The sequence below is a fragment of the Eumetopias jubatus genome, unplaced genomic scaffold, assembly GCF_037043125.1.
Source record: "Eumetopias jubatus isolate StellerSeaLion01/CBP00866 unplaced genomic scaffold, mEumJub1_p1.0 scaffold_1, whole genome shotgun sequence".
Taxonomy (NCBI): domain Eukaryota; kingdom Metazoa; phylum Chordata; class Mammalia; order Carnivora; family Otariidae; genus Eumetopias; species Eumetopias jubatus.
In genome coordinates this window covers 148,355,362-148,497,507 of record NW_028274807.1, presented here as the reverse complement: position 1 = coordinate 148,497,507, position 142,146 = coordinate 148,355,362, and the positions used below count along the sequence as shown (strand labels likewise).

Below are 142,146 nucleotides of genomic sequence, written 5' to 3'. Positions count from 1 at the left end.
CCTGTTTCTCATGGGCAGCATGGAACAGGAGACTTGGGGATCAGCTCTGCCAGTAACTCCCCTGTGACTTGGGCAAACCACTTAAACTCTTTCTATCTGGTCAAGAACGAGCTGTCTCCTCAAGAATGAGCAACATCTGAGAGAAACATGCCAGTGTGGAAAGTGGACACCCAGAGCCTAGGAGGTGCAAAGGCTCTCAGACCCTGGCTATGGAGTGTCCCTGTCCTGAGTTCGGCACCAAAGTGGCCCTGAGCCCACCTGCTCCACCCCACCATCTGCCCCTTTGTGAGCCTGCTCCAAGCTACACTGGGCTGTGTTCAAAACTCCTTATGGAGCTTCTAGGAGTTCACTGGCTTTTAAAGAAAATGTGAAGCCAGTAGAAGAGCCCCCCTCTGGTTTTGGACAATGTGTATGTCTGTATTTCATTGCTCTCTTGCAGGACTTCCTGTTTCTGCAGAAATTCTTCCCCACCCCATTAGCTCTGGAAGTCACTGGGCACCCATGCAAATCTGCCAGTTACTGCATCACATCCTTGCTTTGTTCTCTTCTCTTTCTTCTCTAGAGACATCTCCACTAAGTTGCTGGTGTATCCTCCTGGCACAGTGGACAATTCTGATGGGCTGAGCTGCCACATCTGCTGGGCATGGTTATCTTCTTCAGGTGTCAAGTCGTGGAGATGGGGGGTCCCACTCTCACTTTATTGGACAAACCTTGGAACACTGCATCTCTACAACTGGAACGTCCCATTTCTACAAAGCATCACATTTTTTAAGGAGCAAAAATGTTCCTTAATATTATCTTATGAAGTCACAACATCCTCATGGAGGTTTTATTCCAATGTTGCAGACCAAGATCTTAACCCTGTCAAATGTGATCTTCAGACCAGCGGCATTGGCATTGCCTTGGAGCTGGGTAGACATGCAGCATCTCAGGCCTTGCTGTATCATGATATGCAGTTTAAGAGGATTGCCCAGGTGATGTGTGTGCACATCCAAGTGTAGAAGCACTGGATTAACATTCAGAAAGGTGCAGTGACTTTCCGAGAATTTCAAGGTAACATGCTGGCTCAGCTGGGACAGGAACGGAGGCTCTGAGACTCCCAGAGAAATGCTTTTCTTGCAAGAATGCTTCATTCTCTGCTCGGGGGCACACCTACCCTTTAGGATCAGCTCCTGGGTCACCTCTACATTCTTACCTGGAAGGCCCAGGAATTAAGCACCCCACTTTTGCTCCTGAAGCCCTTAATGTGCTCAGCTGTCACTGGGTGGAGAAAACTGAATCACCAAGCATCTTCTTGGGGTGTCACGGGATTTGTCTGAAAGAGCTGTATCCCTTGGAATAGGCATATCTGTGCATTGGGGAAACAAAGGGAGCAAACTGCTGTGCAAAAGGAGGAATTTACGTTGATCCTGAGAGTGAGGAAGACTAAGGTGAGTAGAGAAATTAGAAGGAGAAAAAAGGAGAATGTGTCAGAACCTCTTGTGAGGGGTTGTGCAGTAAGTTTCTAAATTCTTGGTGGAAGTGGATTGCTTTTTGTTTTGGTTCCGATTTTGGTGGATAGTGGTGAATGGGCTATGTTTTGCACAAAGTGGGTGCCTAGGGCAACACAATGAAGCCAGGAACTGACCTGTGCAGGAGGGGCGAGAGACTTCAGCAGGACCTGGACCACACAGTGACTGGGCCAGTTTCTCTCATTCTCAGAATCCCTGGGACCCAACCCAGTGCTCCGCAAATGCTTCTTGTATAAATGAATGAGAGCTGAAGAGATCCATCAGTATTATCTAATCCAATTCCCCCTTTTTTTGTTTTGGCTTATGCATTGTTGATTTTTAATTTTAATTAATTAATTTAATTTATTTATTAGTGAGTAAAGTGATAGAAGTTTATTAAGTGAAGATACAGAAAAAACTCTCAAGATTGAGAGGGGTCCCAAAAGGGTTGCCCTGAGTTTTAATTTTTAAAATTATCCAGTACATTAAATATCCCAACATGAAAACATAAATGTACAGTTTAAAAAATAATAACAAAGTGAACCCCAGTATATTCACCATCCAAGTGAAAAAAACAGAACATGAAAATACCTTTAAGTCTTTCTTGTGCCCCTCCCCAACCATATCCCTTTCCCATCCCCCACTCACCCTATTCACAGGTAGATAGCTGCGCCTATTTTGAGCTTGGTACAAATAGAGTGATACTGTACGTGTTATGTTGCTTCATTAGCTCAGCATTTTATTTATGAGATTCATCCATGCTAATGAGTGTAGTTGTAATGTCTTCATTCTCACTATGTTATACTCTATTGTATAATTATATCTTGATTCAGTTTAGTGGTTACACTGTCAATGGATATTTGGGTTGCTTTGAGAATTTAGCACTAATATGTACAGTGCTGCAATGACCAGTCCTGCCCATATCTCCTGATGCACTAGGCCACATTCCATCTGTGGAGTCGCTCAGCCACAGAGGATGCCCACACTCAAGTTTACTAGGTAAGTGGAACTCCTTTCCAGAGGGATTAAGTTACCTTAGACTTCCACCAGTCCTATAGAAGAGTTCCCAGAGCTACAAAATCTTTGCCAACACTTGATATTGTCAGACTTAAATTTCTGATCAGCTGGTGAGTATAAAAATAGCACCTCATTACGTTTTTAATTTTAATTTTCCTGACTACTAATGAGATCATGCACCTTTTTCTGTGTTTATTGGCCATTTAGATTTTCTCTTTTGTGAAGAGATTATTCAAGTCTTTTACTTGTTTTTAAATAATGTTGTGTCTATTTCTTATAGATTTCTTATAGATCTCAGAATGTCTCTCTATATAATTTTAGATAAAAGTCTAAAGCTATGTGTGTTGAAAACGTCTTCTCTCAATTTTCGAATGTTTTCTTTTTCTCTTTATGGGTCTTTCAGTGAGAAGTTCTTCATTTTAATGTATTTGGATTTGCCAATGTTTTTCTTAAAGATTAATGATCTTTGTGTCTTATTTAAGACATGAGCTATGCATTATCAACAATAGCCAAATCATGGAAAGAGCCCACATGTCCATCAACTGATGAATGGATAAACAAGAAATGGTATATATACAATGGAATATCACTCAGCCATCAAAAAGAATGAAATCTTGCCATTTGCAATGATGTGGACGGAGCTAGAGAGTATGTGAAGACATAGCAAGAAGGCAGAAAAAGACCTCTCACCAGCAAAGGAATCGCCTGGCACCTTGATCTTGGACTTCTAACCTCCAGAACTGTGGGAAATTAATTTCTGTTGTTTAAGCCACCCAGTCTGTGGTACTTTGTTCTGGTGGCCCCAGCAGAATAATACAATATGCTTCCCTACCAGGAGAAAATGTCCTCCTATATTAACTTTTTAAGGTTTTATAGTTTTTCCTTTCGTGTTTACATCTTTAATCCACCTGGAAATAATGTTTTTGTAAGGTGTGAAGTGCGTGGTTAAATATTTTTCATATAGCTAATCAGTAGATTCAGCAGTTGTTGAAAATTTTTTCCTTTTCTCACTGAGCTGCAATGCAACTGGGTCATAAAACAAATTCCAACCACAAGTGTGTTTGTTTACAGGCTCTATCTTTGATCCTTTGATCTATGATTCTCCATGTAAAATTACTTGGTCTTAACCTACCAAAGTTGTAAAATAATTACTGATACCCGGTATGGTGAGAACCCACATTCATATTTCTAAAAAAATATTAGAGCTAGTTTTTCAATCACAGAAAAATATTGTGAGGATTTTTTAATAATTATATTAAATCCTTAAATCAGTTTGGGGAGAACTGACATCTTTTGCTATTTACTTAGTCTTCTAAATCATTAACATGACATATTTCTATACCTACTTAGGAGTTCTTTAATATCTTTTAATAAAGTTTTGTAATTTTCTCCATAAAAGTTCCTGTCCTTTCTTATGAGATTTATACCTCAATACTTCATATTTATTGATGCCATAATAAAAGGAATCCTTTTTAAATTACATTTTATGTCTGTTGCTGAGATACAGCAATAGCAATGGAATTGTGTGTTATCAACTTTTCATTCAGCAAAGTTACTAAATCATCTTGCTAACTTTAATATTTCATGTATGGACTGTCTTCAGTTTCTGACGTTTGTACATCTACATTTGTAGATTCATTTGGGTTTTTTCCCCACATCCTCTGTAAGCAATGACGTCTTTGTTTCTTCTTTTCTAATCCTTATGCCATTTATTTCTTGTTCTTATTATGCAGATTAGCGTCTCTCATACCCAGTAGAAGTGGTGATAGAGTAGGCATATTTTTCTTATTTCCTAATTTCTAAGAGATTACTTTCAGCATTTCCTCATTGATAATGGTAGTTGGTATAGGTTTTTGTAACTATATTTTCAAGTTAAAGAAATTTTAATAACCTTTTTTAATGAAGTTTTTTCTCTCAGAAATTTTTAATGCAGTGCAATATACATGTGGAACAGGCCTATATCATAAATACAGGAATTTCTATACTTTGAACCTCTCTTTATGACCAGCAGCCAGATCAAGAGACAGAATATTACTAGTCCTTGAGAGGCTCCTTTCCATCTTACAAGTCACACCATAGAGGTAACCCTTATCTTCTGACCCCTGATGCCATAGACTGGTTTTACCTGTTTTTTGGTCCCTATTTAAGTGGAATCATATAGCATTCTGTCTTTGTTTCTGGCTTCTTTTGCACAACATTGTTTGTGGAATTTATCCACACTATTTTGTATAGTCAATAGATCATTCATTCTCATTGCTGCAGTGTATTCCATTGTGTGAATATACCAGAATCTATCTATTCTACTACTGATTGGCACTTGGGTGGTTTCTGGTAGTCTATTATGAACACTGCTATGAATATTCCAATACGTGTTTTTTATGAAATATACATTTGTGTTGGATACATATCTCAGAATAGAGTTGATAAACTATAGAATACGTGCATGTTCCTTCCCAGCAGAAGATGCCAAACCATTTTCCAAAGAGTTTGCAATGGTTTACACTCCCACCAGCAGAGTGGAGAGTCTCACCATAAAAATTGAATTTTATCAGTTTGCTTGTATCTATTGAGATGATCATATGACTGTCCGATTTTTTTCCCATTAATCTGTTCATGTGGTGAATTACACTTATATTTTTTCCAATGAAAAAGCAACCTGTTATTACTGGGATAAATCCAACTGCGTTGAGATGTACAAATTGCTTCGTACGGTGCTTGACCAAACATGCTGCTCTTTGTTTACAGTTTTTATCTCTGTCTTCACTGGTGGGGGTTGGGTCCTATTTTCCTTTGGGAATGATCCTAGCCTCCTGAAGGGTTACGAATGCTAAGATAAACCCTTGAAAACCTCCATCTCTAACAATCTTTGATTCCCAGATTCTTTCATATTGTTCAGAAAACTGCAGATTCTATTTTCCACTTGTTAACATGACAGGTGCTTAGGCCATACATTCCCCAGCCAGAAGAATGAAGTTCTGCTCTGCCACTAATTCTCCCAGGAATCCTTGGTGATGTATGCTTGTCTGCTAAAGCCCCTAAATTAGTTGAGATCTCACACAGTTGCAAGGAATGAATGGAAAGCAAGACTGTAGGGGCAGAGGAAGAAAGCCTCTGCACTTATAAACCTGAGACCCAACTGACTTTGCTGGCACCGGATGTCTCTAAAATGCTTCTAGCTTGCTGTGCAGAGCTTCTCTCCTGTTCTCCTGCCCCCGCCCTCTCTGGGGCTGATACACGACGGAGAGGTCCTGGACCACAAGGCCCAAACTCTGCTACCCCGCCCTTGTAACTAACCACAGTGCTCCCACACAGGAAATTAGTGAAAATAAGAATTTATGCCTTTTGAACCAAGGCAGTACAGACATTTATCAGTGTTTCATCTTTGAGAGAATTTCTTCCACAAAAGCTTCCAGAACAGCACCCCTGAGAGTTTGACAGGAAATAGGATATTTTCATGGTCTTGAAGAATCTCCCCACAAATGGCTACGAATAATGAAGAAAAAAAGAACAGCTTTACTACTAGCAGACATCTTAATCAAGTGAGCAAGGTTATACCACCGACATTGGGACTGGCTGACATCATTTCTTTGATGTTTTTGCCAAAAGTCTCCAACCTGGACCTAATCATAAGGAAACATCAGAACATCAGACAAACCCAAATTGAGGGACCTTCTGAAAAATAACTGGCCTGGGTTATTTTAAAAATGTTAGTGTCTTGGGACACCAGGGTGGCTCAGCCGGTTAAGCTTCTGCCTTCAGCCCAGGTCGTGATCTCAGGGTCCAGGGATCAAGTCCCAACATCCGGCTCTCTGCTCAGCGAGGAGTCTGCTTCTCCCTCTCCCTCTCCTTCTGTGCTCGCTCTCTCTTCCTCTCTCTCTCCCTCAAGCTCTCTGTCTCGCCCTCAAGCTCTCTCTGTCTCTCAAGTAAATAAATAAAATCTTTTTAAAAATGTCAGTGTCTTGAAAAACAATGAGAAGCAGAGGCACAGTTTCAGATCAAAGCCAAGTTAAAGTACTAGACAGTTAAATGCAAGGCATGGCCCTGGATTAGATCCTGAACTAGGAAAAAGGTACTATGAAGGAAACTACTGAGACAATTGGTGAGATTGTAAAATAGACTTCTTAGAGAGCATTAACCGTGAAATGCTAAATTTCTTGATCTTGATAATAGTACCATGGTGACATAAGAGAATGTCCCTCTTTTCAGGAAATTCACGCTGAAGGGTTTAGGGATGAAAGAATATGATACCTATAATTTTTCTCCAACGATTCAAAAAAATTATGTATATATCATATACAGAGAGAGAAAATGATAAAGTGGGTATGTCAAAATGTTAACGCTTGGTGAATCTGGGAGAAGAATATACCAGAGTTCTTTGTAGATTCTCACAATTTTTCTTTTCTGCATGTGATTTCAAAATAATAACTTTAAAAAAAAAAGACTTCCACGTCTAGCAAAGAGGAAACCACAACGGTAAAATGATAAGGGTTGTCTTGGTGGTTAGGAAAGAGCCTGTAGTTATTAACACATATTTGGTACTAGATCTCTGAAGAAGAAAGTGCTTCTTTTTTTAACAGCCCCCTTGAGACAGGGATCACCACCCATCTTGTACAGATGAGAATGATGAGGTGTGGGGGTGAAATAAAACACCAGTGTCACCCAACAAGTAAACAACAAGGGCTGGGATTTCACCCAGGTCTGGGTGACTCCAAAGCCCTCAGGTGCCATAAATTCTCTGGGTTTTGACCCCGATAAAGACTGACCAGAAGAGGTGTTTTCATTTCTGCCTGTTTCATTCTGGAATGTGATCACACACATCCAGGTCTTGGCACAATCATCGTTACACATGCCACTTTAATTTGCTTTTCTGATCATAAAGATTTTTCTGGGTTTCCACATAGTTTTCATAATGATTTTCCCCTTTCATTATTCATCATTCTTCAAAGAGTCATTGCCAAGCTCCTTAAATGGAAACTCCTATAGTTCACCTTTTTACTCATCGAATGACCAGAAGAACTATGCTGGGCATATGATACGTCCTCAGTTAAGTGTTTGTAGCTTTGAGAGAGAAAAAAAGGATGTTGGTAAAAGATCAATTCCGGGAATAAAGGACCATCAAAAGGCTGAGAGATTTAATCGGTTCTTCTTGCATACAATATAGCAACATTTCCCGAACATGCAATTAAAAATACAAATATTATACTATTAGCTTGTACTATTAACTGCACATTTCTCCATGTTCAACCCTTCAAAGCAATATTGTGGTTGTACCTTTGATTGCATGCAGGCAGTGTTCCTGACTACTCTTATACAGGAAATAAATATTTACTAGTAAGAAAAATCTGTTTATTGAAACTTTTTTTTGCAATCTATGTGAAGAACTAAATTATATGTATATATACACATATAATAAACATAATTACTATAATTGATATAATATATAATTATATATACACTACAAATACATATTAAATTATATATAAACCATAAATATATATTAAAATATGTGATTAAATTTTACATGAATTATATAGATGGGAAAATATTTTTCTGATAAATTGGCTTTATTATTAATAACATGTGCTTTTATTAAATTCATATTTCTGTCTACCACTTTTTGTTAAGCAAATGTTTTGTTTCCTGAAAATTATTGGTGGACTTACAGTTGGAAAATGTAGAAAACCCTAAAAAATTCCCCCTAGTTTTATCCACAACTCTTTGTAATGTGATCATATGAGAATTTTAAAAATACAGTGTGATGCAGAAAGAACCAAAGGCCATGCTTCAGAAGACCTGAGTATAGGCTCTGGCTCTTCTACTGACTCACTGTGTGTTTTGGGGTGAGTTACTTCACCTCTTTGGACTTAAGTATTCCCATTTATAAAGATAGCGTTCAGTTAGATGGCCTGAGGTCATTTTCTGCCTAATGCTCTATGACAAGTGTCTGTGATAGCAATAATTTACACATTTACACTTAGAGTTGTTTTAAATATAGTCTTTTTCTTTATTTTGGGAGAAAGGAGGTAGAATGTGCCATTTATTGCTTGCCAGATGGAGAATTGACCTCCTGTTGCAACACAGCTGCCTCAGAGGAGGTCTTTATCACAGCTTAAGCAAGAGAGGGCTATTCAGACAGGGGAGGTACAGCTGCTTCTGTCAGCGAAGGAGGCTCAAGGAGAACTAGCCATCCAAGTTTCTCAGAAGTTTGGGAAGATAACTCACACCGTGGTATTCTTGTAGGGTCTTGTATTCCATCTGTCCTATTTTTAAAGGAACTCTGACTCTGCACTGATGCACATCCAGGAACTGCATGATCACGTGAGCCTCTCTAGGACAGGGGCTCAAGTCAGGTCTCTTCACCAGATAGACTTGCCTGGGTGCACAAATCAAAGAAGAAATCCGTGGTGTGGCTGCCTATCAGTTCATTCCTGTGACTCCATGACAAAATCAATTGGCCGGAAATATTGGCCCAAGGTGTGATCTCCCCATCTGTGATTGACATGCCCACCCCACAGTCTGTCATAATGACTACAGTAATTAGCTGCCATGCACCCCAGCCTCTCTTCCTGTCCGCACGGAGCACAGTGCAGTGAGCCCATTTCAACTGCAGTCAATCCCTAGCACAGCACTTTTTAAAGAGTTTGGAGCTTCCTTCATCAATTTATTTTTCATTCAGAGGTGAAGGAAGACCTTCTGGACCCTTGGAGGGACATGGTGGAGTTGGATTTATATGGGATGTCCCTGATAGATCCAATCCACCATTTCTGTGCTCTGGTGAACTTAAATTCTTTCTTCTATCTCTGCCAAGAGATGTTTTTCCTTTTTTTGGCCATTCAGTGTCACTTAGGAGGCTCCAACAATGAGTCCAGGTTTGGATTAGCCAGTTCAGCAAAGTGTTAGCCATTGTTTGGCCACAAAGCTGATCTCTGATGAAAGTAGACATATCGATGAATCCATCAAAATCCCAAGTTTCATTCTCCCTCCTTGACTCAGCAGCCATTTCCACACATTCTCCAGACTTTTCATAATTAAAAAAAATTCCTGTATGTGCTTCAGAGTACCACACTATTTTCTATATTCTGAGTTCTCATTTCACCCCCATGGTTAGGATGAATTCAGACTCTGGAGAAGTGGAGCCCGAAGGAAGGTTTTCACTAAGATGCATGGGGTGTGGGGATTCATCCAGGTCCTTCAAGGTCCTCAGAATCTGCAGGTAACATCATTCCTGTTGTCAGGACCCTGCTTTCTAAAAAGCACAGTGCTACTAGGATACAAAATACTGATACCAAAGGATACAAAAATACTGATTCTAAGGGATACACGCACCCAGATGTTTATAGCAGCATTATCAACAATAGCCAAACTATGGAGAGAGCCCAAATGTCCATCGAGTGATGAATGGATAAAGAAGATGTATTACACACACACACACACACACACATATGTGGAGGAATAGTACTCAGCCATCAAAAAGAATGAAATCTTGCCATTTACAATGATGTGGTTGGAGCTATAGTGTATTATGCTAAGTGAAATAATCAGAGAAAGAGAAATACTGAATGATTTCACTCATATGTGGGATTTAGGAAACAAAACAGATGAACATATGGGAGGAGGGGGAAAAGAGAGGAGTGAAGGAGAGGCAAACCATAAGAGACTCTTAACAATAGAGAACAAACTGAGGGTTGATGGAGGGATGTGGGTGGGGGATGGGCTAAATGGGTGATGGGCATTAAGGAGGGCACTTGTGATGAGCACTGGGTGTTCTATGTAAGTGATGAATCACTAAATTCTACTCCTGAAACCAATATTATACTATATCTTAGCTAACTAGAATTTAAATAAAAATTTAGAAGAAAAGGATAAAAATTAAAAGCACAGTGCTTTGTATTTCACAAAGAGACCCAGAGAAATGATACATGCAATTGTTGTTATGATGAAGAAACCCACAGAATCTGTTTCTGAGTGAGGTCCTCTATACCTCTGCCAATGGTTTTCAACCAGATGGTGCTACTCCTTGAAGGGGCATTTAGAAATGTTGATGGTAGTCCTGTTGTCAGAATAGCTGAGGGTTGTGTGGTGTCTCCAGGGAGTCTCTTGACTAGATGGGGGGCCCCCCAAAAGTGGGGCATCCTGATTGGGTGGGGGCCAGTGGTAGGGGTGGTAAAAGAATTCACCTGAGGCAGAACAAAGGAGATAGAAGTTTATTGAATACACAGCAAGGGAGTGGAGAGCAGGACAGTAGAGGAGAGGCTGTCTGCAACAAGGTGGGGGGGGCTGTTTTTAAAGGGGGAAAGATGAGGAGCTGTGACAACGTATGGAATTCTCCCATTTTTGGTAACTGTGCCTAGTTGTAAGTAGCCCATTGGTCAGTTGGGGTTTATGGATATTTTGAGGTGGGTTGCTTGATGGGTCTTTTCTACATTCAGCCAGTTTGCCTGAAAGCAGGCTCCACAGGTTGTCATTGGTATTTTTCTGGCCCCAAGGCAAAAGATGTTACACATCCTGTGAAATCGGGACTCAGGGATGAATGAGGGCACTTGTGGGCATCTCTCAGGAACTGATGGACAATCTCTTCTTTGGACACCATCATGAAAATTGCAGAACCCCTTTCTAGCCATGGTCATTCTCCTCAAGATGCAAAATCTCAGGTGACCAAGTCTGATTGGTTTTCCTGGGCGCAGCCTTGGGCAAAGATTTAGAGCTGATGCACCACAATTAACAGTCTCTTTGTTCCCGCAAAGGAAAAAGAAGTTTTTCACATTAAGAGAAGAAAAATGGACACTGGGTGGGTGGGCACAGAAACAACAATGTCAGCAAACAAAACAGATGCCCACCATGGTACTGTCAGCTAGACAATCCTGATCAGATCACTTCTAGGTCAGGGTATTGATCAGAATTCTTTTAATTATAAGACACAGAAACTCAGCTGAAGCCAGTTAAATGTACTAGCCTGAAACTGTGAGATCCACCACCACCTTAGTCTATTTCCATTCATTGCACTGGGCACGTAATGGGCCCTTTCTATCTGGAAGCTGGTGACATTTACTTCTGGGAGATTTTCTTGAATTATGTCTTTGCTAATTCCTTCTCCTTTGTTTCCTCTGTGCTGTTTGTGGAACTTCTATAACTTGGACGCTGAGTGCTAGCAGTGGTTCTTGAGTTGTTTTCTCTCTGTTTTTCCATATGTTGTCTTTCTGCTGTCCTTCACAGGAGAATCCTTAACTTCGCTTTCTAAACCTTCTGTTGATCTTTAAAATCTGATAGCATGCTTCTAATGTCCAGAACCACTTCTGTACTAGAAATATTCCTTTTGGTAGCATTCAATTCTCATTTTATGGATGTCATGTCTTCTTATTTTCTCTGAGGCATTTATACTTTTGAAGTTCTCTTATCTCTGCATAGCCTCTGTTTCCTCAAAACCTGTTTCCTGTCAGTGTCTATGGTCTCTGTCTTTCATATTGGAGCCTTTCCACTCATGTGTAGTGGTTCTTAGTAGTCTATCTGTTGGCAGCTCTGAGTACTTGGGGACAGTTTGTCAGCTGTGAACTTCACCAAGTATTGCCTGTTTGGACTTTTGGGTGGGGGAACCACAAGGCCCGTGGCCTTGAGTGTTTCCTCATGGACCCATCAGAGCTTACTGAAGAAATTATTCCTGTCTCCACCCGGTGAGGGACACAGGCCAGAGGTCCTTAGCTGGGTGTGCATATGGTCACTTAATCCTCTCTCCGGAGAATGCCAGTCTACTGCAGGGGTGAAGGAAGGGCAGCCGCCTGCTGCATGGATAGAGAAGAGGACCTAGGGATGAGGCTGCTTATTAAATAGCCCTTTCTACCAATTTCCCTCATTTAAACTATCCTCTCATCCACTTGAAGACATCATTTTAGAGACACACAGACACAGCAGACGGGACCCACCTGTTCTAAACATCCTCGGTACAGGTACTGCCCATTCACACTATCACAGTTAACATCAAACATTTGTGTAATTAGCTTTTTGCCCATCACCCACCACATCTGACCTTACAGGACAGAAGCCCTGTCTATGTCATCCCCCACTGCATCCTCACCACCCAGCACAGAGATTCTCATGTGGTAAGCACTTGATATTTAGAGGATTAATGAAAAGAATGAATGCATGAATGGAGTCACTACTTCTAGAACTAAAACAGCCTGAAAATTTTAAATGCCAGTTCTTTAAAGTTTTCTCATCATTTCAAAAATCTAAGGATACAGTCTTAAGGCACCCCATTATGCCAGTATAATTTAAATATTTAAAATATTCATTCATTAATGGGAAATACTTGGGGATATCTACTGTGGGGGCCAAGGGCAGGCCACCCCAAAAGGCCTATTGTTTATTTTGATTTGAATGAATGTTACTTATGAAACAGCTAGTGCAAGAAGAAAAGTGTGACCTCCCTTTGTCTTCAGAAAGCAGAAATAAATTTTCCATGTGAAAGGTACTCTCCTTCTGAGGAGGTCAGTTTTTTTCTATTAAAACCTTCAACTGATTGGATGAAGTCCACCCACATTATGGACAGTGATCTACTCAAAGCCCACAGATTTAAATGTTAATGTCATCTAAAAAATACCTTCACAGAAGCATCTAAAAGCATCTAAAATGTTTGACCAAGTATCTGGATACTGGCACCTAGCCAAACTGACACATAAAATTAACTATTGCATATGGTTATTATTAAACTCTTGACGGGATTTTTCTAAGTTTTGGAGACTAGATGAAGAAGAAGGCAATCGATTTCAATTAAGATCCTCCCCAAAGCTTTGGGAAGTGTGTCAATGACAGAAGTAGCAAATGCTATCAAAAATACATTTTGAAATATGTTTGCTCAGAGGGTCTTCCTTCCGGATTCACTGAATGTGTTTGTATAGCAGGAGGTAGACTCGAGAGGCTGTCGATTCTGGAGGCCGTATGTGACTTTGGCTGTGTAGATGGTTTCCACTGCTTTCCAGAATGCTGGGGCCTCCCTGGATGGCCAAAGGTGAGAAACCAAGGCTTCTCTTTAGCCAAATCACTGTCAGATTCTGTCTTTAGAACTAGGGTAGAGGAGCTTGAATGAAGGCCGCTCAAAGATATCAAGTCCTAATCCCTGGAATTTGCAAATGCAAACTTAACTTGGAAAAAGGAACTTTGCAGATGTGATTAAGTCAAGGACCTTGAGATAGGAAGATTATTGCAGATTACCCAGGTGACCCTCAATGCAATCACCAGAGTCCTTATAACGTAGAAGCAGAGAGAGAACTCAGGTAGCACACAGAGAAGATGGTGTGAAGGTAGAGGGAGAGGCTGGAGTGATGTAAACACAAATTTAGGATTGCTGGGTGGCTACCAGGAGCTGCACTGGGGCAAGCAAGGACTCTCCTTTAGAGCCCTAGAGAACTCAGTTCTGCTGGATTTCAGTTGTCTGGACTCCAACTGTAAGAGAATACATTTCCGCCAAGTTGATGGTTATTTGTTCTACAGCGGGCTCAGAAATCTGCTACAGGGGGTGAGGGCAGACAGGTGCCCAGTCCTACAGGGCCTGTGCCAGCCCCACGCAATGGCCTAGGAACCACGGCAAGGGGCTTGTCCTTCAGGTCTGGCTGTTCAAGGACCCTTCAACAATTTCTCCAATTCTTCAGCTCATCCCATGTCCTCATCTTACCTTGCACTCCATTCAATGATTTATGGGGAGGTTGCCGTGCACCGGCACTGTGCCAAGTACGAGGAGCAATGGATAAAAGGATCTCAAAGAACTCCCACTGAACACTCCGTGGGGTATGGATCGGCCCCAGAAGCAACTCGGCTGACTGCCCTAGTCAAATTGCTTGGTAAAACTAGGCCTCTACCAAGTGGCCCAGCTTTGTGGAGTTCAGGAAAGGTGGTGGACAGAAACCACAGACCATTCCCCCGACTCTCCTCGGCCTCCACACAGTGGCCATAATGGCACTCTTTCGGTGCCAGGTGCTGTGCTGTCTCATTCAAGCCCTGGAACCTGGGCTTGGGGAAAGTCCACCTTAGTCCCTCGGGACTGCTTGGCCTGGCTGGAAAAGGGTACATGACTCCTTCCCCTCCGCCGCGGGCGAAATGGGTCTCGTAGTTTTTGCCATTGTGATGTGAGTCAGCAGTACCTGTGAGCCTGAGTTTCACCATCTGTGAGCCATTGATCTTTGCTTATAGGTACAAAACTCGCCTAAGGTATCCGGGGTTTTCCCCAAACTGCGTCAGAGCATGAATGATGTTGGTGAGGGGAGTTACCCAGGTATGAAATCAGGCACCGGCAGATATTTCTAAGAGATGAAATTTGTGAGGCAAAAAGATTGAATTCATGGGTCATGAAGCAAAATTTAGAGGAATACGTAGCCATTTTAAATTGTATCCGAATTGAAATATAACAGTGACATGGATGTCCTCCACACTGGGAGCTCTTAATTTCCTCCATGTTTCTGAGAGGAACTCCCCCATACGTCCACGAGGGGGAGCAGTCGTGGGAAGAACAGCTCTGGTTCCTCTTTGCCCCTCTCTTACTGCTCCTCATTGGAGTTGTGCCCCATCTCTCTGTTGTCTTCTTGGGATGGTCTGCACTCCACAGTGAAGGTGCTTGTGGTGGTAGACCTCTGCAGCAAGTTGACCAACTGGGTCTGTTTTTATCAGGCCTGTTAGGTCTTTGCCTCTTCTATTGAGGCAAAATATGATCCTCCACGCAGGTGGCCCTACTGGCATGGTCCCAACCAGCAGACATAAACCATATCCTCACTTCACAGTTCTATCCCTGAAATGCCCATTGCCATCACTGTGTGGAAGAAAGCACAAAGGATCAAGTGATGTGGGGCAACCATTCTAGATAATATACAGATAAAACGGGGTATTTTTTTTTTAACCTAACATTGTATTCTTCCAATGGCTGAATGTTTGTGCAGGTACCACAGTAGAAGGCTAAGTGAAATAAGTCAAGCAGAGAAAGACAATTACCATATGGTTTCACTCATATGTGAAACTTAAGGAATAGCACAACAGACCGTGGGGGAAGGGAGGGAAAACTGAAGGGGGAGAAATCAGAGAGAGAGACGAACCATGAGAGACTCTGGACTCCGGGAAACAAACTGAGGGTTACAGAAAGGAGGTAGGTGGGGGAATGGGGTAACCAAGTGATGGGTATTAAGGAAGGCACGTTGTTGTGATGAGCACTGGGTGTTTTACGCAACTAATGAATCGTTGAACACTACATCAAAAACTAACGATTACTATATGCTGGCTAACTGAACACAATAAAAATAAAGAATTAAGCCATCTACTTTCCTTTTCTCTCTCTTTTTTTAAGCTTTTAAGTGCTTTCCAAGTCGTTTCTACTATAAATTACATCCTATTGCAGCTTTGTAGATAGTTTTTTTTCCCTCCTACATTTTGGATTATTACCTTAACTTAGATTTCTAAAAGGCGGCTCCAAGGTTCTCCCAGACGTTTTATATTTATATTTATATTATATATACAGACACTGCCAGATTACTTTTAGCTGAGCTCCTGTGCTCCTTTGCACAGATACTATGTTGCACAGTGGAAGCAGCAAGCAAAGACTTTCCTGGTTACCTTGGTGGTTTTCCTGTCACCTCCTGTTCTCAGCCTATTCTCTGACTTTCTTAACACATACTGAAGATTTTCTCCCAAGTTACCATGTCCCACAGAATGGTGGTAGCCCCTGTTTACTCCCACTCCAGATTTGGGGTGAAAATATGGGGAAGGGGTAAATTCAAGAGTGAGGATTAGAGGACCAACCACCTGTGATGTGCTCGGCCTTCATGCTGATACCTCACTTTCTTCCTCAGAAGCTTCCAGAAGGAAACTACACCCTCATTCTACATACAAAGAAGTTAAGAGTGGGAGACAAATGGGCTGTGAGTTTGATTTGCATTCTAGAATTAAACAGTGGTGATACTGACAGTTTTCATCACTCCCATACTTTCTTTCTCCCAAATTCCCCTCCTTCTAGGGGATTCTCTTCTGACATCCCAAAGAACGTGTCCATTCACAACAGGCTTCCCTACCCCCTAATCTGGCAAGACCACTTTTATCAGTTAGTTTTTATCACACCAACGCTGCATAATAAACAATGAAAAAAGCCTCAGCTGTATTTGACAAGTGTTTATTGCTCATACATCTGTGGTGGGCAGATAGGCAGCCCTGTTGATCGTGGATGGGCTCACTTGAACATTAGCTCATGGAGTTGGCTGGCAGATCTAGGTTGGCCTTGGCTAGGTTGAGTGAAGTAACGTGATTCTCCTCCAGCTGGCCAACTGAGGCATATTTTCATGGTAATAAAGAGTTACAAGAATGAGCATGTCTCCACTTGCTCCATGAAACACTGGGACCATGAACGCAAGGAATCTATTGCATCCTTCCAGAAATGACTGGGTTGGAGGTGGGGAGTTTCTGGAACTTCTAAAGCTCCCTCCCAACATCTGGGGACCTGCTCACTCCTTTGGGCCCTGGGAAATTCATCTAAGGTGAGCCTCCAAAGGCTTTCTTTTTGAAAGAGTTAACCTTCAGAACCTAATGCTCGGTTTTGACGCAACACACATTGGAACCCAAGGGCTCTGATATTTGCCAGTTTTAAGATAATGAAATTAAAAGTTTGGACTGTGTAATCCCTTGGACCTGCATTTTAAGTCTAGCCTTCAGTTAACTATTTGGGTGACCACTGCCACATCACCTCACTTCTCTGAGCTTCAGTTTCTCAAACAAAAGTGATAATAACTCTCATGCATAATCTTCATGAGATCTAATGAGGATGAAGTATAGAAAGGAATTGGCACATAAACAGCACTCGATAACTGGGAGCTATCAAATCAGTCTCTACTCTTTTAGTTGTGCCAGAAACCCAACTGAAACTAGCTTATGCTTAAAAGGGTGGCTGGAGGTTGGGGGGGGAGAGGACACTAATGAATCATACAACTGTCATTCCAAGAGCACAAACGATTTCATCAGAATTATATATTTTCTCCATTTCTTGGCCCTAATTTTCCTTGCTTGGTTTCATCCTTCAGATAGTTTTCTGCCACATGGGGTCTCAAGATGTGAGATTCTGTAATTCAATCATGAGCATGGATGGGAAAATGAAACATTCTCCTTGACCAGACCAGAGTCAAGGAGCCTTCCTTCCTTTTAATGGTGTGCATGCTTGTGTGTGTGCATGTGTGTGTGCATGTGTGTGTGTGAGTGTGTCAGTGTGAATGGCAGCCGAACCAGTAATGCATGGAATGGGAGCTAGATGGATGTCCCTTTATCTAAAGATTCATCTAAAGAAGGGATGTTGACAGATGTAAGCAACATGGCCATTACATTATTACTCTGCTCACCATGGGATGAAAAGAGGGAACATTTCATAATGATGATATTTTCAATGTACAGCATGTAAGTAATGAAATCATTAACAGAAATGATCACTGCTACCACTATAATTCAAATATATATGCATATACACACACATATCCACCACACTTGGGCCTGCCATATGCCATGAAGGAGAGCCAGTACAGATAGAAATTATACAACTTCAAAATAATGATAAAATGGTCATCTTATTTTAATATAGTTTTCAGTAAAAAATTTTAATAGACTGGGCGCCTGGGTGGCTCAGATGCTTGAGCGTCTGCCTTCAGCTCAGGTCGTGATCCCAGGGTCCTGGGATCGAGTCCCGCGTCGGGCTCCCTGCTCCTTGGGAGCCTGCTTCTCCCTTTGCCTCTCTCTCTCTCTCTCTGTCTTTCATGAATAAATAAATAAAATCTTTAAAAAGATTTTAATAGACTTTATTTCTTAGGGAAGTTCTAGGTATGCAGACCATTTAGGTAGAAAAGACAGAAAGTCCTCATATATATCCTGTATTAGTCTGTTTGAACCACCATAACAAAATACCACAAGCTGGGTGGCTTAGATGATAGAAATGTATTTTCTCACAGTTCTGGAAGCTAGAAGTCCAAGATCAAGGTGCTGACAAATTGGGTTCCTGGTAAGAGCCTTTTCCTGGCTTGTAGATGGCCACCTTCTTGCCGTGTCCTCACATGGTGTTTTCTCTGTACACATGCAGTCAGAGGGTTCTGGTGTCTCTTCCTCTTCTTCTTTTTTTTAAGATTTCATTTATTTATCTGACAGAAAAAGAGTGAGAGAGCATAAGGGGGGGGAGCAGCAGAGGGAGAGGGAGCAGCAGACTCCCCGATGAGCAGGGAGCCTGATACGGGGCTCCATCCCAGGACACTGAGATCATGACCTGAGCCAAAGGCAGACGCTTAACGACTGAGCCACCCAGGCGCCCCTTCTCTTCCTCTTCTTATAGGAACACCAGTCCTATCAGATCCAGGCCCCATCCTTATGACCTGATTTGACTCTAATTACATCTCTAAAGGCAAATACCATCACAATGGGGGTTAGGGCTTCAGCATATGCATCTTGGGGGGGGGACATAATTCAGTCTGTAATACCACCTCCTCCTCCCACACAGTTTCTCCTCTAATTAACATCTTGCATTAGCATGGTACATTTGTTAAAATTGATGAATCAACATAGATTATCATTAACTGAAGCCCACAGTTTATATTAGGGTTCATTCTGTGTTGTACCTTCTTTGGGTTTTGACAAATGCATAATGATGTGTATCCATTATTACAGTTTCATACAAAATAGTTTCACCACCCTAAAAATGTCCTGTGTTCCACCTTTTCACCCTTCTCCCCCTGAACCCCTGGAAACCATTTACCTTTTTTCTACTGTCTCTGTAGTTTTGTCTTTTCCAGAATGTCATATAGTTGGAATCAGATGAGATGTAGCCTCTTCAGATGGGCTTCATTCACTTAGCAATATACGCATAAAGTGTCTTTGTGTGTGTGTGTGTGGGGGGGGCTTGATAGTTTTTTTAAATCACTGAATAATATTCCGTTGTGTACATTACCACAGCTTGTTTATCCATTCCTTGACCAAAGGACATCCTGGTTGCTTTCAATTTGGGGCAATTATGAATAAAGCTGCTATAAATATTCATGCTCAGGGGTTTGTATGGATATGTTTTCAACTCATTTGGGTAAATACTCAGGAGCATGATTTCTGGATCATATGGTAAGCCTATTCTAGCTTTATAAAAAATTGCCAATCTTCTTTCAAAAAAAAATTTGCCAAACTGTCTTCCAAAGTGGCGGTACAATTTTGCATTCCCACCAGCAGTAAATGAGAGTTCCTCTTGCTTTATATTCTATCTAGCATTCAGTGTTGTCAGGGTTTCGGACTTTAACCATTCTAATAATTATGTAGTGATATCTCTCTGTTGTTTTAATTTGCAATTCCCTAATGACATAAGGTGTTTAGCATATTTTCATATGCTCATTTGCCATCTGTACGTATATTTTGGGTGAGATCAATTTTTTTTCTAACTTCTTAAATAACTGTGGGATGGTAGATCCACCCCTATTCTGCCACTCACCACAAATAGATAAGATACCTCCCTTGAGAGGAGCTCTTGCTCACTGGGCTGCACACACAGAGGGCAGGTTCTGAAAAGAAGGAATTAGCAACATTGAAATCTCCAGAACAAAGACTCTAATTAAGGTATGTATTAATGAGCATCCTTGGGGAAGAAGGATAGAAGTAGGGAGGGACACTTTTATGTCCCTGGGAAAAAAGCAAAGGGCAGGCAAATATTTCAGAAGTCTGGCAGAAGAGGTGAATTTTTTCTTTTTTTAATCTTTGCATGTCCTGAGTCCACAAACCTGCAAATGTCTCAGTGGCTGTCCATGGCTCTGACTGAGGGAGGCAAGCCATGCCATTTTCTCTGCAGGACGCTAGGAGGGAGTCAAAGCTCCTATAAGAGTGGGAAGGTTGATAAGAAAATACCTCTTACCACCAGGCATCTGTCCTTGTGCTGGTTACAAGGTTTCTATCAGACAAACCATTACTCAGCTGTTACAAGATAGTCTAGAACTTGAAAGTCAGGTGGCCTAACTTCTTTTTTTTTTTTAAAGATTTTATTTATTTATTTGAGAGAGAGAGAATGAGAGACAGAGAGCACGAGAGGGAAGAGGGTCAGAGGGAGAAGCAGACTCCCCGCTGAGCAGGGAGCCCGATGCGGGACTCGATCCTGGGACTCCAGGATCATGACCTGAGCCGAAGGCAGTGGCCCAACCAACTGAGCCACCCAGGCACCCCAGGTGGCCTAACTTCTAAAAGACTGGAGTGTTTTTACTCTACCCACAAAATAGCTAATATGGAAGAGGAAAAAGCATTTGGAGTAGATGTAGTTTTGAGTCCTGGCTCTATGGCCTCCCTCTCTGTAACTTTAGTCAGTGGACTGATGGTCTCTGAGACTCAGATACAACCCTAACTCCACAAACAGGAGGTATGAGGGCCTGCTTTACAGGGATTCAAGAGAAATGAATGAAAGAATGCATCTAAAACACCTTGTCCACTGTAATAAATGATGGACATTCTTAATATTTCACATAGATTTTACTGATGAGAGAGCATGGGGGAAGAATGGATTGGGGTTCAGCAGGAAGGATCTGGGGAAGGAATAAGTTGAGGACTTCCCCTTATTCTAGGTTATTAGGAGAGCTGAATAGAAGGAAGGCAAACAGAAAATTATTTCTTTTAAACAACTGTTAGACAAGTGGGAAGGAAGAGGTAGGAGGAGAGACTATTATTTTGAGAGATACTAGCCACAAAAAAAAAAAAAAGACCCACCTCCATACTTCAGAAACTATGTTTTTAAACCCACTTTGGGTACATACTTAAATAAAATTAATATCTTTAAAAATGGCTAACTTGCTAGGCATTTCAAAATATAGAAAGAAAGGTGGCTTAGTGGACAAGGATGTCTGAATGTTCAGAAGCCAAACACCTTGGAAAAATAATGTCCAAATTGAAAGCGTCTTGAATGTGAATATCAAGCTGAGAATTATCATGTTGTAATTGTTGAGTCTTCCCTCACATAACTATAGCAATGTTTCCTTTTTAATTGTGTCCTCTTTGATGACAAAGTTTCATAATATTTTACATAACTGAGCTGCTGTTTTAATCACATTTGTTCTTAGAAACCTTAGCAATTTTTGTTGCTAGAATGATTGGGATTGTTTTTTTTTTCTATTGCATTTTTAAAATAGTTATTTATGGTGCTTATAAAAGCAGTGAAAAGAATGAACTGAAGTCTTTAGAAGAGCGTGGCTGTCTTTCTAAAACAACAGTGCGGGGAGAAGAAAAGTAAGATACAAAATGAGGGACATGACAACCATTTGTGTAAGTCAAAAGTGAGCACAAAACAATATTATATATTATTTAGGGGTACATTAAAATATGTAAAAGGACAGGGGAAACTGTTTGGAATGAACCGTACCAGACTGGTTTCTGTACTTGCTTCCGGGGTCTGGGAATCGGTCGTGTAAAGAGAAATCTGGCTTCATCTGTATTGCATTAGAAAGGCAGGAAGAGAGGGAAAGAAAGAAAAAAGAACTAAAAGCAAATCTGACAATACGTTAGCAATTGCTAATTCTGGGTCGTGGAACGATAGGTATTTAAATTGTCTTCATAAGGGGCGCCTGGGTGGCTCAGTCGTTAAGCGTCTGCCTTCGGCTCAGGTCATGATCCCAGGGTCCTGGAATTGAGCCCCGCATCGGGCTCCCTGCTGGGGGGGGGCGGGGAGGCGGCGAGCCTGCTTCTCCCTCTCCCACTCCCCCTGCTTGTGCTCTCTCGCGCGCTGTCTCTGTCAAATAAATAAATAAAATCTTAAAAAAATTTTTTAAATTGTCTTCATAAATTTTGGCTTTTCTTATCCCACCCAATCCCCCCTGTATTGGTCAGCTGGGGCAGTTTTCAATTTTTAAAAGCATGTTAATAGACCTTAATGTTTAGAGAAGCTTTAGGTTTACAGGAAATTTGGATGGAAAAATACAGTTTCCATATGCTCCTTCCCCCACCCCTGGACTCCTTCGTCTGTTTCCGCTGCCATAGCAATGTACCACAGGCCGGGTGGGTCAAATGGCAGAAATGTATTTTCTCAGGGGTCGGGAGGCTCCAAGTCTAAGGTCAAGGTGCTGATATATTGGGTTCCTGATAAGTGCCCCTTCCTGGCTTGCAGACAGTCACCTTCTTAATTTGACCCCCTAGGACCTTTTCTCTAGGCATGTACTGAGAAAGAGAGAGAGGTTTTTGGTATCTCTTCCTCTTCTTAGAAGGACACCAGTCCAATCAGATCAGGACCTCACCCTTACAACATCATTTAACCTCAATTACCTCCTGAAGCTCTATCTCCAAATATCATCACAGTAGGAATTGGGGCTTCAATATATGGGCACACAATTCAGTCTTTAACATCCTGCCTTCTGGCTTCCCAAAATTCACGTCCTCAAGTACTAAGTACATGCATTCCATTTCAACAGCTCCCAGAGTCTTAACCCATTCCAGCATCAATTCTAGATCCAAAGTCTCACCTGGGTATCATTGAAATCAGGTGTGAGTGAGACCTGAGGCTGAATTCCTCTCCAGCTGTGAGCCTGTGAAACCAGACAAGTTACGCGCTTCGAAAATACAGCGGTGGGACAGGCATAGGACAGAGATTCCCATTCCGCAGGGAACAAATCAGAAAGCACGGAGGGGTGGTGGGTCTCTGGCAAGCCCCAAAGCTAGCAAGGCAAATTCAATTAGGTTGTAAGGCTCAAGAATAATCTTCAGGGCGCCTGGGTGGCTCAGTCGTTAAGCTTCTGCCTTCGGTTCAGGTCGTGATCCCAGGGTCCTGGAATCGAGCCCCGCATCGGGCTCCCTGCTCAGCGGGAAGCCTGCTTCTCCCTCTCCCACTGCCCCTGCTTGTGTTCCCTCTCTCCCTGTGTCTCTATCAAATAAATAAATAAAATCTTAAAAAAGAAAAACCACTAGGTGGCAGCGTCACCTCAGGACCCCAGGCTGGGGCCCCGCCCCCAGGGCACCGAGCGGGTGGCCTCCTGCCGGAAGGGGAGAAACAGTCTTACCCCTTGCACCTGTGGGGACAGTGCTAGCCCTGATGATTTCTCTATCTTCAGGGTCATTCCTCCGTTTTCTTGAAGGATACAATGTACTCGCAGGCATATGGCTCTATTGTCCCATCCTATAGAATCCCAGAAGTCCAAACGCGTTGGTTTATTTTGTCCTGTCTCTGCAGCTTTGGACAAAACCGACAGTGTCTCTACCCCTAGCTTCTGTTGAAATGGCCGATGAACTCCATGGGTGACCTCTCTGTGGAGTGGTCCTCCAGCCACACCTTAGGCGTATTCTCCAGAAACACTTCCTCATTTCTGTGGTATGGACAGGCTTCCAAATCTTTGAGTTCGGATTCCTCTTTGTGTAACGACTCCTTCAACTTACCTCTCTCCTCTAGCATTTTATGATAATCGGCACAGAGAAGCCAGGCTGCCTCTTAACCTTGGCTTAGGAATACCCCAGACAAATACCCAATCTTCCACAAAACACTAGAACACAATTCAACCAAGTTCTCTGCCACTTATAGCAAGGATCCAATTCTTCCACTTCCAATAATGTATTCTTCATTTCTGCCTGAGACCTCACCTTTAATGTTCATATTTCCACCCCCGTTCTGTTCATGATGATACCTGTAATCTCTCAGACCATGGAAGCTCTCTCTCCAGCCTCCTCTCTTCTTCCCGAGCCCTCAGCATAATCACCTTTACCATCCACATTGCCACCAACAGGCAACCTCGGCTTTTTCTAGCATATGCGCCTCAGGCTCCTTCCACCTCCGCCCATTAGCAGCTTCCAAAGCCATTTAGATATTTGTTACAGTAGCACCCACTTCTCAGTATCATAATCTGTACCAGTCAGCTCAGGCTGCCATACCAAAGTGCCCCAGACCGGGTGGCTTAAACAACAGAAATTAATTTTGTCATGGTCCTGGAGGCTAGAGGTCCAAGATCAGGGTGCCAAGAGGGCCGGTTTCTGGTAAGACCTCTCTTCCTGGCTTGCAACCCTCCATTTTCTTGCTGTGTCCTCATTGGTCTTTTCCCTGTGCGTGCAGAGAGAGAAAGAGAGAGAGAGAGCTTGTATGCTCGGGTGACTCTTCTTCTTATAAGGACACCAGGCCTATGGATTGGGGCCCGACCCTTATGATATATTTAACTATAATTACCTCCTTACTGGCTCATCTCCAAATATAGTGACCTAGGTGGTGTCTTGGTCGGTTTGGGCTGCTATCACGAAATAACGGAGGCTGAGTGGTTCATAAACAACAGAAATGTAATTGTCGCCATTCTAGAGGCTGAGAAGCCCAAAATCAGGGTGCCAGCAGGCTCTGATGAGAACCCTCTTCCAGGTTGCAGACCGCCGACTTCTCCTTATAACCTCACGTGGCTGAGAGCGGAGAGAAGAAGCAAGCTCTCCTGTGACTCTTATAAGGGCACCCATCCCATTCATGAGGGCTCTAGTCTCATGACCTCATTTAACTCAATTACTTCCCAAAGAACCCACTGCTTAATACCATCACAAGGTGGGGTAGGGCTTTAACATAGGAATCTTGAGGGGCACCTGGGTGGCTCCGTCGTTAGGCGGCTGCCTTTGGCTCAGGTCATGGTCCCAGGGTCCTGGGACGGATCCCTGCATCGGGAGGCCTGCTTCTCCCTCTCCCACTACCCCGGCTTATGTTCCCTCTCTCGATGTCTCTCTCTCTTTCTCCATCAAAGTAAATAAATAAAATGTTTTTTTTTAAAAAAACATATGAATTTGGGGAGGAAACAAATGTTCAGTCTGTAACGGGGCTTTAGGGCTTCAAAATATGAATGAGGTGAGGGGAGGCAGTTAGAATTCAGTCTATATTTTTAAATGAAAATATTTTTAAGGAATGAATCTCTCTTAGGCACCTCTCTGACCTGGTCCTCCCGCCTTGATGGATTATACACCGGAGCCCAATGTGACCACGGTAACTGACTACTACTATCCTGATGACATTGCAAGACCCTGTGATGGGGAACTTATCCAAAGAGATAGCAAGTTGCTTCTTGCTGTCTTTTACTGCGTCTTGTTTGTATTTGGTCTTCTGGGAAACAGCCTGGTCATCCTTGTCCTTGTCACCTGTAAGAAGCTGAAGAGCATCACCGACATATACCTCTTGAACCTGGCCCTGTCTGACTTGCTTTTTGTCTTCTCCTTCCCCTTCCAAACCCACTATCAGCTGGACCAGTGGGTGTTTGGGACTGTAATGTGCAAGGTGGTCTCTGGTTTTTATTACATTGGCTTCTTCAGCAGCATGTTCTTTATCACCCTTATGAGTGTGGACAGGTACCTGGCAATCGTCCACGCTGTCTATGCCATGAAAGTGAGGACAGCCAGGATGGGCATAGCCCTGAGTCTGGCCGTGTGGCTGATTGCCCTCATGGCCACCAGCCCATTACTAGTATTGTACCAAGTGGCCTCTGAAGATGGCATTCTGCAGTGTTATTCGTCTTACAACCAGCAGACTCTGAAGTGGAAGATCTTCATCCACTTTGAAATGAATATCTTGGGTCTGTTGATCCCATTCACCATCCTTATGTTCTGCTACATTAGCATCCTGCACCAGCTGAAGAGTTGCCAAAATCACAACAAGACCAAGGCCATCAAGTTGGTGCTCATTGTGGTGATTGCATCTTTACTCTTCTGGGTCCCATTCAACGTGGCCCTCTTCCTCACGTCTCTGCTCAACATGAACATCTTGGATGGATGTGTCCTGAGCCAGCGGCTGATTTATGCCACCCATGTCACAGAAACCATTTCCTTCACTCACTGCTGTGTGAACCCTGTGATCTATGCTTTCATGGGTGAGAAGTTCAAGAAACACCTCTCAGAAATATTCTGGAAGATTTCCAATCATATTCTCTTCTTCATAGGAAGACGAATACCTAGGGAAGGCTGGGAAAGATCCCCCTCCTCCTGTCAGAACACCTCCCGTTCCTTCACCACAGACTACATTTTGTGACAGGGGTGCTTCTTTTAGGAGACAAAAATGATTTACACTGGAGTCTGAGGCTACATGAAGGGATACTCTTAGAAATGTGGTTACAGGCACAAGGCATATTTCATGACAGTTAATGAACTCCGACTATTGCAAAATAATCTTCTCAACTTTCAAAGATTTTGTTACTTTTTTCTGCAAATAGTCTATATATCTCACTATTAAGTATAATGTTAGCTTTGGGATTTGTTTTTTAGTTTTTGTAGTGTCTTTATCACATATCAATTTAAATTTTATCAAACGCTTTTTCACATCTATTAAGGTGATCATATAGCTTTCCTCTATTATTCTGTTAATTTGGTGAACTACATTGTCTGATTTTCTTATTTTAAATCAACCTGTATTTTCCCCGGAAAAAAATGACCTATTGTTCACGATCATTTTAATAAATAATTAGATTCTCAGAATTTTCATATCTGTGTTCATGAGAAATATTGACCTGTAATTTTCCTTTTAAAATGTCCTGGTGAGGGGCGCCTGGGTGGCTCAGTCGTTAAGCATCTGCCTTTGGCTCAGGTCATGATCCCAGGGTCCTGGGATTGAGCCCCACATCGGGCTCCCTGCTCGGTGGGAAACCTGCTTCTCCCTCTCTCACTCCCCCTGCTTGTGTTCCCTCTCTCGCTGTGTCTCTCTCTGTCAAATAAATAAATAAAAATCTTTAAAAAAAAATGTCCTGGTGAAACACGCAGGACATATCACCACTGCTGTTCAATATAGTACTAGAAGTCCTAGCCACACCAATCAGACAACAAAGAGAAATAAAAGGCATCCGAATTGGCAAAGAAGCCAAGCTCTCACTCTTTGCAGATGACATGATACTCTATGTGGAAAACCCAAGAGACTCCACCCCAAAATTGCTAGAACTCATACAAGAATTCAGCAATGTGGCAGGATATAAAATCAATGTACAGAAATCAGTTGCAACGACGTGGATGGAACTAGAGGGTGAAATAAGGCAATCAGAGAAGGACAATTATCATATGATCTCACTCATATTTGGAATTTAAGAAACAAAACAGAGGATCACAGGGGAAGAGAGGAAAAAATAAAACAAGATGAATTCGGAGAGGGAGACAAACCATAAGAGACTCTTAATCAGACGAGATCGGGCGCGTTCAGGGTGGTATGGCACAAACTGAGGGTTGCTGGAGGGGAGGAGGGTGAAGGGCTGGGGTAACTGGGTGATGGACATTAAGGAGGGCACGTGATGTAATGGGCACTGGGTGTTATGTAAGACTGATGAATCACTGACCTCTACCTCTGAAACTAATAATACATTAAATGTTATTTAATTGGGGACACCTGGGTGGCTCAGTTGGTTAAGCATCTGCCTTCAGTTCAGGTCATGATCCCAGGGTCCTGGGATCGAGTCCTGCATCGGGCTCTTTGCTCAGCAGGGAGCTTGCTTCTCCCTCTGCTTGCCGCTCCCTTTGCTGGTGTTCTCTCTCTGTGACAAATAAATAAATAAAATCTTTTTTTAAAATGTTAATTAATTGAATTTAAATAAAAAATTAAAAAATTAAATAAAATTGTAAAATAAAATAAAATAAAATGTCCTGGTCAGATCGGCAATAACATGGATGGACCTAGATGTATTATGCTAAGTGAATAAGTCAGAGACAGAAAAACAGATATCATGCAATTTCACTTGTATGTGGAATTTAAGAAATAGAACAAATGAACAAAGAAAAAAAGAGAGAAACAAAAAACCAGATTCTTAAATACGGAGAAAGAACTGGTGGTTGCCAGAGGGGAGGTGGGGGAGGATGGGTGAAATAGAGGATTAAGATGTACAAATGTCCAGTGTTAAAATAAACCAGTCGGGGAGAAGAAAAGCACAGCATAGGAAATACAGTCAGTAATGTTTTTTGGTGACAGATGGTGGTGACTACACTTACTATGTATGATCACCGAGAAATATACAGATCTGTTGCATCACTATATTGTATACCTGAAACTAATATAATATACTGTATGTTAATTACATTTAAAAAAAATGTCCTGGTCAGATGTGATCTCCAAAAATGTGTTGGAAAGTATTCCCTTCGCCACTACTCTCTGAAAGAGTTTGTGCAAAATATTGGGTGTTACTGCCCCCATAAAAGTTTGGTAAAATCCATTAGTGAAGCCATCTGGGATTTCTCTGTAGCAAGATTTCCAATTATACATTCAGTTTCTTTGGCAGATAAAGATTATTCAGATTTTCTGTCTTTGCTTGTCTCAGTGTTGGAAAGTTGTGATTTTAAAGGAATTTTCCCAGTTTAAGTTGTCAAATTGGCATAAAGTTGTTCCAATATCTTCTTATAGCATTTTTATGAGAATATGAAGTAATGTCCTTTTCACTCCTAATTCACACCAAATCATTGGTGATTTGTATTTTCTCTCTTTTTTGTTCCTGATCAGTCTTATGAGGTTTATGAATTTTATTAATCTTTTCAAAAAACAGCTTTTGGCTTTGTTGATTTTATGTTTTTGTCTTTACACTGATTTCTGCTCTTATTTTTTAAAGATTTATTTATTTATTTGAGAGAGAGAGAGCAAGTGGGGGAGTCCTGAGGGAGAGGAAGAGAGAGAAATCAAGCAGACTCCCCACTGAGGGTGGAGCCTGAGGGGCTCCTCCCTGCCCATGGCTGGACCTCACGACCCTGAGATCATGACCTGAGCCAAAAGGAAGAGTTTGGATGCTTAACTGACTGAGCCACCCAGGTGCCCCTGCTCTTATCTTTATCTTACCTCCTTTCCTTAGGTTTAATTTCTATTTTATTCTAGCTTCTTGAAATGGAATCTTAGATTACTGATTACCAATCTTTGTTCATTTTTGAAAGATGTCTTTAGAGCTACAAAATTTCCTCCAGCTCTGCTTACACTGCATCCCATACATTTTCATACAGTTGATTTTCATTGATTTCCAATTTAAATTATTTTCTATTTTCCATTGTGAATTCTTTTTTTTTTAAGATTTTTATTTATTTATTTATTTGTCAGAGAGAGAGAGGACAAGCAGGGGGAGTGGCAGAGGGAGAAGCAGGCTCCCCACTGAGCAAGGACCCCAATATGGGACTCGATCCCAGGACCCTGGGATCATGGCCTGAGCCGAAGGCAGACGCTTAACCGACTGAGCCACCCAGGCATCCCATCTACTGTGAATTCTTTGTATCATGAGTCGTTCAGAAATGAATTTAAAATTTCCAGACATTTGGGAGGTGGGGGGCACCTGGGTGGCTCACTCAGTTAAGTGTCTGCCTTTGGCTCAGGTCATGATCCCCGAGTCCCAGGGTCCAGCCCCACATCGGGCTCCATGCTCAGTGGGGAATCTGCTTCTCCCTCTCCCTCCGCCCCTCCCCCGATCCTTCTCGTTCTCTCTTGCTCACTCTTTCTCTCTCAAGTAAATAAATAAAATCTTTTTAAAAAAATTTCCAAACATTTGGGGATTTCCTTATGCTTTAGTTTCTAGTTCGACTCCACCGTTCTCAGAGAATATATATGTGTGCATTTGGTTTTTTGAAATTTACTGAGAATTGTTTTATGACCCCAAATATGGTTTATTATGGTAAATGTTCCATGTACACGTGAAAAGAATGGGTGTATTGAGTGGTTGTTGGAGCTGTTTAATCAGATTGCTCTTTATGCCTGCTGATTTTTGCTGTTTGCTTATTCTATGAGTCACGGCAAATAGTATATTAAAATCTTGAACTGTGATTGTGAGTTTGTCTATTTTTCACTTTAATCCCATTCGATTTTGCTGTATATATCTTGAAACTATGTTATTAGGTCCATGCAAATATAAGATTTGTATACCTGTCTATTGAATTGACTCATCATTTTTTGAGTTTATTTATTTATTTATTTGTAATCTCTATACCCAACATGGAGCTCAGACTCATGATCTCAGTCAAGAGTTGCATGCTCTTTGGACTGAGCCAGCCAGGTGCCTGGCTCTTTTATCATTATTAAATGTTTCTTTTCCTCCAACAATACTCCTTGTCCGAAAGTTTGCAAAGGTCAGCATTAATATAGCCACACCAGCTTTCTCTGGATCAGTGTGTGTCTGCTGTGTCTCTCTATACTCTTCTACTTCAAACCAAACTATTTTCTTATGCTTAGTTTCTCCCCTATAAACAGAATTTAGTTGGGGCTTTTTTTTTTTTTTTTGCTTTTTGCACAGTCAGGGTTTCATTACCATGAAGATACATAATATGTATAAAATCTAAAAATCACCTTTAGATAGACTATTCTGTTGGATCCCATTATATAGTATACAAAAGGTTGATTTCTGATTTCAGAACAATTTTTTCTTTTCTTTTCCAAGTTAACAACATAATTTCAATAACAGATGATACATTCTGCAAAATTGACACACATTATATTGACCATATTGCAAATAAATGCCTGGCGGGCAGCCTACTCATTTTAGGAAAGCATCCAAACAGCTTTATCTTGAAATGTTTAAATATGTGCTTAGGATTCACACGCCACTCCTCCAAAAAGTGTAACTCCTGAAAAACATGAGAAGGTTGCTTCTTTCTCCTGCTTTAGACACAAACTGACTTTATTCTGACTCCTGTGAGCTCCATTATTATATTAGGTCACTAATAACAAAAGACAAACTCCTCATTCTGAATGTCCAGACACTGAAATTCCAGTTAAAATGTAACCATGTAGCAATTTCCTGATAACCTGTGTTTTGCTAGAATTTTCATTATAAGTCATCTAGGTGCTTGGTAGATCCTCTTTTCCTGGAGTAATTTCTTACACTGATGCAAGTAAGTGTGATATGTGCTTCATTAATAGTTGTTGCATGAATAAAGGAATGTGCCCCTGAAACAAGACAGGGTTAAGAACTAGGGTGAGGTAGGTACGCAGAACTTGTACCTGGCTCTCAGGCTAATGCAAGCCACACCAGAGAGGTGGGAGATGCTCTGGGGCACAGAGCATCTTTGAGGAAAATGCCCACACATAAGCAAAGTTTTGCCAACAGTTCTGCATTATTCAGAGCCCCCCTCCAGCCCACGTTAGGCACTTCCGATAGAGAGGTTCAAACTTATCAGGGACAGCTTTAACAATCCTAGCAAGGCCTGCCTCTTTAAGAAACTGCACAGAGCACCAACCTGAAAGTCACATCCATGACCCACACACCATCTTCTCCATGAGTTCTTTATAAAGCTCCACCATGGTGGGGCTCCAGGCAGCATTGGGATGGGGAATAATCCTTACACTGGACTGCAAGTGGCTGCTGGAAACCTGAAAAGTCCAAAAGAGGTGGCAGACTACACTTGATACTATCCTGATTTGACTCATTAATTCATGCACATATATAATACATGGACCTGTTTTCTGCAGGCAGAGCAAGTACCAATGTCCAGAGGTGAGAGGGAGCATGTCAGGTTCCCAGAACTGCAGAAGGAGAAATGTTTAATGGTAGGGAAGGGAGGCCAGGGAGCAAGTCAGAGAGAAAGCCCGGGGCCTCACCTGCCACGTTAAAGAATTCGGACTTTATCCAGAAGAGTTATGGAAAGGAGAACGAAATGGTCAGATTTGCATGTTGGAAGGATCCCCACTTGCACATGGGGACTTATAGTCTAGTTAAGCCTCAGTGACCCAGTGGTACAAAATTCAAAGACACCAGTCTTTTCCCTGCCACTTTCCTGCCCTGCTCCCCCATGTCGTCTGGTTTTACTTCTGAGATGGTTCACCTTGGTTGGCCATCTGGCTTATCATGCCTCCTTACGGTTATGCCTCGCATTACAACTGGAGGCCCAACCAGAGACTCCTTTTTCTGGCAGACAGAGGAGAGGACCAGATGTAGGTGGCCAGCCCTCCTCCCAGGAATGCTGGATAACCCATCACATGGCAACACCTTCTTGTACCTTCTACCTGGTTACTGTTCATATTCACTGGTGTCAATCAGTCCTTCCTGTTCTTGGACAGTTTCTACTTTTTTCTGGCTTGTTTATTGGCTTACTCACAGTTTCCTGTACATGCCCTTCCTCACCTACACAGATGGAAAGAAATATAGATTCTCATTTATAGGACAGACAGGCCCGTAAGGGGGGGAAAAAGCCTAGGAATGATCTCTAATCCTCACTGCCCTCCTTTTGGGGCTCTTTTGCCAGCAAGTAGATCAGCAACTTCTTCCCATTAGTACACTGTACTTCCTGCTGCTTGTCCCTTAACTGCACTGAGCATCAGTTTTCAAGTCTGTAATATGAGAGTAACACCATAGTCTGGTATCCTGCTGTCCCAGAGTCCAGGAGCACAACCTGCGGGGGACTGGGCTCTTGCTCCCTCTAGTGGTCAGTTTGAGCCGCGCTCCTGAATGGTTGTGAAGGAAAGGGCACCCACGGAAGGGAAGGGCAGAAGCTCAGAAGTGGCGTTGAAGGGGCAGTAGGAGGCAGCTGGAAGACTTCTGATTTTATATGCCTAACCCGTCATGAGAATTTCTGCGTTGAGATGCTGGGCAACAATGCAGGTGTTCGACGAGTGTTTGGAAGCTTCACCCTTGAACTCTAAGTCGTCTAAACCTTCCCCATGTCCCTTGGAGATAATACTGTACAGGAAAATCTTACCTAAATTTCAGACCTTGGTAATGAGAGGAGGGGCATATTTGCTTATTTTACAGACAGGATTTTCGCCTGCCAAAACTCAGCGCATTTCAGATTAGTATTTGTTATTCAGTTGATAGAAGCCGTGGCATCCCGAATCCATAGGCAGTCCACTCCTCACACTGCTAACGTCTTCTCCCTGGAAGCTGCTCTTCTCCCTCAGAGGAGTGCGGGGCTATTCCAGGAGGTGCAGGTGGGAAGCTAGGGCAGTGGGGTTGCCTGAGGGCCTTCCCCAGGGGCAGGGCTTTTTTACCTTGGAGACCTGCACCGCCTGAATTGTCAGTCCCCAGCCTCAGGTTCCCTCCCCTCCCCGACTCTTCTCTCTAGTCCAAACGACAGAAGACGCCCATCTCCTTCTCTGGATCACAGAGATGGGGAGCCTTGGCTTTGAATATGTCATTTTCTACAGTGACTCAGAGAAGAAGTGTGTCTGCTAGTTCTAGCCTGGGCCCCTCCTGGAGGGGCCATCTGGGTGAGGCTGGAGGAACAGCTAAGCCGACAGCTCGGATGGGCTTTCTCTTGGCGGAAGAGCAGGGAGGGGGCCCCAGGCTCGCTGGTGAGCAGGTTCTCAGTTACTGTCCCACTGAGGAGCATCAGCATGCTCATTTTACTGGCTCCCTGGAGAAGGGTGGCTCCACGGGCCCCTCACTGACCCACCCCAGAGGGGTCCCTCCCTGTTTAGGGATTTCTTCACTGATCCTCAGCCTCCTAAATGGCTGTGGAACACACAGTGGATGTTAAACATGATAAGGGAGAAAATTATGCCTTTTCAGTGAGAGTACACACCTGACCCTGTATAGGGAGCTTCGGTTATGTAAATTGCTCACAAAAATTCTTAGAAGGAGACATTCCTTTTTCCTATCTTGCAGATGAAGACACAGATGCCCCCAGTGGTTATGTGACTGAGGTCATGTGGCTAGAAATGTGGGATTCCGAGTCGGGTCTCTATCGCTGCGCCACTCTGGTTCCACCAGAACTAACCCGGGCGGGAACGCAAGATTCAGCAAAATTTGAGGTTGAGGCTGGCGGTGGGGTGAAAGGCTTCTTCGGCCACTTTGAATAGTTCATCCCCTTCTAAGCAGGTGCAGCTTGTTTCAGACAACACTGCTTGTCTTCCCCTGGCATGGGTTTTCTCTGGCTTCTCTGCTCTCCCGGAGGGAGGTAAGAATCTGATCCTGGATGACAGGAGATCTTCAGCATTTTGCCTCAGCAGCACCTAGCTGTGCCAAGTGAAATCCCAGGTGACTATTTCTCCCCTCATCTGGCCCTGCAGGATTATCCACAGTGGTGCGCTGGGCACTCTGATAGACACCACGTTTTTCATGATGGCATACAACAGTGCCAATGCAGTCTTTACAGGGACTGTGAGCATCACCTTCAAGAGGTCTGTTTCCTTGGGGCACCTGGGTGGCTCAGTTGGTTAAGAGGCGGATTCTTGATTTCAGCTCAGGTCATGATCTCAGGGTCGTGAGATGGAGCCCCACCTCAGGCTCACACTGGGTGGAGAGCCTGCTTAAGATTCTCTTCCTCTGCCCCTCCCCACCCCTTCTCTCTCTCTCTCTCTCTCTCTCTCTCTCTCTCTCGTACTTTCTCTATTTAAAAAAAAAAAAGAGAGAGGTCTGTTTCCTTGCCTGTGTCCAAGTTAGGTGTGAGCTGCTGTGGGGTTATTCTATGTGTTATCATGGGAAATAAGGGCTCATGCAGCAATCCTGATGGCAAAGAGAACTTAGTGCTTTCGCTTTTCTCGTGGACCAAACTTAGATGTTCCTTTTTAATTCAAGGACAAGGTAACAATCTTGAAGATGGGTTATATGTTCAAACATAAACAGAAGCTACATGGGATGCTGATGAGCTATTTTTGGCCACCTCTGATTTAGGGAAACACCAACCAATGTGCTTGTAAATATCTAAGTCGGTCTACAAAAAATTATTGGGCCCCTACTGAAATGATCATTCCTTACATTTAATTCATCTCTTACTTAACACTTACGTGTACATGACTTCATTTGATCTTTACCGTAATCCTGGGAGGTAGGTACTTTTATCTCCAATTTGAGAAATGGGAAAGCTGAGGTGAATGCACAGCTAGCAGGTGACAAAGTCAAGATCAGATGCAGGCCTCACTGCCTGCTCCCAAGGGCCACTTTCTTTCTTTCTTTCTTTCTTTTTCCACATTTTAAAAAATTTTTTATTGTTATGTTAATCACCATACATTCCATCATTAGTTTTTAATATAGTGTTCCATGATTCATTGTTTGTGCATAATACCCAGTGCTCCACACAGAATTTGCCCTCTTTAATACCCATCACCAGGCTAACCCATCCCCCGCCCAGAACCCTCAGTTTGTTTTTCAGAGTCCATTGTCTCTCATGGTTCATCTCCCCCTCCGATTTCCCCCCCATTCATTCTTCCCCTCCTGCTATCTTCTTCTTTTTTTTTTTCCTTAACATATATCGCATTATTTGTTTCAGAGGTACAGATCTGTGATTCAACAGTCTTGCACAATTCACAGCGCTCACCATAGCACATACCCTTCCCAATGTCTATCACCCGGCCACCCCCTCCCTCCCACCCCCCACCACTCCAGCAACCCTCAGTTTGTTTCCTGAGATTAAGAATTCCTCATATCAGTGAGGTCATAGGATACATGTCTTTCTCTGATTGACTTATTTCACTCAGCATAACACCCTCCAGTTCCATCCACGTCGTTGCAAATGGCAAGATCTCATTCCTTTTGATGGCTGCATAATATTCCATTGTGTATATATACCACTTCTTCTTTATCCATTCATCTGTCGATGGACATCTTGGCTCTTTTCACAGTTTGGCTATTGTGGACATTGCTGCTATAAACATCAGGGTGCACGTACCCCTTCGGATTCCTACATTTATATCTTTGTGGTAAATACCCAGTAGTGCAATTGCTGGATCGTATGGTAGCTCTATTTTCAACTGTTTGAGGAACCTCCATACTGTTTTCCAGAGTGGTTGCACCAGCTTGCATTCCCACCAACAGTGTAGGAGGGTTCCCCTTTCTCCACATCCCCGCCAACATCTGTCGTTTCCTGACTTGTTAATTTTAGCCGTTCTGACTGGTGTGAGGTGGTATCTCATGGAGGTTTTGATTTGGATTTCCCTGATGCGGAGCGATGTTGAGCACTTTTTCATGTGTCTGTTGGCCATTTGGGTGTCTTCTTTGGAAAAATGTCTGCTCATGCCTTCTGCCCATTTCTTGATTGGATTATTTGTTCTTTGGGTGTTGAGTTTGATAAGTTCTTTATAGATTTTGGATACTAGCCCTTTATCTGATATGTCATTTGCAAATATTTTCTCCCATTCTGTCGGTTGTCTTTTGGTTTTGTGGACTGTTTCTTTTGCTGTGCAAAACCTTTTTATTTTGATGAAATCCCAATAGTTCATTTTTGCCCCAAGGGCCACTTTCTTTGCATGCTAGTGCTCTGCCTCCGTGGGCTCCCAAGGAGGGGAAACCAGGTGCATTGGTCAGAGTTCTCCAGAGAAATATATATATATGTGTATACACATACATATACACTATCATATTAATATATTAATCAATATAGCTAGTACATAATATTAATATATTTATAGATAGATCTTAGATTTATTTCAAGGAATTGGCTTTTGCAATTGTGAGGATTGGCAAACCTAAAATCCACAGGGCAGGCCATCAGACTGGGAACTTTTGGGAAACTAAAGCTGTAGTCCTGAGGCAGAATTCCTTCTTCCTCGGGGAAGCCTCAGTTTTGTTCTTAAGGCCTTCCAGATGATTAGGTTAGGCCCACTTAGATTATTGAAGATAATCTCCTTTGCTTATAGTGTACTGATTGTAGATGTTAATCACATCTACAAAATACCTTCCCAGCAACTCCTAGATTGGTACTGATTGAATAACTGGGGATTGGGGCACCTGGGTGGCTTAGTCAGTTAAGCCTCTGCCTTCAGATCAGGTCATGATCCCCCTGCTGAGCGGGGAGGCTCCTTCTCTCTCTTTCTGCCCCTCTCCGTGCTCGTGTGGTCTCTCTCTCTCTTGTTCTGTGCTTTCTCAAATAAATAAATAAAATCTTTTTAAAAAATGAATAACTGGGGATTATCACCTAGTCAAGTTGACCCATAAAACTCAGCATCTCACAAGGAATACTTGTTTACTGCTAGGCCCATTCTGCTGAAGATGAAGACAGGTTGCCATGTGTGGGTAGAGCTACTTGGGAGTAGATGGACTTCTGCAAGTGTCCTGCTCACCCCTGTGGGCAATTCAAGCTGGTCAGGAGCTGAGAGAAAACATGTGCTTTGTAAACTTTGTAAACTTTTAGCCAAAATGTAGTATATGTTTCCTCACTGGGAAGATGATAGGAAAACTCGAGGAGCTTGCTCGTTGCAGAAGATAGGGAAATGGTTTGTCACAATGCTGATAGAAAGGTTTGTAGCTTCTATGTGATGATTAAACACAAAATGCCACATGGCCCGGGTTTGCTTCGCAGCTGCTTTCTTTCATTGATCCTGATATTTGGCCATTGGAGTAGAATCCCAGGATCCCCAGTCTGCAGGGGCATCCCCCGCGACACACACACCCACCCACCATAGAGTCTTCCACTGCTTTCTTGGAGACCAGCCCATGAATAGCTCTACTTCATTGCTCTCTCTCATGGTCCACTCATCCCCGGCTAAGTGATGAGGCTGGAGGCAAAGGTCACTGGCACAGAAGGAAGAAAGATATCTCATCTCTCTCTTGCAAAACCCGAAACAGCGACAGGACTGTCCTCATTGCAGAAGCTTCTGGTAAAGGCATTAGAATTTTTTTCTCCTTCTGGTTGTGCCCATCCTTGAGACTAGGCACAGGGTGAATTCCTCCATTGCTGAGGTCAGTGTGTGCCCTTGGAGACTCTTTTTTTTTTTAAATTTTTTATTGTTATGTTAATCACCATATATTACATGATTTGTTTTTGATGTAGTGTTCCATGATTCATTGTTTGTTCATAACACCCAGTGCTCCACGCAGAACGTGCCCTCCTCAATACCCATCACCAGGCTAACCCATCCCCCTACCCCCCTCCCCTCTAGAACCCTCAGTTTGTTTTTCAGAGTCCATCATCTCTCCTGGTTCGTCTCCCCCTCTGACTTACTCCCCTTCATTCTTCCTCTCCTGCTATCTTCTTCTTTTTCTTTTTTCTTAAAATATGTTGCGTTATTTGTTTCAGAAGTACAGATCTGTGATTCAAAAGTCTTGCACAATTCACAGCGCTCACCGTAGCACATACCCTCCCCAATGTCTATCACCCAGCCACCCCATCCCTCCCACCCCTGACCACTCCAGTAACACTCAGTTTGTTCCTGAGATTAAGAATTCCTCATATCAGTGAGGTCATATGATACATGTCTTTCTCTGATTGACTTATTTCACTCAGCATAACACCCTCCAGTTCCATCCACGTCGTTGCAAAGGCAAGATCTCATTCCTTTTGATGGCTGCATAATATTCCATTGCGTATATATACCACTTTTTCTTTATCCATTCATCTGTTGATGGACATGTTGGCTCTTTCCACAGTTTGGCTATTGTGGACATTGGTGCTATAAACATTGGGGTGCACGTACCCCTTCGGGTCCCTACATTTGTATCTTTGTGGTAAATACCCAGTAGTGCAATTGCTGGATTGAATGGTAGCTCTAATTTCAATGTTTGAGGAACCTCCATACTGTTTTCCAGAGTTGTTGCACCAGCTTGCATTCCCACCAACAGTGTAGGAGGGTTCCCCTTTCTCCACATCCCCGCCAACATCTGTCATTCCCTGACTTGTTAATTTTAGCCATTCTGACTGTTGTGAGGTGGTATCTCATTGAGGTTTTGATTTGGATTTCCCTGATGCAGAGCGATGTTGAGCACTTTTTCATGTGCCTGTTGGCCATTTGGATGTCTTCTTTGGAAAAATGTCTGCTCATGTCTTCTGCCCATTTCTTGATTGGATTATTTGTTCTATGGGTGTTGAGTTTGATAAGTTCTTTATAGATTTTGGATACTAGCCCTTTATCTGATATGTCATTTGCAAATATTTTCTCCCATTCTGTCGGTTGTCTTTTGGTTTTGTGGACTGTTTCTTTTGCTGTGCAAAAGCTTTTTATCTTGATGAAATCCCAATAGTTCATTTTTGCCCTGGCTTCCCATGCCTTTGGCGATGTTTCTAGGAAGAAGTTGCTGCGGCTGAGGTTGAAGAGGTTGCTACCTGTGTTCTCCTTTAGGATTTTGATGGACTCCTGTCTCACGTTTAGGTCTTTCAAGCATTTGGAGTCTATTTTTGTGTGTGGTGTAAGGAAATGGTCCAGTTTCATTCTGCTGCATGTGGCTGTCCAATTTTCCCAACACCATTTGTTGAAGAGGCTGTCTTTTTTCCATTGGACATTCTTTCCTGCTTTGTCAAAGATAAGTTGACCATAGAGTTGAGGGTCCATTTCTGGGCTCTCGATTCTGTTCCATTGATCTATGTGTCTGTTTTTGTGCCAGTACCATACTGTCTTGATGATGACAGCTTTGAAATAGAGCTGGAAGTCCGGAATTGTGATGTCGCCAGCTTTGCTTTTCTTTTTCAATATTCCTCTGGCTATTCGGGGTCTCTTCTGGTTCCATACAAATTTTAGGATTATTTGTTCCATTTCTTTGAAAAAAGTGGATGGTATTTTGATGGGGATTGCATTGAATGTGTAGATTGCTCTAGGGAGCATTGACATCTTCACAATGTTGGTTCTCCCAATCCATGAGCATGGAACGTTTTTCCATTTCTTTGTGTCTTCCTCAATTTCTTTCCTATTTTATAATTTTCTGAGTACAGATCCTTTGCCTCTTTGGTTAAATTTATTCCTAGGTATCTTATGGTTTTGGGTGCAATTGTGAATGGGATCGACTCCTTGATTTGTCTCTCTTCTGTCTTGTTGTTGGTGTATAGGAATGCCACTGATTTCTGTGCATTGATTTTATAGCCTGCTACTTGACTGAATTCCTGTATGAGTTCTAGCAGTTTTGGGGTGGAGTCTTTTGGGTTTTCCACATACAGTATCATATCATCTGCAAAGAGTGAGAGTTTGACTTCCTCTTTGCCGATTTGGATGCCTTTGATTTCTTTTTGTTGTCTGATTGCTGTGGCTAGCACTTCTAATATTATGTTGAATAGCAGTGGTAAGAGTGGACATCCCTGCCGCGTTCCTGACCTTAGGGGAAAAGCTGAGAGCTTTTCCCCATTGAGAATGATATTCGCTGTAGGTTTTTCATAGATGGCTTTTATGATATTGAGGTATGTACCCTCTATCCCTATACTCTGAAGAGTTTTGATCAAGAAAGGATGCTGTACTTTGTCAAATGCTTTTTCTGCATCTATTGAGAGGATCATATGATTCTTGTTCTTTCTTTTGTTAATGTATTGTATCACGTTGATTGATTTGCAGATGTTGAACCAGCCTTGCAGCCGAGGGATAAATCCCACTTGGTCGTGGTGAATAATCCTTTTAATGTACTGTTGGATCCTATTGGCTAGTATTTTGGTGAGAATTTTTGCATCCATGTTCATCAAGGATATTGGTCTGTAATTCTCCTTTTTGATGGGGTCTTTGTCTGGTTTTGGGATCAAGGTAATGGTGGCCTCATAAAATGAATTTGGAAGTTTTCCTTCCATTTCTATTTTTTGGAACAGTTTCAGGAGAATAGGTATTAATTCTTCTTTAAATGTCTGATAGAATTCCCCTGGGAAGCCATCTGGCCCTGGGCTTTTGTTTCTTGGGAGATTTTTGATGACTGCTTCAATTTCCTTAGTGGTTATAGGTCTGTTCAGGTTTTCTATTTCTTCCTGGTTCAGTTTTGGTAGTTGATACATCTCTAGGAATGCACCCATTTCTTCCAAGTTATCTAATTTGCTGGCATAGAGTTGCTCATAATATGTTCTTATAATTGTTTGTATTTCTTTGGTGTTGGTTGTGATCTCTCCTCTTTCATTCATGATTTTGTTGATTTGGGTCATTTCTCTTTTCTTTTTGATCAGTCTGGCCAGGGATTTATCAATCTTGTTAATTCTTTCAAAGAACCAGCTCCTAGTTTCGTTGATCTGTTCTACTGTTCTTTTGGTTTCTAGTTCATTGATTTCTGCTCTGATCTTTATTATTTCTCTTCTCCTGCTGGGTTTAGGCTTTATTTGCTGTTCTTTCTCCAGCTCCTTTAGGTGTAGGGTTAGGTTGTGTATTTGAGACCTTTCTTGTTTCTTGAGAAAGGCTTGTATTGCTATATACTTTCCTCTCAGGACTGCCTTTGCTGTATCCCAAAGATTTTGGACAGTTGTGTTTTCATTTTCATTGGTTTCCATGAATTTTTTTAATTCTTCTTTAATTTCCTGGTTGACCCATTCATTCTTTAGTAGGATGCTCTTTAGCCTCCACGTATTTGAGTTCTTTCCGATTTTCCTCTTGTGATTGAGTTCTAGTTTCAAAGCATTGTGGTCTGAAAATATGTAGGGAATGATCCCAATCTTTTGGTACCAGTTGAGACCTGATTTGTGACCTAGGATGTGATCAATTCTGGAGAATGTTCCATGGGCACTAGAGAAGAATGTGTATTCCGTTGCTTTGGGATGGAATGTTCTGAATATGTCTGTGAAGTCCATTTGGTCCAGTGTGTCATTTAAAGTCTTTATTTCCTTGTTGATCTTTTGCTTAGATGATCTGTCCATTTCTGTCAGGGGGGTGTTAAAGTCCCCCACTATTATTATATTGTTGTCAATGTGTTTCTTTGCTTTTGTTATTAATTGCCTTATATAACTGGCTGCTCCCATGTTCGGGGCATAGATATTTACAATTGTTAGATCTTCTTGTTGGATAGACCCTTTAAGTAGGATATAGTGTCCTTCCTCATCTCTTATTACAGTCTTTGTTTTAAAATCTAGTTTGTCTGATATAAGGATCGCCACCCCAGGTTTCTTTTGGTGTCCATTAGCATGGTAAATGGTTTTCCACCCCCTCACTTTCAATCTGGGGGTGTCTTTGGGTCTAAAATGAGTCTCTTGCAGACAGCATATTGATGGGTCTTGTTTTTTAATCCAATCTGATAGCCTGTGTCTTTTGATTGGGGCATTTAGCCCATTTACTTCAGGGTAACTATTGAAAGGTATGAATTTAGTGCCATTGTATTGCCTGTAAGGTGACTGTTACTGTATGTTGTCTGTGTTCCTTTCTGATCTTTGCTGCTTTTAGGCTCTCTCTTTGCTTAGAGGACCCCTTTCAATATTTCTTGTAGGGCTGGTTTCGTGTTTGCAAATTCCTTTAGTTTTTGTTTGTTCTGGAAGCTTTTTATCTCTCCTTCTATTTTCAATGACAGCCTAGCTGGATATAGTATTCTTGGCTGCATATTTTTCTCATTTAGTGCTCTGAAGATATCTTGCCAGTCCTTTCTGGCCTGCCAGGTCTCTGTGGATAGGTCTGTTGCCAATCTAATATTTTTACCATTGTAGGTTACATATCTCTTCTCCCGAGCTGCTTTCAGGATTTTCTCTTTGTCTCTGAGACTCGTAAGTTTTACTATTAGATGTCGGGGTGTTGACATATTATTATTGATTTTGAGAGGGGTTCTCTGTGCCTCCTGGATTTTGATGCCTGTTTCCTTCCTCACATTAGGGAAGTTCTCTGCTATTATTTGCTCCAATATACCTTCTGCCCCTCTCTCTCTTTCTTCTTCTTCTGAGATCCCAATTATTCTAATGTTGTTTCGTCTTATCGTATCACTTATCTCTCAAATTCTGCCCTCATGATCCTGTAGTTGTTTCTCTCTCTTTTTCTCATCCTCTTTATTTTCCATCATTTGGTCTTCTATATCACTGATTGTCTCTTCTGCATCATTTATCCTAGCAGTTAGTGCCCCCATTTTTGATTGCACCTCATCAATAGCCTTTTTGATTTCGACTTGGTTAGATTTTAGTTCTTTTGTTTCTCCAGAAAGCGTTTCTCTAATAACTTCCACGCTTTTTTCAAGCCCAGCTAGTATCTTTAAAGTCATGATTCTGAACTCTAGGTCCGACATTGTACTAATGTCCGTATTGAGTACGTCCCTGGCTGACGGTACTACCTCTTGTTCTTTTTGCTGAGGTGATTTTTTTCGTCTTGTCATTTTGTCCAGAGGAGAATAGATGAATGAGAGAACAAAATGCTAACAGGTTTACAATGTCCCCAGCAAATATACTGTATACAAGTCAGAAAAGACCTTCCAGAAAGTGGTCGCTTCTCTGTTCAGAGAGTTGTTGCTACTCTCCTGTTCGATCTCCTGTTGAGTTTGTAGGTGTTCAGAATGGTTTGATCCCTATTCAGCTGAATTCCTGAGACCATATGAAATCCAGGTCTCCTACTCCTCCGCCATCTTGCTCCGCCACCCTTGGAGACTCTTAAGACTGCTCTTTCAGACTGTGTTTGGGGTCAAGGGGATGTTTAAATGGAGAGGAGCTCCTTTTCTTTACACAATGGAGCCCGTTATAACATATCCATTCACCTCTCTGGGAGGCCACTAGTCTAAAGAGGCTCATGGAGATGGAGGGGAGAGGACTGTGCCCATACCTTGTGCATCATGTCTCCCCTATTGACCCCTCCTAGCGCCACCGGGCAAAAGTGGACTCATTGCTTTGCCAACAGTAGAGGGACTCTAGATATTTCCAGAAGTAACTCTGGCTCCAGGCACACAGAAAGGAAAAGTCTCCCTGCGCTGGTTTCCTGGAAGCATGGGGGGCAACTCATTGATGTGCTCTTCAGGATTCCAGCCACCTTCTTCCAAATGAAGGGACACAGGTTCCAGGTGCTGTAAGGCTCATCTCCTGCCCTGGAGGGCAGGAAACCGAAGCTTGGGAGCAGATTCTGTCTCCCATCCATCTCCGGTTTCCCATGCTTACTCCAGCTTTTTCCTTCTTGGATGGTGGAAACTCCTCCAGATGTCAAAGCTTGTTGTGAATAAAGCTGTAAAAGGGAGGTCATGTATCCAAATCAAAGTATGTGTATTTCTTCCTGGATTGAAAGTGACTACAGTCACCGGGATGGGAAATCATCATGAAACCTTAATACCCAACTGAGAAAAAAAGGGCCAGATTGAGTTTGGGGGATCAAATGTGTAAGTGGGGGAAGTCAGGTCATAGAAGCAAAAATCACCTTCCAGCGACTGCAGACAAGTCAGGGAAGCTGTGACTGATGTTAATGACCTTGTTTTGAACTAAAGTCACATGCAATGTTTTCACCATATATTTTTCTTTTATTTTTTAACTCACCGCTCCAAGTTTTGCCATAAGTAAATAAGTATTGCTCCAAAACCCTCTGTCATCTGCTAATGGGTAATGCTTCTTTCACGTGATCTCATACTCCACATCTCTAAGAACATGCGAGAAGGATTGAAGAGGATGGGGGGACTCTGGGTTCCAGGTCTAGGAGTGTAGCAGGAACAGATATAGTGGAGGAAAACCCGGCAGGCACCTACTACCCTTGGAAGCCAGCTCATTTCTTCTGAGCCCACAACCAAGCCAATGTACCTGCTGGTGGTGGGGCAGCCAAGCAGGCAGCAGGCTTTCATTGTGGGTTTCACCTCTGCCCCAACCCCAGAGTGGCTAAGAGCAGCCTCTGAAATTCACCAATCCACTGTTTCTCAAAAGTAGAAATCCTTGACCTCTGGGGGAAAACATAGCTGTTCCTCGAAAAAAGAAGTTTTAGCTTAGTCATCCACACTGCACAAAGAAAATCAAACTCACGCTTAAAACAAGGGGTAACAAAGTATTCAACAATCACCAGACAGATTTGTTTATGTATTTCTTACTGTTTATGCTTTGCTTAATCCCTTCTGAGGACAAAGAGCCACTTTTTTTCTTTAAATTTATTTATTTGACAGAGAGAGACACAGTGAGAGAGGGAACACAGGCAGGGGGAGCGGGAGAGGGAGAAGCAAGCCTCCTGCTGAGCAGGGAGCCCAATGTGGGGCTCCATCCCAGAATCCTGGGATCATGACCTGAGCCAATGGCAGACGCTTAATGACTGAGCCACCCAGGCGTCCCCAAAGAGCCACTTTCTTGCCTGTTCCTTGTGCCTCAGTGGCACAGGAAAAAAATCTTAAAAAACAGCATCTTACTCCCTGAATTATCAGTTTCTTCCCTGACCTAGATTTCCCGGGTGAAGACTGGATACTGGAAAGTAGTGAAGCCTGTCACCATGACAAGTTTGCACTTTATTCTGCAGTTAACCAGGGATGTTGAAGGTGTGTGCCTGCTTTTTTCAACAGGCATGTCAGGGTCTCTGCAGCAATACCTTTCAAATGCTCCGCCAGACAGGAAAAATGGGAAGCTAGGAGACCATAAATGTTATTCCCAGAGTCCAGATGAGAGATACACCATAATCTTAAACATATAGACCAGTGTGGTCTAATAGATATGTAGTGTGAGCCACATGTGTAATTTTTAATATCCTAGTAGCCGTATTGAAAAAAAGGAAAAAGAGTGGTGCCTGGGTGGCTCAGCGGGTTAAGGGTCTGCCTTCCACTCTCATGATCCCAGGGTCCTGGGATCCAGTCCCATGTTGGGCTCTCTGTTCAGCGGGGACTGCTTCTCCCTCTTACTCTCCCTCTGTTCTCGCTCTCTCTCAAATAAATAAATAAAATCTTAAAAAAAAGGAAAAGGAAATATGTAAAATTAATTTTAATATTTCACCAAATATATCCAAAACATCATTTCAACATGTAATAACAATTATTAATAAGTTATTTTACCATATTGCTGTAAATCTTAGAAATGGGGGTGCCTGGCTGGCTCAGTTGGTTAAGCCTGGGACTCTTGATTTCCACGGAGGTCATGATCTCCGGTGGTGAGATAGAGCCCTGAGCCCCCGCGGAAGATTCTCCCCTCTGCACCATTGCCGGCCTTCTTCCCCGCACTTGTCCGCGCACTCTCTCGCTCTTAAAAAAAAAAAGAGAGAGAGAGAGAGAGAGAAAGAAAAAAGAAATGCGGTGTATGGATAACTTACCAGCACATGTCAATTCCTTCACTAAATTTTAAGCGCTCAAAGGGAAATGTGGGTCTGCCAAAACAATAAAGTTGTTTAACAGAAAAATATTCCATAGTGCTTCAATTTTTAATACAAATTAACTACAATTAATTACAATTTAAAATTCTGGTCGTCAGGCACACGAGCCACATTTGAAGTTTAACAGGCACAGATGGCTACGGCAGAGCAAGTCTGGACTGCAAACACGTTCACAGCTTGCACCAGACCTTGGAAACCGCGGGTCCTGCAGTTCTGGACATGTTCACCAGGTGGCACTAAAGCTAACACCCTCACCAGCTCGAGACAGGCGCCCAACCCCGGAAGCGAAATCCCACGGTTGCACGCCGTTTCCTCCGGCTTTCTCCACCTCCGGATACACCCTACCTGATCTGGGGTCGAAAAGCGTGCAGCCGGGCAGGATGGGCAGGAGAGCAGAGCCGCGGGGTCTGCAGAGCGAGTGAAGAGCTGTTAGCAGGTCCCGGTGTGCCACGCGGAGCCACGCAGGGACGGTGGGCGCGCAGACCCGGCGTCCGACCGCGCGGACGGCAGAGCCCCAGCCTGAGAGCGCGTCGCCTTCTCCCGCGAGGTCGCCAGCGCTGGGCCCGAGCTTCCACCAACGGCACCCAGAGCCTGGCGTCCTCTCCAATGTTTCAGAAGTCACGCCCGGCGCTGCTGCAGCCTCAAGATGTCGGAGACAGGGTGGAGACGCTTATGGTAAACTGCGGGGAAGGGACACAGGGGTTCCGAAACCGCCGGCTCGTGGAGGGAAATTCTCGGGAGGTAGCCAAGGGTCAGCGGCTCTCTGGGAACCTTTTCCGCTCTCTGGGTGTGCGCAGAACGGGTGGGGATGTGGCGCGAGAGGGATGGATTGATCAAGGGGATTGAAAAGGGAAGGGCGAGAGAGGAGAGGAGTTGCAGCCCCCTTGGGACAGACAAGCGACGGTCTCGCTGCTGCTTTGGCGTCCGGGTAGAGTGGGCGGAATTGCCGGGACCTTGGGAGTGCGAGGGAGTGTGCCGGAGCGAACTGAACAACGTGCGGGCGCTACCGGACGTTGCTTTGAGTTGGATGCCTAGGGCGACAGAGGTGGAAGGACGCTCGGGCAGGTATTTGGACCATCGCAAGGCTCGGTAGTCGCGCCAAACCTGAGAAGCGGTGGGTGCCCGAGGGAGGTGAGTTAGGACCGCACAGGGTCCCCGGGCGGGGAGGGAGGACACCCTCTGGGCCTCCACCTCCTAGCCGGCGAGGAACTGGTGGGGCCGGTGATGCCGCGAGGCCACACCCCTGAGTCTGGATTGGCTGCCGCGGTCGTGCCGCCGGGCCTCCATTGGTGGAGGCGGAGGCGGGGCTGGACAGGCGGGCCCGGAGGACGGTCTGGCTGAGTAACCGCTGGCGGTGGGTGGAGGCGCGAAACGCAGGATTAAGCCGCGAGCGCGGAGTCGCCGCCACGTTTGCTCCGAGATCCCGTCTGTCGGCGCCGGCGGGCGGGGTATGGGGTTGTTTTTTTAATCGTTAAAAAAGGTAGCGGCTGCGGCTCCACTTTACATCTTTGAAAACGTGCTTAATCTATTTCTCTTTCTGGGTCCTCCCGCTCTGGCCTGGAGACTTTTGGATTAAGAATTGCTTGTGGAACCTGTTTGCTAACTACTTAAGTACTATTTACTGCCTTTGTATACTGTATGTTATTTGGTTGTTTTTGCTCTCCTCCCTCAAAAAACCGAATTGTTAGTCATTGTTTTTACCTTGAATAACTTTAGGCTATTTTCATCCCTGGGGGCCTCTGCTTAGATCGCTGCTGTGGCAAAGCCCCTAAACCCCCCATTGGCATTCAGTGCTCCTCCTCAGTACTTAGAAAAAAAATCAAACATGCCTTCAAAGGATGCTCCATGTGACAACATCTTAAAACTATTCAAAATGAAAAGTGTAAATTCTGTTTTTTTTGACTCTTGGGCACCTACTGTGCACCAGGCTCCGTGGTCAGTGCTGGAGGTACCATCGTGAAAAGGACAGGTAGTGGCCTCTTCTGTACTGGATCCTAAGGGAGATGGGCTCAGATGCAGTGGAAGTACTGAGGAGGCGTCCTGAATGCCAATGGGGGGATTAGGGGCTTTGCGGCAGCAGAGGAGATCTAAGCAGAGGCCCCCCAGGGATGAATCAGACATGGGAGGAGCCAGGATGGGAAGGCAGAGAATTCCTGATGGTTGCACTGTGAGTTAGAGGTAGGAGGCTGAGAACACAGGCTGAAAAAGTAACAAGGGGCCACATGATTCAGGAAGGACCTTGTAAGCCTAGCCGGTGGCCTCAAACCCTGTGACGTAGGACACGTTCGTGACCTCTGTGAGCTCCATTTCTTTCTTTCTTTTTTTTAAAGATTTTACCCATTTATTTGACAGAGAGAGACACAGCGAGAGAGGGAACACAAGCAGGGGGAGTGGGAGAGGGAGAAGCAGGCTTCCTGCCCGAGCAGGGAGCCTGTTGCGGGGCTCCATTCCAGGACCCCCGGATCACAACCCCAGCCGAAGGCAGACATTTAAAGACTGAGCCACCCAGGCGCCCCTGTGAGCTCCAATATCACCTGTAAAATGGGTTTAAATACCTAGCTTTTAAGAGTGTTGTGAGATCTCAAGGAGGTGTACATAGATGCCTTATCCAATGCTGCTCCGGGAGCTCGGGAGGGTGGGTTGGTAGGGTTGAGGCTGGAGACTGCCAAGGAGGTCACTGGAATAGATAGGTGTGGGCTGGCTCTGGCAACACTGAGGGGTCATCAGCAGGACTGGGTCATGAAGCCGCAGGTACAGTGAGGATTTTTATGTGTCTCCCAAACTTGCCGCAGGAATATCTTGTGGATTGGAGTAGAGGCAGGAGTGTGGTGAAGTATTGACTGGGTTTCCATTTTGGAGTGAGTCGGAGCTGCCTGGGGGCCTCTCAGGGAGGGGGTTGCTGGGCATTATGGGCGCGGGCGCGGTGCCCTGTGGTGTGGGTGAGGTGGCCTGAGGGGCTGTGGCCGGGCGGAGATAAGAAGAGCAAGGTCTGAGGCTGAGGGAAAGGAGCAGCCTGAAAAGGAGCCCCAAACCAGCTGTTTGAAATGCACGGGAGCAGCCAAGTAAGAGAAGGCCTAGGGTGGGAAAGGGCTCCTGGGATGGGCAGGTCTTTGGTGAGCAGGAGAGGCAGCTTTAGCTGGATGGCAAGTGGTGGGGGCTGAGGGGTGACTAGCCCAGAGGGAGTGGAGGTGATGTGTCTTGGGGCTGGAAAGAGAGGGGCTTTGCCCAAAATACCAATGGAAGGATGAGACCTAGAAGCACAGACTCACGGGAATAGGGCTTAGCATTAGCCACTCCCCACCCCCTTGGGGGACAGGGAATGGTATGCTGACAGACTGGCAAGGCAGACACATTTTACTTGGTTGGATGTGTTGTGTTACCACTTTTGTCACCCCTGGATACTTGACAAGCCATTTGAACAGAGTTGTGACCTCCGCTATTACGTGAATTTTTTTATCTTTTAAGTGATTCCAGTTCTAATTTGAAACTTGCTCATTTGGTAGAAATGTGGAGTGATCCCTGTGAAACAAAAAAACCCACAGGTTACAAACATTTTAGTTCTGGGTTGGTGGCTATATGGGTATAACCAGCAACTTCATCTTCCGAGTGTCTTAGGACAACAGTTGTCCATGCATTCAAGAATAATAGTCCAAGTACCATTTAATGAGGAGAGATCTTTTTGGATGGAGTTTGCCAAGCCGCTTGTTTGGAGAAGAGCACTTTTCTTTCCTGGTTGGATTTTTAAACGTGTCTTTTCACAACCATTTGTGATCGAGTGGATTCTGAGGCAAGCCGTGAGGCCTCTAGCGTGGTGGGCTCAAGGAAGTACGTTTAGTCTCTGCCCTTCCAGGTGGTGCCTCCAGATTAGCCAGGGTGTGCAACTGGCCTGGTTTAAGGGAGAGCCAGCAGACCCAGGGGGAAGAGGTGACTGCTGGTCTACCACACCATCTGCGATCTGCTTACGTCCCAGTGAGAGGCGTGGGTATAGGAGAAAGGGAAAGCTTTTAAATTAAGGAAATTCAGGGGCGTCTGGGTGGCTCAGATGGTTAAGCGTCTGCCTTTCGGCTCAGGTCATGATCCCAGGGTCCTGGGATCCAGCCCCACATCGGGCTCCTGGCTCAGCGGGTAGCCTGCTTCTCCCTGCTCATGCTCTCTCTCAATCTATCTCTGTGTCTCAAATGAATAAATAAAATCTTTAAAAAAAAAGTGTTAAAAAAATTAAGGAAATTCATAGGTTTCACAGGGAGTGGTCCATGTTTTACACTGAACCTGAGCTTATGGTTTCATTTCCTATGTCTCGCTCCTGTAAATATCTACAGGTCCCATAACCAAGAGAGCCTAACAACCAACAGTTCAGACACTAGGTTCAGTTGATTTTGCTTCTGTGAAGATAAGGAGATGGCCAATAACTTTTAGCGTCAGGACAGAGAGGGAGGTGTAGTTGGCAGCCTAATTCACAGGTGGACATAGACATGCTGCTCAGGAGGATCCTCATTGCCCATTCTCAATCCTAACGCCAGAGAGATCCCCTCCAGCTGGGTATTATGTTCTCCACACGGCATTCCAGTGCTGTTAATTCCTGGGTTCACTTTTGCCTTCTCTGAAGTGGGAAGATAGATAATACAGGGCACCAGCAGGTGGTTTTCTAAGCCACCCTTACAGGGGAAATGACTGGTCTCGGTGTGTAGAAAGCTGAGGCCCGCGGCCGAGAGTTGCTGACTCAGTGTTGTCTTGTCCTGAAGTTGCATCCGGTGATCAAGGCTTTCCTGTGTGGCTCCATCAGTGGGACCTGCTCCACCCTCCTTTTCCAACCCCTGGATCTCCTCAAAACGCGTCTGCAGACTCTTCAGCCCTCAGCCCATGGGTAAGGCCCACTGTCCCCCCGTTTCTTTGAGGAACCGGTTTCAACAACTTCTCTCAGACACAGGAGCATCTCAACTGTGTTAAGTCAACTGCTGTTCTGTTGGATGCTTCAAGAGAAACACGGGCCATGCCCAACTTCTTTGACATTTCCTGTTAATGATTCTCTGGGGGCACCTTCCTGGGATCTGCCCTGATGACATTTGCATTTTATTGCGCTAGCCTATAATGTCATACTGTGCTGTCTGGTACGAGTAGCGTGGGTGATTTTCTGGAAATAACGTGTGTATTAAGTGTCTCTTTTATGCCCCACATTGGGCTCAGCACTGTGGGAAGTATACCAAATGCATATAACATGAGAGGTCATCCGATTGCTTGTGGTGTGAATCAACAGATAAAACACGTATGTACCAAATCATGAACATATGGGAACTCAGTTATTCCAAGATGTGTTGTAGAGATTCTTGAGTGCTCTTAGGGAAGAAGTCATACAAAGAAGTCTTTGGATGGGAAGTTCTTTTATGAGGATGGGGTCTGAGGGATTTTTTTTTTTCTTCCCTGCCTCTATTTTGTCTGCTTTCAGATCCGGACGCATTGGGATGCTGGCTCTGCTCTTGAAGGTGGTTCGCACGGAGAGTATTCTGGGCCTTTGGAAAGGAATGTCCCCTGTAAGCTGCCTTTTGGGTCTTCTCTTGCACCCTCTGCTGTCATAGCTAGCCCTTTCTCACGCACCTCACATACCCCCTCTTGTAAGGATAGGTGAGTGCCGAAGCGGTGGGACGACTTAACGGTCTTCTCCCTGTCTCAAGCTACTGCTCACTCCTGTTGGAGGGCTCGGGGAAATAGCTTTATGCCCTAGATGCAGCTTGTTGGAGCAATAGCAAGTCTAGAGCAGACGCAGCTGGTGCCCCCAGCTGCCGGCGTATCCTTGCACTTGCCCTCCGATGCAAGCAGGCCACACCTGCAGCTCTTCACCTGCAGGCTTTTTCTGGCCCTAGGAACTCAATTTGCTGGGAGTGCCAGGGCATGAATGCTCACCCCAGCTGAATGGAAGATGACAGTTGATGTTTCCAAACCTCACTCACCCTCCTCAGCTGGAGGGCCAACTCTGAGGTGTGCCCTACACCGATTCCCAGAGTTCCCCCCAAAGGGATTCCATTGTCTGGGGCAGTAATGAGTTAGGTAGCCTGCCCTTCATGGGCTGCCTTCTCTCCTCACTTCCCCGTTCTCTTATTGGCGTTCCCTCCACACCTTCAATCAGCTACTTGGATGCAAATCTCCGTCTTTGGAAAACCCAGCTAAGACAGTATCTTAGTGTCGGTCTGTGATTTCTTTCCTCCCTCTGACTTGTTCTGCAGTCCATTGTGAGGTGTGTCCCTGGCATTGGCATCTACTTCGGCACTCTCTACTCCTTGAAGCAGTACTTCCTGCGAGGCCACCCCCCCACGGCCCTGGAGTCGGTCATCCTGGGAGTGGGCTCTCGTTCGGTTGCAGGGGTCTGCATGTCACCCATCACTGTGATCAAGACACGTTACGAGGTGAGTCCGACTGCTTTTGGCCTTCAGCGTGGGTAAACAGAGGCACTGGGCTTTTGTCAGGTGGCCACCGATGTCAACTCCGGATTTAGAATCCAAAATAGAGGCCGCTGTGGTCAGAGAATGCAAGCCACGTGGGAACCAGAGCCCGTGGTGCCTGGTAATGCCACGTAACCCGAAGTCAGGTGGGTTCGTTGCTCGAACCCAGGGTCGCCGCGCCAGCCACTGGTTCTGTGCTTCTTTGCAGAGTGGGAGGTACGGGTATGAGAGCATCTATGCAGCCCTGAGGAGCATCTATCGCAGCGAGGGGCATCGGGGACTCTTCAGCGGCCTGACGGCAACACTCCTTCGTGACGCACCCTTTTCTGGAATTTACCTGATGTTCTACAACCAGACCAAAAACATCATGACCCATGGTATGGACGAAAGAAGGTGTGGTGGGGAAGAGCTCTCTCCGAGACGTCATATCCTCACCACTTTCTCTGCAATCGGAGATTGTTTATTGATCTTAGCAGAGTTTTAGGAATGGAACCATGTCGGCCTCGTGTCAAGCATCAGACCGGGTGTTGGACACAGTGGTGGTCGTGACAGACTTGGCCCCTGCCCGTTGGAGTTTATAGTCTATTAATGGCACTGTACTGGTAGTACTGTAATTCTTGAGTGGGGTGGGGGAGGTATAAAGCATGTTTTGCAATAATACATCGCAGATATGCCTGATTCTTTAGGTTGCTGGGTCCCGCCCTAGGGCCTCCTAAAATCAGAAACTTTGGGGGAAGACCTGGGAGTCTGTATTTCTCAAGAAGCACTTGATCTGATTCTTATCAGACAAGTTTGATGAGGTTAGGGAGGTTAGCACCTCCGCTTGCCGTGTTCCCAGTTAAAATGGTTTTGAGCCCTCTATTTGGGTGGAGAGCAAGGTGTCAGACCGCAGGCATTCTGGCAGACCCACACTGCCAGGAAGCTCAAGTTGGTCATGACAGGGGTACAATCAGTGGGCTGTGAACATCTCACCCGAGCAGAGCCAGATTCCGATAGAAACACATCCTGTGGAACGAACCTGCATTCAATAAGGTGTCTCTGGAGAATTTGAGCAAGGAAATGCAACCAAGGTCGTGTAAGTGGAAAACCGGCATGCCCCCATCATGACAATGGTGATCAAGTAGAGTTGGGGTGCTTTAGGAGTTTGCTGCTCCGTCACAGGCACCAGGAGGCGTGACACTGCAGGTCACACCCTTATTTTGCCACAGAAAGGGCAGTAAGGGAGCTTGGTGTACATTTTTGACCTCTTTTTATGTGTAATTGTTTATTGCAATCCATTTAAGAGTAAGTTGCAGGAGTGATGCCCCTTTACCCTTAGATACCTCCATGTGTGTTTCCTAAGAACAAAGATAGTCTCATAGAACCATCTCCTCAAAATTAGTAAATTTAACATAGATACTGTTCTTTAGTCTCCAGTGCCTATATCGGGAAGCTTGTGACATCGGTTTGACTATTGTGGGCGATGTTTAACTTTTTATCACTTGGACAAGATGGTGTCTCCAATGAAAACTCTTTTGTAATTGGGAGACATCTGGCGGGGGGGAATACTTCGAATCTGTATAAATCTATATAAAACATCCTGTTACTTTCTCCCCAGTGTTTGAGCCTCAGTCAGTGATTCTTTCCCGAATCAATTATGATGGTGATGGTTGTAAAAAAGGCAAATTTTAACTCCATGACTCCCATCCACATTTAGTTATACCTTTAAATGTTTACTTCTTAACCCTGATTGAATCTAGACCCTTCTGACTTTGCGGAAGAATTACTGGGCAACTTGGTATTGATATTTATGTGTTGAATGTGAGATTCATTTGTCACTGAATGTTGCCTTTGTCCTGTTTCAGACCAGTTGGATGCAGTCCTTATTCCTGCTGTAAATTTCAGCTGTGGGATCTTTGCTGGCATTCTGGCCTCCCTGGTGACTCAGCCTGCGGATGTCATCAAAACTCATATGCAGCTCTCCCCAATGAAGTTTCGGTGGATTGGCCAGGCAGTGACACTCATTTTCAAAGTAAGGCTATGGAGTAAATATTGTTTCTTATTGTGGTTAAGGCTCTCTCTCTCTCTCTTTCTCTAGAATGGTAGCTCATGTCCTTTACACATTAGAATCAGCTGGGGAGCTTTAAAAAGTTCCCACCCCCAGGTCACAACCTGGGCTGCTTCTACCTGAATCTCTGAAGTGGGGGTGAAACCCGGATCAGTAGCTAAGTTCCCCACCGATTCCAAAGTGTTGCCAAGGTTGAGGATCACTGTTAAAAACCTATGGTTGGCCATGTGTTGTTTTTGTTTTTGTTTTTGTTTTTTGGGGGGTTTTTTGGTGGTGGGTGGGGGGAACTGACTACATTAGGACAACCTGTGATAACTAGTTAAACTTGGCAGATGGCTGGACTCCACCCCAGACCTATCAGGTCAGGCAATCTGGGAGGGCCTAGTCAGCTGATGATCAAGGACCTAGGAGGAACTCAAGTCAGAAAAAAATCACACACACATTATTTGTCTCTAGAAATTTGCTCTAATGCAATGGACAAAAGGTATTATTAAAGATAAAAAGTACAGTAGACATAAAGTACACTTAAGCATCATTTAAAAGCCACTGAGTTGGTCCTTTGGAAGCATGCACTGTTATCACATACCAGATATTCTTGTTCAAGCTAAGTTTGTCCCTACATGTTTATATTTTTCTGTACATCTCAGTTTTTCCACATAGCAGAGGAAACAATGTGAGCATACGCATCATGTAGCTGTCTCGCCCTAGATGTAAACAGATATTTGTGAATCTGATCATATTCCTCACCCTGCTTGGGTTGCCTGCTTTCTTATTCTCTATACCTAAAAGCGTAAACTTTGAAAATAATATTCTTCAGTATGTATGAAAATGGAAGGAATAACGACAGGAATGAATAAATCAGTCCAGATTATGAAGGAGTTGGAGGTGTTTTGTCTTTAATGCTTATGTAGGATCGACAAGAGCATACAGTGAATTATGCAAATTAGGCAAAGATGCTTCCTCCAGGCAGACAAATCGCCAAAAAGACACCTTTTCCTCCAGCCTGGAGCCAGGGCCCAGGGCTTGGCATGCAGACTGTGGCCTAGATCTTGGCTGCCAGCTGGGGCTTGGTGCTTATGTGAGCTGCACAAGCTATCCAGCTCTATACGGCCACCCTGTAGAAAGATTTTCAGCTGAGAAATAAATTCTCCTGGATAAAGCAAACCTAAAAAGATAAAGTTTAGCAAAAAATAATTTTTTTCTTTCTTTTTTTTTTTTTAGTTCATCGTCACCTTGGATCCATTATTCATAGTTTTGGCATTATCTATACAAATCCAAAACCCGAGGCTCACAAATGGGGTAACAGAGACCCTCAGTCTCGCACTAGGTGTGTTCATTGTTTTGCTACTCTGCTTCCAGACTGTTGACATTCGTTTTCCTCGTAGGATTATGGGCTGCGTGGCTTCTTCCAAGGCGGCGTTCCCCGGGCCCTCCGCAGAGCTCTGATGGCAGCCATGGCGTGGACTGTGTATGAAGAAATGATGGCCCAGATGGGCCTGAAGTCCTGACTGAGAGGGACTGGGAAAAGATGGGCTCTGTTGCCCTGTTGTCCTCCCTGGCTCTTGCCAAGGGCTGCTTTGTCTCACTGTCCTGGAGTTATGAAAGCCAGGCAGATGTGTCCCCTTTCGTTACCCAGTTGGAATAGAGAGTAGATGGGCCTGACTGAAGCCTTCAGAATCTCCCCAAAGAGGAGTTACTGATGCCTACGGCACACGGGGAGTTAGAAGAAGGGCTTGCACATCCTGCTAGACTACTTGAAAAGGCATTTCTGGAAAGAGCTCTGTCAGGTGCTTCTGCCACCCACCGATGCTAGGCTGCCTGTTTGGATCTGTTCTTGGGCAAGGCATCGCACAGCCAGAGTTGCTGTGGCTGAAGAGCTCCAGCGGGGGAAGCCAGGTCCACGGAGAGAGAGCTTATTGTCACCCACCAGGCTGTAGTCTGTGTCTGGGATGCTGGTAGGATGAAGAAGAAAAGATGTCATTACTTAATTGGCTACTAATCCCCTTCTCAGAGGCCCTGAAGAAGTGGGGAGAGTGGCTTCTTAGCGTGTAAGTGTCCAAATAACGAATTTTGTTTTTGGCCTCTGCACTGTTTCAATTCCAAATTGTTCTGGCATTTTCCTGCAGCTAAAGTTCGCATAAATAAAAGTGAAGCACTTTATCATTGAAAACTGGAAAACCTAAATAGTGTCCTTCCTGTGTTCTAAAATAACCCAATCGTCTAAGGTGGCTGGCTCTTGACCCATATAGGTCCTAAAATCTAAACGTTTTTTTAAACAGCTTTATTTCACACATTGTATAATTCACGCATTTCAAATAAGCCATTCAATGATTTTTAGTAACTTTACTGAGTGGTGCAACCAATCACTATGAATCTGTTTTAGAACACATTCATCCCCCAAGAAGATCTCAGATTTACAGTTAATCCTCATTCTGAGCCCCAGCCCTCGGCCACCATTGATCTGCTTTCTGTCTATAATTTGCCTTTACTGTACACTTCATATAAATAAGTCATAGAGTTTGTAGCCTCTTGCATCTGGCTTCTTTCACTTCACATAATGTTTTTGAGATTTCTCCACGTGGCATGTTCAGCACTGTCCTTTTTTGTTTGTTTGTTTATGGTCAAATAATACTGTATGCCCCTATAAGATTTTATTTATCCATTCATCTGTTGGTGATTATATTATTTGAATGGTTTCCACTGGGGCGCTTATGAGTAATGCCACTATGGACATTCATGTACAGGTGTTTGTGTGGACCTATGTTTTCATTCCTCTTTCGTAAACAGATGCCCAGGAGTGGAACTGCCAGATCATGTGATAACTGTTGAACCACTTGAGAAACTACCAGACTGTGTACCATTGTACATTCCCACCCGCAGTGCAGAAAGGTTCGGGTTTCCCCACATCCTCCTCAACACTTGTTATTTTTTGTTTATTATAGCCACACTCGGGGGTTCCCAGGTGTTTCTATCAACTTTCAAACTTAGGAAAGAGCCATTATATTATCCAAACTGCAGGAAGGGGAATTTGGGTCTCCTGGTTAAGAATATGGGCTGTGTACTAGGCGGTTCTAGATGGAAAGCCTGGTTCTCTACTTTTTTTAGACACACTTGCAATTGTTCCTGGAAAGTGGTAATGGTGAGGGTGAAAGGAGATGTTTCTGGCACCCTAGGTTAGTCTCCTAGTGCTGCCACAGCAAATGACCACAAACTGGGTAGCTTCTAGCAGAAATGTATTCTCAGTTCTGGAGCCTATGAGTCTGAAATCAAAGTGTCAGCAGGCATGTATGTTCCCTGAAGGCTCTAGCGGAGGATAGCTCTGGTCTCTCCAGGCTTCTGGTGGTTGCTGGCAATTCTTGGCATTCATCAGTCCAGTCTGCCTCAGTCTCCACAAAGCCTCCTGTGCATCTGTCTCTGTGTCCCAATTTCAAGGACACCGGTAGTTGGATTAGGGCCCACCCTCCTCTAGAATGACCTCAACCCGATTACATCTGCAGAGACCCTATTTCCAAATAAGGTTACGTTCTTAGGAACTAGGGTGGGGGTTAGGAGTCCCAGGATATTCTTTCGAAGGCCGGTCATCATGGATGTAGTGGCTGCCTCCCAAGAACTTAGGCTCTGACCCTCATCTTAGGCCAGGAGAGCCTAATGCCAGTGGGGGCCCTCCCAGGGGCCCTTGGCAGGGGAGGGGCAGAGATGAGGCCCAGAGGTCTAGGCTTCAATTTGCTCACCTTATACTTAGCTGGTGAATTTCAGTCACAAGGGTCACCTTCTAAGCTCATTGTGATGTGGTTTTGGAATATAAGTGAGGTTCGGTGGGGGGGGGGTCCAGAGCCGACGACCAAGAGAGACGTCTTTGGTGGTTTATTAAAGCACAGGGACAGAACCTGTGGGCAGAAAGAGCTACTGCAGTGGAATATGAGGGGTGGCGGATTATATACTTTGGGGTTGGGGGAGGTAAGGAAAAAGGTTTTCAAAAGGATTTTATATGTTAAAGTAGACTCTCGGAGGCCTTGCCATTGTCAAGTTAAGGTTGTTTTTCCTTCTAGCCTGGCATTAACATTGGGATAGTTGGGAACTCCCTGGAGGAACTTTATACTCTGCCCACTTCAAGTATTTGTCAATGGACTGCAGATTATAAGGGCATTTAATTGTACCTACATTTCCTACTGGAAGATAGGTTATTGATAGAAATGCTTTGTTCTTATAAAATGCTAAGACATTTGTAAACTGAGGGACACTCTTGTCTTGCAGGATTGTGATCTCTATTAGTTAACTGTTTTTCCTTTCCTTAGTTTTAGGGCAGCCAGGAGTGCCTGAGGAATGTCACGTAAATCCCATCTCGGGGGGAGGGGGGTTGTGGGGTGTCAGCTTCTGCTTTGTCTTCAGCTTGCCTTCTGTTCCATCAATTAGAACGTTCTTTAGGGGCAAAAAAAAAAAATCATTAAGATTTGGAGAAACAGTCTAATTTCCTCTACACATGGAGTAAAACTGGAATTTGCCCTTTTTCTAACCTTGATTCCAAAGGCAAGTGGCCCTGGGTATCTCCATATCCCAGGCCCCAAGAATTTTTTTTTCCTCTTTTGCAGTCTGTCACAACTATTAAAGTTTGTGAGTTTCAGCTGGCTGGAAACAGTGCCCAGTGCCTTTTTAAGTTTATTTGTTATTAACTTAAATAACAAGTTGGCTGCCTCAGACTTAAAGCAAATTATTTAGAGGCAGAGCTTTGTGGAAGGAAACACTCATCTGGCCACTACAGATAAGGCCTGGTAAGGCATTCGCTAAAAAAGGACAGAAGCAAAGCTCTCAAGCTGATGTTATATTCAGTTTCCAAAGACATATTACAAAATATTTCAGTCACAAAGAGTAGAGCAAATGGTACATTGGCCCTTCATTCCCATCACTGAGATGAAATGATTAGCAGGATTTTGCTACCCTCATCTCTCTACACTCCCCTTTATGAAGTCTTTAAAAAAGCAGATTCCAGACATCACACCATTTCACCCTTCCATAGTTCATCTCTAAAAATTTGCATCTATAAAAATAACATTTTTCTTACATAACTACAATGTTATTATCCCACCTGGAAAACGTTAACAAATTTGTTGCCTATCATCCAATACCCAGCCCGTATTCACATTTCCAGTGGTCTCAGAATGGATTTTTTAGGGGTGCCTGTCTGGCTCAGTCCGTGGAGCAAAGCCCCTAGATCTCAGGGTTGGAGCCCCACATTCAGTGGAGATGATGTGGGATACAAAGGCAGAAGGAACTGTAGATAAGATTAAGTGTCCTTATAACCTGCAGCCCATTGACAAATACTTGAGGCAGACAGAGTAGAAAGTCCCTCCAGGAAGCTCCCACCTCTTAATGTTAATGCCTTGCTAGAGGGAAAAACAACCTTAGTTTGACAATAGCAACGCCTCAGGTTTCCAGCGATTCTTCTTTAGCATATGAAAATCCTTTTGGAACTTCCCTGATCTTTATTTCCCCCAACCACAAAGCACGTAATCCGTTGCTCCTCACAATCCCGGGGTAGCAGCGGCAGTAGTACTTTGTGCCCTTGAGTCCATCCTCATGCTTTAATAAAATCACCTTTTTGCTTGAAAGACATCTCAAGAATTCTTTCTTGGCCCTTGACTCCGGACCTCACCAACATTCCAAAACTACATTATAGAGATTACTTAAAAATAAAATCTTAGGGGTGGCTCAGTTGGTTAAGCCTCTGACTCTTGGTTTGGGGTCAGGTCCTGATCTTGGGGCTGTGGGATGAAGCCACCCTGGGCTCAGCTGGGAGTCTGCTTGAAGATTCTCTCCCTCTGCCCCAAACCCCACATGTGTGCGTGGGCTGTCTCTCAAATATTTTTTAAAAATGAGATCTTAAAAAGAAAGGAAAAGTGTTTTTTACAGTTGGCTTATTAGAATCAAGATGCAAACAAGGTCCTGAGTTTCCTTCACCAGATCTCCCACAGGGTAAGTGATTCTGAGGCGAACCACAATTAGAGTGAGTTCCTGAGGGCCTCATCAAATCAGATAACCTAACAGCAGTGACAGTAATGGGCAGTCACCAAGCTGAGATCTGCTACCCCAAAGAAATGTCCCTTCCATGCCCCACAGGCTGAACAGTGGGCATTTCCAACTTCTTGCTGACTTCAAATTCTCAAATCTCAACTTTTTCACCACTCGGTCTCCAAAAAAAGCTGGCTGAATGCAGTAGTCTCTAGGTGTTATTTCAGCGTCCAAGGTCTTCCCAGTGGTTCTTCCAAGTGGGATCCAGGGGGTTAGGTAGCTAATAAACACTCTGGATCTAAGATCAGTAGTTCTTAAAGCAGGCTGCACATTGGCATCACCTGAAGAGCTTTAAAAACAGCTGATGTGTGGGTCTGCCACCCAGAAATTCGATTGTAATCAAGCTCGGTTGTGGCCTGGGCACGAGGTGTTTTAAAAACGTTACCCAGGTGACCCTAACGCGCAGCCGTGGCAGAGAACCACCGAAGAGCCCTGCAGGGCAGGGTTCCCACTTGGCTCTCCATAACCTGCTCCAAGGGTTAAGACGGAGCTAGCGGGGCGGGGGCGGGGCTTCGGGGCGGGGGCGGGGCCGAAGAGGAAACAGGGCGGGAGAGTCCCGGTCACCGCGGCCAGCACGCCCGGCTGTTGCAGAAACGAGCGGAAACGCCTCCGTTTTACAAAACAAAGCGGAGAAGCGGGAGGCGTGCGCGGTCCGTGGGGCACGGACCTCGGCGGAGGGTCCCTCCAGTCCGGGCGCTTCGGCATCTTTGGGTGGCGATGGAGAGAGGCCTTGAGAGCTGCCGGCGCTCGGAGTCCAACGGCCTCTGGGCGCCTCGGATCACGGCGGTGGAGGAGCTGCAGAGCCGCGTGCAGAAGACCCTGGACCTGCTGTCCCCGCAGGAGCTGAGCAACTTCCGCATCTTCCTCAAGTCGGTGGACGAGGAGCCGCGCGTGACCCCCTGGCGACTGGAGTTGGAGGGCAAGAGCACGAAAGGGCTGGCCCGTCTCCTGGTCCAGCACTACTGCGAGCCCGCCGCTGCGTCGCGCGTCCTCATCAGGGTGCTGCAGCAGCTACGCCGCGCCGACCTGCTCCAGTGCTGGCAGGGCGCCGCCGCCGCCGCCGAGGACCGGGGTGAGCTGGGGGCTGCCAGGTACCCGGGCTGGGGGCGGGGCCTGGCGAGCCGGGGGGCCGCGGGGCCTGGGGCTGGGGGTGGGGGGGCCGGGCCCGTGTAAGCGCGGGGTTTGGCGGCGCCGCCCGAGCGTTCCGGGCTCGGCTTGGGGGCGGGGCACCCGGCTTGACTGGGGGTGCGGAGGCTTGCGGAGCGAGGGGCGGGCGGGCTTCCTGGGACCCAGTGACGCGCGGCGGGAAGTGGGAGCCTGGGGTGGGGGAGGTGGTCCCGAGAGTCGCAGTTCCCGAGCGCGGAATCCGAATGAGCCGTTGAAGAGCAGCCACCAGGATCTACCACCACATTTTGGGATCAGATCGACTCAGCAGGCCTGAGATGCTTTGTTAACATGTACCTTCAAGAGATGATGATGTGGGAGATTTCCAAATGATGCAGTGCGGAGCATGGTGTTGGAATTCCCGCTGTAGCATCACCAGGGAGTGTATTTACGGGGGCGGGGGGGGAGGGGCCCTGTTCTTGCACACCATGAGACTGCCATTAATCTATGATCAAGAAATGCAGTATGTAACAGGTTAAGGGAGGTTGGGGCTCCCCCCCTCCAGATTTAATAAACGTATGTACACGTAATATGTGTGTGAGAGAGACAGAAAAAGCAGCTCTTACATGAGAGCCGTCGAAGTAGACACGAAAATATACCGTCCGTGACCTCTGCCATTAGTATGCTTACGACCTGATCTGATTGAGCTTTGAGGTGTGTTACGGTTGCTGATGTTTAGACTTGTAATGAACGGATCACAGCGGTAATGGCTCAACGAACACGGCGTGTAGGCAGAATACCCGCTCAGTGGAAACGACTCTCCCTGCTTTGAGTCGCCTGTACAGAATTTGTGTTGTCCCTCCCAGCTCAGCTGTTCAGGTATCACATGAACACCTCTTTAGACTTTGAGTCTCTTACTGTTGGCAAAGTGGTTTTTTTTTTTTTCCCAGAATCATCCACACTACACAATATTATGGCTGTACCCTATCGGCACCCAGTAAATATTTGAATTAAATGCTAAGAGGTTATGTTAAATTAAAAAAAATACCTAATTCCTTTACTTTATCTGTCCCTTTATTGATGTCTTGATTGCCTCTTCAGAAAGTACATGTAAAGTAATGTCAATCAATTACACCTTGTTCTTTTTATCTCTCGCCAGGCTCCTTCTGGCCTTGTGCCTAACTGGGGTCTAAGGGAGGTCTGTTTTAAGTTTCTAGCCTTGTAGGAGTTTGAAAGAGGGTGGGTTCATAATCCAGGGAACCTGTTCTAAAATGAGGTTAAAGCCTACAGGACCTGAAAACGTAAGGCAACAGAATTCTCTGGGAGGAGCTTCCTGTTAAGAGTAATGACAGTGGATTGATTGAAAAGAAAAAAAGTGGGGAAAAAATAATGCAATAATGCCCTTTTTTTGTTTTATTCTCTTTTCATGAAAATTCATTCAGGGATTCCAAGAAAGATTCCAAAGAGAAGCTATGATTGTGTGGATGGTGAACTGGTAAATATTTTTGCTCTTACTCCAGCACTACACACTGGTGAGGAACAATGGTATTTAGCCACTTTAGCTGACGTTGGAACATTTTTTTGTGCTGCTGTCTTGTTAATTAAAGGAAACTGGTTGTCTCAAGTGGTCAGATCTCACTGCTTTCTGTTATGATTGTGAAAGATAAACATGAGCCATTTAAAACCGCTGTGCCTGCATTAACCAAATAGGTAGGCACTGCTGTTATTTCTATTTTATAAATCAAGAAAAATGAGGCACTTGGAGGTTCGAGGATGACAGGCTGTGTGGCCTTGGACGGCTATATAAATTGCTGGTTGTAGGGTTTTTTGTTTTTTGTTTTTTTTTTTTTAAGTTTTATGATGGAAATTTTCAATAAATACTAAAATAGAATAGAAAAACAAATCTCTCAAACTCCAGCCCATTGTACTTATGAGCCTGCTTCAGCAAATTGGTAACATAGGGCCAATCTTGTTTTGTCTGCTTCGCGGCCCAATTATTTGAAAGCAAATCCAGATAACCTATCATGTTCATCTACAGATACGTTTGTATGAATCTCTAAATCTTTAGTACGAGAAAGAGGTTGTTTGAAACAACCACAATGCCATTATTCTACCTAAAAACAACTTCCTTAGTGTGTGCAAAGATGTGGTTGGGATTCAGATTTCATTGACTGGGTCCTATGTCTTTTGCAGGTGGTTTGTTTGAATCAGGATGCTGACTCATACAATATGTCAACACAATTACAGTCGATTGCTTTTTGTCCTAAAGCTCTTAACTTAGGATACTTCTCCCTTTAACCTTTTTTCTTATTGTTTAATTATTGAAGAAACCAGGTTATCTTGTAGCATGTCCCATATTCTGGATTTTGATGACTACAGCCCTGTGTGGTCATTTAACTCTGTTCCTCCATCTGTCATGCTTCCTTAAACTGATAGTGATAGCTATACATAGGAATTTAAAACTGAGATTGGCCTATTAGTCCTGGTGTAAGGAAGATATTTGAAAGAAGTATAAATCCAGTCATGCCTCCCCCCACCCTCCTTCCATAACTAGTAAGAGAGACAGTCACTGTTGCAGCCCTGATCCAAACTGGGAAACCTCACCATTGATCCCAGAAGAAACTCATTATTTCAGATCGATGACGTATTTGGATTTCTGAGTTTGGTTTGGTTTGCTTTAAATATTACTGGCTTTCCTGGAAAATAGGACTGTTATGACCTGAGGGGCAAGCGGAAGGCTTTTGTCATGTGCGTGGAGAAGAACAGACCAGGGGCTCAGCGGGACATCCATCTAATGGAGGAGTGGCTTGGCCAGTGCCAGTTTGAGCATACACAGTGCATCGATCCTAACAAAATGGTATAATTTTCCTTTTTTTAAATTGGGTTTTGGAGGGGCACCTGGGTGGCTTAGTCGGTTAAGTGTCTGACTTGGTTTTGGCTCAGGGTCCTGGGATCCAGCCCTGCGTCCGACTCCATGCTCAGTGGGGAGTCTGCTTTAGAATTTCTCTCCCTCTCTCTCTGCTCCTCCCCCTGCTTGTGCTCCCTCTCTCTCAAATAAATAAATCTTAAAAATAAATAAATAAATAAATAAAAATTGGGTTTTAGTACCTGGCAAGAACCAGGACCTGCTAAACAATCCCACGCATGTCCTGATAAGATTCTTGATGCTTTTGTAATCTTAAGTGTGCGATACCCTACCTCCCCTTCCAGTCAAGCAGGGACCTCTTGGGCTCCAGTCTTGGCTAGGGCTATGCAGTTGAAGAGGGAAGGGGACCCAAGAAGGTGTTCTAAGCAAGATGGGCAAGGAGGCCCAAGGACAAGGCGAGAGTCTGGAGTAGGCAAGTTCCAGAGCCTTTGGGAGCAGGCAGGACCAAGGAAACCCCTTTGAGAAGTCACCAGGAGGCAGGCCAGAGGCGTTGCAGCACTGTGAGTCCTTGTGGGATTCATTTGGAACCTGGAAGAGGTGTAGAGAGGGAGCTGATAGCCCTGGGCAGAATTGCACTGTGACCTAACTAGTTGATACTGAAAAAATAAGGTGAAAGAGCAGCGGTGGGAACTCCATTTGACCTCTCTGACTCTACCTGAGTCATGACCTAGACCTACCATTTTTTAGGGATAGTAACATGGGAAAGCCCTTCCTAGATCCCGGGAGTCCCTGCTAATGAATGTCCAGGAACAGTGCAGCATGGGGCTGTGGATGCCACATAGACTGCCTGGGCTGGAATCCTGTCTCTTCCTAGTTGTTACCTTAAATCTGGTTCTCACCCGAGGGTGATTTGTCCCCCTCATTTGGCCGTGTGTGGAGATGTTTCTGGTTGTCACACGCGGAGGGTACTGCTGGCCTCTGGTGGGTGCTACAATGCCCAGAAGAGCCCCCACAGCCAAGGGTTTTCTGGCCCCAAATGTCCATAGTGCCATAATTTGAGCAGCCCTGCCTGAAACTGACTACTTTCCTCTCCCGGAAACGGTGTTGATGAGAGTGGCTTATTTTGGAGGGCTGTGGTGATAATGAGCTGCTGTGTCAAAATGCCCAGTAGCGGGCTTATAGCAAGTGCCCAGTAAGCTTTGATTTTATTATTATTTCAAAGGTAAAAATAGACTCATTTTCGCCAAGGATTGTACGAGAATCTCTTACCTGTTGCATGGTTTTGAATCGGATGGCAGATACGCTGCCGGTGTTCCTTTCGTTTATTCTCTTAGGGGTCTCCGGTGGCCATTTTGCCTACATCCTGGCAACATTTAGTTTATTTGTAAATATTTAGCAGTATTACTGGCAAAAGTATTTCATCGTTCTTAGTTTCATTTTCCAGATTATTAGTTTGGTTAAACATCTTTTGGCCATTATTTTCCTTCTGTAAATTGTCTGTTCTGTTTCCTTTGCCCTTTTTCCTACCGGGTAGTCTTTTTCCTGCTCTTATAGTTATTTTCCTGGACTTTATTCATTTACAAAACGTAGTGCACATACTTCTCTCTTGTGTCTGTTACTTTTTTGATTTTTTTTGTTGTTGTCTTAAGTTGTATAGAAGTCTTTTTTAAATTTTGTGTGAGTAAACCTGTCAGTCTTTTTTGGTGGCTTCTTGATTTTTGTGTCTTGATTAAATCCCATGCCTTACCAACTTAAAAAATGTTTAAATTATTTTTCTGTACTATTTGTATAGTTTAAGGTTTCCTTTCTAACTCTCTGGAATTTTACTTTTGACGTGTGAGGTAAGAAGTCTTACCTTATGTCCAGATGTATAGTCAGTTGTCTCAACGTTCATTGAATGATGTGTCCTTCCCCCACCTATTTGAAACTCCACCTTTATCATGAAATAAAGTCCTATAGATAATTTGATTGGTTTCTGGAATCTAAAATATCCCATTCATATGTTTATTTATACTTCTGCCAGTATATCACTGTTTCATTCACCATGATTTTTTTTAGGACATTTTGATGTCTGACAGGACCTATCCCTCCTTTTTTTTTCCTGTTTGACTTCTGAATATTCTTGGCACTTCTTGAACATCATCTGTTCTCTGTGAGCTTGAGAATAATCTGGCTAAGTTCCACTGAAATCCTTTGGGAGTTTAATTGCCATGATACTGAACTGAGATTCATTTGGAGTGAATTGGCAAATTAATAGTGTTAACAGAGCATGGGCATGTCATGTGTATGTTTCCTCTTCTCTGAAGCTTTCTTTATCCTTTTCCTCATTTAGGTGATGTGTGTTTCTTAGGTTTATTCCTAGGTATTGTCCTTGTTTGGGTGTGACCATGAACAGGACCCCCTTTTCATTATGTGGTTTAAATGATTGTTGCCAGGGCACCTGGGTGGCTCATAAGTCGGTTAAGCGTCTGCCTTCGGCTCCGGTCATGATCTCAGGGTCCTGGGATTGAATTCTGCATCAGGCTACCTGCTCAGTGAGGAGCCTGCTTTTCCCTCTGCCCTTCTCCCTGCTCATGCTCTTTTTCTCTCTCTCTCGCAAATAAATAAAATCTTTAAAAATTAAAAAAAAAAGAAATGATTGTTGCCAGGTAACTGGGGCGGGTGGTGGGTGGTGGGCATTAGATCTTTGTGAGTTAATCTTGTGTCCGGTCAGCTCGCTGGTCGCTAGTTCCAGTAGTTACTTGGTTGATTATTTTATATTTCTAGATAGTCATGGTATCTGTAAGTAATGAATTTTAGCTCTTTGTTTCTCGTATTTAGACTTCATTTAAACAAATTTTTTAATTTAAATTCAATTTAATTAACGTATAGTGTATTACTAGTTTCAGAGGTAGAGTTCAGTGATTCATCAGTTGCATATAACACCCGGTGCTCATTACGTCAGATGCCCCCCTTAATGTCCATCACCCGGCTACCCCATCCTCCCACCAACCGTCTCTCCAGCAACCCTCAGTTTGTTTCCTAGAGTTAAGAGTCTCTTATGGTTTGCCTCCCTCTCTGCTTTCATTTTATTTTATTTTTCCTTCCCTTCCCCTATGTTCATCTGTTTTGTTTCTTAAATTCCACATATGAGTGAAACCATATGGTATTTGTCTTTCTCTGACTGACTTATTTCGCTCAGCATAATACCCTCTAGTTCCATCCACATTGTTGCAAATGGCAAGATATCATTCTTTTTGATGGCTGGGTAATATCCCATTGTATGTATATACCACCAGGGTAGCTCTATTTTCAACTTTTTGAGGAACCTCCAAACTGTTTTCCAGAGTGTCCGCACCAGCTTGCATTCCCACCAACAGTGTAGGAGGTTCCCCTTTCTCTGCATCCTCACCAACATCTGTCGTTTCCTGAATGGTTAATTTTAGCCATTCTGACAGGTGTGAGGTGGACTTCATTTAACTTTTACTCACTTTACTGAAGTGAGGAGCTAGGATCTTGGCTACGAGGGCCATGGGAGCTGTGATAGTGGCCATTTCTGTCTTGCTTGCCTCTCTGTGGGGCTTGATTCTGATGACGTCTCCCCATAGGTCCTGGCAGACCTGTATTAGGTAGACACTTCCATTCCCTTCCATTTCTAGCTTTTTGAGGGCATTCGTTTTTGAGAATAACAATTTTTATATGTTAAAATAAGTTAATAATATAAAATTTACATACACTAGCCCCTTGGGGAGCTATCATTCTGTTGTATTTTGTGGTAGAGAATTGGAAATGCCCTAATTCTGTCCAAGAAGAACCAGTGGCACAAGAGGAAATCGTGTGAATTCTGAAAGCAACCGAAAGGGAAGTGACCAGTTAAGGAACTGATATTTATCTCATACTAAGCCTGTTTGAGATGTGATTATTTTTGTATTTGTCATGTCCTCCGATTGCCTAGGAAAGGGGCCATCTCTAGCATTTCTGGTTTTTCTTACCTCCAGTTCTTTTGAATATGTTATCCTATTTTACAGGTGTTAATTGAGAAAATAAGATCATTCCGTGATGGACTCAATGAAAGTAAAGATGATGTTGGCTGTTGTCTTGTTACCCTTATGTCCCACGGAGAGAAAGGGTTTATTAAAATGGAAGATGGTGAAAAAGTCAGCCTGGAGGACATTTTTGAAATGTTTAATAATAAAAATTGTCCAGCACTTCAGGAGAAACCAAAGATCTTTATCATCCAGGCCTGCAGAGGAGGTAAGTGAAGACTTCTTTGTAACAGTCATGTTTCTAGGAAATTCTACGGATGAGTGAGAAAAGAAAAAGAAGTTAAAAATATTTGTTTGTTTCTTTAAAATCAGAGGCCCCTCTGCTGCTGTGACTTTAGTTGTGTAGTGTACTAGCGGCTTTGGGCTGGGAGGAAGGGATAGAAGAAGAACTCAGGCTGAGGAAGGGTCCAAGTCCCTCACGTCGTGAGGTGGGCCAGGGAGCCTCACGTCTGAGAGAGATGTGTGCAGTTTCCAGGGGCCGTCCCACTGTCCATGGGATGCCAGGCGGCCGGCCTACGGGGCCGACATCCAACTTCTGTAGCTTCTGCGGATATTTCTGTCTCTTGTGGAGATACAAGCTTGTTGGGACTATGATTGAGGGCTCCTGGTGTCTGTGGTGTATTACTATAGTTTGTATTTTTGTTCTTCAACAGAGAAAAGAGACGCCGGTGTTGAGACAGACGATGAACCCATGGAGTCTGACGACGTATCCCAGAGGAGGAGGCTGCCCACCTTCAGTGATTATTTCATCATCTATCCCACCCAGGCAGGTGAGACCTGAGGGTAGATGACAGTGACACACACTTTCTTTCAGAAGGCTTGGGTCAGGGGCGCCTGGGTGGCTCAGTTGGTTAAGCAACTGCCTTCGGCTCAGGTCATGATCCTGGAGTCCCGGGATCGAGTCCCGCATCGGGCTCCCTGCTCAGCGAGGAGTCTGCTTCTCCCTCTGACCCTCCCCCCTCTCATTCTCTCTCTCAAATAAAAAAAAAAAAAAAAATCTTTGAGAAAAAAAAAAAGAAGGTTTGGGTCATTCGTACCTTTTTTTTTTTTTAATTTTTTAATTATCGGTGCTTTACAAATTGACACGTATAAGGAGATTTTTCATTAACCCATCCATCTCTCTTTACAAGTGTTCCCACTTTTAGAGATGACAGGTTGGCATCTTACTGTTCATTTCTTCCGGGAAGGCACGAACCTCTGAGCAAAGTATCACATGGTAAATAAGATCATTGGCTCTCCTATGAAAAAGATCTTGGCCCAAAACCTAGTTCTGCCACTTGCTATATGGGAGAATTTCAATAGTTTTTGATCTCTAGATATATCAGTTTCTTCATGTAAAACGGGAATGATGGAATTTACTTATGTCATTGAGATGTTACATAAATTGAATGATATAACCACAGACGTGCTTATCATAATAACTGGCATAATCCAAAAAAAGAAATTAGCTACTATTAGTAATAATACATTATGCTAATAATATCATCACCATTACTTCATTACTAATACTATTATTAATAAGGTAAGGTCCAAAAGAATCTTGTGTGTGAAGAGCCACCCCTTCACTTGATTCACTTGTAGGAGAGAGAGAATTAAGAGGTCAAGGACATTTCTTTAGCTGGGCTGTTTTTTTGTTTTTGTTTTTTGTTTTTTGTTTTTTTTTAAAGTCATGTCTGCACCCAACATGGGACTTGAACTCGCAACCCGGAGATCAGGAGTCGCATGCTCCACCAACTAAGCCAGCCAGGTGCTCCCCTTTAAATGTTTTTATCTTAACAAAGAAGATTAAGGCAGTTTACAAAAATGTATATGGAATTCAAGATAAATTTTATTTTTTTATTTTTTAAATTTTTTTTAGAGATTTTATTTATTGATTTGACAGAGAGAGAGAGATCAGACGGGCAGGCAGAGGGAGAGGGAGAAGCAAGCCCCCCCGCTGAGCAGGGAGCCCAATGTGGGGCTCGATCCCGGGACTCCAGGATCATGACCTGAGCCAAAGGCAGATGCTTAACAACTGAGCCACCCAGGTGCCCCCAAGATAAATTTTAATAAAGAAATGTAAGCAAAGGAACATAGGGCAACAACTTAAAATGAAACACACTTAGTGGTAACATGTGAAAAACACCTCCATTAAAGTGAGATGTCAGATTTCACTCCTTGGTTATTTACCCAAGAGAGATGAAAGCATGTGGCCTCCCAGAGTGGCACACAAATGTTCATAGCAGCTTTATTTGAAGTAGTCAAAGACTAGAAACAACCCAAATGACCATCAACAGGTGAATGAATAAACAAATCGTGGTATGCCATATATGGAATACAGCTCAGCAATAAAAAGAAGTGAGCTGCTGATATAAACTAACCACAGAATTATTATGGAGCAGTTAAGGGTCAAGGTGAGGAACTTCATGTTCCAGTTTTATTGAATGAATGAATTTTATGACTGTGTGCTGGGCTAAACATATTTAAGGGCTAGAGATTCAATATTGAACAGAAGAACTAAAAATCTCTGCCTCCACAGAACTTATGTGCTAGTTGGAGACAGACAATAAACACATAGAGAAACTATATATTGTGCTATTTTATGATCCCATTTGTATAAAGTTCAAAAACAGGCAAAACTGATCTGTGATGTTAGAAGTCAGGATAGTGCTCGCCCTCCGGCATACAGTGCGTGGGGTGGTAAGGACCAGAGCGGGCAGGCAAGAAGGGGACTTCTGGAGTGCTGGCACTATCTTGTTTCTTGATGAGGGCACTAGTTACAGGATGTGTTCGTTCCATGAAAATGTATTGAGCTGTTTTATACCCCTAAGCTTTGCACTCTTTTCTGTGTGATGGTTACCTTTCAGTGAAATGTTTACCAAAAATAAAGTATGTTACATGGTGACCATTGCTGTGGAGAAAAATAAGGTAGGGACAAGGGATATAGGGAGTGTCCAGGGGCAGGAGTGGAGATTGCAATTTTAAAAAAGAGACGTATAGAGATGTCCCCACTGAGAAGCTGATTGTTGTGTAGACACTTGGGGGACATGAGAGAGGGTGAGCTATGCAGATATTTGAGAGAATTTGTTTTGTAAGATAAGAATACTTCATATAGGGCGCCTGGGTGGCTCAGTTGGTTAAGCGACTGCCTTCCGCTCAGGTCATGATCCTGGAGTCCTGGGATCGAGTTCTGCATTGCGCTTCCTGCTCAGCAGGGAGTCTGCTTCTCCCTCTGACCTCCCCCCTCTCATGCTCTCTCTCTCTTTCATTCTCTCTCTCAAATAAATAAAATCTTTAATAAATAAATAAATAAAATCTTTAAAAAAAAAGAATACTTCATATATAGCAGTATCAAAAACTCTATGTATAGCGTGTCCCCACTGAGATAGAAGAGAGAACCTAGAGGCAGAACCGACTATACAGGGAAACGAGACATGTGACAAGCCATTGCTGATCAGTGTGGAGCGAATGGGGGGCTGTTCAATATAGTGCTGGGAAAACCAGCTTCCCCGTGGGAGAAAAGTAAAAATTTATTTTCAGATTTCTTGGCCCAGGGTTCAGGGCCTCTTTAATCATGTGAAATGTCCAATCTATAGTAATGCTCCTTTTATCTCTGATATTTGTGGCTTTCTTCTTTGACTCTTTATCAGTCTTACCAGTAGTGTATTTAGTTAAGAACCTATTTTTAGTTTTGTTAATCCCCTCTAGTATCTGTTTTTGATTTCATTAGTTTCCATTTTTCTTCATTTGGGGGCTGTTTATGCTACTCGTCTTTCCCCGGCTATTTCAGTTAGGTACTTGGCTCATTATTTTCTATCTTTTTAAGCATATGAGCATTTTTAAAGCTTTAATTCCCTCTGAGGACTGCTTTCACTCTGTCCTTCACATTTTAACATGGACCAGTTTTATCCTTCAGTTCTAAGAGTTCTTAAATTTCCATTGTTCTTTTACATGTTAGAACTGTCTCTAAATTTCTGTGTTGGGATTTTAAAATTTGTCCTTTCGTTACTGATGTCTGGTTTATTTGTGTGAGGAACTGAGAAAGAATACGGATGACGGTACTGATCTGAAATATGTTGAGACGTGGGTTATGCTTTGGTCTTTAGTAAACTTATTTTAAAGATTTATTTATTTTTTAGAGAGAGAGAGTGAGAGAGAGCATGTGAGCCCCGGATGGGAGTGGCGGGGTGGAGGAGGAGCAGAGGGAGAGAATCTTCACATAGACACTATGCTGAGTGGGGAGCCCAACCCAGGATTCAGTCTCAAGACCCTGAGATCATGACCTGAGCCGTTTGAAACCAAGAGTCGGACGCTTAAGCGACTGAGCCACCCAGGTGCCCCTCTAGTAAACTTGTTAATGGCAGTTGGACTCTCCTAGATATTCTGTGTGTGCTTAAGAATATGTGTCCTGCACTTGTTGAATGCAGGGTTCTAAATATTTCTATCAATTAAGCATAATTGTGTTCCATTGTTTTATGTCTCCACTCAATTTGCTTGACCTGCCAATATCTGAGATAAGTGTTTCCAAATGTCATGTTATTGTGGTAGGCGTGTCTGTTTCTTCTGTGGTCCCAGTGTTTTTGTTTTCTTTATTTTGACACAACCTGAGTAGAGGCATACAATTTTAGAATTGTGAAATATATAGAAGAAATAAGATAAAATGTTCTAAGCACTCTTTAGTGAACCCACTGTCCCAAGTATTGCTTTTTTTGTGTTAGTTCCTTTTGTCTGGAATTTATATAGATACTTGAGTATTCTTTTGCTCCATATTGGCCTGGTATACCTCCTTCAGACTGCTTTCTATGAACCTTTCTGGGCCGTTATGTTTTAAGTGGGTCTCTTTTAGATAGGATATAGCTGGGTTTTGGTTTTTTTTTTTTTTTTTTAATTCAGTGTGACATTATCAATCTTTATTGGTAAATTAGGGCAATTTGTCTTTATTGTGACTATTGATATATTTGCCCTTTTGCCATTTTATTTTGTGCTATTTATTTTTCTTTGCTTTATTTCCTTCCTTTATGGCTCTTGTGTTTGCTTGATTAATAGTTTAGTATGTTATTCTAACATTTTTTGACCCCCTACTGACCTAGAAGGTAGGCATCCCATAATTCTTTTTCTCATGGTTACCCGTGAAATTTTATACATGTGCAGTTAGCCTAAAGTTAATTTTAAAAAAGCTTATTTTTACTCCCTGATGATTCAAGGAACCTTAGAACACTAATTCCCATTACCTTCTCCCATACCTACGTGCTACTTTTAAGATTTATTTCTTTTCTTTTTGTATCTTGCTTAACATTGTTTATATAAAAATATTTATGTGTTCTTAAATTGCCTTAAATTATCCTTCCACTGCCCCCTGGTTTTCTTCTGAATTAAGACATCAATTTAACACACTTTCATCAAATGTGTTGGCACACACTAGGGTGGCAAGCACTGTTCTAGGTAATACCTAGTCCTTTTTTTAAAACCCCACAAATTAGAACATTATTTTTTTTTTAGGATTTTTTTTTTTTTTTTTTTTTTTTTTTTTACAGAGAGACAGCGAGAGAGGGAACACAAGCAGGGGGAGTGGGAGAGGGAGAAGCAGGGAGCTGAGCAGAGACCCCGATGTGGGGCTCCATCCCAGGACTCTGGGATCATGACCTGAGCCGAAGGCAGACGCCCAACCGACAGAGCCACCCAGGCGCCCCTGGAAGGAGGTGGAACCTGAATGATTATCTGAAAGGCACTTTGAAACTGCAGCCATTTAGTAGGTTGACAGTTGAGGAATAAGATCGATAGATCATTCCTCACTTCAGTCCCTTTTTTTTTTTTTAAGATTTATTTATTTTAGAGAGAGACAGACAGAGCATGACTAGGGGGAAGGGCAGAGGGAGAGGGAGAGAGAGAATCTCAAGCAGACTCCCCGCTGAGCACAGAGCCCCACGCAGGACTCGATCCCATGACACAGATCATAACCTGAGCTGAAATCAAGAGTCAGATGCTCAACCAACTGAGCCATCCAGGCGCCCTCAAGTTAGAACATTATTATTATAAGTTTACAATCCATGTTTGTTTCTGTTTATTCATGTGATTACCATTTTCTTCTCTATTCCTTCTTGAATCTCAGATCATTTTTCTGGATTCATTTTTTTTCTTCCTGAAGTATATCCTTTAGAAATTCATTTAAGGAAGATTTATAGGTGAGAAATCCATTTTAGCACCCAAATCTGGCTGATTATTTGACAGAATATTTGCTTATTTCTTCTTGTGAGTCCATGTTTTATTTCTTTAAACATTTCAGGCGGTTATTTTATATTTTGTACCTAATACTTCCAACGCCTGCTGGCTTTGGGGGTCACTCATTGGGTTGCTTTTGTTGACTGTCGCTCATGGTGGCTTATTTGTGTGTTTGAAGTCTTAGTTCATTTGTCGAATCTTAATCTGTGTGACTCCTGGGAGCATGAATAGGGAATGCTTTTCTTTAGGGAGGATTATTACCCACGTGGACCACTGTAACCCTCTTTGGGGTCACAAGGTGAATGCAGGAATCTTAGGTTCATCTCCGGCACCTCCAGGCACATCTTAAAGGATTTTGTGCCCTCGCTGGAGGTGCTCCTACTCCCTCGGACGGGGTGCAACTCTGTGTTTCATGTTTACTTTCTGCTCTGAGCTCAGGTTTCAGTTTCCTCGTTTGGAGGAATAGGAGCCTTGGAGATTTCCATGAATTTCCGTCAGCCCAGGATAGCAGTAAAAGTTTTATTTTAATCAAGTTTTACATCTGGAGGAGCATTTAAAGTATATGGTATCGGGCTCCTGGGTGGCTCAGTTGGTTAAGCGACTGCCTTCAGCTCAGGTCATGATCCTGGAGTCCCAGGATCGAGTCCCACATCGGGCTCCCTGCTCAGCAGGGAGTCTGCTTCTCCCTCTGACCCTGTTCCCTCTCGTGCTATCTCTCATTCTCTCTCTCTCAAATAAATAAATAAAAAATCTTAAAAAAAAAAAAGTATATGGTATCAAAAGTGGAAAATTTGGAATATGTGTTAAAATCTCTCAGAGTTACCCACTTTTATTTCAACACATAAATGGCCTGGCAGTACTGAGTATATGTGGGGATATGGAGCAACAAGTACTTCCATACACCACCAAGGAGAGCAGATTAGTTCTACTTCTTTGGGGAGCAATGTGTGATACCTAGTAAAGTTAAAAATAGGTTTATGCCATGACCCAGCAATTTCACTTCCACATATATACCGTAGTGCTGTGGTCCCCAACCAGGGGGCCACAATGAAGTCACATAGCTCTACTTAATTCTGGGAGCTGCTAGCTTGAGATCGTTTATGGTTTCTACAATTAGATTATGCTGCATTCTTTTCAATGATACCATATCTTGGGGGAGTTAAGTTTTGGAGGGTTGCTGAGATAAAAAGCAAGTACTTAGGTATCTTAGGTTGAAAAGTCATGCAATGCCCAACAGGTGCACACATCCCATTAGTAAGTAATTATGGTTCTTTAAGAAAGAAATTAAAATATTATTTGTCTTTCAATTTGTGTGAGTTCTTTCGCCCTAAATAAGTTATTTAGATAATAATACGGAGCTTAGACCTAACTACTTTAGTAAATGGAATTCTTAGATATTTCTTTTGGCCTAGGAGCAGTGCAAAAAAAGTTACAAAGACACTAAGGCACATGAACTGAGAAAGTCTGGGAACTTCTGCGTAGGGGAATCTTTTGCACATGTATATGCGTGATATGGGATGACTAACTGCTCTAGTTTGCCAAGAGATGGTGGGGTCTCCTGGGATACTGGACTTTTCAGTGCTAAAACTGGAAAGTAGGTGAATGAGGATGCGTTGAGCACTCTAATCTGGGCGCTCCTTGAAATTGTTTATAGTAGGGAAAGTGAAGAGGTGGGAAAGCTAAAAGCCACTGGGAGTGGTATATTCATACTGTAGAATATACTATGCCACAGTTGAAAAGAATCCGCGTGGAGAAGTTTTAAATGTAACAATGAATGAAGATAAGGCAGCTGTAACAGGATACAGATAGTATGCCTTTCATATAAAGATTTAAAAACACAATAATACAATATATTATGACTGAATATATAGCTGGTAAAAGTATAAAAATATGGCACAAAGAACAGCCAACACCTTTGTAACAGGGACTACCTCTGGTAGAGGTACAGAAGGCAGGGAAGTGGGGCCAAAAAGTAGTCAGGGAGAAAATTCAAATGAGGCTTCAACTGTATTTCACCAACAGAGAAGGGCTGAAGCAAATAAAGCAAAATGTTTCCTGTTTGTTAGATCTGGGTGGTAGATGCTCAGGTGTTCGATACACTATTCTGTGTTCTTCTTTTGGTATTTTTAAAGAGATGGGAGCTAAAGAAAGAAATTGGAAACTGCAGATGCAGCCAGCTCTGATGGAGTTTTGCTATAAAGGGAGTTGAGAAATAGACAATCTGGATGGTGATGAGGGATCAAAGGTTTTTTTGTTGTAAAGATGGGCAGTACTGCTGCACAGCTGCTGATGGAATGATCCAGTAGAGAGGGGACATTTTTTTTTAAGATTTTATTTATTTGTGAGAGGCAGAGGGCGTGGGAGAAGCAGGCTCCCTGTGAGCAGGGAGCCCGACACAGGTCTCAATTCCAGGATCCCGGGATCATGACCTGAGCCAAAGGTAGTTGCTTAACCGACTGGGCCACCCAGGCGCCCCAAGCCGGGGGGATATCTTTAGGAGAGATTGCAGGTGCAACAGCTGGTGGAGCTGAAATTTTGAGCATAGGCAGTGTATATCCTCCAGGGATTAAGTTAGACTGATTTTTCAAATGGAAGAAAGAAGTTGCCCTTTTCCTCTGTGGGGAGGACTCCAGGAATAAAAAAAGTCACAGTAGATTTGGGTTTGTTTTGGTTTTATTTATTTAAAGTTCAAGCAAAAACACAATGTGTTGTTCAAGAATAGCATACACATGTATGTATGTATATGGTAAAACTGACATTAGTGGTTTCTGTGTGGAGGAGACGGAATGGGGTCTGGGAGGAGCACACAGGTGGATGCTAATTTTCCTAATACCTGAGTCAATGAGCAAAAGACCTAATAGAACATTAGGTTTGGGCTATTAACGGATAATTCCTACGGAACACCATTAACATGGAGAAGATGCTCAATTTAGAAGACGAAAGTAAACAATATTGGAGTACCACTTTTCATCTATCAGATTGGCAAGAGATCAAAAAGTTTGAATGTATACAGGGAATATACTTCTTAATTCCTGGTGGGACTGTAAATTGGTAGCATTTCTTGGGAGGACCACTTGGCATCGTCTAGCAAAATTGTAAATGCACACATAATTCCTTGTCGAGGATTTTATCTTCCAGATATTTAGTACATGTCTGAGTGACATGTGCTCAACGTTGTTCAGTGACATTGTTTATAATAGCAAAAGTATAAGGACAACCTAAACATCTATCTATAGGGGACTCGTTAAATAAATTATGATAAATCATAGAGTAACAATTTAATCAGAGGAAGAAGCTCTTTATGTATTGATGGTGAGCAACCTCCAAGATGAACTGGCAAAAACAACAACAAAAAAATCAGGTCCTAGAACAGCATGTATAATATACTACTGAGATCGGGAGGAGGGTGGTTATGCCCTCAAATATGTATCAGCCTCTTTGTACGCAGCATAGATCTGGAAGGATACACAAGAAACAGGTAACTTTGGTTTTCTTGGGCATGGAATGAGGAGGGGAGGGAGACTTTGCTGGATTCCTTTTGTAATTTGAATTTTAAAACATTTGTATTTGAGTCTGTTTTTTTGGTTTTTGTTTTAATTTTTTATAAGATTTTATTTATTTGAGAGAGCTACAGAGAGAGAGCATGAACGGGGGAGAGGCAGAGGGAGAGGGAGAAGCAGGCTCCCCGCTGAGCCGGGAGCCCAATGTGGGGCTCGATCCCAGGACCCTGAGATCATGACCTGAGCCCAAGGCAGATGCTTAACCAACTGAGCCACCCAGGCTCCCCTTTTTCTTTGTTTTTAGATTCCACATATAAGTGAAATTATATGGCAGTCTTTCTCTGTCCAGCTTGTTCTACTTAGCATAATACGCTCTGGTCCATTCATGTTGTCACAGATGGCAAGATTTCATTCTTTTTTATGGATGAGTAATATTTTACTGTGTGTGCGCACATGCACACATGTGCACATATAAGATAAATACGTAAAGATATATATATATGTATATATACATACACTCTTATCGATGGATGAATTGTGAGTCATTTGAATGTATTATCCATTCAACAAATAGATTTAATCACTTCTTGGCCTTTTGGCTAAGATCATGTGCAAAAAATGGATTCAAAACGTTTTCAAGTTATCTTCTTTTAGAAATTGGAAGATTTCAACAAAATTCAGGTTTCTGACATCTTAGCTCACCATAGACATTTATACCAGCTACCTGACCGCAGTGAGTCCTTAGAGCTGTCTCTCCTGCTTTGTGACAGAGGCATGTCACCTGTATGCAAGAGAAGCTGCAACGTGCTTTCACCTGCTTATTGGCTATTTGAAGTTAGTCTTGTGATTGTCGCTCATATTCTATGGCCAGAGTTCTCTAAACAACTTATTTTTTTTTTAGATTTTATTGATTTATTAGAGAGAGAGAGAGAGATCATGAGCAGGGGGGAGGGATAGAGGGAGAAGCAGGCTCCCCACTGAGCAGGGAGCCCGATAGGGGACTCGATCCCAGGACTCTGGGATCATGACCTGAGGCAAAGGAGACGCTTAACTGACTGAGCCACCCAGGTGCCCCTCTAAACAACTTTATAATGCAAGTATGGGGAATCCCGGTCCTAACGATATTTTATTTGACCTTGTTTGGTAAATCTCTGGACATTTACTAGCTTTCGGCCAGAGTCTAAAGTTCTCCAATATCACTCATCAGACTCATTTTTTTTGTGGCCTAGAATCTGTCCTGAGGACTGAACCCGTGGCCATGAACGTAGGGTCGCTGATTATTTTCAAAGCAATGAGATTTATAATCTATCATTTGATAAGATACTTGGCAGGTACTCTGATTTTCGTTTTGCTGAGTGGCATGTGATTCTTCAAAGGTGTTGAGACTGTTAGGTCAGAGGTTTTCAAAGGTTAGTTGCCATAACCCACAGGAAGAAATAGCTATTGTGTTTCACTCAGTCTAATGCCTTGATTGTAAGACATACCATTATTTTGTATTCTCCAGAAGCTACCAATTAGTCTATGCCACAGAAGAGATTATACATCACATCCAGATTTCAGATTGGTGGGAAAAAGAAACTTCGATCTTAGAAGTGATAAAATACATAATCCATTGTAGTCTATGATATCTATTTATATAGAAGTATAAATATACATGTAATACTAGTTTTATAAATCATAGCTGCCCTTGCTACATTTGAGCCACTTTGATATTTTCTATTACAGCCAATTTTATCCCATTATAAAAAAAGGCAGTTTCAGTCTGCTAAATTGATTTCTTGGCTGATTATTGGGTCACAACCAGCAGCTTGAAGCACACTGGATGAGATGGATTGTCAAGCTTTGTGATGAGGCATTTCTGACTCAGATTTACTCTCAGAGGGACAATACTGAAATTCCTGTGTAGTTCCTACACTGAACAGATAGGTTCTGTGGATTTGTTTACAATGTTATGGAGATGTAATTGAAGTATGAGCTGTACGTATTCCACGTATACCATTTGAATGCATAGGAGAATACATTCATGACACCATCACCATGATTAAGATCAGCGTAGACTTCTATCACCCCAAAAAGTTTCCTCATGTTGAAATCTATCCCTGCCTCCATCCCCATCCCTGGGTCACCACAGTTGTACTTTCTGTTACCACAGAGTAGATTACATTTTCTGGAATTTTAGATAAGTAGAATTATATAGTATGTATGTTTCCTGTCTGCCTGCCTGTCTTCCACTCCACATAATGATTTTGTGATTCGTCCACATTGTTTTGTCTATCAATAGTTCATTTCCTTTTATTTCTGAGTGGTATTCAGTTGTGTGAATATAACACAACGTGAACACAGTGTGTTCAGTCATTCACTGGTTGAACATTTGATTTGTTTCTAGTTTTTGGTTATTAGAAGTAAAGCTGCTGTGGGGGTGCCTGGGTGGCTCAGTTGTTAAGCATCTGCCTTCAGCTTGGGTCGTGATCCCAGGGTCCTGGGATCAAGCCCCATATTGGGCTCCCTGCTCGGCGGGAAGCCTGCTTCTCCCTCTCCCTCTGCCCCTGCTTGTGTTCCCTCTCTCATTGTCTCTCTCTCTCTGTCAAATAAATAAATAAAATCTTTAAAAAAAAAAAAAGTAAAGCTGCTGTGAACACATGTGTGTAAGTCTTTGGGCATATGATTTTGTTTTCTTTGGGTACATACCAAGAAGTGGAATGGTTGGTTCATACAGTAGGAATATGTTTGACTTTTATTTTTATTTTTAAGATTTTATTTATTTGTCAGGGAGAGAGAGAGCACAAGCAGAGGGAAAAGGAGAAGCAGGCTTCCTGCCAAGCAGGGAGCCCGATGCGGGGCTCAATTCCAGGACCCTGGGATCATGACCTGAGCAGAAGGCAGACGCTTAACCATCTGAGCCACCCAGGCACCCCTATGTTTGACTTTTAAAGAAACTGCCAAATTGATTCTTTTTCAAAGTGGTTGCGTCATTTACATTCCCGCCAGCAGTGTATGAGAGTTCCAGTTTCTCCACATCCTCATTATCAGTTGGTTTGACCTGTTTTAAAAATTTTAGACAATCTGATGGGTGTGTAATAGTATCGCCTTGGGGGTTTAATTTGCATTTCTTGGAGGACTAAAGATTATCTTTTCCTGTACATATTGGCCATTCATATATCTTCTTTGGCTGAATGTCTGTTCATATCTTTTGCCCAATTTTTTATTGGGTTGTTTGTTTTCTTGTTAACTTGTAAGAATTATTTATGTATTCTGGATACAAGTTCTTTGATATGTATTACAGATATTTTTTTCTGGATCTGTGGCTTGCTTTTCATTTTCTTAATAACATCTTTCAAAAAAACAAAAGTTTTGGGAGCACCGGGGAGGCTCAGATGGCTAGGCATCTACCTTTGGCTCAGGTCATGATCCCAGGGTCCTGGGATCGAGTTCCGCATTGGGCTCCTGGCTCAGCGGCGAGTCTGCTTCTTCCTCTCCCTCTGCCTCTCCGCCCTGCTTGTGCACACACACACTCTCTCTCTCTCATGAATAAATAAAATCTTTAAAAAAAAAAGTTTTTAATTCTGATGAAGTCCAATTTATCAGCTTTTTCTTTTTATAGTTTATGCCTTTTATGTTCTGAGAAACCTTTGCCTATGCTGAGGTTGCAAAGATGTCCACGTGTTTTTTCTGTTCCAACCTAGATTTATTATCAGAGGGTACAATTTTGATATTCCCATCAAATTTCCACACTAAACCGACATATTTCATGTTTTTTAATCTAACAGTAAAAATAATTTCACTGAACTTTTGAGGACGCCAAAATGAATTCTATATGGGTGTGTTCTGGGGGTATTTAGCTTAAAATCCTAAAGCAAAAGTCAGAAATTAAAAAAAAAAATAAAGAGAATGAAGTAAATATGGCAAAATGATGGTAACTGTTGAATCTAGGGGATGATTATATGAGAATTTGTTAAACTTTGCTTTCTACTTTTGTGTATATTTGAAAAAGTTTTATTTAAAAAATTCATATAAGAGAATTGCCCTCTTGAGGGGTTACGTGCTGTGGTCACAGGAGTCCCCTGGGAGGCTCAGGTGCTTCCTCTTTTTGTGTCTGTGTCTCTTACAGCCCCAGACATACTTATTAATGCAAGAGTGCTTCTGTATTCTCAGTTCAAAGCCATTTTCCAGGTTTAAATGTGGGTAAAAGACAAAGTTTGGTGCAAAGGGAGGAGGAAAATGGATGAAATGTCTTGTGTTTGCTTTGTAGATCACGTTGCTTTACGACACCCTCGCACTGGCTCCGTGATGATTGAAGCGATGTCTAAAGTCTTTAAACAGTACGGAAATAAGTGGCACATCGCTGACTTCTTCACCAAAGTAAGTACATTCCAAGGGAACTCGTGCTCCATTTGTGCTGACGGTAATGCACTTGATGAGAGCATTTTCAGGAGAAGGTTGACTTTAGCCATGAAAACACAAGAGATGCTGAAAAGTTGCTTGGAAATGATGGGCCAATCATGAGTTTTGATGATGGTGGCATTCAGAAAACATGGTTGGGCCAGCTGCTGAGGGAAACGGATAAGTGACACTCTCTGTTCATTTGTAATACGAGTGCATTGGATATGAGGTGAGCTTTCAAGTTCCTTCCTGCTCTGTGGCCCACCATTGCAGTCAGCTTTGGCCTGACTCAGGACTCCTTTAATGACCGACTCTGGCTCACATTTGTTTCCCCATTTTGTAGCCCAGAGTAAACATTCACTGAATGAATGGGTGCCCAATAATGGCAGTAGATTTATACACGAACCATAGTTTGTGGAGAATGGCCCAATTATTGTAGTTTATCATATCAGGATTAAAGGGCAATTTTCTTCTCAATCTGAGAGTTTTACATCCAAAGAAAGCTAATTAGAAAAGACTGTCAGACTACAGTAACATGGGGCACCTGGGTGGCTCAGTTGGCTAAGCGTCTGCCTTCAGCTCAGGTCATGATACCAGGGTCCTGGGATCAAGCCCCACATTGGCTCCCTAATCAGTGGGGAGTCTGCTTCTCCTTCTGTCCCTCCCCCTGCTCCTTCTCTCTCTCTCTCTCACTCTCTCTCTCAAATAAATAAAATCTTTATAAAAAAAAAAGTACAGTAACAACAGTGCTAACATCTATTATCTGTTGCATGGCTCACTCCATGTCAGTTACTATTCTCTGTGCTACACAGATATTAATCCATTTAAGCCTTCCACACCCCTCAGGTAGCTACTGGGATTCGCATCCACTGTGACAGGTGGGGGCTAGTCAGTGGCTGGGCTGGCATCCCAGCCTGGGCAGAGTGCTTCTAGAGTTCATGCTGTAATCACTGAAAAAATGTTTTGCCTACCAATGTTCATTAAACCTTTACTGAACACCCTTCATTTTTATTTTTATTTATTTTTAAAGATTTATTTATTTATTTGTGAGAGAGAGAGAGAGAGTGAGTGCATGGGAGGGGCAGAGGCAGAGGGAAACAGAATCCTCAAGCAGACTCCTTGCTGAGGCGGGACTCGATCCCTTTACTCTGAGATCATGATCTGAGCCTAAACCAACAGTTGGCCGCTTAAATGACTGAGCCACCCAGGCACCACCCTTCATTTTTTTAAAGCACTTGCTGAGTAGGCCCTAGCAAAAAAAAAAAAAAAAAATCCAAAAATGAGCATGATGTGGCCTTTGTATTAAAGGCACACACAGCTTAGTTAGGTAGCAGATGGTAAATGTGCTTATAACCAACTCCAAGATTGTGGAGCTGTGGGATGTTTTGGACATAGCTTTATCCAACCCTTTCATTTTACCACGTGTTCCCAAGGCTTAGAAAGGGTTAATACCTTGCCTTCTATTACCCCAGGGCAAGTTGAGACCAAACCTAGGTCTGTGGACCTGAGTCTACTGCTCTTCTCATCCAGAGTGCTGCATTCCAAGCACTTGGTGGGACATGCTCTTTCAAATGCCATTTGCATCGCTTTCCGGAATGCATAGAATTCGGCCATTTCACTCTGTAGGGTTTACGAAAAGGCTTTTGCTCAGGGCTTTTAGACAGTTTGTGCTTTCATCTTTCAGGTGAATAATAGAGTGGTGCACACTGAATTTCATCTACATGAAGAACCAATTAAAGTATCACTCGTCATGGAATCAACTTTAACTAAATTTGTGTACTTCTGACATCAGGAAGATGAAAAACTAAGGAGTGCTTTGTAACAGACTTTGTAAAGAGCTGAGAGCATTTGTAGCATAGTATTCTTAGTTACCATTTTGCATTATTACTGTCAACAGCTGTATTTCTCCAAATCGTTTTGCATATATATAGTATTTTTCTAAGATTGAACCGTGCTTTTTTGACACTTAGAAATAATTTGACTTCTTTTAAAAGATCACTGTTTTTTGAAAATGATTTTTCCTGAACTGTTATCAAAACATGGAAGTCCAGCTCTATTTGTGGACCATTTTTATCATGTGCTTTTTTTTTTTTTTACTGATTGCACCCCATCCTCTCCCACTTGGTGCTGGTGTTCGTCCTCATTTTCTTGGCTGTCTTCAAGAACTGTCTTTATGTAGTTTTGTCCTATGTTTCACCTGATTTCCCCCATATTCTTGTCTGTAGCCAGACTTGTCTCCTTTTGACTCCATAAGCCATTCTCTAGACTTCCCTGGATGTTCTCATTTGCATTCTGTGCCCTTGCTGCCTCATGTTTCCACCTTCCCCCATCCCCCAGCTTCCTCCTGGCTGCACAGTACCTTTGAACTGCTATTTTCTCTGCCTGGAACACTGTTCCACCCCAATCTATTCAGTCCTTCAGAGTTTGGCTCAAGCATCCTTTGCACAGGGAGGCTTTTCGCAACCCCTCATGCTAGGTCAGCCTTTTCTACGTGCTCACAGACCCCATGCTTTTCTTCTGCAGCAGTTAGCACTACTGTACTTAAGTGACTATGTAGTAGCTGTTAAATCTCTCTCTTCCAGTTCAGTCATAAGCTCCGAGAGGCAGAGGCCATGTGTCTCATTCATTGGTGTGGCCCAGCTTCTATCCTTGCCTAAAGACACAGAGAAGCGCTGTGATGAAGGTTTACTGAATGACTGGCCTCTGTCTTTCAATTATTTTGTCCATTCCTCAGACCTCACCTCATAACCTCTGTGCATCTAGCCACCTTCTAGTCATCCCCACCTACTTGGACGTCCTGTGGCCACTTTAACTGAACAAGTTGGAAGTCGACCTTATGTTTCCCTTAAACCTCTTCATAATACCCATCTCATTGTTAATAATCCTTTGACTCCCCACTGCCAGCAGAATACACTCAAATTCCCCTAGGAGAATATCCCAAATCCTTCTCTGTCAGGCCTTAACCTATACTGCTTGTATACTGCCTACTTGTCCTGGGTCTTGACCACTCCAGGTGATTTGCCCTCCCCTCAATAACCCCCTCTCACAGAATCAGGCTTGTGGATTACTGAATGTTGAATGAATGCTCTTGGCTATGTTATCATAGTTCATTCTCTCCTTTCTGCCTGAAATGCCCTTTGTTCTCACTGTATGCTTCCTCTATACCATGCATTCCTTAGGGTGCAAGTTGGGTCCCATCCCACTAGAATGAAAACCTGTATGTAGGCCAGTGTTTTTAGAGTAACAAACTCCGGACTGAGCATGAGTTCTCATTGTAACTGTGTTCTAACTTCCGGTGTAACTTTGGACTATATTAAACCCCGGTTTCCACATCACAGCTGGAGGTCTGGTTCGGCTGGGAACTCATTCCACTGGACTTCGATGAACTTTGGCTTCTTAATAAACTTCGTGAATATCCTGCAGGTGTGGCTATTCCTGAACCTAGAGGTTCACACTGGCAGTTGCATAAGACTGTTGGGCCTGTACAAGGTTACAGGTGTTTGGTGAAAATGCTCTGAAGATTGAGGGTCACGATGACTGAAGCAACCCGGAATCTCCAGGCCTGTCTCCATTTCAAGGGACAGTTATGTCCTTTTTAGTTAATGTGATTTCTCAAGTATACATATGTGTGATTGAATTTTTTAAACTTTGAGTTTTGATATTTGATATGTAACTTTGCTTTTTTATAGAGCATTAAACTGTCACCTTGGTTCATAAAATATCTGGTGAGCCTTCTCTGTTCACTTGCATGCTCTGTGATCCTACGATTCCCGGCACAGGTGCTCATTTCAGGGGAACGGCAGCAGCTGAAACAGGCAATAGCTCTCATTTCCTGAGAGAGGTTAAAGGACTTCTTCAGAGTCACACCATGTGGCGAAGCTGGGATTCTAATGCATGAGCACTTAACCGACTGAGCCACCCAGGTGTCCCCCTTTTTATTATTTTTTAAAGATTTATTTATTTTAGAGTGTGCAAGCAGGAGGGAGGGGCAGAGGGAGAGAAAGAACCCTGAAGCCGACTGTGCCCTGAGCATGGAGTCTTACATGGGGCTCAATCCCATGACCCCAAGATCAGGAGCAGAAACCAAGAGTTGGAAGCTCAACGAACTAAGCCACCCAGGCGCCCCAAGTTTTTATCTTTTTAAATATGAACCCCAGAAATCAAAAGTTTACAAAAGATAGGCTCTGAGATTTTTATTAAAAACTGGCATGAACAGGGACACCTGGGTGGCTCACTCAGTTAAGCGACTGACTTGGTTTTGGCTCAGGTCATGATCTCAGGGTCGTGACATTGAGCCCCTCGTTGGGACTCTGTGCTTAGCTCAGAATCCACTTGGGACTCTCTCTCTCTCAAGTAAATCTTTTTTTAAAATGGGCATGAATAAAAAATGTTGCGAAAACTTGTGCAGAGGACGGGGAGGCAGCAAGGTGGCCACAAGAACACTACAGATATTCTTTGGTAAATGCCTCTTGGGGCAAGGGCTCCTCACCATGGTTTACTGCCACCACAGTCAGGCATTCATCATCTCTGGACTTTTGTCAACTCATTTCCTCGCCAAGGATTTTCATCACACAGTTGAGTTCTCAAGAGCAAAGGTATTGGGGCGCCTGGGTGGCTCAGTCGGTTAAGCGTCTGCCTTCAGCTCAGGTCAGGATCCCAGGGTCCTGGGATCGAGTTCCGCATCGAGCTCCCTGCTCAGCGGGGAGCCTACTTCTCCCTCTGACTCTGCCTGCTGCTCCCCCTGCTTGTGCTCGCTCGTTATGTTTCTCTCTCTCTAATAAATAAAATCTTAAAAAAAAAAAAAAAGAGGAAAGTTATTTTGTGAGAAAAATATTTTGTGGAGAAACACCTAAACATAATTACAGTACCATGTCCTCCTTGTAACAAAGGAAGTAGTCTTGGGACTGGAGTGTGCATATGGGAGGGAGCCTAGGGTGGCTTGGGAGTGTCCCAGAAGGCCCTCCAGAGGTCATGCAGTGACAGAAAACTGCCCCTAAAAGCCAGCCATTACCTTTTCATATAGCTACTTCTTTTTCTTGTGAAAGCCAAATTGTCCAGATATTTTCAGCAGTTTCTAAGGATGCTTATTGCCATGACTAAATTTACTTCTTTCCATCTGTATCAGGTTTTTAAACTGCAATGGGGTTTTGTTGCAATGTAAAACTGTGTTCCTCAGAAAATTTCAAAAATACTAAAAATGAGAGGGGAAAAAAACTCACCCAGTTTCTCTACTTGTACATTAGCGGTTCTCACCCTGGCTGCACATTAAAATTATCTAGGGAGCTACTTTTAAGAATCAGATTTTTTAAGTCCTGGAAATGCAATATAATATACAACGTGGTGACTATAGTTAATACTGTGTTGCATATTTGACAGTTGCTTAGAGGGTAAAAGTTCTCGTCACAAGTACAACAAACTTTTTAACTGGATGGTGACAGATGTTAACTGGATTTATTGTGGTGATCATTTCACCATATATACAAATATAGACTAGGTAGTACAAGTGAAATGTTTTATGTCAATTATACTTCAATTTTAAAAATCGGATTTTTAAAATTGAGGCTGGGCATATGTTTAAAAGCTCTCCAAGTGATTCTCAGGTGCGGCGGAGATTGAAACCTACTATGTAATTTAATAACTCGGCTATTTTTTTACCATCATCTTTTAATGTATAGGGCTTCAATTATTTATTTATTTCCAGAGAGAGACCCCTCCCCAGGGAGCAGTGGAGGGAAGGGAGAGAATCTTAAGCAAGCTCCATGCTCTAAGCAGGGCTCGATCTTACGCTCTGAGATCATGACCTGAGCCAGCATCAAGAGTCGGTAGCTTAACCAACTTAAACCCCTTTTTTTTTTTAATTGAAGTACAGTTGACACGGGTTTCAATTTTTTAAAATAATCTCCCTCACCCTGCAGTTCTTGTTTGTACATAGAGTATCTTTTGAATATTTCTCGGTGGCTGCACAGTACTATATGAACAGGATACATTTTTCATAACTAACCTATTGATATTCCTTTTCTTCTATTAAAAAACAAACAAACCTTGCCATCTGTACAGTCTTTTCCTTTTAATTATTTCAGGAAATTTCCCGTAAGTCAACTTTAAACATCTGAATTACGTACTGCCAAGTTGTTCTCCAAGAAATGAAAATAATTCCAGCTTTTGTTAATCGAATATTTAGGCACGTTGTGTTCAACAGCTTCATACGTAACGGAAACTGCAACTTAGGACAGATAGGTACCGGCTCAAGCTCCCGGCGACCCAGGCCTGAGCGAAAATCGGAACCGCTCTGATTGGCCGCCTGCAGGCGCTCGATTCTGACGGAGTACTGGGGTGGCGGCTGCCCGGCGAGGAACATCTTTGCGGCGCCGGAAAGCACTAACGGTCGCAAACGGCCCTGCTGAGTTAGGGCGCCCATCCGCCCTTCCGCTCGGCTTTTTTTTTTGTTGTCATTGGTTGGCGGAGGAGTATATAAGAACGTCATTTCCGCCCGCCTGTCCTTTCCGAGCTACCCGGGGAAGGGTCCATACGGCGTTGTTTTGCGTGAGTGCCTTATGGGGTACCCCAGCCGCTCCGAAAGCCACCGGAACAGGTTCCTGCCGGAGTGAGGGGTGCGAGGACTGGGATAGAAGCTAGGAGGGAGAGCGGCTCTGTCTCCTGCCGACGCGCTCCACCTCGGCCCGGCCGCCCGCACGTGGCCGGGCTCCGGCCCGCGAGTTCCCACAATGCCCCGGGAGCGGGCGGAGGTCGTGCTGGAGCCGGGGCGAGGGTGCGGACCGGCCTGCAGCTGGGCGGCGGGGCTGCAGAAAGCATGGCCCACGCCCTGCGCTGCGATCGCTTCGGACCCTGGCGCTCGGCCGTGAGTTCGGGCCCAGGCGCCAGTTTACAACAGCGGTTTAGGCTGTTGGTTTTTCCCGTTTGTGTTAAGATTCTTGGCAGGGTTTTGCAGAAAAGTAGTTGTAACCCTAGAGAGAAAGAATTCTGAAGCGCCCGCCTGCAATCTGTTTGAAAATAGACTTGTTTCGCATCAGCACTCGCGTTGCTCATCCATACCTTCACTCCAGGTTACTCTGGAGTGTTACGTGGCAATTCACCATTTTCGTCGTTTAATTATTTAGGTGTTTTTCCCATCTCCACACTCAAAGATTTGCTGTAATTTTACAATGTGTAGGATATGTCTGTCTCATCTCACTAGATTGTAAACTGAAAGGTGTGGTCCTTGGGTTGCATTTAAATATGAAGGTGTTGGCTCTGGAGTAGTTAATGCCTCTGGTCCCTTAACCCACCTAAGTCACTGGAATGAAAATGAATGGGTCATTAACTTGTTTTTCAGGTTCCCGTCGTAACTTAAAGGGAAACTTTCACAATGTCCGGAGCCCTTGATGTCCTGCAAATGAAGGAGGAGGATGTCCTCAAATTCCTTGCAGCAGGAACCCATTTAGGTGGCACCAACCTTGACTTTCAAATGGAACAGTACATCTACAAAAGGAAAAGTGATGGTCAGTCATTCCTTTGATTTGTGGAGAAGGGCATTCCAACTAAGTAATAAATGAAACCAGATCACTACTTTGGAAATAAGCTTTAAAACTAAGTTAAAAGTGGGGTGCCTGGCTGGCTTAGTCGGTAGAGCATGCCACTCAATCTCAGCGTTGTGAGTTTGACCCCATGTTGGATGTAGAGATAACTTGTAAGAAATTAAAGTGTTCTGGTGGTTTTGGGAAGGATAGCTTTCTGGGCTTCAGTGCAAGAGTATGTCTATTGATAGGTTATGGGACTTGGGTTGCTCCATGAAAGAGCTGTGAGATGATGAGGAAACTCATTAGTTTATTTTCTAGAGTGCCTTGTATTTCACAGGTACTGATACAGGTTCGTTTGAGTTCTGAGAGTAAAGTAGAGCAAGAGATAGGAAAGAACAATTAGGCTTGGAAGGTACTAGAAAATGGAAGGTAGGTTGTGAAGCCTTTATAGTAAGGCATGTTGGGCAAGGGAGTGCTTCACTCAGAGATGCAGCCACTGAAGGACATAAGCGTGGGAGTGGCATGTTGTAAAGCAGTTTTGGGTGAATCTGGCATGGAGGTAGGTTGAAAGGAAAGTGGCTAGAGGCCAGGAAGTGGGTAAGAACTTGTAGGAATCCATATGGGGGCCTGATGGAGGCCTAATGCAGGAAAAGAAAAAGATGCACTTTGCCTATTGAATCAAGGGTGCACACTATTAAAGCTCAAGGTTGAGGCCAGCCGTGGCCAATGAACTTGTGAGTGTCGGATGTGTGCTATAAAAATGGCAGGATTTTCGCTAACACCAGTAGAGCTTGCCTCTATGACTGGAGTTTGATAGTACTCTCTGCTACATTCAGTTTTTTAAAAGAAAATCCGTTGCAAATTAGGTCAGGTGTTACAAAGCTTTCTGCTATCACCTAGGTATCTACATCATAAATCTGAAGAGAACCTGGGAGAAGCTTCTGCTGGCAGCTCGTGCCATTGTTGCCATTGAAAACCCAGCTGATGTCAGTGTCATATCGTCCAGGAATACTGGCCAGGTTTGTAAACAATATGCTTGGTTTTTATTATAAAAAATAAGCTTACAGACATTGTGGGATATAGGGGAAAGTATAAGAAAATAAAAATAGTCTGTAATTTAACTACTTAACACAAATCTTATATTGCCAGTATTCTATGTCTAAAATATACATACTAGGCATCTGGTGGTTTGTTGCGCTTCAGTTTTCAAGAAAGGTTTTCTAATAGGATACCAGTCCTCCAAGGCTCATCACGTCTCCTAAGAGTAAGAATCTTTGCCATCACAAGTAACTTAGTTTTTTTTAGTGGTCAGGGGGGATAAAACTTGTATTTTGCCCCATTTCTGTTTTGACAATTTTTCTGTTGAGAAAACTAGTGAATTTCTTGAAAATTGATTTACAGTTGACCGTTGAACAACACTGGATTAGGGGCACTAACCCCATGCATGACTGAAAATCTGTGTAACTTGACTCCCCAAAAACTTTACTAATAGCTTACTGTTGACCTTCAGAAGCCTCACGAATAAGAAAAGCAGTCAATTAACACATTCTGTATATGTATTATGTATTATGTTTTTAGGAATACAGCAAGCTAGAAAGGGAAATACTATGCAGTACTATTCAGTGTGGGTTAAACCATGTGGTGTCCAAGAGCCCACTAGATTAAGAGCTCTAGTAAGGATTTCAGTCAGCCCATTTCTAATTTGAAAAGGATGTTTGACTTGGATTTTGACAGGTACTTAAATTGTCTAGTGAGACAAGTTCTTCTGTACTTGTTTAGATTGATGGTAAAACTGGTTCCCATGAATTTAGGGTGTATTTTGCAGGGGGTTATTCCTCAGAGGCTGGCTTGTGACAGGACTTAAAGTTGGGTGCATAGTGGAAGACAGTTTTTGATTAGCACTGTGAATGAACTTAGTGACAACTCATCGTGGCTTCCCTCAACAAAAATTTACAGAGCATGTATATTGACAGTCCAGGCAGTGTTGTTAGGGGTTTGGGATATAGCAGGAAAATACCCAAGTTTGCCTTTCTGAAGGGATGCAGGAAATACATTTTTATGGAGGTAAAAAGGAAGGGAAGGGAAAGAATATGGTATATTCCTGCTTTATATAGGGTAGCTGTGATGAAATTGGACCACATCATGGGAGTGCTTATTGGTTGTCAGGCACTGTTGTATTGATGAATTTAATTTTCATGACCCTGTTGGAAGCACACAAGTAACCTGCCCAAGTCACTCACAGGAGTGGCTTTCTTGGTTCTTGAAGCCAGGTGGTGTGGCCCTGGAGCCTCGGGGATTGAGAGTGGGGAGAGCATTCCAGGCAGAGGGCCTGGGGGTGGGGTATGCTTAGCATTTCTGGACCCTAGTTCTGTAAGTAGTTCTCAGGTAGCACAGAGGACAAAGAATTGCTGGGGGTGTGAAGTGCTTTGATGTTTTCATTGTTGAGCAGGGAAGGTGGGAGGGCTCCCAGCTCCATGGGCTGCTTCAGGTGGTTACAGAACTGGGTGGGTGTCTGCACATGGACACTTGGGGAGTTCTGTGATGCCATCTCTGGAGCACTGCTAACTCTTGATGTTAATTCTTAAGCGAGCTGTGCTGAAATTTGCTGCTGCTACCGGAGCCACTCCTATTGCCGGCCGCTTCACTCCTGGAACCTTCACTAACCAGATCCAGGCAGCCTTCCGGGAGCCGAGACTTCTGGTGGTTACTGATCCCAGGGCAGACCACCAGCCTCTTACAGAGGCGTCCTATGTTAACCTGCCTACCATTGCTCTGTGTAACACAGACTCTCCTCTGCGCTATGTGGACATTGCCATCCCTTGCAACAACAAGGTAACAGTGTGATGACATTTCACTAGAGCCTTGAGTGAATGCTCTCAAAACAGTTGGGCATTCCTCTGCACATTGTTAGAGCTTGGAGTTGAGGCCACTGGCTGGCCGATGAACTCACAAGTGTAGGTAGTGTGCTACACGAGGGGCAAGTCTTTTCGCTAACACCACAAGGGTCTCTGGGCCCAATGAGTGGAGTTTGATAGTAATTCTTGCTACAAGTAAAATTTCAGATGTGTCAGCTTTAAGGAGAAATCCTTTTTTAAATCGTCCGTGTTTTCTTTTCTCCGTGTTTAACTGCTTGGGCCTCAAACATTACTGGGCCTTTTCGATTTTCAGGGCAACTTGATGAATCCTGCTATAAGGTCCTAAAAAGGTGGGTTCTGTATGGTTCACATCGGTCCAGTTTACTGGTCTCAAAATCTTGGTTCCACATAGGAATCATCCAAAGAGATGTTTTAATACCAGTGTCCAGGCACTCGTTCCGGGTATTTTGTTAGATTGCCTAGGGTGGAGTCTTGACAGTTTTTTTTTAATTCCCATGGGTCCAGTGACAATCAAATCAAGGTTGAGACCCACTAATACACAGAGTACTCCTTGTTAAAAACAAGCACTTAACAAACTAAGAGACATGTCTATTTTGTTGATGCCAGGGATCTAGATGATGGGACAAATAGGTGGGATGGGGAGGTGCAAGCTGTTGGGGGTTGACCCAAGTGTCACTTCTTAACCTGGCGCTCTTGCAGGGAGCTCACTCAGTGGGTCTGATGTGGTGGATGCTGGCCAGGGAAGTTCTGCGCATGCGTGGCACCATTTCCCGAGAACACCCATGGGAGGTCATGCCTGATCTCTACTTCTACAGAGATCCTGAAGAGGTAAGCTTCCTCCACAAAGGCCTGTGGTCACATAAGCAAATCAGACATCTTGGTCTGCTTCTTTGAAATAAAATTTGTCTCTATAAACTTTTTTTTCGCTTAACCAGATTGAAAAGGAAGAGCAGGCCGCTGCTGAAAAGGCTGTGACCAAGGAGGAATTTCAGGGTGAATGGACAGCTCCAGCTCCTGAGTTCACTGCTACTCAGCCTGAAGTCGCAGACTGGTCTGAAGGCGTGCAGGTGCCCTCGGTGCCTATTCAGCAGTTCCCTACTGGTACGTGTTGTGATAAGTCAGGCGGATGTTTCGGGTTTTTGGTATTAATTTAACTTTTAAAGGATCTCCATGGCTATTAGCATTGAAAGGTTCTCATCCTAGTGTGCTGTAGCTGTGCCAAGGACTTGACAGCTTGAATTCAGGTGTTTTTGACATGGTCTGGCTGGCTTTGGGTGTTTGTCCTTTGAAATGTGTATTTGGTGGAATTCAAGGCCCAGTGTTGGAGGGAGTGGGGCTGACTGTGTGTTTTTTGGTGTTTCCTTAACAGAAGACTGGAGCGCCCAGCCGGCCACTGAAGACTGGTCTGCAGCTCCCACTGCTCAGGCCACTGAATGGGTAGGAACAACCACTGAGTGGTCTTAAGCTGGTCTTCCACAAAGGCACACAAAATGGAAATAGAAATGGAAAAGGTTGACGGAAAATAAACAGTTTGTGAAAGTCGTGTCCGTTTCTGTTTATTTTGCATTCCAGATCAAGAAATGCCTGGTATTACTTCAGGTCCTGACTTGTTTACTTCTAAAGCCCACTTAAGAGAAACTCTCGAAAGATACTGGTTTCTTGAGAGTTTCTCTTCACTTCCTTTTTGTGTAAGGAGCAGCTGTTCTGAAAATAGATTTAGGGGTGCCTGGGTGGTTCAGTCTGTTGAGTGTCCCACTTCTGATTTCAGCTCAGGTCGTGATCTCGGGATAGAGCCCCAGGGGCGTGGAGCCTGGTTAAGATTCTCCCACCCCACCCCCCACTGGTGTATACTGTCAAAAAAATTGATTTAAATAATGGTAAATAGGTGGTAACCCTGGGAATACTTTTTCCAAGTTCAGACCTGATAACTCTCTCATTGCCATCTGCCCTGGTAAATTGTGGAGCCAGAGTTCGAGCAAATTGCTCTTCAGTGACACCCTTGCCGTATGCCAGTTGGGTGGCCAATCCTCGAGTAACATACGGTATTTGAAAACCTGCCTAGGGCAAAGGTGGGATGCAGTCTTCCCTATTCTGGAACCACTGGAGGGGCCCCAGCCTGTCACCAGGTCAACTTGCCTACTGGTTCTGGGAGGGTTGTACAGGTGTATAAAAATGTTACAACGTTGTGCTCTCCATTATCTGCCATTTTCTATGTATTTTCCATTCTATTTAAAATGTTAGCACTCCTGCATTGATTTCACAATAACATTTGACCCATTAAAAATTCCAGAGAAATAGGGTGGACCCAGGTTTTTGACGAACCTGAATGAGTACATTGATTGACTCCCCTCTTGGAAGAGCTATAAATATCCATGTGACCTGATTCCCAGGGCCACTTCCAATAGTGAAGGGATTCCATAGCTCAAGCATCATTGGCTTCATGGGGATTCTGCCCTGGCTCTGCAGAACAAGTTTGGATGCCTCTACCATACAACTGCAAAGCTCTAGTGTGCTTAGGCCTTGAACCCATAGCACTTTGTAGTGCTGCAAATGGTCATGAACACCAGTTAATTCCTGGAATCAGGATGGCTGGAGGGAGGGACCAGGTGCATGAGGAGGACCAGAAAGAAAATTGGGAGTCGGGGAGAGGTGTAGCTCATTTAACAGCCTATTAGTATGTTTTGGGGTGGAGGGGAGGGGAACAAGGAAAACTGGCATTTCGTGGCAACTTAATCTGTATTCTGGAAAATAATGCTGGCTTCAAAGGCTGACTCCCAAGCTGTGTGTGCTAGTGGCCAGGACCTCCAACCTAGAGCCCTTGCTGTTTTCTTTTTGCCCCTTGCTTGGGCACTTGTCCCCTGGCATTCACACGGTTGTTCCACAAACAGGCTTCTTTTCCTGGAATCTTAAGTTCCTAAACAAGTTCAGAGCGAAGACCACCAGCTGACCTCTCCAGGCATGGTTGGTTTATGCCCAGCATGATGCAGCCAGGAGATGGAAGTGGAATTTTTCACAGATCTTACCAACCTGGCTTTAGTTTGCGCAGGGCTTCACACCCTCTTCCTGCCTCCAGGAGAATTATTTGATCTCGTTTCTCTTGTCAACAGCTGCTGAGATTCTGCTCCAGTTTGGGACCACAAGGTGGCCCAGACCTAAGTCACACCACTCTGGGACAACAGCTGCCCCATGGCTGCAGAGCCTGTACCTTTAAGCCAGCACGAACTGGAATAGGCATTTTTAACCAATCCAAACTCGCTTCGGCTCGATGGTGCCTACCTGATGGTTAGTCCCTATGGCCTGCTGAATCTAAGTGACAAATTAATGTCCCCCTCCACGTGTTAACCCTGCAACTGGCAGCTTTCCCCCTTGGGTGTTAGCAGCCTTGATCTTCCCCGGGGGCTGCTGGAGGGAGGAGGACCTTCCCTCCCTCCCTCCCCTGCCCTGCATTTGATTTGGCCAAGGGGGCCACCTCCTTTTTTCCCTTGGCACCTCTCCCATCTGGTCACACTAGGACAATCTTCCAGGATGCAGTAACTTAGTTCTCTTGTCCCACCTGATCTTGGAAACTGCTGTGAGTAACACATGGCTTATGATTTTTTTCCTCTTTATTGTGGAAACAATACCATAAGAAGAAATGTCCAGCTTAAGATTTTTCTTGTTTTTATCACAGCTTCCAGCTCTTGATGCACTTCTTGGATTTTTGTCTTCTAAACTTACAGAAAGTGAATTACATCCAGAAGTTTCGTAGAGTTGCCCCTTTTGTCCCTCTGCTTTCCTAAATACCTTGGGGGCTTCTTGCATAGAACACATTTCTTAGTACATCCCAGTACAAAGGCAAATCAGCATCCCCACTGAATTCAGCCTAACACAGACCTTGACGCTTGGTAGATACTAGTGAGTGAGTACTCTGAGTGAACAGAGACGATGGTTAAGGATGGCTCGGTCAGTTAAGCATCCGACTCGACTTTGGCTCAGGTCATGATCTCAGGGTTGTGAGATTGAGCCCCGCGTCGGGCTCCATGCTGGGCATGGGGTCGGCTTGGGATTCTCTCTCTCTCCTCCTCCTGCCCCTACCCCCTTGAGTGCTCTCCCTCCCTCTCTCCCTCTTTCCCTCTCTCTCTGATAAAATCTTTAAAAAAGAATAAGTCTTAGAGATTTACAAAGCATTTAAGAAAGAGCTGGAGGGTTAAATTCCATTTGGCAAGCCTCAGGCTCTCAACAAGACTGGAGGTGCCCACTCTTGCACAATATTCGGCAGCACAGGGCTCACTTCACAGGCAGCTGCATCACCTGCTCTAAAACTTCCCTAGGGTGTTACAGTCTGCTCCCCTACGTCAAAGCCTTAATTTCATACGGTGTTTCAGGGACATGCTACACTCCCCAAGGTTGGCTTGGGTTGAGGTCTTCTGGTGAGGGGGTGGGTGAGACTGGGTCTGGTCTGGGCCATGGCCCCGCACCAAGGACACCCTCACCCAGTGACCTGTGAAAGGATTCTGGCTGTTGCATTACCCTGGACATCATGTGCTATGGGTGAAGCCGATAGCAGAGCATACTTGGGAATCAGCTGTGCCTGAGATGATGAAAGCAAGCCCTGCCTAGCTCCTTCCTCATGTATGGCTCTGGGCAAGAGATGTCTCCCAGTGGCCCAAGTGGCCCCAGCATGGGGATAATCATGGGGTTGTTATGATTATTGTTAAGATATATGTTGTTAAGATATAACAGAATCTTAACATAACAGATTGTTATGCACAGCAATTAGCCTGGATCCTGGCCTGTAGCAAACACCCACTCTACGTATCACATGGTCTTTTGTTAGTGCATAATTTAAAAAGAATTTTTAATTGTAAAATGCATCATGTATGCAGATGACTACAAAAGATATATTTGTATATTCTAGAAAAATAAGAATCAAATGAAAGCCTCCGTAATCATTACATGGGTTTTGAAATAGAAAGGTACCAGGACCTGAGAAAGTTGTCAAGTGAGCCTCCTCTTCCTTGCTTGCCCCTGTAGTCACAGGGTTCCTCTCCTACAATCCCTTGGTTCGCCTGATTTACCTAAGTGTGCCCTTTCAATCAAGAATTGTTTAGTTTCCCTGTTTTTGAGTTTCCTATAAATGTATTCCTAGCATATTTTCTTGTGTCATTTGCTGCTTTTTATTTTAATTTTAATTTTTTTGGTGGGGAGGGCAGAGGGAGAGAGAAAATCAACCTCACAACCCTGAGTCATGACCTGAGCCAAAATCAAGAGTTGGATGCTTGGGCGCCTGGGTGGCTCAGTTGGTTGAGCGACTGCCTTCGGCTCAGGTCATGATCCTGGAGTCCCGGGATCGAGTCCCGCATCGGGCTCCCTGCTCGGTGGGGAGTCTGCTTCTCCCTCTGACCCTCCTCCCTCTCGTGCTCTCTCTCATTCTCTCTCTTTCTCAAATAAATAAAATCTTAAAAAAAAAAAAGTTGGATGCTTAACTGACTGAGCCACCCAGGTGCCCCTTGTGTAATTTACTTCTTGCCTTCAGTGTTACTTTGTGCTTTTCAATCCAGTTGCCATGTTCCTACAGAATCACCCATGATATCAAAATCCTGCAATGGCCATTTGGGTTGTTTCCATGTTCTGACCATTATCAACAGAACTACTTTGATATTTTTGATATACTACTTTGAATATTTTGATAGATCCTGGTGCACCAAAATTTCCCCACTGTGGCCTTCAACTCTAACTTCACCAGATAATGTCAGATGGTTTCGCAATAGTATACAAAATCCTATGAAAACACAACCACAACCCTCAGTACCTTGTAGTGAAAACACCATCCTTTCTTCACTGCTCAGAACTGCTGCCTCTTAAAATCTAGGGACTGTCCATGCAAGGTCTGATCCTGATCTCTCTATTCTACCCCTGCTCTAAGAGTCAGTCCCTGGGCCAAGGCCACACTGTTCTTCCTCTTTACTAGAATTTTATAACATCATGGCAATAGGTAGAGCAATCCTACTCCCTTCCTCTTCTTGATCATTTTGCATTGTTATGTACATTTTTTAATCAGTACAGTTCCACTATAAATCCAGTTGGGATTGTATTGATTCTATAATTTAGACCAGTATTGACTGACATTGAGTTTTTCAATCCATGAACAACCCATATATCTTGCCATTTTCTCATTTTATGTCCTTCCCTCCGTGAAATTTTATAAGTTTTCCCTAAATGGTTTTGCACATCTTTTGGTAAATTTATTCCTAGACACTCAAGATATTTTAAATTGTACTCTTTAAGAAGCCACTATCAGGAATCCTGTTGTAACAGCTTAATCCATATTCCAAGTAACATAGATACCCAATGGTAAATGGTAAATGTCACTATTGCCATGGGGCTTCTGACTGCCTGAGCAATCCAGACCTTTTGTGCAAGGCAAGAATGACCTTACTAAATTCCATCCATGAAAAGCCTGCTCCAAACCTACACACCACACATTGTACTCATTCAGTAGAGCAGAACCTGTCATACTTCTGGTGCTAAGTGCAGCAGGTTTCACTTAGGAATAACCCAAGAATTATCCAATTTTATCTCTGCAAAGAATCTCAAGTAAAATAAGAATTCAACATTCAACATATTTATTAAGGACATACTCTATGCCAAACATTATTCTAAGCACTGGGGATAGAGTAGTGAATGAAAACAAAGCTTGTGACCTTGTGACCTATATTTTGATTGGGGAGGCAAGTAATTAGTTAACAAGGAAACCATTTTCTATGGGAACAGAAGTGAGGATGATGGGAACATGGAGAAGATATGTCTAAAACAGAATCATAGGCATTAAGCTATAGAAAGAAGCAAATGGAAAGTACTATTGGGGAGAATCAAAAGAGTGAAGAAAGAAACCCCTCTGGAAGGAGGAGTCTCAGCCCAGTCTCACCAAGTAGAGCTGAGAGAGGTCTACCCTCAGAGGGAGCTGGGGGTCTTTACCATAGGCTCTGGAGTCTCTTGGAGCCCATGCTGTGTGAAAGGTGTAGATCTCCCCTATCTGCCCCACAGAAAAGGCACCTACGTTTTTTCCCCTCCCTTTTCCTTTAGATATTTCTGGAAATGAGTTGGGAACCAGGAAAATAATCTCTAACTGCATAGACATCTACCCCAGTTCCGCCCCCTGTTGTACCCTCACTGAAAGACAATGTCCCAAGGAGCACTCTCCCCTCTCCATGGGTGGTTGGCTCAGTTCACACTGGTATGAAGAGCACCCCACATTGCCAGAAGTGCCCACCATCATGTCCCCACCAAAAGGCCTTCCACTACCTCCTCAGCCACTGACCTCTGCATTTCCTTCTATCCAATATCCTATCCCAGCCCAAAGGTGTCTTCCATTTATGATTTGCAAGAGAAAGTTACAGCTTTGTTAAAAGTAGTCCTCCAGACCATACATAGGACTCTGCTCAGGGCCTCAGAGGCTTTCAAGCCTGAAGGAATGAATGGGCTGGTTTGACATTTGTTTCAAAAATCCCTTATAGAGGATTTTTTTTTGTATTAGTGTATATCATTTCATATAGATATAATTGTGTTAAGTAAATTGGTGTTTCAAAACAATGTCTATTAATACTCTGCATTTGCAATTTAGAAATGAAGAAATATCACAATTTAAAATACAATGGACAGATTTAACAATAAGACACTTGGAGAGAAGTTTGGAGAGAATTTAGAAAAACATGAAAAAATTACAAGGAGAACAGAGACAGGGACAGAAGATCAGAATGAGAAGGTAAGATACACAGAGGGTAAAATGAGAAAGTCAAATATCTAGTTGGGAATTGCAGCAGGAGAGAGAGAATGAGGGCAGTCAGTGTCAAAGAGAAAAGGCTGAAAACTTTCTGAAATTCTCACGAATCCACAAATTCAGGAAACCCACTGTGTATCAAGTAGGATCAATTCTTTTTTAAACATTTATTTATTTATTTGACAGAGAGAGAGCACAAGCAGGGGAGCAGCAGAGGGAGATGGAGAAGCAGGCTCCCCGCCAAGGAGGGAGCCTGATGAGGGGCTCGACCCCAGGACCCTGGGATCATGACCTGAGCTGAAGGCAGGTGTTTAGCTGACTGAGCCACGCAGGTGCCCCAAGTAGGATCAGTTTTTAAAAACCTATCCTTTACATTGTTGAGGAATCATGGAAACACCAAAAACAAAAGTGTTCTTGAAAGCAGCCAAGGAGAAAAAGAACACCTGAGTATTCCTCATCAAGAGTGACCGCAGACAGTTGATGGAGAAAAATGAATGGTCAACCCAGCTCTCTTATCCAAGAACTAGGACAATATAAGGACATTTCCAGAAAACAAAAATAAAGTTAATAAGGAGGGAAAAAGTGATGCTGGTAGAGCGACTCACTGCTGGTGGTCCAATGTCCATCCTCCCTTCTTCCATAGTAATAGTTCCCCTGACTTCTATAGCTGGCCACAGGCTGAGAGGCTGGTACCTCCAATTACATGGTGGTAGAATGTTTGGTCAGGTTTCGAGGCCTGCATTACTTTGGACGGTAGACTATAATTTGACCAAATCTGTAGCATTAGGGAAATGGTAGGAAAGATCCAGAATGATGGCTTCAGTTGATAATTTTTTGATTGCTTTAAGCGAAGCCATGAGAAAGACAAGAATTCTGGCTAAATCTGGCCAGCCTGTAAAGCAGCAATGGAAGCATCCAGAGTTTTGCTAATACAGGCACATTCTGTCTCTGGTATTCATATACTCAGCCAAATATTTCTGTACAACCAAGTCAAACAGTTATGAGCTATGCAACGGAAGGGGCAAACTTTTTAGGGGAAAACTTTCTTAACTCTTTGGGAAGATGGCATGCAGGAAGGTAAGATTAAGGTGGGTTAAGGTGTTGTTTTCCACTACAAAGCTACCATAAACAAGAACAAAATATGGCAAAATCAGATTATGGTTAACAGGGTTATGGAACAGGAACTCTCCTACTGAGTAGTGGGAGTATACATCGGTACAGTTTGGCATTATTTAGTAACATAAGCATCTCTAATATCCCTGTTAGGGATATACGCCAAAGAAACTCATGCACATTTGCACTAGGATATGTGGACAAGAATGTGAATCAACAACCCTGGAAGTGGCCAGCAGTCCACCTACCGCACAGTTGCTCAACTGTCATATATTTACATCACAGAGTGCTGGGCAACCACGAAAATGAACAAAGCACATCTACACAAAATGACATGCATCAGTTTTGAAAACAGCTTTGGGCAAAGAAAGTGGTAACAAATTATTCTTAATATGTGATTCCATTTGTAAGAAGCTCAAAGACAGACAAAGGGAAACTATATTCTTTGGAGATGTATTCCTTGGTGGTATACATTAGCATCCAATTTATGGGGTAAAAACCAAAAAAAGAAAAGGGCATCTGGGTGCCTCAGTCAGTTGAGCGTCCAACTTGGTTTCGGCTCAGTTCATGATCTCAGGGTCGAGGGACCGAGCCAAGCACTGAGCTCCATGCTCAGCAGGGACTCGGCTTCAGATGTCCTCTCCCCTCTTCCTCTCTCTCTCTCTCTCTCTCTCTCTCTCTCTCAAATAAATAAATAAATAAATAAATAAAATCTTTTCTTAGAAAAAGGAAAAAAGCATTCAATAAAATATATACAAAGAACAGACGGAGCATGTTGAAGATAAAGTGTTCCAATGCTTTGTTAATGAGAGAGGTTAAAATATCACCTCTAGAATATAATGTCTTTCATCCCATACGCTCATTGTATAATACAACCTTGCACTACCTCATGGATGGAATCTTTGTTCTCCTCCTCTTAATCTGAGTGAAACTTTGGGATTCTCTCAACTAATAAGGAACAGTGGAAACTATATTGTATGATTTCCAAGGACAGAGCATGAAAGTGCCTTTGGTTTGGATCTCTTGGGACATTTGTTCTGGGAACTCAGCCATTGTCCAGTGAAGAAGCCCAAGAATCTGAGGAGAAGCCCACTTGGAGAAGAAGCAAGGCCCCTTGCTCCCAGACCCCAGACCAGCCAAACTGCCAACCGACAGCCAGCATTAACTTGCCAGCCATGTGAGTGATCCGTACTGAAAGTGGATTGTCTAGTCTCAGTTTGAGCCATCTCTGTGGATGCCATATGGAGCAGATGAAAGTCATTCCTGTCCAGCTCTATGGAAACTGAGTATCTGTGAGCAAAAGAAGTGTTGTTTCAAGCAGCTTCGCTTTAAGAAAGCTTGTTATTCGACAATAGACAGATGATACAATGGAAAAATTCTAGAAGCATTTCACTATGGAAAGAAGACATGGATGCCCACTATCACCAGTCCTTTGTATCATAGCAGTGACCTTCTCAGGCAATGCGATTAGGCAAAAGTAATCATAGACATAATAATAGCCAATTGACTTTTTCCTATAGAATTTACAATAAGCATTTCTCCATGATATTATGGATATGTACCTATTGTATATGTTAGCTCTATAATATAAACTGTTGACTACCAAATAGTTTATATGTTTATTTTCCTATATTTTACAGAATTTCTACTTCATAAACATAGCTGTCATGAACATCCTTATGGTTAGCTGGATCAAATGACAGGGACATTTTAAGGGTTTGAAATAAAATCATTACATGTTCTTAAATTGCATTTTTAGTGGCATCAAAAGAGAATGCAGGGTTCAATTTCTCATCACCCACAATAATTACTGATCTTTGTTAATCTGATTAATGAAAAATTTTATCTCGGTGACGTTTCTTTGCATTTCAAATAGGTAAAAAGCAGTTGCTGACCTGCTTTGATTTGAATATCCAGGAAGAGGCTGCAAGACTTCCTTCATGCAGGGGGAAGTGGGTCTAGGTGGCATAAAGTCCTTTCTGCCAAGAATAATCTATGCATAAGATAATCAAATAAAAAAGCCACTGCCTGCCACATTTGCTGCAAGAATAAAGAGAAATATAACATAAACTCTTACAACTTGTAATTTTGTTATTCAACAATATTTGCTGGAAACCATGTGCTCTTCATTGAGCTAGGAACATGGGATCTGACAAAGAACTGGAAACATTCCCTACCCTCCAGGAATTTGCCTTGTAATGTAGAAAGAAGACAAATAAAAAGACATTTATTATGTGAGGGCGCCAAAAAGCAGAGATATTTATACCACTTTTTTTCCTGTAAAATAGTAAGTTTATTAATTAAAGATACAGTACTTGAGAACAACCTTCCATTTCATATTTCAAAGAATTTATATCTTTCACCTTACCCATGCCTATAATAGAAACTACCATCTAAATTAAATGGGAAAATAGAGGAATGTATGGCTTTCATTCATCTAAATCCACAAAGGAAAGCGGAGCACCTGACAGATTACAGTCAGTCATTATGTTAACCACGGGAGGGCAGCGGCAGCCTGCCTATGAAATGCTTCCTGGCTAGTACTTTTCCAAACCTTGGTGAAGATCTGTGCCTGTTCCACCATCTGAGAGTTGGTGCTCAGGATCATGAACATAACCCAGGTGCTTAAAATATGGCTTCTCTCCTGTTGGTAGGGTTCTCAGCCTCACAAGGGTTCCACAAGACAGCTCCAAGTTCCCCTTTTGTGACAGATTCACAAGAATTGCTTTGAAACACCTGCATCTTGCCAGTGATGGGCAGTCCCAGGGGCTCAATATCGCAGAGGACCTCCTCCAACTCAGATGGGTGCTCTCGATGAAAAGGTGCCATGGGAAATGGGCGTCTTTCCCACGGGGCCTTCCTGAGGCTGGGGGGGGGGCACATACTGTCATCACCAGCGCAGTTCCAGTTGTCTGCGCAGGCCTGGAAGGATCCTACTCTCAGTTAGTGTGAACAAGCTGCTTATTGCTTTTTCTTGTCTTCTCTCTTAGATGATTTCATTTTATTTGAACCTTCTAGAACCCAAACTAGTACATTATTTATCATAGCACAGACCCCAAACACTTGCTACTGTAGAAAATGCCATCTACCATTGTTCAGGAAACCAGAACCTTAAATATAAGACTGAAAAATTCAGCAAGAATATATCCGATTTAACTCTGTACAAAGAACCTGGTACATATTGTACACATTCCAGATTGAAGTCTGCTTTTGTGAAGCAACATAGATAAATCTAATTGAGTTCTTGTTCTTGCCTTCTAAAGAATCCCCTTGGGCAGCAGCTTGGCCACCTTACTTGGGAGGTCACAGCTTATTACCACTCTGGAACTCCTCTTGGGTGCTCCCCCTCCCCAAAGCCCTTAGCTCAAGGGGCTTTGAAATATTTTCTAAGGTGGGAAATCCTTATAAGAGAGTGAACTGAATTTCTGGTACAGACTGAAAGAAGTTTGGAATCCATGAGGTGAATAAAAGGGCAATCAAATTGCATATTACCACCTGGGATGGAAAATGGAAATGGACTCGATAGGAATGAGACCAGGTTCTATGAGTTCTAAGCTGGCTCCAAAGGGTACTTCCAGCGATGGGTCCTAAACATATTTTGAACACCTATAGGGTGTTCCTTCCTATGCAAGTCCAGTCTCTAGGTTAAGGGTCAGTCATGAAATTTCACTCATATTTCTTAGAACTTTGTTAACAGATTGGACCCACTCTTGTAATGGCCAAGCAGCTCCTATCAATCTCCCATGGATAAACACTAAAAACTCAGGAGGAAATATAAAAATCTGTTGCTGGAAAATACAAAAAACAAAACAAAAAAACCCCAAAAGTAGGTTTTGGAAGAGAGTTGACCCCTATAAGAATAAAATCACTAGATGAGTTTCCCACTTTTTGTAGCTGTTATCTTTTGTCAAGCCCAGTCTACTGGCAGCGGGACAGCTAAGCTGGAACAGAAGCCCGCAGTCTTCAAGCATGCATAACCAGAACTAGTTCGAGGCAGTTTAGTTAAAATCACCTGTAACCCTCCTGGCACTTATTGGCTATCATCTCACACAAAGAAAGAAATGCATTTTCTATCTACGTTCTCACACATGCAAGGATGGAATGTGTACCTGAGATTGTTCAAGGACAAAGGACATCTTTATGAAAGGACCAACTACAGGGGGTACAGCGATCATCACAACCAGGCCTTCCTAATTCTATCATCCTTGCTTACCTGTATGCATTTGTCTGTTTCAGTGGTGTGGGTGTAGGAAGCTGACTTGTCCTACCTCCACGGTGCCTAAATCTAGTGGCGAAGCGCACAGCCCAACCGTGTGTCTCTCAAAGCCTTTGTCGACAAGCTCTTGGTAAAAGCGGACAAATCTGATCTAAGCCTGACGGAGAAATCTTCCCTCCGGAGTTGCGTCTCGGGGGTCAGGACAGCTCAGGGCTTTACAAGATCTAAGTCACCGAGGTCTGCCCTGGCGATCAGTGTTTCAGCCACTAGCGCACAGCCAGTGAGTGAGCACTTGGCAGGGCGGCCGGCGAGACCTCCCGCGCACTCACCCTTAGCCAGAACTGGCAAGAGCCCGTGGCAGGTAAAGGCCCTGCTAGCAGGCCTGGGCTAAGCTCTCCCTTCCACAGCCTCTAAAATTGGGGCCTGTGCTCAAACAGGTCGGGAAAGAGGCACAGGAAGACGGGAAACTGAGCGCAGTCCCACATCCCTCGCCGCTCCCGCGGGTGCAGCGGGCGGGCTCCGGGCGCCTCTGGGCTCCGGGCAGTTGCCACCGGGGACTTGCCGGCGAGCTGAGGGCCGCGCGGTCCCGACTCCCCGAACGACTCGCCAGGGGGCTCGGCCTCCCCGCCCCAAGAGACCTGCTCCTCGCCGCGGGGGCGCCCTCGCCCGGCTGCCCGCAGAGGGCCGGTCCCAGCAGGCTGCTCCGGGGCGCCGCAGTTCTCCCTCATCCGCCCGGGGCCTCGGCGCCTGGGCGCTCCCGTTGGATTCCTCCTCACTCCGGGTCCAGGGCGCCGGCGGGCGGGGATCCCCACCCTCCAGCCCTGTTTGTCTCAGGAGACCCACCCCTGGGTGTAAGCCCGGCCTCCCTCCCTCAGCGCTCGCCGCAACTGCCCGCGCGGCCCAAGATCCCCGGACAATCCCCAAAGGCCCCCAGCCAGCTCCCCAAAGGCACCCAGTCAGCCCCCAAGGGAATCCAGCCAATCCCAACGGACCCTGGCCAATCTCCACCGGTTCCCAGCCAATCCCTAACGGCACGCAGTCAGCCCCCAAGGGAATCCAGCCAATCCCAATATCCTGGCCAATCCCCGGCGGAACGCCCCCAAAGGCCTCCAGCCAATCCCCAATGGCCCCCAGCCAGTCCCAAAGTCCTCCTGCCAATTCCCAACGGTCTCCAGCCAGCCCTCAAAGGCTTCTAGCCAATCCCCAATGGCCCCCAGCCAACCCCCAGTGACTCCTGGTCAGCCTCTAACAGACCTCAAGGACCCTACATTCGGATCTTAACCTACTTTCTGGACAGGGTGGGGAGGGTTCTGGGAGGGCTCCCTAGAGGATGCTGTCTTTAAGAGGGACAGGAAGGACGAGGAGGAGCTGACAAAGAGGGTCTGCAGGGTGTTGTAGGTTGAGGGAAGGAGGGTGCCTAGAGAAGTCATAACTTAGGGGGCCTCTCTGGTTATCTGCAGCTGGAACTTAGAACCAGGGGAGACGGGAGAAGACAATGCTGGGTAGGAGAGTGGAAACGAGATCATAAGGACTCCATGCTCAAATGGAGAGGGTTGACTGGTGCGGTCAGCTGTGTGGTGTGGAAGGAAGCTCTGGAGACAGGGGGGACAATGGACGAAGTTCGCAAGCAAGTCTGGGGCAGGAAGCTGGCTAGGAGATTGTGTGGGTGACCTAGGTAGGAGGGAAGGTGGCCTGGGCTAGAAGATGGCCCTTCAGGTGGGGAATTGTGGACTTGTTTTTTAAAGCTACAAACAAGAACCTAAGTCACACAAAGCAGGAAAGAATATCCAATGGAAAAAAGACCGTCTCTTCAACAAATGGTGTTGGGAAAATTGGACAGCCACATGCAGAAGAATGAAACTGGACCATTTCCTTACACCACACACAAAAATAGATTCAAAATGGATGAAAGACCTCAATGTGAGACAGGAATCCATCAAAATCCTAGAGCAGAACACAGGCAGCAACTTCTTCGACCTCGGCCACAGCAAATTCTTGCTAGACCCGTCTCCAAAGGCAAGGGAAACAAAAGCAAAAATGAACTATTGGGACTTCATCAAGATAAAAAGCTTTTGCACAGCAAAGGAAACAGTTGACCGAACCAAAAGACAACTGACAAAATGGGAGAAGGTATTTGTAAATGTCTTATCAGATAAAGGGCTAGTGTCCAAAATCTATAAAGAACTTATCAAACTCAACACCCAAAGGAGAAATCATCCAATCAAGAAATGTGCAGAAGACAAGAACAGATATTTCTCCAAAGAAGACAATCAAATGGCCAATAGACACATGAAAAAATGCTCAGTATCACTTGGCATCAGGGAAATACAAATCAAAACCACAACGAGATAACCACCTCACACCAGTCAGAATGGCTAAAACTAATAAGACAGGGAACGACAGATGTTGGCGGGGTTGCGGAGAAAGGGGAACCCTCCTACACTGTTGGTGGGAATGCAAGCTGCTGCGGCCACTCTGGAAAACAGTATGGAGGTTCCTCAAAAAGTTGAAAATAGAGCTACCATACGATCCAGCAATTGCACTACTGGGTATTTATCCTAAATACACAAATGTAGTGATCTGAAGGGGCACGTACACCACAATGCTTACAGCAGCAAAGTCCACAATAGCCAAACTATGGAAAGAGCTCAGATGTCCATTGACTGATGAATGGATAAAGAAGATGTGGTTCATACATACGATGGAATGCTACTCAGCCATCAGAAAAAATGAAATCTTGCCATTTGCAATGACGTGAATGGAACTAGAAGGTATTATGCTAAGCAAAATAAGTCAATCAGGAAGACAATTATCATACGATCTCATAAGTTGAATTTAAGAAACAAAACAGGATCATGGGAGAAGGGAGGGAAAAATAAAACAAGACAAAGAGAGGGAGACAAACCATAAGAGACTTTTTTTTTTTTTAAAGGTTTTATTTATTTATTTGAGAGAAAGAGGGAGAAGCAGGCTGCCTGCTGAGTGGGGAGCCTGACATGGGGCTCAATCCCATGACCCTGGGATCATGACCTGAGCCAAAGGCAGATGCTTAACCAATTGAGCCCCCCAGGTGTCCCAGGAGATTCTTAATCATAGGAAATAAACTGAGGGTTGCTGGAGGGGTGGAGGGTGGAGGGATAGGATAACTGGGTGATGGACAGTCAGGAGGGCATGTGATGTAGTGAGCACTGGGTATTATATAAGACTGATGAATCACTGAATTCTAGCTCTGAAACTAATAACACACTATATGTTAATTAATTGAATTTAAAATAAAAAATAACTAGGAAACCATAAATTAAAAAAAAATCCTGTCATCTGCAAAAAAAAAAAAAAAAAAAAAAACCCAAAAATCTAAGTCACAGACCAGGCAGGATGGTGGGCACAGGGCTATGAAGACAGTGGGCCGAGGGTGAAGGTGGCTGAGTTGCCCCTGCCCCTACCTGAGATGAGGAAGCAGCAGTAAAGGGAGGTAGGGCTGGGGTGGGAGGATGGGTTAGCCTGTAAACAGAGATACCCTGGGCCCATCCAGGATTCACAGGGAGAGGTCCAGGGTGTGGACTTGGGAGTCAGATATGGGCTGGATTCACCGACCTATACTGGAGCTACTGGATGATGTCAGAGAGCTGGGCTCAGAAATCTGTGGACAGTCCCATCTGAGGGCTAGGTAGAGGGAGAGAGAGGTCACAGGAGACTGAGGCGGCCAGGTGGGAAAAGATGAAAATCAAATGTAAAGGTGTTTTAAAGGCTGATGGAAAAAATCAGCTTTGGGACGCCTGGGTGGCTCAATTGGTTAAGCGACTGCCTTTCAGCTCAGGTCATGGTCCCAGGGTCCTGGGATTGAGCCCCGCATCGGGCACCCCCTGCTCTGCAGGGAGCCTGCTTCTCCCTCTGCCTCTGCCTGCCACTCCCTTTGCTTGTGCTCTCTCTCTCTCTGTCAAATAAATAAAATCTTAAAAAAAAAATCAGCTTTGGAATGGTTTGCAACAAACATTGGGCAGCGCTCATGAACATTGAAATACAATTCCACTTTTCAGTATCTACCAGGAAGACAGAGGAGGAAGGAGGGAGCAGTCCATTCCTGAAGGAAGTAAGGGGTACATTAAGTGGAATTCAAAAGCAGTTACTGAGTAAATGCATGTCTTCTGCTAATTAACACCATTCAATAGAAATTCTAAACAAAGGCATGGATAGACTCCCCGCCCCCCCCCCCCCCACTGTAGCGGATTGCTGCCTTATGGCCCTCCAGCTGGGCAGGGGATTATTATTGCTGCATTGCTTATAACAGAGGAACTTCAGGTACATCCTAAATGTCCATCCACAGGGGAAAGGCAAAATCAAAGATGATCTGTGCAGGTGATGAAACAGGACACACAACAGTTACAAGGAATTCATATACCTATATATGTGAATAGATTCTAAAAACACTGATGAACAAGCAAACATGCACGAATATATTCATATTGACACTTTTTATGAAAAAGTACCTCCTATAAAGGAATTTATATATAGGGATGGGCTGAAGCAGCCTGGCTGGCTGAAGGCACCGAGCTGGGTGCTTGTGGCCTGCCAGACTATGCATGCTGAGTGGAGCATGCGGTTGGGCTCGCCTCTGCGCTGTGGGGTCCACGTGTACCACGGTTCGTGGGCACCCATAGATGCCTTCTCGACTCAGGGTCACGGCCGTCCACAGACAAGAGCAAGAGGACCAGGGACCCGCCCTGCGCCTTCGACCAGGCGCTGCTTGAGTTCCTGTGCACCTGCTCTCCCAAGAAGCCACTCAGATATGAAACATCGGCAAATGAACTGATTAATGAAGAGTTGGGAATAGCCTATCCCATTATTGATGGGATCCCTAATATGATACCGCAGGCAGCTAGGAGGACACATTAAAATAAGAAGCAAGAAGAAATGGAGCAGCACTAGATCATAATTAAAAACCACAACACACACAATGAAATTCCTTTTAAAGATTGTATTTGAGAGAGTGAGAGCACATGAGCAGGGGAAGGGGCAGAGGGAGATGCAGGCTCCCCGCTGAGTAAGGAGCCCCATGCAGCGCTCGATCCCAGGACCATGACCTGAGCTCAAGGCAGACGCCTAACTGACTGAGCCACCCAGGCATCCCACAGACTAGATTTTCTTAATACCACTTACGTTTTTAAAAGAGTGGCAGGTAATAAGTGGGGGAGAAGAATTTTTCTGTCTCTTCCTACAGTGACTGCCCTCATTCCGTTGGTATCTCTAGCAGGACTGTTGGCAGCCTCCGTGGAAGAAAACTCCCCACAAGGCTGCACCAACACAACCAGCTTGTGCTTTCACGGTCTGCTCCTGCCCATTACCATACCAGTTTCTGTGTTCTTCCACCTTTGGACCTGGATGGGTATTAAACTCTTCAGGCATAATTAATACAACCAGAGCCAAGATGATATATATGTATTAATGATACGTTGTGAGCATCTATCTCTGAAAGCTCAACTACATGGAAATACTAGAAACCCACTTAAATTGCAGGAAAATTGCTTTGCCTTGCTTCTCTCAGAGGTTTAGGACTATGGGAGGCTTAAGCTGCAGAAGTTTCTTTTATTGTACTTTTGTTCTGCCCTTGTTTATAACTACTGTATCAGAAGAAACATTTCAACACAGTTTCTTGTTGGAAATGAACAGTCCCAACCATCACCCGATAACTTTCTTACTCCATTCATCTAGAAGTTAATAATTAAAATTTTATATGTTTATTTTAGATTCAAAGTATTTGGCAGAGTCACATGTTAAGGATGACTGAAATAATTCCAAAGGAGTTATGTTGAAGTAGTTGTAGAGAAATGCATTTGAACTAGTGTGGTAGAAAACTACAATAAAATGGAAATTTTATGTACTTGCAAACATTCTGCATTTGTAAAATTACCTTCATTTCTTTGGCATCAATGCTTACATTAGTAATAATAAAATAAGATGACACTTCTCCATTAAAAAGAAAAAAGGAATTTATATATATAAAGTGTAAGGACGGACCTAGAGAGACACACCCCAGAAGGGGTTACACTGAGCAGGACTTGGGGCACTGGGGTTGGTAGCGATACCAAAGAGGATTTGAACTTTGATTTCCAGCAAAGAAAAGAGGCAAATGCAAAGTTAGGGTATAACTAAAAGTGGCACAACTGGAAGTAAACAAGTATTTTTTTTAAGTACCTATGGTGAGGGGCGCCTTGGTGGTGCAGTTGGTTGAGCATCCAGCTCTTGATTTTGGCTCAGGTCATGATCTCAGGGTTGTGAGATTAGGCCCCAAGTGGGGCTCTGCACTGAGCGTGGAGCCTGCTTAAGATTCTCTCTCTCTCCCTCTGCCCTGCCCCCCGCCTCTCTCTCTCTAAAAAAAAAATTTTTTTTAAATGTTAAAAGTACCTATGATGAAAAAAAGGCATCAGCCTCTTTACTCCATTGTTTAGAAAGTACACCACTGTAGCCCACACCAGGTTTCCTTCTGCATTGGCCTCACTCTGGGGACATGAGTGGGACACAGGAATATCATGGCCACCCCTCACTGACTTATGGTCCCACCTGTACATGGAACCTCTCCGGTGCCGTTCAGGCCTTTCCACAGCCCTGCCGTTTCTGGGGACCCTAAGTGGGGTGGGTCCCAAGAGTCATCTGGAAACTGCTGCTTGGGGCCAGGCTCTGCTTCAGGCTGCTGCCTCCTGGGAGGGTGGAGGGATGTCTAACTTGACCTATCAGATGGACCTAGTACATGGGTCAGAAGCTGAGGTAAGACTCAAGGAGTGGCTCACCCTTCGGGCCATGTGGTCCACTTTTCCTCCTTTGTCCTGGGTTCTGTAAGGTGGCACTACTTCCTCCAAACCCCCTCCCCAAGTAGTCACCTCTCCAGGCCACCTGCGCAGCCTCCAGGCCAGGTTGTCAGGCTCTCAAGCAGGCCGAGGCAGCGCTCACAGGGAGGTGGGGAGCTTCAGGGCCTTTTTGCTCTCCTTAGATTTACTTGGCTTGCATAAATATTGTGCATTTAAAATTTATTGAAGTTTTAAAAAAAATTATTGAAGTTTTCTTTCTGGCAATGATTTTTTAGCCATACAGGTCAGCTTCCTTAAGGTCCATTTTTATTTTCTGGAATTTAGACTGAGTCCAAAAGTAGGCACCAATACCATCCTCTGCAGTCCAGTCCCTGCAGTGGGATTTGGGTCTCCTTGAGGACCATCCCTCTGTCTACACTGGAGCCCCCACTGACCATTGCAAAAGGCTGGGAATTTTGTACTCTATGCCCCCAAGAAGAAAAAGAAAAGTTGGGGGGAATGATCTTCTTGAATATGGACCGACCTGGAACTTCCCTCCTGTCCTTCCCCCAGCCTGGCCGGCATCCGCTGCTCATTCTGTCTTTTGCACAGTTCTCCAGCTGCACTCGAGATCAAGGAAGCCGAAAGCCCAACCTCGAGAGAGGATGCCTCCACTCTGGAAGAGATGTCTTCAGTCCTCTGGTGGCCGTCTGCTCATCTACAGGCCTTGGAGGGAGTGTGCCCTGTGGGGTAGGGGACAGGAATTCTTATAAAGCCAGAACCCCATGTCCAAGATGGGAGGGTGGAGTCTGGAAGAGATAGGTGGGCACTGACTTCCTCTCCTGCCCTTTGTCCTGGTGCTCAAGGCCATGGGGAAGGGCTCTGAGCTTAGGCAAGGGCACCACTAGGCTAGAAGGGGAGCTGGAGCCCTGAGTTTTGGTAGGGAGAGGATCAAGTCGAAGCCTTTCCAACCCAACTGTGCCCCAAGGGTCACTCTTGGAGTAAGCACAGCAAGTGAGGTGCTTGTGATTTCCCCCCACCTCCTGTATCTGCCACGCACTCCCTTGTGAACCCTCCTCCCTCACTTCTTTAATCCCCACCCCTCCCCACAAGCCCCTGTCTCCTCTGTGACATCCCACCCAAGCACACCCCCTTCTGGCCCTGGCTGGGAAGTCAGCATATATGCTTTTGCCCCCACAATCAGAATGTTTGTCACAGAAGAGTACAATATCAGGGCAGCATGTGAAGTAAAGGAATTCTGGAAAATGTGAAATGTCCTAACCATCTCCACAAAATATGTTCTTTTGAGAACCTTGAACCATGCAGAGAGCCCAGGGTACCACCGTGAGAAGCAGGTGGGAAACCCAAGGGTCAAGGGGAGGTGCCTGCGCAGGGGGCCCAAAGGACACTGTTATTCTCAGGAAGGGCATTTTTAAACGTGGTGGGGAAAACACAGGTGTTGAGACTGGAGGCTGAGGAGCTGGCCCAGTGGCACTGAGGAGTGGTGGCAGGGATTCTGAAAACAACAGGGTGCTCAGCTCCAGCTCTGGCCTGGCCCTCCGTCTGTGCAGAAGGAAGGGAGCGGTACGCGCAGGTGTAGGTGTGTTTTCAGGATGTGGGTGCCCTGGGATGAGGAGGGGCTGCCCCGCACTCCACACTGTACGCCCAGCCTGCTCTGTGATTCACAGCAGAAGGAAGCAGGAGGGGTGGCACGTGGCTCTGTCTTCCCAGGAAGGCTGGAGTTATTTCTTTAACTATCTTATTTGCTCTCATCTCACTATATAGACATTTTCTTTTTTGTTTGCTTGTTATTGTTTTTGTTTTTAAGTAGGTTCCACACCCAGTGCAGAGCCCAACACGGGGCTCAAACTCATGATGGTGAGATCAAGACCTTAGCCAAGATCAAGAGTTGGATGCTCAACCGACTGAGCCACCCAGGCGCCCCAATAGACGCTTTCCTAAGAGAATACCATGTGAATTGTTCTTTGACATTTCTTTTCTCCCGAGGTCACAGAGCTCCTACTCTTGTGATACCTTGGTTAACTTTATCATTTTACCCCAAAATATGCCCCTTTGATTCATACATTATTCAGTTTTTATGTTTGTTTTTTAAAAAAAGAACCTTATTAAGATCTAATTCACATACCATACAATTTAGCCATCTAGAGTGTACAATTTCCATGGTTTTTAAAATGCTCAAGGAGTTGTGCAATTATCTTCACAATCAATTCTAGAACATTTTCCCTGTCCCGAAAGGAAACCCATGCCCACCAGCAGTTATTCCTTACTCCCCCACTACCCCTATCTCTTTTTCCTACCATAGGCAACTGCTAAGGTGCTGACAGTCTCGATAGATATTTCCATTTTAGACATTTCATATAAATGGAATCCTACAACATATGGTCCTTTGTGACTGTTTTCTTCCTCACAGCATAAGGTTTCCAAGGTTTGTCCATACAGTAGCATGTATTCATACTTTCTTTTTATTGTTGAATAACATACTACCTTGTGGATATGCCACATTTGAAAAATCTGTTGATCAGTGATGGACATTTGGACTATTTCCACTTTGGGGCCATTACAAATAATGATATTATGAACATTTGTCTACAAGTGTTTGTGTGGGCATAGGTGTTCATTTCCCTTGCATATACCCCTAGGAATGGAATTGCTGGATCATACCTTAAGAGATTACCAACTGTTTTCCAAAGTGGCTGCACCATCGTACATTCCCACCAGCAGTGTATGAGAGTTCCAATCCAATTCCCTCCAATACTGCTATTATCTGCCTTTTAAATTACAGTGTTGATGTGCATTTCCCTGATAACTGTATGCCTACTGGCCATTTGTATACCTTCTTTTAGAGAACTGTCTCTTCAGTCCTTTGCCCATTTTTGAATTGGGCCCATTTGTTTTTGAGCTTCCTGTAAATGGAATCCTAGCATATTTACTATGCTTCGTGTGACCTGCTTTGTTTCCTGGATGTTATTTTTGTGCTTCTCATCAACGGTTGACATGCTGCTGTAGTCATTCATGACCTGTCCAGCTATAATGAAACAACACTGCCTGGGTAGTTTATGAACAACAGAAATGTATTGCTCACAGCTCTGGAGGCTGGAAGTTAAGATATCAGGATGGCAGCATGGCCGAGCGAGGGTCCTCTTCTGGGTCAGGGTGGAAGGAATCAGGGAGCTCTGTGACATCTATTTTATAAGGGCACTAATTCCATCCATGAGCACTCCATCCTCATGGCCTAATCCCCTCCCGTAGGCCCCACCTCCTATTAACCATCACTTTGGGGGTTAGGATTTCAACATCTGAATTCTGGAGGGACACAAACATGCAGACCACAGCAACTGGCCATTACCCATAAGGGTGCTTTGAACATTTTTGATAGATTCTGGTGTGCCAAAATTTCTCCACTGTGGGTTTTAAACTCTAACTTCACCAGATAATATCAGATGGTTTCATAATCATATATAAAGTCCTATGAATAGAGCCACAACCCAAGGCAATTTATGTTGAAAACACCATCCTTTTTTCACTGCTCAGAACTGCTGCCTCTCAAAAATCGAGGGCCCATCCATGCAAGGTCTGATCCTGGTCTCTCTATTCTTCCCCAAGCTCTATGAGTCTGTCACTGAGCCAAAGCTACATTCTCCTAATTACTAAAGCTTTATAGTTTATTATGACATGTGGTAGGACAGATTTTTTACCTATAGGTTTTGGTTACAGAAAGATATTTTGCATGGCATGTTTTGGGATACACCAAAGGCATTGATTAGAATAAGGGAAGGGTGGTTTGGGGGAATTTCTATGAGCAGAAGCCCTGCAGGATCCATTGTCACCAGGTAAAGTGATAGCTGTGATTGGAAGGAACATACTGGCCAGAGGGCTGGTGGTACCAAACAAAAGGAGTGAGGTCTTGGGGTGGAAACAGGACTGTCCGTGATCCTTTGTTCTTCCTTCTCGTGGTCTTTCCCTCCATAGCCTTCCAGAAGTCACAGGATTGTCCCAACTACTTCCTACTGTTCCTTGACCAGTCCCATCTTCTATATCCCAGCATCAGAGAGATGAAAGATTACTTACATCTTGGAAAATAATCATTAAAATAGAAGGAAAGTGCTTTCAGATTTCACCAAGGAGGATTATCACTTTGTACCTCATAAAGAAATGGAACTTAAAAACTCATAGCAAAATTCCCTGATTCCAATTATAGAAGCACCAATGGATTTTTCCACTTTCTTATCAGTATATGTAAGAAAGTAGTGTCCAAACTACAAGGAGTAAACCCTTAATCCTTCTTTTAGCCCACCTAGCATCTTTATAAAGAAATGGAATAGATTGTGAGCAATATAATAAAATAGAAACCAGAAAAGCGCTCCTAATATGACTGAGCAGGGTTTGGTGAAATTGTATTTCAGTTATTTATAGCGTGAATGAACAAATTCAAGATGCCAAATGCATTTTTTAATTTTTTTAAAGATTTTATTTATTTGATGAGGGTGGGGGAGAGAGCACAAGCAGGGGGAGCGGCAGGGGGGAAGGAGAAGCAGGCTCCCCACTGAGCAGGGAGCCCGATGCAGGATTCGATCCCAGGACACTGGGATCATGACCTGAGCGGAAGGCAGATGCTTAACCGCTTAACTGACTGAGCCACCCAGGCGCCCCAACCAAATGCATTTTTAAATGTAGGTCTTGTCAAAGATTGTTAAATACAGAGTTCTCACCATAGATCTAGGTGTCAGCTCGAGCTGGAGAAACTTCTGAAGTGTCTGTGTAGGAATCTGTCCCCAGGGGGCAGTGGGCAGGATGCTTTGGCCCTTGGAGCCCACTCTGAGTGAGATGTGGGTCCTCCACTCTGGAGTCTTACCTTGATTTTTTTTCTCTTCTCTTCATTAGATATGACTAAAAGTGGACCAGAAAGAGGCATCTATCTCTATTTACCTGGGTAAATGAGGTTAACAGAATTTTCCTATAATTCTTCTTCTGTGGTATAATAAAAAAATATATTTGGTCTTTGCCCCCTGTTCCTGGCACAGTGCTCCTAAAACCCTTGGAATTCCCTAAGTGAGAAAAAGAGGGCCTTGAGTGTAAATAAGATGACTCAAGGTGGGGGCCCCTACATAGCTTCAGGGTGGTAGCCATTCACCCAAAAACCAACCAGATGACTAGAGGGCCAGAACTTTCAGCCCAACCCCAACCCCCAACCATGTGACCTCCAGGGAGGCAAGAGGGACCAGAGATTGTGTTTGATCATCAATGACGGATGATTTAATCAATCATGCCTAAGTAATGAAACCTTTATTTAAAAAAAGAAAACAGCCTTTAAAGAGCTTCTGGGTGGGGGACCCTGGCTGGCTCAGTTGGTAGAGCATGCGACTCTTGACCTTGGGGTTGCAAATTCAATCCCCACGTTGGGTATAGAGATGACTTAAAAAAACAAAGTACTGCTGGGTTGATGAACACATCGTTGTTCTGGGAGTGCGGCTGAACCAGAGAGGACACAGAAACTCTGTGCAAACCACTCCCCTACCCCAACCCCCAAGGGATCTCTGCCCTATGTTTTTCTTCCACTTGACTGCTTCTGAGCTACATCCTTTATAATAAACCAACAATATAAGGAAAGCTGGGGGTCCATTTATTTCTATGTATAATAATTTCTCAAGTGAGCATGTCAAATAAGGCTCACTAAAGAGATTCTTCTCAGGACTAGAGCAGCTCTACACAAAAGACAAATTCCAATCCTACATTTATTGTCAAAAAAGGCAGTTTTAGAAAGCTTGCTTTGTCCTGCTTTCCAGAGATGCAGAAATATGTAAAAAGTTGCAGAAATATTAAAATCACTTTTCTGCTACTGGAGATTGGGTCTTGGGACCCCACAATGATAGAAATGAGGCCAGACCCAAAATTCAAAGGCACAGGCAGCAGCTGGAGCTGAACAGAAACTCAGCAACACCAGAGTGGAGTTAGGCGGGCCTCACGCCAGCAAAGCTGAGGCCCGGGTTCCCGCTCAGGTTCTCACACTGTCCATTATGCTAATGAGGGCTAAGAAGGTTGTCTCCCCCTGACTGGTAGATATTGGCAGGCAACTCAGGCAGCTCAGGTAGCTCACTGGTGGTTTTGAAGGTTTTTTTTTTTTTTTAAGATTTTATTTATTTGACACAGAGAGAGAGAAGGAGCAGGGGGAGGGGCAGAGGGAGAGGTAGAAGCAGACTCCCTGCTGAGCAAGGAGCCCAATGCAGTGTTCGATCCCAGGACCCTGAGATCAGGATCTGAGCCGAAGGCAGATGCTTAACGACTGAGCCACCCAGGCGCCCCTTGAAGGTTGTTTTGCAGGTTTGTGGAGCCTCTATGAACTGGCTGTGACTGCAGCTGGGGCACTGGACCATAAGCAGTTTAGTAATCACAGCGAACAGGAAATGCATAATATATTTTTCACTTGGGGCTTGTTCCCAATGGTCCCTGATTGTCTCATTTCTACCCAGTTCTTTAACTCTAAAAAACATGAAGCTAGGATTATTTTAGTGCCTTATTGTATTTAAAAAACTATTCTTTAATCAAGTAAGACACTAAAATAAAGAAAGAGAAAGGAAGGGAGAAAAGAAGGAAGGAGAGAAGGAAGGAAGGAAGGAAGGAAGGAAGGAAGGAAGGAAGGAAGGAAGGAAGCAAGCTATGTCAGTTTCAATTCCAGAAAGTGGTAACGCTGTATTTTAGAAATGTTGCATATTTTGTCCAAATTTAAAGTAAAACCAATAGATCTCTGAGATTTCGCTTTATCTATAAAATAAGGAATTTGGTTAAGTGATCTCTAAATTCCTTTTTCTCCCAAGTAGTCAGTGATAGAGCTGCCATCAGAGTTTTTCTCTGCTCATGTCTCCTGGCCCATTTCACTATCCTTTTATAAAAACCTTACCCTCCAGTCACACTGAGGAGCCCATCTCTCCCTTTCAGAACTTCCCAGGAGCTGTTCCCTCTCTTTTTGCAGCCTTTTTTTTGTTTTGTTTTGCACATGGCAGCTTTCACAATTTCCCTTAGAGAAAAAGAAGGAGAATATATTTTTGATTTTTTAATTCAAAGTGTGTTTCATATTTTGGGTCCCTGGCTGGCTCAGTCGGTGAAGCATGAAACTCTTGATCTGGGGGTCGTGGGTTTGAGCCCTGTGTTGGGTGTATATATTACTTAAAAAATAAAAGAAATTAAAATCAACCCCCTCAAAAAAGACCCCACCCAAAATATGTTTCAGTAACAATGAAATACCATATGACAATAATTCAAATAAAAAGGAAAAACTGTAATAGATACTTGGTTCAAAGATGCCCCTGAAAAATTCAGAATCATAGCTCTTTATGAATCCTCTGATGTCTCAATTATCTGTGCCAAATTATTTATTGTACGGAACCCTATCTGTGGGAAAACTTCAAATCCTAGGTTGCTCTTGGCTTTCTCTCTGGATACAACATCCGGAACTCTTTATTTTCAAGTTAGTATATTCTCAGAGCCTGCAAGCTATTTTGAATGCCTGCCTAAGGAAGCATGAGCCCATTCTAAAAATCATGTTTTTCCATAGCTTAAGAATGCTTTGTAACCAGTTTTCTCCAATAATCACAGAAAGCTGAGGTAGAAAAATGTTGGGGTTCAGAGCTGACGGCCGAGAAAGAATTCTCGAGATATCTTTGGTGCAAAAAGATGGTTTTATTAAAGCATGAGGCTAGGACACATGGGCAGAAAGAGCTGCACAGGGGTGTGAGGAGTGACTGAGTATATACTTTCAAGTTGGGAGGACATTGGGGACAGCAGGAGCTTCCCAGGTATTTTGGAAACAAGGTTTCCAGGATTCTGAGGGGGCTAGCTATTGTTAAGAAAATGTCTTTTATTACTGTTTAGTAAAAACTCAGTCATGAGACCCTTAACCAGCCACATATCCATATGCTTGCAGGATAATTGCTAACATGTATCTTGCGGGGTAGAGATAGAGTAAGTTGCCAAAGGAATTTTTATATGTTAAAGCAGACTCACAAGATCTTGGGGGGTCAGGCTAAGAGTGCCTCTTGCCCTTAGGAAAGTGTCAACGTCGTCAAGGCAGCTGAGCTCCTAGAGGAAGGTCATTCTGCCTGTTTCAAGGACTTGTCAATGGTCTGTAAGTAGGAAGGAAATTTATTTATTTATTTATTTATTTATTTATTTATTTATTTATTTATTTGCTTTGCTTCCCACATCAAAATCAACTGGCTGAATTGAAAGTGCTAAGGTTATAATAGGTTCCACTTGTCATCCAAAGAGAAGAAAACCACCCCAACATCTAAATTCTTTAAAACCCCAAATCAGGGGCGCTTGGATGGCTCAGTAGGTTAAGCATCTGCCTTCGGTTCAGGTCATGATCCCAGGGTCCTGGGATGGAGCCCCACATCGGGCTCCTTGCTCAGCGGGGAATCTGCTTCTCTCTCTCTCTCTCCCTCTGCCCCTCTCCCCCTGCTTGTGCTCTCTCTCTCAAATAGATAAAATCTTTAAAAAAAATAGTCAAGAGAAAGTCCTAAATACCATAAAATGTTTATAAAGAAAGGCACTATAACTTGCACTATATCTCGAGGGAAAAAAATGGAAGCAGAGGTTGAATGACCAGCTTTGAAAACCATAACATACTGATGCTGGCAGCCCGGTCTGAGGACCCAAGGGATGTGTCCAGCAGGACCAGCCAAGAGGGTCCTTGGCTTCATGGCTTCATGGCTTCATGTAGGATGGAAATCAAACTTGAGCCAGCAGAAGGTGAAAGCAAAGTTTATCGAATATATACATATATATATATAGAGAGAGAGAGAGAGAGAGATGAGATACAGAGCCTTGTCTTTGTTCAAGGTCTGGGGTTTTTACTGAGGCCAGTGGTCTGATGTATGTGTCCTCTCAGGCATCCAGGAACCAATTAGAACAAAGACAAGGGCCCAAGTGTTATTCCTTGGAGCCAGGGGCCTTGGCGTCCAGATGTCTAGCTCTGGTGATCTGGGATATATATATATATATGAAGCTTCATCTGGTCATTCATACCTGGTCCTTCCTTAGATGTTATTTGTTCTACAGAATCATTAATTCCTTCTCCCTTACAAGGAAGATGTAGGCTACTTACATTACAAGGCATGTGTAGAGTGGAGTGGGTGTACAGATCCTAGCAAGAATAGAAGCTGGAAGAGAAACAAAGGAAAAAAAACAGATTTTCCTAAGTGTTTCTCAGAATTAATCTATGTTTACCTGTATGTACCCTCTTCATGCTCTCAGACCAATATGTTGGACATTCTGTCCATTGATCTATCTTGTGGATAATTGCAAATTCATATCAATCAGTATTGTGAACAGCAAACAGAAATGGTCATTTCTGAAATATTTGAAAGCTCATTGCACCCAAAAAAACCCCCATAAAAGTACTTTTTATGCCTATTAAATGCAGCTGGCTGTATTTTAAACAGTCTACTAATTTCTGGACTGTTGGATTTTGTAATTATTTATTTTGGTCAACATAATAAAAACTTCAGTTTGGGCATGACCAAATGCACCAGTTAGAATTTTGCCCTGAGAACCCTCCTACACTGTTGGTGGGAATGCAAGCTGGTGCAACCACTCTGGAAAACAGTATGGAGGTTCCTCAAAAAGTTGAAAATATAGCTACCATACGATCTAGCAATTGCACTACTGGGTATTTACCACAAAGATACAAATGTAAGGATCTGAAGGGGTACATGCACCCCAATGTTTATAGCAGCAATGTCCACAATAGCCAAACTGTGGAAAGAGCCAAGATGTCCATCGACAGATGAATGGATAAAGAAGGTGTGGTATATATACACAATGGAATATTATGCAGCCATCAAAAGGAATGAGATCTTGCCATTTGCAACGATGTGGATGGAACTAGAGGCTGTTATGCTGAGTGAAATAAGTCAATCAGAGAAAGACATGTATCATATGACCTCACTGATATGAGGAATTCTTAATCTCAGGAAACAAACTGAGGGTTGCTGGAGTGGTGGGGGGGTGGGAGGGATGGGGTGGCTGGGTGATAGACATTGGGGAGGGTATGTGCTATGGTGAGCGCTGTGAATTGTGCAAGACTGTTGAATCACAGATCTGTATCTCTGAAACAATGCAATATATGTTAAGAAAAAAAGAAAAAAAGAAAAAGAAGAAGAAAATAGCAGGAGGGGAAGAATGAAGGGGAGTAAATCGGAGGGGGAGATGAACCATGAGAGACTGTGGACTCTGAGAAACAAACTGAGGGTTCTAGAGGGGAGAGGGGTGGGGGGATGGGTTAGCCTGGTGATGGGTATTGAAGAGGGCATGTTCTGCGTGGAGCACTGGGTGTTACGCACAAACAATGAATCATGGAACTCTACATCAAAAACTAATGATGTAATGTATGGTGATTAACAATAAAAAATTTAAAGAAAAAAAAAGAATTTTGCCCTGAGGTTTGCATTATGGAATATAAATTGTATAAATAAAGCTTGGCTTTTTGTCTGAAAACACTTGAAATGCATTGGCTAAGAAAAATATCCCTCAATACAATGGGTCATGTTTTCTTTATTCTTTAAGTCAGTGTTCTTTACAAGTTTCTCCAGCAAAGAAGCCCCTCCCCTGTAGAGGAAGAAGAAGAGATGAGTCTGAACTCTGATCTAATGGGGTCTAGGAAAATGAATCTAAATAAGGAAGAAGGGTGTTTCTTTATTTTTTTTAAAGATTTTATTTATTTATTTGAGACAGAGAGAATGAGAGAGAGAGAGAGAGAGAGAGAGCACATGAGAGGGGGGAGGGTCAGAGGGAGAAGCAGACTCCCTGCCGAGCAGGGAGCCCGATGCGGGACTCCAGGATCATGACCTGAGCCGAAGGCAGTTGCTTAACCAACTGAGCCACCCAGGCGCCCGAAGGGTGTTTCTTTAAAAGCTTTTGTTTTGGGGCCCCTGGGTGGCTCAGTTGGTTAGGCATCTGCCTTTGGCTCAGGTCATGATCCCGGGGTCCTGGGATCAAGCCCTCCAGCTTCCTGCTCAACAGGGAGTCTGTTTCTCCCTCTGCTTCTGCCCCCTCATGCTCTCTCTCTCTCAAATAAATAAATAAAATCTTTAAAAAAAAAAAAGCTCTTGTTTTTGTTTAAAAGCTCTTGTCTTATTTTACTCCATAATGCACCTGAGTAAAATGGACACTGCATGAAAATAAAATCATTTTATTCCTGAAGCCTCAACTTGGGGTCCTCTTACTCTCTACCTCAATAAATAAAGCATAAACACATTCTCCAAACTGTGCAGAATCCTAACACTGTTCAGAATTAACAAAACAGAGCATACACATTTTGCTTAAGACTGGGGATAAGAGGGGCGCTGGACTGGCTCAGTCAGAAGAGCATGTGACTCTTGATCTCCGGGTTGTGAGTTTGAGCCCCATGATGGGTGTAGAGATTATTCAAAAAGGAAATAAACTTAAAAAAATATTGGGGTAAGAGAAACTTTGTTCTTAAGTACTCTCTCCTTAAACATTTCTAAATAGAGGAGGAGCAGCTCCAACTTCTTTCTAAAATTCAGCAAATATGCAGAAAAATTAGCAGGTGAATTTGAAATAGAAGCAAACTCCTGTGGCCATTTGTATTTTTGCAAAAGCAAATAAACTACCAACTGAGAGCTTTCCTGTAATGCCGATTTGAATTACTGAATACCACCAACAATCCCTGGTGCATTATCATGTGAACTTTGGAATTATTGCTAAATTGTTAGGTATGAGAATAGCATTGTGGTCACTTTTAAGAAGTCTTGCTTTGTTAGAGATCCATGCAGTATATTGAGCAGATTTGTGGGAGGAGTAATTTGATTCTTGGGATTTGATTTTTAAACTTCTGATCCTCCCTCACTCCCCCCACCAAAATAATATGTGTGGGTCTGGGGGGAGTAGTGAGAATGGGGGGTAAATGAAACAAGAAAGGAAAAGGCTGTTAATGGAAATAGGTAAAAAAACCAGAATTTCCCCCTAATTTTGTGTATATTTAAAATTCTTCATAATAAAAACTATCAAGTTATCATGCTGAACACTGTAATGCACTGAAATCTACTGAGAAAAAAATAAAATCAGATTAATATCCAATATTTAAGTGAAGATACTGACCATAAAATACAGCTTCCCCAGTATGTTTCCTGAAATAAAGATTCTGTGTTCAACCAAAGTATTTGTTGAGTCTTGGGTTTGGCCTTGTTTTTTTGTTTTAAACCAATCATTGCCATTAAGCAATATTCAAAATTTTAATTATTTGTGAAGAGATCAGAATCCCATGATATAAAATAACTATGATTGTGACCCACCATGCTCAAATCTGTACAAAGACTGAGGGCATTTGTCATTGGAATGTAAAATCACACTTTGTGTGACTAACAAAGACACTGCAGATGTTGAAAGATGCCTCAAGTTCCTTATTTGTATGCCTGAGTGCCCTGCCTTTCAGTATTTCTTTCTTCCAGTCGCTGGTTCCATGAGACCAAGTCTATAGCCTCATGAGTGTGGACTTCACAGCTTTACTTAATTGCTTTCTCACTACAGTTGGATATGCGTTTATTTGTAATCTCCAAATGTTCAAGCACGAAGTAGTTTTCCTTCAGTAATCAAAGAGAATGTTATACATTTATGATTTAACATACACTATATGCATAATCTGTTCAGATTTTTTTTTAAGATTTTATTTATTTATTTGACACAGAGAGAGAGACAGCGAGAGAGGGAACGCAAGCAGGGGGAGTGGGAGAGGGAGAAGCAGGCTCCCTGCTGAGCAGGGAGCCCGATGCGGGGCTCCATCCCAGGATCCTGGGATCATGACCCGAGCCGAAGGCAGAAGCTTAACGACTGAGCCACCCAGGCACCCCTCAGATTATTTTAAATCTTTATTATTTTTCTTCTTATTTTTTTTAGAGAGGGAGAGGGGTAGGGGGAGGGGCAGAGAGAGACTCTTAAGCAGGCTCCAAGCCCAGTGCAGAGTGTGACGCAGGTCTCGATCTCATGACCTTGAGATCATGACCTGAGCCGAAGTCAAGAGTCAGATGCTTAACCAACTGAGCCACCCAGGAGCCTCTGTTCATATTATTTTAAAAAGAGTATTTCTTGAAGCTAATAACAAAGTAAAACTGAGTGATGGGTAACACCTCATAGGGGGATGTCCCCAATCTCGGCAACTGTTAATGGAATGGTTAGAGCCCCAGCTGGTTTCAGGAACAAGGGCTGGGGTAGCATCTGCCTTAGCAGCGAACAGAAGCAAACACTTGGCTAAATCACGCCAAAGGTTCAGGATGGGAGCCTTGACTGGCTCAGTTGGTAGAGCATGTGACTCTTGATCTGGGGATTGTGAGTTTGAGACCCACCTTGGGTGTAGAGATTACTTAAAAATAAAAATAAAATCTTAAAAAAACAACAAGGCACACACACAGCAAAGGTTCAGGATGACCTAGGGCTCAGTTGATCCAGGTGGGGAAATCCTTCCCATAGAAGGCAGACAAGTTCTTCCAGGTTTGATGAGGCTCCACATTATATGAAGAAACAAAGGGCAAGGCTCCCAGGAAGACCATCCTGTGGTCTGTCCTTAGGTTGGGATTCCCCTGAAGCAGACCCAGGGACAAGGATTCTAGGACTGGGGAGGCACTCCCAGAAAGCCTGCGCACTTAGGAGAGTGGGGGAAGGGAGACTGGACTGGCGCATCACAGAGTAGAGAAGTGCTGTGGCCAAGTGTGGCTCTCTCCACTGGGGACTCTGGAGGCAGGTGAAACTCAGGGGATCTCAACAGAGGGGTGCTAGGACGGGGTGAGAACTAATGAACAGGTTCCTCGGGTATAATGACAATTGTGATTTGCTAAAGCTTCAAAAACTGAAGTCACTTGGTACTCCACTCATTGGATATTTTGATTAAAGATTGATTTTGAACAAAAACACAATGAAAATTTTAAACAATTCATTTACAAAAGTGAGTAGAGACACTTGGTTTGATTTACAAAGTCATTTTGCGAAGGCTCAAACATTCCTAAAATCTGACGATTAGCACCAAACTTTGAATGAGAAATGAGCAAATTTAGAGGGACAGTCATTTGGGGGTGCCTGGGTGGCCCAGGCAATTGAGCTTCTGACTTTTGGTTTTGGCTCAGGTCCTGATCTCAGGGTCAAGGATCGAGCCCCGCATCAGGCTCTGAGCTCAGCGCAGAGTCTGCTTGAGGTTCTCTCTCCCTCTCCTGCCTGCCCCTCTCGCTTGTGCTCTCTCTCTCTCTCGAATAAATAAATAAAATCTTTAAAGATCTAATTTATTTATTCGAGAGAGAGAGAATGAGAGATAGAGAGCACGAGAGGGAAGAGGGTCAGAGGGAGAAGCAGACTCCCTGCCGAGCAGGGAGCCCGATGTGAGACTCGATCCCGGGGCTCCAGGATCATGACCTGAGCTGAAGGCAGTCGCTTAACCAACTGAGCCACCCATGCGCCCAATAAATAAATCTTTAAAAGGACAGTCATTTGATCTAAATGAAAAGTCACTTTCGTGGAGTGATCTGTAAATTGCACATTCTGTAGGTGCCCATGATAAAGGGCCATTTCAGGACGCAGGCTTCTCAAAACACCTGCTTACTTTTGAAGTGGACCTTGCTGCTTTCTCAGCATATTTCTATCGTTTTTGGAGGGGGTTGTGGGAGGACCAGGGACAGCACCTGATGTGATGTGGGCCAGGATTGAACGGTCAGGAATTCTTGAGACGTTTTCGGGCAAAAAGGTGTTTTTATTTAAGCACGGAGACAGGACCTGTGGGCAGACAGACCTGCACCGAGATTGAGAGGAGCTTGATTATATACTTTTAAGCTGGGGGAAGGGTGGAGATAAAAGAAGTTCCCAAAAGGATTTTCGTATGTTGAAGAAGTCTTATAGGATCCTGGAGGCCTGGCTATTGTCCAGCTAGGATCGCTTTTTGCCTCTAGCAAAGTGTTAACATTAAGGCAGTTGTGAGTTCCTTGAGGAATGTCACACTCTGCCTGTCTCAAGTATTTGTCAATGGGCTGCAAGTTGTAAGGAGTTTTAATATTTTCTACATTTCTCTTGCTTTTGTTCTCCTCACCAATCTATACTAATATATATGTAATATATGCTAATGTGTCATACATGAAAATCACTTCAGAAACGTATTTAACATAGTTGTGATTGCTAGCATGTTCATCATTTACTCGTCCACTGAAATAGATCACAGAGTTTGGATGAGATACATCGGACTTAATAGCTGATGTATTCAAGTTTTATGACATGGATATTTTATTACAAGTTGCAACTGTGTTGCCTCTTTTCCATTCCTCATGGAGCCAGCTTGAATCACTTTTTTAAAAAAGATTTTATTGCTTTATTTGACAGAGAGAGAGAGAGCACACAAGCAGGGGGAGCAGCAGAGGGAGAGGGAGAGGGAGAAGCAGGCTCCCCGCTGAGCAAGGAGCCCAATACTGGGCTCTATCCCAGAACCTGGGGATCATGACCTGAGCCAAGGGCAGACGCTTAACCGACTGAGCCACCCAGGCGCCCCCTGAATCACTTAAAAATGGTGTGACTGTTGGGTACAGAGGCTTAAAATAACAGCGGCTTAATTAACATGGGGGCATATATTTCACTCTCATAAAGTGACTTCCAGAGCCTTGCAGCTCAGAGATTTTCTGTGTCCCAGGGTCTTCTTGTTTGTGCTCTGCCCACCTTAGTTTTTATTCTCACGGTTGTCAAGATGGCCACCATCCCCTGTTACAGACAGGAGGTAGGGGAAGGGGCAGGGGGAAAGAGTGCTTCCCAGCCAAGTGAGCCCCCTTAAAGAACCCCCCAAAGACCCTCAAGGCTTCTGCCTTCTAGTTATTGGCCACCAAAGGTGGGAAGGCTGGACTGTGCAGGTTCTTTTATTTATTTTTTATTTTAATTTTTAAGGATTTTATTTATTTATCTGACAGAGAGAGATACAACGAGAGAGGGAACACAAGCAGGGGGAGTGGGAGAGGGAGAAGCAGGCTTCTCGCTGAGCAGGGAGCCCGATGCCGGGCTCGATCCCAAGACCTCAGACACTTAATGACTGAGCCACCCAGGCGCTTCCTGTGCAGGTTCTTTTAAAAGCTGAGCATATGGTGGCTCCACTATGAGAGGGGTGCTGTGACTGGGGAGGAAAGCTGGAAGAAGTATTAGGAAGGCAATCAATCAGTGGTTCCTGATGCACAGCACTCCCCAGAGGGCCCAGGGTATTCAGATGCTCTCTCTTGAATTCCTACCGTTGTCACACCCAGGGCAGAGGAGGTCTGGACCAAGGGTTTGGAAAAATTCATGTTGTCAGTTTTTCATACTGTTCTCTGAGGAAACATAAGGTGCTGCAGAGTTGGCTTCAAGGGTTTCACAGACAAATTATTTTCTACTGAAAGTGAAGATTTAACGTTCTCATGGAACACTTCTGTCATTTTTATAAGTTTTATACCAGAGATTCCCGATTCAAGGAGCCCTTAGCGTGTCTGTGATTTTTTTCATAGCACCCATAAACCAAAACAAATACCTAGGGGCTCCTTTTACATAGTAGCCAGGCCCAAATAGGTTAAAAATTTATGTTCTAACAACTTAGTGGTGATTTCAAAAACATACATAAACTGAAAGGAACGGTATTTTTATTTTTAGATGGCCACGATTCCTTAGTAATGGGACACGTACACTTGTTGGGCACTGCACAACTTCTCAAACTTTGGAATCAGATTTTGACACCACGGTTCTCATGATTTTCCTGTGATACTTGCTTTTTAACAAGCAAACATCTAAAAAGCCACCTTTAGGGGTGCCTGGGTGGCTCAGTCTGCCCTTAAGCGTCTGCCTTCGGCTCAGGTCATGATCCCGGGGTCCTGGGATCGAGCCCCATATCGGGCTCCCTGCTTGGTAGGAAGCCTGCTTCTCCCTCTCCCACTCCCCCTGCTTGTGTTCCCTCTCTCACTGTGTCTCTCTCTGTCAAATAAATAAATAAAATCTTAAAAAAAATAAAAAGCCACCTTTATAAAGATAAGGACATCATCTAAAGGAACATAACACAATCTGCTGTTGAAACAGCGAACTATCTCAAGCTACTGGTCCACGGGGTATAGGACAAAAGCCTGGTATTTTGTTGCATTCTTCTCAAAACTTTACACATGCTATGGGACCCCTAGGGGCTTGCAGTGGCACACCAGGGCTTCTTGCAGAGTTGGAAAGTGTGACTTTTACATACAGAATGCTACCTGAGATCCACTGGTGTGGCCCACAGCTGCTGGTTAGCTTGGATGGAGGACATGTTGGACAGAGAACACAGAGGGGAGGTTGACATGATGAAGCCGTGAATACAGCCATGTGTATATCAAACCTTTTTTTTTTTTCTTTCTAAACAAGATTTCCAAAACTTCTAACACAACCCTGAAGCTGGATAGTCACTGCATTTGCCACTGTCACCGTGAAGTTCTGGGCAGCACTGTGTGAGAGAGCACAATGCCACAGAATGACAAAAGCAGGGGACTTAGGTGCACACCGTTATTTTACTTGGAAGGAATGGAGGATTCTTCCTTGTAAGTAGCAGCTGCTTATGACAAATGTTTAGTATACTCACTTGACCAAGGGCAGAATTTCATTCTGGGATTTCTTTTTATAAAGTGGAAAGACATCGCTCTTCTCTTTACTTCAAATATCATGTGAAATTCTCTTTATGGGTAAATGAGTTCAAGGTGTGGTTTGTCATGCTTCCAGCTCTTCTCTCTCTTCAAGTAATGGGGAGGTTACGGGCTCATGAGATAATTACTGTGGGATATCTGTGAGGAACAACTGAACATTTCTCCTCACAAAGCCCTTTATAAGTAGCTGTCCGTGTAATTCCCTCTTGGGTATCAGAGCCGACCTGGCCAAGTTTGCTTTGAGTGAAGGTCCACTGGTCACTGGCCTCACCAGGCATTGAACTCAGAACTATTGTATTTTATTTGATTATTTTGTTATTTTATTATTATTATTTTTTAAGATTTTATTTTTAAGCATTCTCCAAACCCAACCTGGGGCTCGAACTCACAACCCTGAGATCAAGAGTCACCCTGAACTCGGAACAACATGCACGGGTGGGGATCTTTTTTATGAAAAAGAAATCTTGCAGCAGTTGTGTTGTACTCTTCGTCCTCTCTGAGAAATGTGCCCAAGGCAGTCACTGAGGCAGAGTTGCTGAGGAAAGAGAGGCTGAAAGAGAGAGAGAGAGAGAGAGAGAGAGAGAGAGGGAGAGACAGCAGGTGATTGGTGGTGCTGAGAATGCCCGGGGGGGACCGTTTTCTTCCCAGAGCCTTGTGAGAGGGTGAAGCGGCCGGCTCCACGCTACCGTGGAACATGGAAGATGCAGAGCTTCCTCTAACGAGGCTGCTCTTGCCCAGAAGCCAAACTTGGAGCCGAGGGGAGAGGAAGAAGGCCACTGGGATCTTCAGATAAAAACTGCGGTAAAGGTTGTGTTAAAGATGGTCTGTTCTCGGTCACACGTGTGCTGTCTACGCTGACTGTGGACTTTAGATTTACAGTATCAGAAACCAGATTTTTAGTTTGTCAAGGGGCAACAGCTCAGAGAAGCCAGCTTCGATTACAGGGGTCTTACTGCACTCCAGGCAGTGCGATGGGCACTTTTTTTTTTTTTTTTGAGCAGATTATATGGGATCTGTGATTTTCTTGAGGCATTTTCTATAATTTATTTATTTTTTAAAGATTTTATTTATTTATTTGACAGAGAGAGACACAGTGAGAGAGGGAACACAAGCAGGGGGAGTGGGAGAGGGAGAAGCAGGCTTCCCACAGAGCAGGGAGCCCGATGCGGGGCTCGATCCCAGGACCCCGGGATCATGACCTGAGCCGAAGGCAGATGCTTAACGACTGAGCCACCCAGGCGCCCCTTGAGGCATTTTCTGAACAAACCACTGGATAATAAAATGGATGCTTGGCTGCTTGGTGAGCCAAGCCTAGAATTAAAATAAAGATAGTGGGGTTTTTTTGTTTTGTTTTGTTTTCTTAAGTTTCCATTAACGTTGGGTCCCACTTCACTGTGTATATTTCTTTTCTCCGGGTAACTGTTATCAGTAACCAGCCCCAGGGATCCTTCACTGCAGTGTGCTGACATGTGCGGCACCCTCTTTAGCCAACTTCAGTCAGGCTCCTCTGGACACATTCCCAACTAGGTCTCAGCCTTGGGACTTCCGGGTCTGTCTTTGCATTGACCAATTTTTCTTTTAATTAAAAAAATTCATTTTTTTAAAGATATTTATTTATTTATTTGACAGAGAGAGAGAGATAGCGAGAGCAGGAACACAAGCAGGGGGAGTGGGAGAGGGAGAGCAGGCTTCCCGCCGAGGAGGGAGCCCGATGTGGGACTCGATGCCAGGACCCTGGGATCATGACCTGAGTGGAAGGCAGACACTTAACGACTGAACCACCCAGGCGCCCCCCAAAAAATTCTTTTTTAGTTTATTTATTTTTAGTAATATCTACACTCAATGTGGGGCTTGAACTCACGACCCCAAGAGTAAGAGTCAATACTCAACAAGAAACTTGCTAAGTCAGTTTAGGAAGAGTCCCCCCCACTCTATATCTGACCAAATTCCTCACCCCCTCGACCCCCAGGTGATGCCTCATCTCCCTGGCTTGTCTTCAGCAAGAATCTGGTCAAGTTGCTTTAACCAGAAGTATCCTGCCACCCAAAATTACCTCTTGGTAATTTTACCACCGGCTCCTCCAGCCTGCTCCTTGGCTATAAAGCCCCGCTCTCCATATTGTATTTGGAATTGAGCTCAGTTTTATACTGAGGTCTCTTTCCCCCTATCGCAATAGTTCCTGAATAAAATCTGTTGTTAATGCTACTGCTGGGCTCTGGTTTTCTTTAACACAACACGCTGACACATTCTTATTCTGAGTCTCTCCTTTTGCTAGAATCCTTGCATGTCGCTACCCTGTGTCCACATTTTCCTTCTCTAGTGGTAATATTACAAGGGGTAAATCCATGCCCGGGGACCCGGAAGCTGAGCAGCAAAAGCATGTCATCCACAGAGTGTGTTTTAACACAGCAAGTTGGACAAAACCAGACCCTTAATTAGGGAACACAATGTACATTATTACACAGGTCCCCACTGGCCAGAACACAATTGTGACTGGGCCCCAGCATAGTGCAGAGGGAGAGGGAGAGCTGGGGCGTAGAGCTTGGGAACACACAAAGAAAGGCTTTGTCTGAGTGGCCGGCAGCTTAGCTGGTATCATAATCCTCTGTTTACCATTGAAAGCTGGGCACTGTGTAGTTAAAAATGTATAAGATCAAGGTCAAAGTCTTGGATGAGACAGATTTGTTCTGAAAGTGAAGATTGAAGGACAAACGAGAAACCATTTCGGTTTGTTTCTCTCTGGTTTTGATCAGTTCATTGGTAAATACCATCTTACAATAATTAGATGGTCTTACCGCTACTTATAAAACTCCCCCCCCCCGTATTTCTGCAGGAAAAATAACATTGTTGTCATGAACCTGAAAATCTCCGACTTGTCTTTTATTCTTTTAATCAAAAAACAACTTTTACAGCACATATTTTGATACATAATTTGTTAAGGGAACAATGATTGTCTAATTGTGGATATGATTTTTTGTACCTTTCAGTTTTTAGGTGAAATATGGGGATGTCCTTATCTCACCAATGGCTTTCCTAAGGTAACTTTCTTCCATAGATAATTTACTCATTTTACACTAATTTTCAGTAATCCCCCTAACAAAATGTTTGCCATACTCTAACCCATTGTATGCGTGACTCTCTATGTGCTGATGTAAAATGGTATTATGTCTGACTGCTAATGAGTCTGGGTTTATTTTTAGGGTGATGAAAATATTATAGAATTAGGTAGTGGTGATGCCTCCACAACCTTGTGAATCTACTAAAAATCTCTTAATTTTACACCACAAAACTGTGACTTTTATGATATGTAAATTATTATTTCAATAAAAACAATTACTTTGTGTTTTGTTTAAAAGTGGCAGGTTGGGGGCATCTGGGTGGCTCTTTCGGTTGAGTGTCTGACTCTTGATTTCGGCTCAGGTCATGATCTAAGGTCTTGAGATTGAGACCCACAAGTGCCTCTGAGCTCAGAGGGGAGTCTGCTTAAGATTCTCTCTCTCCCTCTCCCTTTGCCCCTCCCCCTGCTTGTGTGTGTGCGCGCTCTCTCTCTCTCTCTTTAAAATGAATACATCTTTATAAAAAAGTGGCACGTTGGGGGTGCCTGGCTGGCTCAGTTGCTGAAGCATGCGACTCTTAATCTGGGGATTGTGGGTTTGAGCTCCACGTTGGGGGTAGACATTACTTAAAAATAAAATACATTTTTTAACGTATTAAAAAAAGTGGCAGATTAACTATACATGCTTATTTTATCTATTCTCCCTTCCAAAAAATTATTAAAATTATTAATTTTATATTAATTATATTTTAAGGTATATTTTAAAAAAGTAAAGAATTAAATATTTTTTTCCAGAGGGGCAGTAGAGAATTTTTTAAAGGCTTTGGCCCCCCCCCAAGAAAAGGAGACACCAAAAAGTGAGAGATTATAACACATTTTGGGGACATAGAGAGTGGATGGAGGATGGTAAGTGATTTGGCAGAGTGGGGCAAATTCCAATTTAAGTGCTTTCAGGGGTGATGCTCCAAAAATGCAGGGCAAAAGTATGTGCTACTAGGCATGGCAGGAAGCAGGACAAAGGCCTGGTGAAGCCAACGTTCCTAATGGGTTTCAAGGTTCACTGCACCAACTTGGTCTGGTCACTGGAGGTTTATTATGGAGAAATTTCCAGACTCAGAATCTGTGGAGAGAAGAGGAGAGATGGGCAGGGCTTGGAAAGGGGACACATCCACACAGTCATATGGTCTCTTGCCTCCCCGATCACAGAATCAGTAGCAAGATGTTCAAACTCCCGTACCTTCCCTACTCCGTCCAGGCTGGAAAGCAGATTACTCTTTCCTGAAAAAACTGCATGACTCTAGGGGAAAATCTTCCAGCTACTTAGATTTTGAGGTCTGCTCACATTAAGGCCAATATGGCTGCCCATTCCACCACTCATCAACAAGCCCTGTGCTTGTACTTGGAGCATCCAGTCACCTCTTGGATGTCTAACAGACAGAAAAGGACAGTGAAAGATCACCAGACAAAGGAAAAGGCTTTCAACAAGAAGGGGAGAGATGAAAACAAAAGAAGGATGAAGGAAACTGGGGTAAGCTCACTAACTCGATTCAAGGAACAAAGCTAACAAAGAAGCAAACAAAACAAAAAGTAAGCAACCCCCCACACAGTACAATTACTATTTTCTTAGAGTTCAGAGAAAGGACTATGTGCTTTGAAAAAGGGAAAGTCAGCAAATAAGAATGAGGTCTTAGACTTTAAAAATCTGATTCCAAAAGAAAATATAAAATTCAATAGGGGGTATATAGTGAATAAAGGTAGAACTAAAAATCAAAGAACTGGAAGTTTCCTAGAGAGAAGAATGAGGAACAATTTAGAGGATCAATTTAGTTTTCTGTCATTGCTTTTCAATAGCCAACTAATAAAAGTTTTCAGACAGAAGCAAGAAAATGAAAGGGAATAAATTAATAAAAACAACAGAAAAATTACAGAATAGAGTGTTATAAATTTCCAAGGGATAATGATCTACCAAGTGCGGATAAAAAAAGACTCACACTGAAGGACTGGGGGACTTTTAGCACAATTGGGATAAAATAAGATCTTGAACATTTCCAGAGATTTTAAAAAAACCACAGAAGAATGGGAATCTGCAAGTTCTAGAACTTCTCAACAACAGCTGTGGAGGAAGAAAAAAAATAAAAACAATACAGCCAGAATTCTGAGGAACTCTAATTTTCAATCCAGAATTCTATACCCAGACAAACAGGCAACCAAGCGGTGAGAATAGAATAAAGCTGTTTTCAGGCATTCAACACTCAAAAACATACACTATAAATATGTATGTGTGTGTGTGCATGTGTGTCTCCTTTCTAAGGAAGATTAACTAGAGGATGTGCTTCAGAAAAATGAGGGAGCAAACCGAAAATGAGAATGATATGGGATCCAGGGCACAGGTGATCCATTACAGCAAAGCAATGAAAGGAAGTCCCCACCCTGCACTGGCTTTGAGAGCATCCAGTCTCAAAACAGAACATGAGAACAGAGAATTACAGAAGACAATAGATGGAAATGATTATTTGATGTATTAGAATGCTTGAGAAAATTGTTGGTAGATATTTGAGAGGTCTGTTAGAATATTTGGAAAACAATGAATGACACATAAATAAACAACTAAACAAATTAAAATAAACAAATGAAAGCAAAAACAGGACGACTATTAACTCCAGGAAAAACAAAGTTGTAAAGAGAAAGGAAATAATCACAGTTGATCAGAAGTTTCTGTAGGAAATATTTACATATTTATAGGAATATAGATACTGAGATAATTGCATTCAGTGGGTGAAGGAGACCAGAGAGCAAAAAGGAGAGACTAAAAAAACCAAACCCTCATCAAGAAACCAAAAGCCTACAATAAATAAGTACATAAATGACTGTTTGTGGAATTATTTAGCAATGTGGAAATAAATATAGAAAAAATAGAATAAAGTTAAGTGTGGTTGCCTTCAGTGAGTGGGATTATGCAGTGGGGTGAGGTAACAAAAGGGGCTATTGTTTTGCAACATAAGCCTTTAAAAATGGGGTATAGTTGACATACAACATAAGTCTTTTAATGCCATTATATAATAACATTGTGCATGTATTATTTTGATAAATACAAAAACTAATTAAAATAGTACTTATAGGGACCGTGGTGTATTGGTTTGCTAAGGCAGCTGTAACAAATTACCACAAACCGGTGGCCTAAGTAATAGAAATGTATTTTCTCACAGTTCTCAAGGCTAGAAGTCTGAGATCAAGGTGCCAGAACAGTTGGTTTCTTCTGAGGCTGGTTCCAAATCTCTCTCTGTGACTTGCAGATGACTATCCCCCCGCCATATCTTCTCATTGTCTCCCTTCCATGTGTGTCTCCATGTCCACATATGCGGGCCCTGGGTGAAGGGTGTGTGGTTTGGTGGGGTGAGCTGGTGTGTTAGTTTGGTTGGACACGGCATATGGTTTGATGTGTGGAGTTGGTGTGGAGTGTGCCTTGGTGAAGGGTTTAACATGGAATGGATTATGTGGGATGTGGAAGGTAGGGGCCTGAAATATGTGAGTGTGTGTAGAGATATAGTGTGGATGTGGATGTGTGTGTGTGTGTGTGTGTGTGTGTTTGTGTGTGTGTGTGTATGTATGTATGGTATGGCAGTAGCTTAGCTTAGCTTTTGTTTAGATTTTCCTTTGGTCTTTGTTTTAGTCTTTGTTTTTGTCTTTGTTTAGCCTTTGTTTTGTCTTTGTTTCACTCTTTGTTTAAACTTTCTTTGGCTTTTGTTTGGTCTTTCTTTAGCCTTTTGTTTAAACTTTGTGTGGCCTTTTTGTAGTCTTTGTGTAGCTTTTGTTTTTAAGTGGATCTTGGCTGAGAACCCATCAAAAATACCTTGTGTAATGAAAAACCCGGATATATAATCTCTCCCTATATATTCTGCATGCATTGAGGTAGCCTCAACCCCCCCAGGGACCTGGTACAGATGTGGAGCCTGTTGCACACAACTGCTGCTTGAAGGTAAGGGAATTCCATAGGTTTTCATCTAACTTCAGGTTGTACTTCATCTTCAAGTGGCAACTGCACATTTTTGTATGGGCCATTTCATTATATTCCAGGGGGAACTTGCTGTAATAGCAGTCAAGACTGGCAGAACATAAAATGATAGAGAAAACAAGAGCAGAGGACACCAAGGTTACTCTAATGTGAGCAGAGGGCTCCTCCCGGAATGTTCTGGCTAATGTTTGGGATTTGTCTGAGCCTTGGGAGAGGCTTCAAACCCTCACTAAGATTCTTTCAGGTTTAAAGCCTCATGTTTCTGGAGCTAGATTAATGGAACGATTGGCTTCTTCTTTTTCTATTTCTTCTTTTATTATTTGTCATGATTTGAAAATGAGTTTTTTCTTTTTATCTAGGAACAACATCTTCCCTCACGCAGCTGGGTTTATGCGTGGGGGATACTAATGGAACAAGAAGGCCCAAATCTTGTTAGAATTTTCTCCCTGTAGATTAGCAACCTTAGATGGAAAGATGTTAATGCTCTGTCTTGTGCAGAATTTCTTAGAAACCAGAGTTTTCCAGTGTTATGGTGGGTGGAACAAGGAAAGAAAAGATTATGTGTCAAGGGAATAAAGCAATGAACTTGGCTGGAATACTAGGAGAAAAATAGGGAAAATAATTTTTACTGTTTTGAAACAGGAAGTAAAAAACAGATTGCTGTTAGCTGTGTATCTGTGCTATTTTATGTTTATTTAGATTAACAGGAGAATGCCTTAGTGGATTTTATTTTTTATTTATTTTTAAAGATTTTATTTATTTATTTGACAGAGAGAGAGAGAGAGAGAGAGCATAAGTAGGCAGAGTGGCAGGCAGAGGGAGAGAGAGAAGCAGGTTCTCTGCTGAGCAGGGAGCCCGATGCGGGGCTCGATCCCAGGACCCTGAGATCATGACCTGAGCCGAAGGCAGACACTTAACGACTGAGCCACCCAGGTGCCTGCCTTAGGGGATTTTAAAAATTGTTTCAGAGGCACCTGGCTGGTTCAGTCAGTGGAGCATGTGACATATGATCTCGGGGTCATGAGTTCAAGGCCCATGTTGGGTGTGGAGCCTACTTAAAAAAATTGTTTCAGGTTTGCAGAAAAATTGCAAACTGTACAAAAATTCCAAATGTACCCAGATCACCCAAATGTTGACATTTTATCACATTTGCTTTATCATTCTCTTTCTCTGTATACATGTAAACATATTATTTTTTTCTGAGCCATTTGAGATTAATTTTCAGATATGATCAAAATCAGAAAACCAGTGTTAGGAAAATACTGTTATCTCATCCAGATACGTCTAGGTTTTGTCAACGGTTCCAGGTGTCAGTCCCAGATCATGCATCACTTTGGTTACCATGTGTCTTTAGTGTCCCTTATTCTGGAAAACACCTGAGATGGGCATTCTCTTTCATGATCTTGACAAGTTTAAAGATTATAGGCCCGTTATTTTGTTAAATGTCTCTCGGTTTGGGTTTAGTCTGATGTCTTCCCATGATTAGGTTCTGATTATGCAGTTTCAGAAGGAATATGCTTGCATTTCAGATCATACATCTCCAAATTCATACTTGAATCTGACTGTACAGACTTTTAACTTGAAGTCTGGTTTCTCTAATGGTAACTAGAATTTTTAAATGAGTATCTAAAACCTTACAAGAAAATACAAAAAATTTAAAATCCAGAGCTTTTACTGATAATTCCCAAGTATTCACCAAAAGTGTGTAAGTGCTGCCCTTTTATTAAAAATGATAATTGCTACAATATGTACATGAACTTGATAGGCATACAGTGAAGTATTTATTTTTTAAAAGATTTTATTTATTTATTTGACAGAGAGACACAGTGAGAGAGGGAACACAAGCAGGGGGGCGTGGGAGAGGGAGAAGCGGGCTTCCCACTGAGCAGGGAGCCTGATGCGGGGCTAGATCCCAGGACCCTAGGATCATGACCTGACCCGAAGGCAGACGCTTAACAACTGAGCCACCCAGGTGCCCTACAGTGAAGTATTTAACATAGATTTTTTGCATGTGTTAGATTCATGTCTACTGCTTTATGAGTGTTCATTTCATGAATGTGATCATTCTTTTCTAAGCAAAACCATCTGCTGAAAACAGATATCGTTCATAAAAGAGTGGTCCTGGATAGCCACTTCAGCCTCCCTGGCGACCTTTAGCATGTTGGCAAAGTGTCGAGAAAAGACATTTATTTGTATCCATTTTGTTTGTAAGTTGGAAAACTTCTGTTTGGAGGTGGCTGGAAGTTTTATTGTTCTGAAGGTAGAGACCAGCTTCCAAGCAGACTTCCTTTGTTTTGGGAAAGTTATCAAAATAGATTCTTAAGATTTCTAAATACAAAACATCCATTTTTTTTCCCCTAGAGGAAACGCCAAAGTCATCATAAATATAAATGTAGGGCAGTTGGTTAACTTGTTATATGACCTTTGTAGTCAAGTAAATGTATTATGGCTTTAATAGGACTGCTCCCTGGATGAGGTAGATAAATATTTTCTTTTCTGAATATGGAATTAGATTAGAAATTTGGAGTTCTGCACATGTTATTATTTAATGTTGAGAAACTCAGCTTTTGGGAAAATGTAGCATTAGCTATTTTGATTGCCTTATCTAGTCCATAGACATCACCCCAGAGTTTGAGAAAGTGCCTTTTACTTAAAGGAGATGATGAGCCACCCTGGGTTGGAAAATGAGGGTCTCCTTTTGTGACTCAGCCAAAAGAATTGGGGGCCAGGACATGGAAGGTTTGGAAGATCAGAAGAGTCTTGCGGATGGTAATTGAGTTGTTTTCATATCCTGGAAGTCTGCTGGGGTGGGCTGGGACCCTGGGATTAGGTTCCATTGTGTAGGCTCCAAAAGTGACCTCTTTTATTGGCTTTGCAGGCCTCTCTGGTTTCTGTTGCTCTGTTACCCCGAGCGCATTAGGTAAACCTGGTGATGTTAGCTGTGCTCTGGGTGGTTAAAAGACCAATCTGTTTTAAAATGTACTCAGAATCTTGTTTTCATTCATGCATGATGAGGGCAGCAGATCAGAAGATGATTGCCGTTGTTACTCACAGTTCCCAAAAGGAGGTTGCATGCCTGACCATGCAGGGCCATGTGAGGAAGCACTGGGATTGATCGGGAGCCAGAGGGAATGAGGGGAAAGCATGGGCAAGAGCTTTATTGTGTGTTTTTGTTTTGTTTTGTTTTGTTTTGCAAGAAGGACTGTGTGAGATGAGGTAAACAGATTAGGTAAATTTTAGGACGAGCTAGTTTGAATAATTTCAGTGGGTTCTGGGATGTAAGGGCTATCCTGAGTTGTCTGTTTCCTGGTCTTGGGGTGATTAGGACAGAGGAATGTTGGACTTAATCTGTGGGACCTTGATAAAAAGGGTAATTGGCAAGTGTAGGCTCCGGATTGGTTGGTTTGCGTGTGAAAGGCACACTCTTAAGGGTCTTAAGGTCTTAGGGCTCTTAGGGTTTGCTGTCCCTAGGAATTAGCTAGCCTGGGGAGAGGCAATGTCTCCAGGATCAACAGGTGCCAGGGTATCAAGAATACAGAAAAGAAAATATAGTTAATACATAGCAGCCACATTTGGAGTGAATGGGCAGGGGAAAATAGGGCAGCATTCAGACTCTGAAGCAATAACATTTAAGACCTAGGACATCTGATGCAGACAGGTTCATGGAATGTGTATCTATTTCTTATGCCAGTTCAAAAGTTAATTATGAAGATAGATGGGTTTTCAGTGATGCACAGCAGTGAGGATATTCATTTTATATTGCTGTGTAACAAATTACTATAAACTGAGTGTGTTAAAACCATGCCCATTTATTAGCTCACAGTTCTGTAAATCAGTTGTCCCGTTGTCTTGCTTGGGGTCTCACAAGGCTGAAATAAAAATGTTGGCTGGCTAAGCTCTTACTTAGAGGCTCTGGGGGAGAATCTACACCCAAGCTCATTCTAGGTGTTGGCAGAATTCACTTCCACATGGCTCAGGTCCCTGGGCCCCTCATTTTCAGGTCAGCAATGGTGGGTTGAACTCTTCTCATGCTTCAAATATCTCTGACCTCTTCCTTTGTCATATTTCTTTGATTCCAGCCAGAGAAAATTCTTGGCTTTTAAGGACTCATGTGATTAGATTGGGCCCACCCAAATAATCCAAGACAATCTCCCTATTTTAAGGAATATCTGCAAAGTTTCTTTTGCCATGTAAGATTACCTAATTCATAGGTGTCATCAACTAGGATTTGGAAATTGCTTGGGAGGGCCATGTTGCCTACCACAGAGGGTTTATGATTAAATGTTGAGCACTTGGTTAAGGCGGTATTTGCCAGAAT

The 142,146-nt window shown here is 43.5% G+C and overlaps 5 protein-coding genes, 1 long non-coding RNA gene, 2 other non-coding genes and 1 pseudogene across 12 annotated transcripts; 8 read left to right on the top strand and 1 right to left on the bottom strand.

Annotated features, from left to right (window-relative positions):
* Positions 1 to 18,063: 18,063 nt before the first annotated feature.
* Positions 18,064 to 23,358, bottom strand: LOC114212350 (uncharacterized). The gene is made up of 3 exons (XR_003609948.2): positions 22,970 to 23,358; positions 19,972 to 20,041; positions 18,064 to 18,646 (listed from the first exon to the last, which is right to left on the bottom strand). It is a non-coding gene; the product is annotated as an uncharacterized LOC114212350 (long non-coding RNA).
* Positions 19,955 to 30,210, top strand: CCR8 (C-C motif chemokine receptor 8). The gene is made up of 2 exons (XM_028107202.2): positions 19,955 to 20,096; positions 25,378 to 30,210. The coding sequence occupies exon 2, from the start codon at positions 25,408 to 25,410 to the stop codon at positions 26,473 to 26,475; it is 1,068 nt and encodes a 355-aa protein (XP_027963003.1). The 5' UTR covers positions 19,955 to 20,096; positions 25,378 to 25,407; the 3' UTR covers positions 26,476 to 30,210.
* Positions 30,211 to 46,477: 16,267 nt separating this feature from the next.
* SLC25A38 (solute carrier family 25 member 38) lies at positions 46,478 to 56,865 on the top strand. Of its 3 annotated transcripts, XM_028107159.2 has the most exons (8): positions 46,480 to 46,875; positions 50,943 to 51,064; positions 51,644 to 51,728; positions 52,419 to 52,598; positions 52,843 to 53,011; positions 54,479 to 54,645; positions 55,903 to 55,980; positions 56,067 to 56,865. In XM_028107159.2, exons 1-8 carry the CDS (start codon positions 46,807 to 46,809, stop codon positions 56,187 to 56,189), a joined length of 993 nt encoding a protein of 330 aa, XP_027962960.1. In that variant the 5' UTR covers positions 46,480 to 46,806; the 3' UTR covers positions 56,190 to 56,865. The 3 variants fall into 3 exon arrangements, with proteins under 3 accessions (XP_027962962.1, XP_027962960.1, XP_027962961.1); XM_028107160.2 differs by lacking the exon at positions 55,903 to 55,980 and having other exon boundaries at positions 46,484 to 46,875; XM_028107161.2 differs by lacking the exons at positions 54,479 to 54,645; positions 55,903 to 55,980 and having other exon boundaries at positions 46,478 to 46,875.
* Positions 56,866 to 61,294: 4,429 nt separating this feature from the next.
* LOC114212314 (caspase-14-like) lies at positions 61,295 to 86,086 on the top strand. The gene is made up of 7 exons (XM_028107157.2): positions 61,295 to 61,819; positions 63,294 to 63,346; positions 64,559 to 64,708; positions 68,725 to 68,950; positions 69,396 to 69,512; positions 82,690 to 82,799; positions 84,505 to 86,086. Exons 1-7 carry the CDS (start codon positions 61,465 to 61,467, stop codon positions 84,604 to 84,606), a joined length of 1,113 nt encoding a protein of 370 aa, XP_027962958.1. The 5' UTR covers positions 61,295 to 61,464; the 3' UTR covers positions 84,607 to 86,086.
* Positions 86,087 to 89,280: 3,194 nt separating this feature from the next.
* On the top strand, positions 89,281 to 94,752 carry RPSA (ribosomal protein SA). Of its 3 annotated transcripts, none has more exons than XM_028107087.2 (7): positions 89,281 to 89,363; positions 90,154 to 90,319; positions 91,238 to 91,356; positions 92,924 to 93,169; positions 93,913 to 94,041; positions 94,149 to 94,314; positions 94,583 to 94,752. In XM_028107087.2, the coding sequence occupies exons 2-7, from the start codon at positions 90,187 to 90,189 to the stop codon at positions 94,675 to 94,677; spliced, it is 888 nt and encodes a 295-aa protein (XP_027962888.1). In that variant the 5' UTR covers positions 89,281 to 89,363; positions 90,154 to 90,186; the 3' UTR covers positions 94,678 to 94,752. The 3 variants fall into 3 exon arrangements, with proteins under 3 accessions (XP_027962888.1, XP_027962886.1, XP_087882752.1); XM_028107085.2 differs by having other exon boundaries at positions 89,323 to 89,412; XM_088026626.1 differs by having other exon boundaries at positions 89,363 to 89,431.
* Positions 91,021 to 91,171, top strand: LOC114212372 (small nucleolar RNA SNORA62/SNORA6 family). The gene has a single exon (XR_003609954.1). It is a non-coding gene; the product is annotated as a small nucleolar RNA SNORA62/SNORA6 family (small nucleolar RNA).
* LOC114212371 (small nucleolar RNA SNORA62/SNORA6 family) lies at positions 93,234 to 93,389 on the top strand. Its single transcript, XR_003609953.1, has one exon. It is a non-coding gene; the product is annotated as a small nucleolar RNA SNORA62/SNORA6 family (small nucleolar RNA).
* A 16,129-nt stretch (positions 94,753 to 110,881) lies between the features above and the next one.
* Positions 110,882 to 111,227, top strand: LOC114212214 (protein preY, mitochondrial pseudogene; annotated as a pseudogene).
* Positions 111,228 to 111,255: 28 nt separating this feature from the next.
* On the top strand, positions 111,256 to 111,710 carry LOC114212241 (phosphatidylinositol N-acetylglucosaminyltransferase subunit Y-like). Its single transcript, XM_088023154.1, has 2 exons — positions 111,256 to 111,288; positions 111,486 to 111,710. The coding sequence occupies exons 1-2, from the start codon at positions 111,256 to 111,258 to the stop codon at positions 111,708 to 111,710; spliced, it is 258 nt and encodes an 85-aa protein (XP_087879280.1).
* Positions 111,711 to 142,146: the final 30,436 nt, after the last annotated feature.

Excerpts from the sequence above, each read along its gene's own strand:
- CCR8 (XM_028107202.2), top strand. The coding sequence starts at position 25,408 with ATGGATTATACACCGGAGCCCAATGTGACCACGGTAACTGACTACTAC.
- SLC25A38 (XM_028107159.2), top strand. The coding sequence starts at position 46,807 with ATGTTTCAGAAGTCACGCCCGGCGCTGCTGCAGCCTCAAGATGTCGGA. Across the intron at positions 46,876-50,942 it reads ACAGGGTGGAGACGCTTATG|TTGCATCCGGTGATCAAGGC; the intron begins GTAAACTGCGGG and ends CTTGTCCTGAAG. Across the intron at positions 53,012-54,478 it reads CAAAAACATCATGACCCATG|ACCAGTTGGATGCAGTCCTT; the intron begins GTATGGACGAAA and ends GTCCTGTTTCAG.
- LOC114212314 (XM_028107157.2), top strand. The coding sequence starts at position 61,465 with ATGGAGAGAGGCCTTGAGAGCTGCCGGCGCTCGGAGTCCAACGGCCTC. Across the intron at positions 61,820-63,293 it reads CGCCGCCGCCGAGGACCGGG|GGATTCCAAGAAAGATTCCA; the intron begins GTGAGCTGGGGG and ends AAATTCATTCAG. Across the intron at positions 64,709-68,724 it reads GCATCGATCCTAACAAAATG|GTGTTAATTGAGAAAATAAG; the intron begins GTATAATTTTCC and ends CCTATTTTACAG.
- RPSA (XM_028107087.2), top strand. The coding sequence starts at position 90,187 with ATGTCCGGAGCCCTTGATGTCCTGCAAATGAAGGAGGAGGATGTCCTC. Across the intron at positions 90,320-91,237 it reads CTACAAAAGGAAAAGTGATG|GTATCTACATCATAAATCTG; the intron begins GTCAGTCATTCC and ends GCTATCACCTAG. Across the intron at positions 93,170-93,912 it reads CCATCCCTTGCAACAACAAG|GGAGCTCACTCAGTGGGTCT; the intron begins GTAACAGTGTGA and ends GCGCTCTTGCAG.
- LOC114212241 (XM_088023154.1), top strand. The coding sequence starts at position 111,256 with ATGAAATTCCTTTTAAAGATTGTATTTGAGAGA. Across the intron at positions 111,289-111,485 it reads TAAAGATTGTATTTGAGAGA|TGGGGGAGAAGAATTTTTCT; the intron begins GTGAGAGCACAT and ends GCAGGTAATAAG.